Source organism: Channa argus, chromosome 17 (genome assembly GCF_033026475.1).
Source record: "Channa argus isolate prfri chromosome 17, Channa argus male v1.0, whole genome shotgun sequence".
Classification (NCBI taxonomy): domain Eukaryota; kingdom Metazoa; phylum Chordata; class Actinopteri; order Anabantiformes; family Channidae; genus Channa; species Channa argus.
Genome location: NC_090213.1, coordinates 12,017,670 through 12,154,549, shown reverse-complemented (window position 1 = coordinate 12,154,549; position 136,880 = coordinate 12,017,670). Strand labels below are relative to the sequence as shown.

The window sequence follows — 136,880 nt, the reverse complement described above, 5'->3', positions numbered from 1 at the left end:
AGCTCTTGAGACCCGTGTATAATTTAAAGAAATCAAGAAAAAATATAACTAAAACTAGCTAATCCCTTTACTAGATACAGAATGTGGCAAAATGGTGATTGTTTTTTAGAAATATGTAAAATATACTGCATGTTTTATAAAAATCCAGACTTGTACATGTAGGCTCTTTGCAAACTTAGTTAACATCAGTTTAATTAACACTCACTTCTAATATTCTAATGACACATTTACACAACCATAAGTACTCTGCCCTATACCACATTAAGCACCACTAGATGAAATGCAGCCCAGTTATACATAATCTTGTTTATAATGCTATATAATTCTATGCGCCCCCCCCCCCCCCCCCCCCCTACACACACACACACACACATACACACACACACACACACACACTAAAATGAATGGATCACAGTGTAGTTGCACCTGATTTGGACATGTGTCCATGTCTGGAAAAGGTCAGCAGTGTTAAGAAAGGATGCACCATACGCCAGGCAGCCAACTACCACAAAAAACTGCCCCTCCCCCCCAAAACAAGAATGACTAATTGTTCCCCATTAAAAAAAAAAAATGTGCAAACTATAACTTAGTGGTACAATCCCAGCCGAGGAGTGGTCCAGGATGCATTATGTTAAGGAAAAAAATGGAGACCCTTGAGGACATGCCTGGGGATAAGAACTGCATTGAGACACCCCTGAGTCAGCTGGTTCAGTGATCTGGTTTGTTGGTCCTGAGGAACCCCTGTATTGGCTGTTTTGCTGAGTTTTTTATTTCATTTTTTTGTTTAACAATAATCATTACTCATTCACTAACTAACTATTAACATGGCTGTTCATTCAGTATAACAGAGAAAAACTATTCTGGCTACTATGGTAAACAATGAACAAGTTGGTTGTTTGCATACACATGTACATATATTATACTGTGTGCTGGATGTTTGCTCCACCCTAGCTGACCCAACAGTTCTCAATTATTCAGGGCTGAACATCGCTTTTAAGCTGAAGGGTGGCAGACCCTGGATGTTGAAGCTCTTGGTTATGGCAGTGTACCTCATTGCATGTTCTCATGTCAGGATCTCCAGTTGTTCAGCCTCAACCCCGTTGTTCAGTTACCAGAGAGTGTGAGAGTGTTTCATGGGGGAGTACCAAGGCCCAGCACTTGTAGAGTTGGGGAAGAGGGTGGAGCAGCAACCAAGGATGGAGCCGAACAATCAGCTAGAGAACAGAGTTGTGGGAAAGGGCTGAAGAGTAACACAGACCACTCACCACTCAATATGTACTGGAAGTTTTACAGTACATGCTGAGGTAAGCATCTTTCTCACACAAGCAACCAAAGACTCATACACCATACTCTATTCAGGACCTTTATCACAATCTGTCTTAATGTTCTTTTCCAACCCTGGCAAAAACCCCCTCTCACCTTTAGCCTGTACTAACATGGCATCTGCCTTTTACAGTACGATGTTAGCAGGCACATGTGGCCACAGCTAAGCAGAAACCAGTTAGGCAGGAAAAAGGAATCTCTGTTGTGCAGAGGGCTCTTGGGCATCCCTTCTTGAGTGCATTTGTACTAATGCCTCATACTAAAGTCATGCCAAACACTACAATGTAGAAAACACACATTACTGTATATATTTAGATGGATAATTAAGTGAATAGGTAAAATTGGAGTATGAAATGCATTCATATTTCTCATGAATTGTTCATTAGCCCTCAGTGGAAATTTTAGTCAATCTCCTTTTTGACTTAGAAGGCATGTTTTTTTTTTTTCATTTTTTGAATTATGTCCTTTTCATGAATCAATACAGTGGTTGTCCTGTGGGTATTTGTGGTGGAGAGCACCCCCCCAGTTTCAGCTGGGAGATGGGTATATAAGTATAATTGCTGCACTGCAGGCCTGATGACACACTTTGCATGGACTCATTGTACTGGTTCAAGGGGGCAGATATATTGGAAAGACAGTACTGTAAGATGCGATTTGGCTTTGTTTCAACTGCGCTAGCAGGTTCCAGAACAGTCGCCCTGCACGCCCATATAAGAGTATAACTTCTTTGAGGGCGCACTGATGGTGAGGAGTATATCTTTTAACACTGCAACATGTTCTGTTATGTAAAAAAGTGTGTTCTGGTAAAATATAGTTATGTCAGTGACTATAAATGTGGACACAAATACGCACTGAAGTATAATAGCATAGAAATATTATCTCAGATTTGTCATATTTTTTTGAGAACTTATTAGAAGTCTTTGCACCCAATAAGCATATATATTAATTAACCTAAAACCGTTGCTGATAAGAAAACATACTAGGGACATTGGAAAAGGGAGTACTTTCTAAGATTCAGAAGGGAATGGTGGAGGATTCCTTGAAGGCTGTCTTTGCACTTCAAAAAAAGTGCATGTTAATACTTATTTGTACCCTTCTAACCTTAACTAAACACCTACAATCATTAAAAATAAGTCTTTGGAATGTTAATATGATTTTTTTTTCACCAATTTAAAACCCTTGTGCTCATATTAGGTACATTCTACATTCCTTTCATATAGTTTTTTTTCACCTCCCATGTTCATCTTAATATTTTGTGCTGTCACGTCTACAGGCAATAATGACCCAGTAATGTGTGCTGTTACAGCTTGCCTCCACTGGAGGGAAGTCTGCACCTTAAAAATGTAACGTGGGCGGAACTGATTGAAGGTCAGTGTGCTTTTTTTTCTTTCCATACATGATATGATTATGATTTTGGATTTTGAACAAAAATAGCACAGCCAGAACACACTTGAGCTACGTAAGCTCACAGAGGGAAAATCCATTTTGAATTGCTTCTCTTAGACACGTCTTTGATTGTGTCCTTTCTACAATTTACAGCATCATGATAGAAATTCAGTGCTTTTTAATTCACGGCTAACAACCTGGTAAACACAATCACACATTTAAATGATTTCACATTTAAATGATCATAAAGAATGGCAGTAAATGTTGGGGTGTGCAAAGACCTGCTCCCTCCGAGACTCTCCTCCATCATTCCCATCAGGCTTTGCACCAGTCCCATGTCACAGGGACATACAGTATGCCCTTCACAAGTATTCACAGGTTGAATCACCAATACAGTATAATGCATTTAACACATTTCATAATGAAACATTCATATGTTATCTACACACTCATAAAGAACCCTGCTCTATCAATATAGAGGGATTTATATGAGACTTCTGTATATATCACATAAGATATTGTAGGTTCATAATTTTACTGTATGTTTTTTTCCAAAAATAAATCATAATTGTGTGTTTAGACTGTCTTTGACAGATTTTCAGTTGACAAAACACACATCTCCTGCAGGAAAACTGAATTATAGAGGAGGGAAGGAGAGTGTCAAATCGAAAGAGAAAGAATCTGGAGAATAGGAAGAGTAGAATGAAAGAAAGGAGACATATGTGCATTGTGTTCAAGAGGAGTGACAATGCTGTGGGAGAGGATTCCTTCAGAGGGAGGATTCGTACTGCAGGAGTTCATAAAGAAGAGGACCGTCCCTATACCTGATGCCCACTGCATTAGGGCTAATGTACTGCAGCACATTTATGGTTCTGCGCAGGCGCCGATCCACAAAGTGTGCATCCCAGGCTGGGTAGCGTTTTCTGGGCATGTCTATCTTGATGAGGGGACCCTCAGGCCGGATGGGCCTGCCAGCTGCATCCACAGGCTCTGTGGACCTCACCTGGAAAACCGGAAGGCAGGTTTCCGTGGCTGTTTCATCTGACTCCATATGTTCCCCTGCCAGTCCCCGTGTAGGGGTGGCCTGAGAGCCACGGGGGCCTGGTGTTGGAGCCATGGGCTCAGCCTCGGGGGGTAATGGCAAGCCCCACAGCAACTCAGCACAGCAGGAGCTGGCCAGCACCCTCAGCCGAGGGCCCATGGGGTGAAGGACCCCGTAATAGAGAACCATACAGGCCACACCTGAGGCAAAGCACAGGAAGACGCCACAGAGGGCAAAAGAGGCATAGGCGTCAGTGGTGGCTGGGTCGCGATACGCATACCAAAGGGAGCTGAGGATGGCATTCTCTAACAGTACTACTGTGTAATATGCCACCATTCTGTACCGTGTCCGGCCCTCACGTACATTGAACCAACAGAAGACATAGACTACACCCACCACCATATTGAACAGTACCTCCTCCCACTTGGACATGCAGAAGTCGGTGCCGCCATGGATGACCCAGAAAGCCATGGCACACCAATGGAGCACCACAAAAATGCCAAAGTAGATGTGGAAAACAGAGGCAAAGAGGGCAAAGGAGAGCACCCGTGAAGAGATGGTAAAAAGGCGCCAGAAGAGATGCACCAGGGCACCTCTGTAACTCATGCTCTTCTTGTCATCACGTGAATCACGCAGGAGTTTATGGTAAGAGGCTAGCACCCAGGCCAGGGAGAGGAGGGAGGACATGGCAGAGACACCTGGAAATACAGACAGACAGAGAAAGAGTAAAGAATAGCGAGAATGAAAGAAACTTAAAAACACAGTTTCATCCCAAGTATAAAGCACAACACAAAGAATAATGGCGTTATCTTGACTTGGCTGCCATTCCACTTACTGAATACAGTAGGTATTATTTCAGGCAAAGCAATCCAACTCATTTTTGAAAGGCAAATTTCTACCCACATGATCATGGGTCATTTAGTCAGCACAGTCTCCGTTTAGTCTATTTCAGTTTCCTTAAGACATGTATAATGGTAGAGACAGCAGATATGTCAGAGCAGTAACCCGCTGCATAAAAAATGATAAAAAATTATCTGCAGAAAAGCAGCATGGTGCCTCTCAGCAAATGTATTGATGGTATTTCTATAGACACCCTAACAGAGAAGGGTATCACTTGTTATCACTGAAACGCCTTTCTTGGGCAACTATTGCATAAGGAAACTGGAATTGCAAAAGAGGTTTCAGTAACAACAGTGACGAGTGTTAGACAGTCAAAACAATGTAAGAAATACTGACCACTGTAAACCAAGTGATATTCACAGAAAACTGTGAAAGCATCACAGCATCATGTGATGTCCAGTGTACAATGCACAAAAGACAAAAATAAGAGTCTACAGACAAGAAGATCAGCCTTAAACATTGCTTGTAAAGCTCTAGGGAATGTCTTACACTGCAGCCACTCAGCCTTGTTGCTCTGGATCATGATGCAGAGCTGCAGCACCAGCTGAGGGGCACTTTCTAAGAAGGTCTCTAGCAGTCGCAGCATGTTGACATCGGCATACTCATACATCATAGCCCAGTAAAAACGCCGCTGGTTCTCCTTTTGCCGGTGACTTTGTATGCCAAGGTACATGGTACGGATGTACCTGCAGAAAGACAAAGGAAGGAGAGTTAGATAACTCAGTCATTCTGCCATAATAACTTGTTTTTCTCCATTTACACAAAACAGAGTAATAATTTGCGGCCAAAAGACATGTGTAACGTCACGGCTCATGTGTGCATTATTGAGTTTTAAAAACACTAGAGGGCATGCTTAGCTACTTTTCCCCGATTAGTCAAGAGATGTTTTCATACTGTTTTCAGAACAACAACAACAACTAACAACCCCCTCACAAAAGCAGGAAGCTGCAAAGTTAAACTATAAAAAAGGAAAATAGCATTGCTAGTAAAAGTTATAAAATAAATGGATAGAATGGTAGAAAATAGCCTCTAAACCTACATAGTAAACCCTTAAAATTATGTGACATAGATGTGTGGATTTTAATTTAGAAATTGTGAAAGAAAAATTAAAGAAACCAAACCTAAGCCAAACCTTTTCTTCTACCTGTCAGTTAAGATCCAATTAGATGACAATCAAAAAAAATTTTATAATTAAAACAGTTTCTTATCTGTGTACCAAGCAACTACGTTTCAAATCTTAGCAGATGCTACAAATACTACACAGTGTGACTGCCTCATGTACTGTACAACAACAATAGGAAAAAACATCTCTGGTATGACCTGATTAAAAATATTTTAAAGTTCTCTCTAGGGCCTCTGGAGACGTTGTTATTGAACTCATTATATGATGCATACAGTAAGCATGACAATAATCATCATCTTAAGTGGACCACCTGAGCAATAATGTCAGCTGCTGCAGTGGCTATTTTAATAACAGATGGGGATTCATAATGGTGAAGTGAATCTGGTGAAGCCAGTGAGATCGTCGGTAATGCAGCTGCTAGGTGGCAGCTAATTGAATTAAGCTTCTGTTGCAATCTAAGCTGTACCACTGCCATTTTATAGGGCAAGGCACAGAGAGCTGTTGTGTACAGTGAAGCAAAAATGTAATATCCTCAGAGCTGTGATATAGCTAATTAAGATTATTATCTTCTTTGGGTATGGATTTGTTTTCACGTGTAATACTAAAGTTGGAGCCGCCAATTAACGTTCGCATGCAAAGACGGGTAAACAATGATGAGGATCGAAGCTTTGGACATCACACCAGACGCTTTCTTGGAAAAAACATCAATCCATCCAACAAAAGAAAGTCAAGACAACAAAAAGAGGGAAAACAGCCGCCTGGTGGGCTTTTATCCTCTCCAACCTGAAAAAAAGCTTTGGTTCCTCACACATTAGCCCAAGTCTAGCTGTAGAACAACAATGACTGAAACTTGCATGACAGCTATAGTGGTTTATAGTTTTCTTAATTGTGACTTCAGTCATTGCATATTGGATTGTAGCTGCAGGGTCTATCTGGCTGAGCTGGCAGAGTGGCCAAATAAATCCAGCACTTGATGTGAAGGCAGTCAAGCGAGGACACTAGTGTAGCAAGGCCAGAAATAGACTAGACAGTAGCACTCCCATGGACAAATTGAGAGGCCATGGATCTAAATTCAGTTGCTGAAAATGAGATGGTGGCATAACAAATGAAACCAGAAAATGCTTTTGGTTTTCAACATAATTACTCTAGCTTTTGCATTAGCTACTGGGAAAGGGATTACAGTTTAATTTGAAGTGAGGTTGAGAACAGTGCACTGTAAAGAATGCATCATTTGGTAAGGTCTGATTGCTTGTGGTTATTGTTTTGACTGAAATTCAAGCATTACCCAGTTCCTGTTGCAATACAACTATAAACAACTCACTAGCCTATAGTTAAATGGAATAATGGTGTAAGAAAACCGGGAGAAAATGCTACACATCCGCTTATTTTTGCATAATTTTTAGTTACCTGTGTACTTAATTCTACACTGAGATCACTAAACATAAGTGATTTAATGGCAAAGATCATTTATCATTTATTAAGGGTTAGGAGGAACTGAAACAATGGAAACAAAACTCAAACACACAATGTGAGTGTGAAAACACGAAAAGTATGTAGTATTGGTTACATTTTAACGGTTTAAGAAGCTCTCTGATCAAAGAGGCAGCCATGCAAAAGAAAACAAATAGGAGGGAATATGACAAATCTGATTAAAATTATTAGTTCATGATTTATGTCTCTGTCACTGAATGATGATTACACATGCTGTGAACAGTTACAATTCATTCTTTTCTGTGACACAACATGACCAGGGTAGAAACTAGCTATTCTTTCCTTAGAACTATTGTAGGCAGCTAATCGAAAACAGAGAAAGATCTGGCTGAGCAAGGAAAATTCAGAACTCACATGGTGGACCTTCTCAGGACAGTGGACAAGGGGAACAAGAGAGGGGCAAATTGGACTACTGTGTTTTGGGATCAATAGCTGTAGGAGGCACCATTATATCCAGAGGTAAAGGCTGGCATTCCATGACATTTTCAGTTGGACTGGTAAATGTCAGATGGAAGAAGTCAACCCATCTCCCTCACTAATGACATGCCACACAGACCTGCGCAAGCCCTTTGTCTTCATCACCCAATTTCCATTAGTCTGCAGTGGTTAGGGTCAAGGAAAGACATTGGTCAAGGGAATAAGCCCTAGAAAATACAAAATGTCCAACTGTGGACTGTCTTATCACTGTCTGCAGGTGGGTGCCTCTCACCCACCCATTATTTGTAGATCAGTGAAACTTTGATATAATGGTGGCCCTAGAGGAAAGAGGGTGGGGGGGGCAATGACCTAAGAGAATATATTCTTCCTTTTGTCATTATGGAAATGTAGTTAGTTGGTTAGTTGTCAGCTTACAGTTCTCTGTTAGTCTATCTGTAACACTTCTGCTTTGATATTCCCACACACAATTGTAAATGTGTGTTCTTTTTGTACACGTCCACTTGTGCCACCCCCCACCCCCCCTTAAAAACAGATTGTTAGTTCACATTCCCCTGGTTTCAGCAAAAAACTTGCACAGTTAAACACTTCACTTTCACAACTGTCAGAAAAATCTGAACTCACTCCATCACATCTCCAACACACACATTCATCAGTGCATTCATTCACAAGACTTTCACACACGTTCCTCAATTGTGATGCACACAGTTAGCACTCCCACTGTGCCTTTTCAGATGTAGTAACACAAACGGCTCCCAAAAAACACATACAAGCATACTTGTCAGCCCTGTAGGTAATAGGGGATTTCCTGTCTATTATAGACACGTGACAGATGGATCTCTCTCTGTCCTCCTCCCCCTTGCCTCCCATCCTCACTACACTTAGGCTATCGCCCTCAACTTGATGCTTTCCTCTCCCCCTTCACTTTTAGCTCCATAGCTTCTCTACAGGGCTCCTCATGAATTATTTGTGGAAAGATCATAGCGATCACTTATGGCTCGTTAAGCAGTGTACGCATGGCCTAACAGCTCGACGCTGTGCTGTCTGCTATTGCTGTCGAGACACAGGCCACTATTGACCCGCAACACCACCACCACACTGCACATCATAAACACCGGCACATATAAAATCACACACTTTTACAGAAAACAAGATTTGCCTGCATTTGCTCTTGACTAGTTAGTAGTCATCGAGATCTGTGCATGACCTGCAGTGGAATGACAAACACACACTTACACACAGGCCATGTGGACAACTGACTTCTTGGCGAAGTTGCTCCTCCCTAAACTCTGAAGTCATTGACCGATGAGTCATCCAACCACCCTTACACTAATCCCTTGAGTGGGTGGGTAGAGGGACCACACACACACACACACACACACACACACACACACACACACACACACACACACACACACACACACACACACACACACACACACACACACACACCTAGTTTGACAGCATCAGTGGGAAAGCTCAGCTGCTCAGACTGCTTTCAAATCTTGTCGTAAGCTGATTCATAAGAAAATAACAAGTAGTATTACAGCAGCATGAAGCACAGTTTATGTTAACCTCTGTTAACAGGTGGAATCTGGCAAAACACTAAGCATGGGGGACATATAACGTACACAAGGCAAGGGGGTTTATTAAAAGGTGTGTGTGTCTGTGTGTGTAAGGCAGAGGCAGAGGCAGAGGCAATGGCAGCTGCAATGAGTCACACCCTGAGTCACTGCAAGGGGCTGCACATTAACTCTCAATGAGGTTTAAACCTCCTTTTTGAAGCAGATTTACATGAATCTCCCTCCTCATTTTCTCAATATCTTTACTTTTCTGTGTTGTTCCCTCTTTTAATAACACTCCTAAATATCTTAACATTCTTCCAAGCCAAAATTTAATTTCTGTGTGTGGATGAATTTTCTTTTATGTCAATGGTATTTCTTTCTTTTTTTTTCTTCTGAGGAATATTGAGGACAGAGGCTATAATTGTTGTCTGAATGAAGAATTACATTTGATTCTTAAGTAAAAATGTCACTGCTCTTTTAAACAGGTGACTTTATGATGTGGTGGGAGGCTCTAATTAATCATTTTCGCTGCTTTATGTTGATGCTTTATTTACCAAATCCTTAATTGATTTAGGGAAACTGGAATTGGAAACACTGATCAGAATGTTCACCAGACCTTTTGGGCCAGCACAAATTATCTGTTTCTAATATTTATTCATTTAAATATTTCTTAATTAGTAGCTCCATTTAATGTGTGCCCATATAACTTTTCAAGATGGCAGTATAAAGGTATCTATTGAAAGTGTGTGAAAATAATTGAAGATCCTCCCCATTGCAAAGCCCCCTGTCCACACACATCTCTGCTGAACTTAAATATTGTACTTTTTAAAAGTTTATTTTAAAATGCCACATTTTAAATTCCATATTGAGGTCAGCACTGACAAACTGGCAGTTTTACTTGTTTAAGGACACTTGAACAGGCTGCCTCACAAATCACCCTTTACAGTGAATAAAAGTATCACAGCTCTGGCACAGAATAACAGTGATGTCAGCGTTGTGTAATTCATCATTTGCCAATTTGTGCAGTGCCAAAGAAAACTGTTGTAGTAAACATCTTTTCAGCTCAGCTTAAATGGGAGAGAACAAGGAAGAAAATTTAAATATAAAACAGGTGTTTTCCAAAATGTTACATGAATGTCAAACCCAAGGATTTTTACACTCAATGGGCTTTTCTGTTTTCTTTCCTTTTTTCACTGATCCTTCATCAGATATGTCGTTATCCTCAGAGGCGCTCCGTGCCAGCAGGCAAGGCAGGCAGCTACTTGGGGCCCCAGGCCAGTAGGGGGCCCAAGAGGGCTGATAAAAGTTAAACTATGTACAGCACTGGCTGTGTGCAAAGTTTGCAATGACATTTCCAGTCACAGACCTCCCTAAGACCTCCATTGCAAGTAGCGCATGATTCAGCGTAAATAAATATACTGGAGAAAAAAGCAGGATAGTGGCAAGTGGGGCAGTGGAGATAATAACAATTAAATATAATAAACTAAATAGCGTTAATCAAATGCTGCTAGTGTATCTGTAACTGTGGTGAAGAGTCAGTTGAATAACAGAACTTCCACTGGTATTACATTGTTAAATTAGCTTAACTAAGTTAGCAGAGCAAACTAATGTGTCCAGCTTTGCCGGAGTAACCAGGAGTCAACTCGTGAGCTTAGCAAGCAGTCACTCTCTGATAAACACACTCTGATGAATGTACTATAAATCACTGATGTATTGCTCTAAGTTACTGTGTTATGTGCAGTGTGGTGTGGTTTGTAATTTATTTTATTTACCATATCTTAAGCATAGTGGTTTTATGTTATACATTATACATTTTTTGCTTAAGGCCCAACAGACTCTAGGATCACCACTGGTTATCTTCCTTATGGCAGTGAATGGCCCTGGATAAAATCTCACTGTAGCTGAGTTCAAAGTCCCACAGGCAAGTCAGATACATTCACATACAAACATACAACGATCTGAGGCCAGTGCCTCTGGGTGATTCAAAACCATGAGCTGTTGAAATGTTGTATGGAGACGAGGGTGACATGATGCAAGCTGAAAGCAAGGGGGAAAAGCAAGCTGAGATGCTGAGATGAGAGGTGCTGTGTCAAAACTGCTCCACCCTGTCAGTTCTTTGAGTGTGTGTTTGTTAACCACCTCTGACATCCTGATGAAACAATTATCACTGTAAATATAACACTTAACACATGCCATGAGTTCTGTTAAACGGAGTGATACACACTTAAAATTATCACTAACACCAATGTGAATCTTACCAGTTAAATACAAATCTAGTGGTTTGTCTGTATTTTGTTGTTTGATTGAACATTTTCCAACAGGAAAGGCTTACATTAACAGGGCAGTCTATACTAATATGACTAGACACGATACATATTGTAAATGGAAGAAATTTCAATTAAATAAATTTGGCTTTATTCAGCTGGGTTTAATCTTGATGTCAAAATGTTGTGAACAGATTGTTTTAGCCAAATTGGAAACTGTTTACTGTTTAGTTAGACATTTTGAAAGTTGGGGTATTTCATAATTTGCAAAAATATGATAAATGTGTGTGAGTACCAAAAGCTCTTCTTTTTGAGGTATATAGTAACTTCAGAAAAAAATAAATTTCAGACATTGAGAGTAAAAAGTTGACTTCAGCGTAGTAAATAAACGTTGGCATCCAGTTAATATAATCCAGCTCAAAAAAGTTCATCCACATGCAGGTGACATTTTAACAGCCACTGTTGTGTCTAATGAAGGTCTTTTTAATTATGACAGCAACCTACAATATGTAATATTAAAATGAGCACCAGAGCAAACTAGTTAGATAGGTATAAGCACATAAGACACATAGGGAAAAAGGGAAACTTATTTAGTTTGTTTTTAAATGACATCAAAAGAAAAGATCGATAGAACTTTTATATCTGTGTGTTAAACATACTGTAAAGCCAGTATTCACTAAAATGTCAAACTATTACTACTTCAGCTGTAGTAATATTTACAAAATTGACATAGGTTCACATTTTAGGTGACAGTGGTAGAAAGGCTTCTCTGTGTGTGCAGATATTGACCAACAGTAGGTATAGTAGCATCCCTCTTTGCTGTACTCTATTGCTTTTCCCTTCTGCACAGCTACTCATTAGTCACCATTAGCAACGGTCCTCAGGTACATTAACTCATTACTCTGTGATCATGTGACACTGTGCCACCACTAAGACATGTGGAAAGCGTAGAGCACAGGGTAAAAATGAGATTGTAGGTGACGATATAAGATGATATCGTATAAAGGAAGAAGAGAAGAAAGGAGATCAAGGCAACTCAGGATGGATGACAGCCAGAGATTTAGCCTGATCTAAGATAATGTGGACTCATTCTCCAATAATAGACTCAAGCATGATAAGGAGGTGCAGATTCTGTATCAGTGCTAAAAAGAAGGGATGTTGCTTTGCCTCTGAGATACAGAACCCTATTGATCACTTCAGCTGGGCATTTGCAGTTACCAATAACACTGAAGCTAGACTATCCAATATCCAGATGGGTAATCAAATGAAGGGCAGGCTTAATTCAATGATTGATTTGATTCAACGGTTTAAATTAAAACTGCATACTGCAGCTCTGAACAGTGTTATCACATGGAGATTACAGAGACAGTATACACCGAGCCCTCAATCACCATAGCTTGAACGCATAGTCTTTGAGTAATGTTTACAGCATTGCTTTCCCCTTTTCAACCCAGCTTGAATCTATGAATATTTTGAATGCAGGAACAAGTGCCTATTCTACAGGAAATGTTCGAAATGGGGACTTGCAAGACTTATTTACTGGAAAATGAACACATAAGGGTTGTAACTATAATCTACCGAGGGACAGGTGGAATAGAGACTTTTCTAAATGAATTGTATTTAAATCAATCCTCATACAGACACTAAAACCTACAATGAATTGCCTGTATTTATGTTTGGTTTCTGAACCTTGAGTAGCATATTTGTGCTGAAGACCTCAATTGCTGTCCATAACTGATTAGAAACACACCAGCCAGAGATACACTCTACAGAATGTTTTTTTCCATTTTCATCTTCATCTTCAAAATGTTTTTCCTTTAAAAGTTTCAAAGTCGAGAAAAAAAAACCAATAGGTATACAGGGGTTACGTGCACATTATCTCCAGTGTAATTATAACAATTCAGAATCAGGGAATATTTATTTTAAAACATATTGACCAGAGATTTGGAATGAAGAAACACAGCTACACAGTGGAGCAGTGTTTCTGGCTGATGTGTTTGTAACTGTATTTGGACAACAACGGAAGTCACAAGCACAGACAAACAAGCTAATCCAGGTGGCAGGCTGACATGGACACCAAACGTGAGTACAGGCAACTCACTGCTGGATTTAGTGTCCTGATGGTTAAAAGCTTTTTTTAAAAACAATTGCTGAAAAAGTTGAATAAAAAAAAAGGACACTTTACAATTTACTCTACATGTTTACAGTAAAATTGAAGCGCTGCTTCAATAGACTCTCCATATTTATTCTTTTTGGTTTGTTGCTTTTATTTTTAGTTTTAGTGTCAGCTCTAGTATGATTTCTTGAGTTACCTTCTCAAACACACAGCTGGTTTCACAGCTTCAGTGTACTGTGCCATGATGTCAAATGTACTGTAGAATTTTTACCTAAGGCACACATCCATCCATGTACACACACACACACACACACAAACACTGCTATATGACATCTTCAGCCACTGACCAAAACCTGTCTGCATGAGCCAAAAAAATAGGATAGTTGGCTATTAAAATAATTTGTTATTCTGAGGCCACCTACTACCCTAAAATGCTTTTTTTGGAACGAAAATAGTCTGAGAGCCTCAAGTGAAATTCTCTTTCTCCCTCTCTCTTTCCTACTGTCTGTCCTTCACTGTGTGTCTCCCCATTCCTCCTCTTCTATTTTGTGGCTGCTCTTCAGCTAGAGGGAGGGCCAGATTATGTGCGGATTAGGAAGAAAAGGCTTGACCCACTTGCTTTTCAAAGAGCACCAAACCAAAAAGGACCATGTGGAGGCTGGCTTCCATTTTGTCAGCATTTCTGGTTTACTGTGTGCAACACAGCTCATGTTTATTGCTCTTAGACTATAATTAGCAGGGCTGGTATATGGTGTTAAAATGCTTGTCTGAGTTACCAACTGATTGAAAATTCTCTGTGTAAATCTTGTTTTTGACGTTTACCACCACTATCACATAACCAGAAATATATTATCACCTCTCAGCATTATATTTTTCTCAAGCCCCGAAGACACAAGAATAAAGGCGAGAGCCAAGTCAGCACACAAGGAAGAGGAAGAGAGGAGGAGGGGAGACAGAGATATAGAGGAGAGGCAGTGGAGATAACCGCCAAGAAAGAGGAGGGGAGCATGCGAGAGGAGAGAATAGAGAGAAGTGACAGTATGATGAAGTGACAGAGGAAGTGAAAAGTGGTGAGAAGCGGTTAAAGTGGCACAGAGACACAAGGAAAAGCTACTAGAGGTAGCAAAGAACCTGGGGAGTGAGAAGAAAGTGAGAGGAGGGGCGTGAGAGAGAACGAGACCCAGGAGGTAAACTAATCATGAGCACGCAATGCAATTTTCTGGCTCTATGCCTCCACTTCACCATGCTCCTCCCTCCTTTGCTCTGGCTCCCGTCCTCCCACCATGCACCCCCTCTTCATCTCTTGGGCTCTTTTTACTATTCTGCTCACACACACTGTCTCTGCTCCTCTATCTATCAGGCCGTACCATTTCAATGATCCCTTCTTCCCTATACTGCTAGTAATCCCCTCTGGCTCTGCTGAAATGGATCAAGCTACTCTGGCCATCAGCATTCAAAAGAATTTTATTTATTTATTAGTTTTTTTAATGAGAGAAGATGGAGTTTCAATAGACAGGTTTTAGTGATTCTGTTTACTATCAAATTATTTTTTTTAATGTGCAGAACAAGGTGTGCTGGGGTTTGTGTGTGACATAGTGAATGATGGGAAAACACAGCAGTCAACAAAAATTGAGAAAAATTTTATAAAACAGCGCCTGTCTGTTTGCATGTGTGCATGTACATGCATGCATGATTCCCTTGAGGTAAAGGCATTTAGGAAACATTTGATATCGCTGCCGTAAAGGTTTGAAAGTATGTTCAGTTTCTTTCCCAAGAGCGGCGGCGGTGCCTGGCTGCCTCACTGTTTTGCAGCGCCTTGATGATGATGATAGATGTTCACCCCAGACATGCAAATAAAGGAGGCGGCTGCCTAGAACTGTGCACATGCTCTCACTCACAAATGTACATGTAGACACAGAAGTGCGCACAAACACACACACGCACACATACACACACACGTACACATACACACACACACCACCAGATATGTATGTTTGACTATAATCAAGTCATCCATTGGTGTATTAATCTCCCTCTTTAGGGAATATACCCCCAGGAAAAAGAGAGAGAGATCTCCCATACACTGCAGACTCAAAACTGCCCTATTTTCACATATGCACTGACTGAAGGGGAAGATTACTCACGTAACATGCTAATTTGAAAATTAGGAGCCGCTCTCTATAGGAAAGGTGTGAATATACAGAAAAGCAAGCTAGCTCATTATTGACATCCAGTATATGTCACCTCATCCATCATAGGTGACAATGCTTTTACCACTGAGGCTTAATGTATAGGGACTCACATACACACACATAAACACTTTCACACTTACACAATTGTATCGTTAAGCACATTGTGTCCCTTACATACTTACTGTACACACACCGAAATTGGCTTTAGCATACACCAACATGTCAGATCCCAAAGGCTTTCATGACAATAGAGATCAATGGCTCTCGGCTTGTCCCTTCAGGGGTCGCCACAGCGGAACGTGTTCTGCACGTTGATTGATGCACTGGCTGCCGCAATCCGCAAGCTTGGGGCCGGCACCAAGGTGGTCCTTGGTGGCTGGGCAGGCCACGCCTCGCCTGGTGTGGTGGGATTCAAACCTGCGGCCTCCTGCATCCCAACCACTGAACCAAAGGCCCCCATGTCAATGAGTGATAAAATGTACAAAAACATCTATCAAAACACTGCCCTTCAATTCAAGGGAACAAAAGACAAATACACGCAAATACGTTTCTACACCAGCCTTCACACTATCAGACAGTGTCACTATGTAAAGGCCCCAAGCTCCATGCTAACCTGAGGGCATCCACTGGCACAAAACATATGTGTGAGCCCCCACACACTATTCAGTGACAGTCCCACTGAGCAAAAGCTGTTTTTGCAGATCAAAATATCAACCTGGCAGGCGCAGTGGGGAATGAGAGTGAGGGGAATGGACAGACAGACAGACAAAGAGAGAGTGAGAAAACAAATTAAATGCCGACCATAACAACTAATTCAGACATAATTTAACCACCTGAGGTACTTTAAGGTCACATGCAGGGAGGGATGCACAGCAGACTGAGCAAGTTATAGTTACTGTAAATGAGAAAAAAAAAAACGTAGTCATCATAGTTTCCTTAGGGAACATACAGACACGCACGCACACAAAGCTGTGATGGAAAAATACCTCTCCCACCCTTTCCAGCATTTTCAGCCCCATGAACAGCTTCTTCCCATCACCTAAACCCTGGCTAACACAATATGATGTAAATCCTCTGAGACAGTTGCCTAGATTCATGGTGTCAGATGTTATGGCTCTTAAACACACACACACACACATACAAGCACACAAGGGGTATCAATATAACACACATTTAGCTAGGATGAGAAATTCTGGGTCCACCCTATTTTTCTGGACTGCAGAATGGTAAGGTTCTAGGGAGGAAAACAAGATACAGGGGGTGGATCCAGATCAATAGGAGTATCCTGGGAACCCATCCTTCCATCCATGAATCTCTGCAAGGAAAATCGGATGCTGACAGGGCAAAGCCCCTCTCTGGACACTGGATCCGGGCTTATGCCCTCTCTGAGGACACTTCAGCTGTATGTAGAGTAAATGATAAGCTATTCAAGTGGATTCAAACATCCCTCATGCAGTAATATCTGTCATGTCAGTGAAACGATAGCAGCTGTATCCGTTTTGTTTGTGCCTCAGGGCTGAAAAAGAAAAGGCCTGTTAAGCTTAACAAGATATATAATGTAAATCCAAAGATAATATTTTGGTGCACAGCTGTGCACTCACCAATCCAAGGTGCAAAACTACAGCAGGAAAATACTATAAAAATGTATTAATATTCATAAATGAACATGTCTGTGAGTAACTTTTTCTGGCTTGCTCATTGATATGCTTTTACAGATATAAAGTGTGTTGGGGGAAAAAAAGTGAAAATAGTGTAGTATGTATGATGTATTGACAATATGACAAGAGGGATATGTGCTTTGAAGGAAGTGTCTAAAGATAGTGGTATTAATCTTAACAGCATGTCCAAAAATACACTGATGGACAGTTACAAAGCTCATACAAAAATTATAAAACACCACCAGTTTCTGATAATATTTAGTTGTTAAACACCCCACTGTGTTCACCTGCTGTCAGCTGTAGTATAGTTTTATATACAGATATATCAAAGCTATTTTGGTAAAGCCAGCTCCCTGCTGCAGCAGGAGTTGACCCTGTGAGATTGATATTGCTATAGTTTCTATTTTATTACTGCAAGTTATTGTTTGAACAGATTTGAACTCATTATTTTTATTTACAGTGTCCTCTGTTTTTAGTTGCGGGATAAATTGCAATATTATAACAATAGATGTTGAAGCTCTTAAAACAGCTGTTAGCCACCTTGTAGACACACTCCTGTATGAGTCACCTTGTTTCCTAACATGATACATCAATAAATATAGTTCAATAATGTTGTAACACCAACACTTTCACTGACACTTTTTTTCAGGTGAGTCAACATCATTCCCCTCCCCATACACACTTTCTACCTGACAAACTTACACTTGGTAAACTTGAATGGAGCCGTGCTACACTTCACTAAAGCTGTTTCCCATGTCATGTGACGTGGTGAAACACAGGTAGGATATTACTGCTACAGAGAGAGACAGGAAGAAAGTGATGATTTGGATGAGAGGTTAAATGCTGTTGTGTGTGTTTGACTAAAATGTGGAAAACAAGCATTATGGTGAGACAAATATATGTATATGCATTGAAATTCTTTAAAATATATGTTACAGATTTCATTCTTATTTTAATGGATGAATGCTGTACTGTTTTGGAAACACTTTACTAACAATAATTTAAAGCTTATTTTAGAATTGATTTGAGACAGCAAGAGAGCTGATGGCTGCTGAGTGAGGCTAAGTGATGGTAACTGGACTCCAGTGTTGCAGTCTGGGAAGTCTTCTTATGAATAGGAGGGAGACGGGGCAGCAGAAGAGGGATGGAAAGGAAGACAGGGGAAAACCAAGCTGTGTAAAGTACCGTACGGGCACAATTCCAAGGCACCTATTTCATTCACAAAACCTTCACAAAAATAAGGCTTTCCTTTTGCATTTTTTAACTTCTTTTTTTACTTTAAACCATTGCTGTTTTTGAGGGTCCTTAGCTGAATTTATTAAAATGTATTCCAAATCATTTGGCAATGCCATGCATTTTTAACTAAATGTTACCTGGACTTAAAGATAGACCATCAGCTACACACTTATGTAACTATTAATTAAAAGAATCTAATTAGTGATGTCAATGTGCCAATATTGCTTCCCACTAAGGTTACAGTAGATGCTTTAGAATGGAAAAAAGTGGTTTTAAATTTTTTGCAAAAAGCATCACATTCCACATGTGGCTGCTCACCCCCTGACCCTTGTGAAATTTGAGTCAGAGGAGATGCTTCAGCCTGTCTGGTCATCATTTTGGAAAAAAAACTTTGGATATAAAAAGATGTGTAAGTAAAATTTGATCTTGGTAAATGGCCACTTATATAGCGCTTTTATCAAGAGCTTTACAATGTTGAATTCCACTCACACACTGATGGCAGTGGCTGCCATGCAAGGTCCTCACTTGACCCACCGGGGGCAACTTTGGATTCAGTGTAGCTAGCACTGGGGATCGAACCACTGACCCTGTGGCCTGTGGAAGACTTCCTTGCCGCCCCATCTTAAACTTTAATTGACATTACTTCCAATGAGACAATGAAGAACTTCCTCTTCCCCAAAGTGAACACAGAACGTGTGACTTAACTGAACCAGCATACACACACACACACACACACACACACACACACACACACATACAGTTCAAATGTACAGTAGCCCTAGTGAGGTTGAATGTCAGGTCCCAGCACAACCTTCTCAAACTGGTCCTCTATGAGAGCCTCAGCCCCCTCCAACAAAACACAACTGGGGCCAAAATTAGCTGTAAAGAGTCTGTATTTGCTATGACTCATGAATGCTGTGTGTGTGTGTGTGTGTGTGTGTGTGTGTGTGTGTGTGTGTGTGTGTGTGTGTGTTTACATGTCTGTAGGTGTATGTGTAGGTGTGTTTTAGAAAACAAATTTAGACAAATTTCTCTCTTAAGATTAACCCTATGAGGGTCTGACTGCATCTGTGTCCCTTGATGTAGTAGTATGTATGTGTGTGTGTGCCTGCGCATGACCCAAATATTCTCAAAAGATTCGAACTTAGGGGTGGGTGGACATAAAAAAAACTACTGCATGATTTTAAGTCTCAAGAGGCAGCTTGGAGCATGGCTTTTGGAGCTGGTGGGGAGCCGGGGAGAGAGAGAAAGATCATGAGGGGGAGGAGGAGGCGGGGGAGAGAAAGTAGGACAGAGATGTGTGGGCCTGGTTCAGGAAGGACGATGGCTCTAATCAGGAATGAGCAGCTGCTATTACTCCAGAGCTCTCAAAGAGTGCAGGCAAAAGCCCTATTCATGCTTTAACATCAAGGAGGAACATGTGTTCCTGTTAGAAAAAGGCAGAAATCCTTCATTAAAATCCCAAGTTGAAACAGGTTTTTCACCTGTATTAAGAAATTGTGAGTATTGTTATTTATTAGAATTAATCTCAAAGTAAAAGTCATCAAGTCAGAACTGATGAAAAATCTTCACCTTGCTCATTTGGAAAATGTCAGTATCACGATAAAGCATCAGTTGACTGTTACCTAAACCCAAGGCAGTGAAAATGTGCATTTTTTACCTGCAGCCTCACAGATTTACAACTGGCTTGTCAGGTAGCATATGAATATTTTTTAATTTCACTCTTCCTTTGTAATATTACATGTCTCTCGGCTTCAAGCTAAAAACTCGTCAAAATGACATCATATGGTGAGAACATGACATCATCTGGAGAAGCTTTTTAGTACAGGTGATGTCATTTGGTTGTTCATACCATTAAGGTTGTATTAATTCTATGCAATTTGGTATAATGTCTCTGTGATGTTGGGTTATATGGATCGGATTTAACCTTTTTCGATTAAAAAGAGGAGACTTCTGCTAATTATCGTCAACAGTAACTTTTTTCATTCAAACTTTTTCAGGCTCCATATATCACTCACATTGCTTTTCTTGCAAGTCACCAGAGTTCCAATCTCTGCTATAGGAACAACCCCCAGAAAGAGCTTACACTGAAATATAACGTTGGAAATGGAAAGCGACAGTCTCTTGAACACTCAGCACTTTGTGAGGAAAAACAAGCTGTCGATATCAGCGGCCTGGAAGAACATGAAACTTAAAAGAAACGGAGAGACAGACACACAGTGACAAAGATGGAGAAACAGAAAGAGATTGACATGGGACACATTGATATCTTTTTCTCCTTCATCGTGGGTTAAGGTGCTCACGAAAATGAAAATGTCAATCTACATCTTAAGCTTAGCCAAAAGACCCCGCTCTCAGCCCCATAAGTAATGCAGGGTAAAAGTCCCGTAAAACTCTTCTGTGTTTGCAAATATTTTGATGGTGAAACTTTTGTGCCATGGAGTTTTGAAGTTTTAACTGTATGAAGTTTATTTCTTACAAAGAGGAAAATACTTCATACATCCGCAGGATATACAGAAATCAGCACTGACTGTGTTGTTTGATATATGCCCAAGTGCAAACTACATGTAATTGTGTATCATCGTTTGCCATCATAATACAGCCATCTGTTATTTCCCAGGCAACTGTTTGCATTTGTCAGGCATTCTGAAAGAGTTATGTTCTCTAATTTATTCATAAGGTTTTTGTTTTGCAAAAATGATCACAAGGAAATTCAGTTATTAATATATGAGAACATAAGGACATTCTGCACCCAGTTTGCAGCATTTCTACACTACTCTTCATAGCTACGTTTCACACACCCATTTCTCTAAAAACCCTACAACTTGCTGGTGCATGTCATTGGTGTATACAGATGGACATACGATTTATCTGTCTTATTTTTATGAAGCTGCTAAAACAAACCTATAAACAAGATTTGTTGGTTTTGTGAAAATGTGTCAGTGAAAATGCAACACTGACACATAGTATCTCTGTTGTCTCCCCTCTGTCTGCAGCAACCTCCCTTCACTCGTTTGTTTTTTTATTAACAGCTAATAGTCAAGCAAATCTAGCAACCTTTGTCACTGGAATCCACTTACATACATTTCCTCTTTGAAAAAAATCCCAAAACTAAACATCTGGAATTTGATAATTAGCTTGTGTGTGTGTGTGTGTGTGTGTGTATGTGTGTGTGCGTGCGTGCGTGTGTGTGTGTTTGTGCTTGCACCCAGGTCCCCTCCTCAATTCACATCAGACCACATCAAATGACAGCATCTCCAGTCTGTGACACACTTTTCATCAAAGGCAGCAGAGAAGAGAGAGAAATTTCTTCAAAAAGGCCCAATACGTTACGGTCGGGTTGCATTCCTAAAGCAGGCCAGGATATAGGCTGTGCAATAAAGCACACAACATGGAACACAAACCCAGCCATACACACAAAAAATGGAACAAAGTCTGAAAGAACAGACACACACACAAGCTGTGTTCGGTAAGGAAGCACCACTGTCGCGTCTTCCCCTTGTCGATTGGTTTGTTTTCAACCCTTCATCACTTCCTTGTCCAAACTTTTTGGGGTTTTTTGTACTTTTTCTACACATCTGCACATTTTCAAACAATCCAAAATAATGATTTTTATTTCTATATTATGTAATAGTTCTATATAAAGTTCTGTCAGATTAAACTACTAGTAGTAGATCAGGCTGTCCTTCTATATACATAGGAGGTGATGTAAATTTGGCGCTGAAAAACCATTAAAAAGGGATGCTAAAAAGCAGGTCAACAGACTGGATTTATTAACAAAATACTAAACAGAGGCAAAACCAAAATCTCGGGCAATCAACCAAACTTAAATAAAATACACAAAAGAGGTATTAATCATAAACTTGTTGTGAGGCTGTGTGTGGTTCCACTCTGCATTTTATGCTCTCGCCTAAGTGGAACCCACCACCTGCACAGATAAGCATGGAGTGAGCTTAGTCACATGAAAATTCATATGTTACTTTAAATAATGGACAATATGAAGACGAAATATCTCATTTACTGCAAGCACTACAGAGTAACAATGACTGGGCCTACATCTCTATATAATTCTATTCAATAGAGTGTATTTAATCTCCCTAAACTTCACGGGGCCTAGTGAAGAGAGAAGACTGTGGACTTTTGCATATACAAAGGAGGTTTGCGAGCACATTTAAACTATTATACAATAGCCACATTTAAAATTACTGTAAGATGTAAAACGTTGAAGCAGAGGATCTGATTAGGCTGCTTTTAATGACTGGCTCGTTAATGATAGGGTCTCCCATTAATGAGGATTGTAGTTGTTCACACACTCGACAGTGCCCTCTAATGAGTCTGAGAGCAACGGCAACACCCGCAAAGACAAGCACAAGGATATACACAGATAATAAACAGTGTGCACACAGCACAGGGGGGAGGGGGGCATGTTAAGACTATTATGCGACACATGAAGTCTAAGGCAAAATATCCAGCTCAAAACATAGAATATTTTAAGGAGAACCATTCATTTGCAATACATAAGCTATATAACAGAGCGAGAAAGCACAGATTTCTGTTAACTGCAGAAGATTCTCTGTTCTTTGCTGTGGGCTGCACAGTGTCTGTGTCAAAATGCAAGAGAAGGGCAGAGTGAAGTCTCGTCCGACAGCACAGCACTGCCAACTTGGCCTTTGAAGCACCTAGGACGGAGCATGCCCAGTGGTGCTCAGGGGCCACTTGGTAGAGACTGGGAAATGTCCAGGAAGATGAGTTCTTTGTCTTAGTTTTAATAAGATGTGTAATGTTATAATAAGGAAACTAGAATTCAACTTATTGTACACTAACACTGGTGCCTGTGCGTAAGAAACATCCAAAAAACTTTAAATGCAACATTCAACAATGTACAATTTGATAAGTAAAAACTGTCAGTGATGACATAGACCATGCAACAATATTGTGATGAACATTTGTAAATAACAAAAGCTAATTGAGTCGATTAAATAAAGCATAAATCTTTTACACACTGCATTTCTTTGAATAGAACAATAATATAATCACAGAAGAATGCAAACGAAAAGCACTGACACAAACTGACATGGTTATGTTATCTACTCTCAGTATTATTCCTGTGAAGTACTCAGTATTTCACAAGGCCAGAAATGGAACAAGTAAATACCTCTTATTGAAACGAAGACAGAAGTGGTTTTAACCAGGTCAAGCTATGCTGTATAGATATTGTATAAAGATGTAATGGGAAGCTTTAAAAGTAAAAACTCACTGCACATCAATAGGTATTCATGAGGCCTGGAGACTGAGATCAAACCCGCCCCATGCACAGTGCATGGGCAGAGGCACCTCAGAAAGTCTCTTTCAAGACTTTTCTTGTCTTGTCTCAACTCTCCTCTGTTTTTGTCTTCAAATCTTTATTTCTTTGCTTTTCTATCTCAATCCTCTTAGTCCGTATACTTAGTTTTCTTGTGTGTTTTTACCCTTTTCCTCCACATTTTCATCTTTATTGTATTCTTGGTCCCTCTAATTTGGTCAAGGCTGTTAATAAGAAAGAGACTGAAGCAAAAGTGCTTCTGTGACGAAAAACTGAACTTGTACTGTATACATTTTATTGATACAATATGCAGTTGAATTTATCCCTCAATTATTTTATGTGCAATTATAAGAAAATGTACTATATAACCAGACTTTGTCTTGTATATGCAGAACACAATGTCCCTTGTTCTTTAGTGTATGTTGTACCGATGGGCTACTGTGGTAAATCATTATAATACTGTCAATGTGAAAATGTGCAAATAAATATATTCTGTGAACAAAAGCACATTCTACCAGAGCTGTGTCTCTTTTAATTAGCTCTTCAAACAAAAGAGGTAAGAACCTGCCTTTTTTTAAAACAATGGGAAGCATTGGTTTGTATCTGTCCTTACTTTGGAAGGCAGATAAAATATCACTGTGTTGGCAGTCAGTGTGTTTGCTAATCAGCACAAGTGTAGTTTAGCCAAGAGGCTGATGCTTGATTTATGTTTATTAATTCTTTATTTATGTCAATAACCTTTGATAGGAATTAAACACTCCAATTAACTAATGCATTTAAAGAGCCTACAGCAACACAAGTGTAGCTGAATTGACAGTGAGATCTCAGGTCAGTAGCACAGTGGATTCTCATGGCCAGTCCGTGTTTTTTACTTGCCCTTGGACAGATAGGAAGACAATCTATAGACATGCTTTAACTTGGACTATTTGGGTAGGCACATGGTACATCTTCCAAACATGAAAGACTATAAAACATTTTTGTGACTTCTGACATCAAGAGGAAAAGCTCGTTTGTTTTTATTTGACTGAACAAAATGAAATTTTGACAAGGACAAGGATTTCAAAATAAACAGTTTAAACTTCAGTGTCCAGTTTGCTTAAGTGGTGCTTGCAGACTCAGTGAGCTTCCGCTTTCATTTCCAATAATGCATGTACTAGTACAAAAGCTTTTGTCTTAAGTCCACCATCATCCCTTTAACCCCAGATCCCTCTGTCTTTTGTCAATTTCCTCTGTCACCACCAGGCCGCATGTGAGTGAGTGTGAGAGAAACTGTAATTTCCTAGGAGAAGCAGACTCAGTACCAGCATTGCCTCAGGCTGCACTCACATCTCTTTTGCTTAATTCTCCAGGGAGCTGCCTGTAGCCAGAATGATACCTGACAGCTGAAAAGAAAAAGAACCGCCATGTAATGGGGAGGTAGAGCCAAAAAAGAACTACCATGACTAGTCACGAGATATTCAAATGTGCCCTCCACCCTTGAGCTTTGGTTGAAGTGTGCTGTAGGAAACAGAATTAAAATAAGAGTGAACTGCTGGGATGTGATATGTGGGTCATTAATACAGCCTGCCATCCTGAGCATTGATCCAAAGTAGGCACATCATTAAGAAACCTTGGCTTCCGCTTACATTGTCGAAAATTACTGTATATCAAACCCAGTGTACAGTAGCACTACTCTTTTTTTGTATTTCATTGCGAGTTAGAGAGTTTTAAGAATTTTAAGAGGTTATAGTTTTATGTATCTGATAACATTCTTACATTTAGAAAGGATTAGCTGTTTTCTCTGATGTCAGAATAAAGTGTCAGATTAACTTTAATTCATGTTAGTTATAGATTCATTTCTGCAAAACAAGTGTTTAATGTTGGTTTTCTTACCAGCCTCTTATTTTGTGACCCACTTTGTGTTTGTGCATGGGTATGAGCTGTGAGCTGTTAAACCAAAAATAATTTGCCATAGACTGTTTAATTACCAGGAATTCGAAAAGGTTCAAAGAGGTAAGTCTATCTAGCATCAAGAGAAAAAAACAATTCTGTGTCTGAGACATTTTCCAGAGGCCAGATCAGAAGGAAGCTTCTGTCCTTTCATCACCCTGCAGAATAAGCAGACTTAGTCAAAACATCTTGTGCAAAACACCAACCCAAGAATCCGCCCACCTTGGCTATCCAATAAGTTGAGTGGACCCCTGCTGTGTGGCGCGTTGGAATGTCACCATCAGCAGAGAGCTCAGAACGCCCCCACACTTGGACCTCAGCAGGGGGGTAAGCGCTTACAGGAGATGCTATGGTAACTAGATGTGACTCTATCATGAGTTTTTGAATGCCCATACAAGGATACCTGGAGATGGAATGCAGCTGAAGTGGAACAGTGTGCGAGGGAGATGATAAAAACGAGATTCAAGTAAGCACTTTGTGCCAACAAATAAACATGGAAACGCTGCATTACACTTAAGATTCATTGGCCATATAGACATTTTCCCTAAATTAAAATAGCACATGAAAATGTCTTGGTGAAGGGTGAAATGTTTTATGTGGTGAGACAATGAAAAAAAATCAATACGGTTGGATAGAAAAATTTCCATTACATCTGGAAGGTTATTCTGGTGGCAACTGTGGCAACAGCAATAATACGTTCACGTTACAAAGTAACCTAACAGGAATGTGACTGGCCAAATGTCTTGTCCGATTATGTGTTTAAAACTATGTTTTAGACTAAAACCCCTGTCAGGCACGCACTGGAACTCAGTGTGAACGCAAATGCCCTAGTCTGTTGCCCCTGACATTACTCAGATTTTACCCAGCCAGCTCCATAGTGCAAAGTCCAGACTATCTCCATCCGAGCTCATTTGTGGATAGAGGAGGTAATGCTCCAGAGAATTCACCATGAGTAAGTGGGCGTAACTGGGCAAATACAAACACCCGAGGGTGAAGAACTCATTCATTCAACCCAACAATAATGTCAAACTGGAAGGTAAACAAAATTTGTGAACTTCTGTCAGTAAGGGCAGGCATGGAAATCAAACAAATACAAGGAACAGCACAAGTTTCTGTGGTATACGACCAGATTACAAAGCAAAACACTGTCACTTCCACAGCTTTGGTTTTGTATTTCTTCACAAATGAGAACGCACCTTACACGAACTATCTCCTGATGTTGGCTACATGCTTGAAAGGGAAACGCCAGACAATGACAGGACCTGATCCTCCTGACATTCTCTAGATTTCATGTCTGATACAGGCTCAAGATTAACCTGATCCAGCTGTTTTTCCCACACAGTTCTGCATCATTCCCTGCTGCATAACACACTTTCTTTCACAGAGTGAAACTCTTTGAGAACGTAGCCTTAGGGATTCCCCTTCCTCCTACCCACCTGCATTTTTCTCTTTTGCAAGTTTCAAGCCACTGCTCATGTTGCTGTTTGCTCAGCAGTTCACACTCATTCCACACTTTATGCAAAGCTTGCAGGAAACAATCGTCTGTAAGCGGGCAGACAAATAGAAAGACAGTGACAAAGGGGGAAAGCAGAGGTACCAGCGATGGGAGACAGTGGGATGAGTCAACATTGTACAGAGCCAGATCACAACATAGAGACAAACACCATCTGGAAGCCTTAGAGCATCTCCTTCATCATGTTGTTCCTCTGAACCTGAAATCTATCACAGAACCTTGTAATCAACACTATGCCACTGGAAGCCGACGTCCAACCGAGACGGGAAACAATTAGTGATGGAGCTTAGCACCCAAATCGCTGCGACAGCCAGGGCAGCTGGAGTCCAACAAGCATGTGCTGATTGGCGGCTGACACCTAATCAGGACTTGCTGCTGCATTTGAACAGTGGGTCAACAGCTGGCTAGGGGGGTGAGGAGAGGGGGATTCAACATCTGCACTGGGGTGGGGTTTAAGAGTGGAATGAGATGCTTTCTGGTGCAGGCTCCTTTGAAAAATGCAGTGGAAAAATGACAGTGGTGAAGCTCTGGTGGAAAGTCTTCAGTCACCTTCTTTTTTCTGCAACCTGGCGACTCAAAGCTCTCAGGGGAACAGTCGCTCTTAGCCCACTGGTTGCCATGGCAATTAAACGTCAATCAAGAGATGATGGGGTTCTCTGCATTAGATTTTACACCCACATGTTCAGGCTCTCAGTCTCACACTGGCGTTATTCAAGCGGAGAGGACTACAGCAAATAAACATAAACATACTGTATGTAGGTGGAGTTCACTGATCGTGTCACGAAAACCATCTAAGCCTGATGTGGGAAAGATTTGACTTTGTTTTATTTTACACAACAGGAAATAAAAGTGCACTTAAAATTATGCATTCACTTCATTTTACCTCAGATGCTTTTTTAAAATTCTTTTTTACTCTTCTGTCTCAATAGTATTCTCGTCTGTAACCTTCCCTCTCATACACAGTATACTGTTTATTTCTGTCTCCTACAGTATGTCTTTTGGCTTTTCAATATTTACCATTTACTACCCCTTCATTTCTCCTCTTTGTTTCTGTGGCTCAGACAATGCTGTTGAGTCTCAGTGGGGCTGAGCGAAAGCGACCTCGCAATCGACTGTTAATACAACTGTCATCGCCTGCTGCCCACCAAGGCCCACCGGGCTAGGTCTGGGAAAAGCAGCAGAGGAATGAGAGACAAAGACAAACAAAAAAAAGTGACTACTGTATGAGCAGAAATGTGAGAGAAGATAGCAAAGTGGTAAAAAAAAAAATAAAACAAAATATATAGATAGTGGCCCTGAAGGAGAGTCGGCAGTAAAAATGTAAAAAAAAAAAAAAAAAAGACTGAGAGCAGGGAGCAAACAGAGGGGTGGCAGAGAAGCTCAGTGAGACAGAACTTATGTCAGTGGGTGAGTGGGAGCAGCGTGGGGTGCAGAGGGAGGCTGCTCAGACTACCATGAGTCACCGAGGTCATCCTGTGACAAGGCTGCACACTGTAGCATTACAGTCAGCAGGTCAGACAGGTGGATGGCTGTGAGCAGACAATGTTTTCTACTTCACTGGACACAACTGCGTGGGTGTCCCTGCCAAAGTGCACAATGCATATTTACCTGGGTAGGTGTAGCATTTCATCTTAGTCTTCTATATCAATTTATCATGAGCAAATTCTATATCAAGGATGCACTTGTAACATGTAAAATGATTTATGGTGGCCACTAAATTCCTTTTTTAAATTTCTTATTAAATTACTTATTATTGAGAAAATACATTTCCTCAATTCAAATATCTGCACGTTTTTACAGAAGTTCAAAAAAATCTCTTCTCCTTATTGTGCGTGAAAATTCAGCATTTTCTTCACAGCCCAATCTTCTCCAAGTCCAGTGAGATCAAAATGAAAGTTTCAATCAACCACCTGCAGGCTTTTTTTCCCAGCAGCAGCAGCAGCAGCAGCAGCAGCAGCTGAATTTCATGATATCGTATTCTACTCCTCTCTTCTTATGGGCCATAGGTTAATGAAGATGCTTCTCACTGATACAGTCTAATGGCAAAAGTCTCTGTCTCTGTCTCTGTTGTTAACCACAATAACCCTTTAAATCCCACACTAAGAAATACAAATATATATATATATATATATATATATATATATACATATATATAGTAGTGAAATTGTGTTGCTGCTGCTTCATTTAGAAATATTTCAGGTTTTATTTGTCATATTGCCCAATCAGGAAGCAGATATGCAAGTCAACCAGCTGTTTGAGCTGCCAATTTAGGGAAAATTTGGGCATTAAGTGCACATCAACCTGCTGGTTGACTTGTCCTGTTAGGGTTAGATTTTATAGGGATATTTACACATATGAATCAGGACTCATATGTGTAATGTGTTCACAAGTAGGCAAACATTTTGATACAAATATGTTGGTGTAGCTCAAAAATTGACTTGCAATGGTTAGAAACCCGGTACTAAATTAGAAATGAACCTTGAGCAAGGCTGTTCAAACTGCCTCCTCATAAGCGGTTGACCCTGTTCTCTGACAAATCATAGATATAGATTTTATTGTCCGATTCATACTCATCAACTAAAATATGATTGTTAGGGTGTCTAGAAATAATATCTGAAAAGATGTTTTTTTTGCCTCAATTTTCACACGTATTCCATGTCATTTCTCAGGAGATGCGCATCACCGAGTCACTTCCGTTATTTTCAACAGCTTTCAGACAATAATATTTCTTCACAGCATCACAGCCCAGTGGATATAATCCATGTTACATACACAACTCAATGAGCTGAATGAGGATAAACAGCCAAAGACAGGTTTTCAAAGTTTTTAGTACAGCAAAATAGCGGCAAAAAAGGTCAACCGCGCAGTTACAATGCCAGTTAAAGGGATAAAGACTGTTTCTATTAAAATAAATATAACAAAAATATGAGCACAGAGAGTTGGAGAGGTAGAGCTTGAGTGGGAGTATTGTGCTTTTTGTTCTTCATTTCTGTGTGCATGGTTGGAGCTGAGTGTGTGTTGAGATAAAAGCAGTGTTGCCACTGTACAGCAGGTCAGTGCTGGACTCCACTGTAAATCTAGGTCACAGTATGCAGCAGGGCACTATCTCATTACCACTTTTACCTAAGGATATCTACATTTCAGCTCTAAGACCACAGGCCGTAGTAAAAGATGTATGTAAAACCAAAAAGAAAAAAAGAAGTGGAAGCTTAAATAATCTGTTCCAATAAGACAGTCTAAAACATATGACTCTAACAGAACCCACCTACACTAACAGACTTGTTATTCAGTCCCTTACCACCCTCACTGTCTACACTCCAACAGGCTAAACAACATAGACAAACATGAGACAATGTGCCCTTGCCAGCCCCCCTGAAATGTTACTAAATGAAATCAACATCTGTGATCATCTTGCATGTCATCGTACAGATGACTGACAAGCTGATAATAACAGTTGTGATTCTTTTTTGTCTCCTAGTAGTTATTTTGAATGTCTTTTTGTGGTTGTTTTGTCTCTTGTTGTGTAGTCCCGTTCAGTAATCCATGGCTTTGACTACCCGAGTCACACTATAGTCAAATCACCAAAGACTCCTCGTTCAATCTATTTATTTAACTTTTAAGATAGAATGACCACCTTGCAGTTGTGTGCATCAGCAATGTGCACATGCATCATCAAGGAGACATTTGTGCATGATGTAATAAAATCTCCTATCAGGAGTTCCTGAGATTTTGTGTTGAAAAGAATGGGACAGACTTAAGTTCACAGGGACCTTGACCTTTGTTCTTTGACCACCAAAATCTAACCACTTCATCCTTTAGTTGTTCCTGAAATACCACGTTCGTGAGAATGGCTTGGACATGGTTTGGCATAAAAGTGGCACTTCACTGATTTTATGCTCATGAGGGGAAGAAACTGAAATTAAAGTATGTTCGGACCTTTGTGTAAAAACATTAACCCTGCAAAAAGACGCTGTGTGGTTTTAAAGAAGTCTGTAAAACTAATTCTGAAGGTCCCTTTGGGACATCAAATGGCACCTCAATTGTTAAGCCTCATTCAGTCAAACTCAATTTTTTTTGTCTCAGTTTAAAATCACAGTGAAATTGCAGTGTACAAACTACAATTTGAGAATATCTTTAAAATAAGAAACTTTAGCTCAGCAGCTTTATTTGCATAGATTATGTTCTCCACTGACACAGCTATGAGAAATTCCCCGGCAATTCTGACACTCACACAATGAAGTGTAAGACTTTTTGATGTAATTCTGATGGGCAGATGCTGTGCAGAGAGCTAATTAAAACTGTACAGAGAGTTCAGCAGTGAATAATTAATTGCATTATTACTGTACTGCCAGATGATCTACAGTATTTAATCAGTCTCACTAAATAACAAATGAATTCATATAGTCTCCCTTAAAAAGCAGCAAAGCATTTTCTTAACCTCATAATTAACTTCTAACGCAGAAACATTCCTATGATCTCTTCATCTTCTCTCTGTCTTTCTGTCTTTCAGCCAAACAAAGGCAACACAGATATTTTATCCTGTTCCAGTGTTTTCTCTCTATTCCACAGTGATTTAGACAAAAGACCACAAGCTTTGATGTGAAGCATGTTGATGACTAGTTTGACATTTTGAGAAACCTTAAGCAAATGAATGTTTTGGCTCAATTAATTTCACAGTGTCTCTGGCAAGGACAGCTGTAAACGAAACCTGACACGTCAAATCATCATCAACGGTCCAAATGCAGGATAGGAACACACAAGTACACAAGCCAGCACATACACTCAGAGACACCAATACAATTCATGAGCTGAAGTGTAAAAATGACTGTATGGTTTTAGACTTCACATTCCTGCTTTTTTACACTTACTTCTAACTGTCTGAAACAAGAAAGTTGTTGGTTATTCCTCTACTACCTCAAATTCATCTTGCAGATACAGCTGCAAGAAGTTTGTATTTGTAGCTTTATTTCACTGTAGCCAATTCATCCTTCCATGAATCCATTTAGTTCTAATCCAAACCTTGTACAGGATTAATTGTCATAGTATTTCTATAATCTCGTCCACTGCCCCTTCAGCAGCTACACAAACAAAGGTGAGACGATGGAGAGGGACTACCAGCTAACCCTGTTTCCACACCTGCGTCCGTCCCATTAAGGATTCTCTTGACAAAGAAGTTGTAGAAAGTCATTAACTGAATGAACTGTTCACAGTGCAGATTTTATGTTTCCTGTCAGCCTGAGCTGCATTGCTGCATGTTTTGTTACATTCACTTGTCTTCAAAGAGCAGAAATATGTGCCCAGTGGGGAGGCAAGAGAGAGGAGAGCACATATGACAAAAAAGACAAAGACTAGTCTGGAATCTCTTGTGGCGGTGAGGAAAAATGCCAGAGGACCAAAAAATAAACAACCTTCTTTCTCTTAGACATGTTTTGGGAAAAGCCTCAAAGTGCAGCAGAGAAAACACGTATCAAAAAAAGTCCTAAATAAATCAATAAACAGACACTCAGACGTTTAACACTGCCTCTTGATTTTGAATTCCCAAGCACCTTTCTCCTAGCTGCAGACGATTTTTTTTCTCACACTCGGATAAATGTTAAGCTTGTTTCAAAGGCTCCATGATTAAACGTCCTGCTAATCTTAGCGCATTCTGTACAAAACTCCAGAGCATAAATCCAGTTATTGCCAGTTATTGAAGGCAGCCTAACACTGAAAGCATGGGTTGCCATCAAATCTCAGGTCAAAAATAGCAACTACGAAAAGAAATGTGGCAACTATAAAAAGAAGCATGAGGAAATGTGTTTGCCTGTCACTACTTACAGAGGTTAAAAATGTGTAAATTAGCCATATGGCTAATCGGCAATGCTGCATGTGTGGGTGAGAGAAAGAGACAGATTGAGCAAAACAAAATGGTATGTAATTGAGTTTGTGTTTGCGTGTTTGTGAAAGAAATACATAAAATAGTTTTTCATTAATTAAAGATGCAAACCACTCATATATCTATATTAGCTGAATGGGTAAAATAAATATAACCAACAGCCTTAACCTTGACACAGATATTTATAAACTACTTTTTGTTGTTTCCATATTGATCCATATTTAAACAAGGGAGCTGCTGTAGCAGGTTTTAAACTGTTATGTCCCTTAAAGGACTAGTGGACTAATCCACTCAGACATGGTGGCTGAAAATATCTTGCTGACTCCATTTCATCCTGAAACTACTGCAGAGGAATTATAAAGTGGAACAATGTTCGTCCACATCTTAGGCCCAAACTCTCAGATCATACTGTAAAAATGGATGTTTTGTCTATAGGTGCTATGCGAATATAATATGACTCGGGAAATTCCAGTAAATGGTTTGTTTATGAAGCGAGTGTGCAGTGGGTCATCTAGTTGTTTGCTTTTTTATTTTAATCTTTCCATTCATTGCTACTGCCTTTGTTATGCCTCCACATGAGCAACAGTGCTGGCATTATATTTTCAGGTTGTCCATCACTCTGTTCTATCTGTCTGCAATATCTCCCCTATCTATATGTAAATGCGAAATCTCAAAAACGACTTGAGGTTATTTCTTCGAAATTGTTACAAACATCCACCTGGACTCAAGGATGAAGAGAGTCAATGTTTGTGGTCAAAGGTCAAGGTCACTGTGACCTCACATCTGTCTCATTTTCATCCATGCAATTTCTCAGGAAGTGCCTGAAAGCTATTTTATTGAATACGGCACAAACATCCTCTGTGAACTGATCATAATATGAGTCTGGACAGACATGCACGCAAATTGCAACTTGACTGGTTGGCAGAGGCACACAACAGCTAGGTGGTAATTCAATTTATTCTTTTCCTATAACATTGTTCTTCCAGACACACAACTCACTCACACACACACATATGATTACATCAATTTGCTCTTTTTAAAACATATCACACTCATTTTTTGTCCATGTCCATGTCCCCTGTTCGTGTGTTTCAATTGAAATAAAATAAGACTCTTTCTTGGTTGGCTCCTGTTTTCTCTGTACACATTGCCCCATGGCCACATAATTTGTGGCCTTGATATCTCTACCTTTTATTACATCACACCTCCAATAATCACCTGCCACAGCAGATCTTGTCAATGCTCGGCTCCAGTAAGGCCACATCTCTGCAGAAAGCCTTTTAACACAAACAAAACATAGATCACACTGCAGTTGTTTGTTAAAAAATGTACTATGTTCTATGTTGTTTAACATATTGAGTTGTAAATGACATTAAATGAAATTTGAAATTTTAAACCGTCATCTGATCTTTACGTGTTGGTCTTAAATTCAAATGTCTTCTCTGTACAGCAAAAACAAATTCATTAGCCTTGGCATCTCCATATTTTTGAAGGAGGCTGTGCTCTTCTTCCGAAGCATTCATTTCCCTCTTTTTGTTTTACCAAAGATGTTAACTTGTGTTTTGATGACATTTATAGAAATTACTTGAGGATCCAAATCTGTAAGAATCTGTAATAATAAAAATAGTACACAGTGTCTATCTGCAGAATACACCAAAACTGCAAGCATAACTCAACACTTATTGCAGCAAAAGGCAACAGATGAATATGCTCACACACACTCCTTTGGATATATGCATGCATAAATGCACATTAACCAATGTACCAATGTAGAAAATGAGTGAGAGGCAGGTGGCTGAAGTTATAAGTGACATTGCACCATCTTCTGTATGTACTGTGCAGTAGAGATAGTGAGAGAAGAAGGATATCAATGAGCTCTTGTTGCTTTTGCCTGGACACATAAGCACACTGACTCCTCGGAGTGTGCCCCATGCAGACTACTGTTAATATGTAATTCACTCTAAGGGCAAACAGGCAGGAAGCAAATACGCAGTGCAAACAAAACAAACAAAGAAAGAGAGATAAAAGAAGAAAAAATAATGGATGCAACAAGAGAGACATGGGAATTAAAAAGTAGTGAAAGCGTAAACAGAAACAAAGACAGACAAAAGGACATGGGGAACAACAAAGAAAGTGAAATAACAAGGACGCAAAGACAATGGGTCTGAGTCTCAGCATCTGAAGCTGTAGACCCCACCCCTGTCTAGCCTGTGTGACATCTAACTGATCACTGTTGGATGTTGATGACCTCTCTATTGTGATGCTCTCAGGTCACCCTCAAGAACCCAATTTAGCTCCCTTGACTGACCAAGGCAGCCTGGAAAAAGAAAAAGCCATCCCTCCACAATCATAAAGAGGAGAGGAAGGACACAGGAAGGACAGTGATAGACTGCTGAGCAGGAGGCCTTTATATGGGGTGTCCTCAATATGAAGAGGTCTCTAATATTATGTGGGCCATGACAGATTTTTCTTACATGGGAAACCCAAAGGAATTCAAAGCACCTAAATTCACGCTAGCTTACACTGACTCAAAAACAAAAACAAAAAAAATCACAATTTAAATGGAGTTAATCATTCATTTTTAGCTGTAGGCAGTACATGATTGCTTCATGCAAAAACCCTCACAAGTACAGAAGGCAATTGATCTACTGACTGTCAAACGCTGTCTCCCACAAACCACCAAATGTGAAGGCAAAATCCATCTCTCTGTCTGAAAGGGAATCTGAAGTCTTACCACTCAAACTTCTAATACCAAAACAGCAAAAGCTCATCATTACAATCAGAAATTTCCCACAAATGTCCACCTGACTTATAATACTCATTAATACCTCATGTGTTCATAGCTGTGTTTTACCTTATAGTAAAACTTCTGTTGCTCTTTTCTAATGGATTTGTCATTTTCTGTTACTGGTGTCACCTGTAACAACACGATGTGTGTTCATGTTTACATGTTGGCAACCTTTTGAAAAAGTGTATTTGACTGCAGCTTTCTCACTGTCACAGTGTTTGCATGGTTGTGTCATAATTTATTGTCATTCTCACATTAGTGCGGTGACACGCTGCTTAGTGAGCTGAGACAGCATACACACTCTGCACAACAGCAGAGTGATTTTGTGAACAGAGCGTACAACTTTGATGGTGCATCCAGCACATCTTCATATTCCTCATTTCTCAGTAAGTGTAACAGCTCACTAAGCAGGGTATCACCATGCAAATACGAGAATGAGAAGAGACGTCTGCGAAACCCCACAAGTGTGACACTGTGAGAGCAAGAGAACTAGCAGGGTTGTTCAATTATTTATAAGTAGAGATTGTCTGTTTATCAAACTGACGCCTGAAGCGTCGACCATGATTAAACTCAAACAATGGTGGTCTTCTTAGTGTACTGCTGATGCAGCTTCCATAACACAGTCCCGACGTGAATGAGAGACAAAGAGCATCATAAAGAGCTGGGAAGTGGTTGTGCTTTTATGTACACACTCATCACATCGGGATTAATGTTTTTCATAAAGAGATTTGATAATAACAAAATCTTACCAAAATCTCATTTGCCATGCTTATCTGCATTAAAGATGTAGGCAATTAAAGATGAATACGGTCATTCCATTTCATAATGTGAGATTTGAAGACAAAAGGGAGCTCTGGCCATGTTATTTGGGGGTCTTGACATAGAAAAGTTCAGGGACCACAGATATCCAACTCGTGAGAAAAATGCTGGCATCTATTTGGCTTTGAAAGTACTCAACTTATACTCGTAGTCTTCCAGTTCACTAAGGGCCGGTTTTGTGAAAGAAGTTTGTGCGATCTCCAGGGCTTTAGTACAGCTTCTTACAGTTGTGTGTGAACCATTAATTTAACTGGAGCTGAAAAGCGTCTGAAAACTACATAGTACTGTCTAGTGGGGTGTTGAGTCCCACTGGGATCTGCAACACAATAAACCCTTTTAAAATAAGAGTAATCAGAATTCAGCGGTAATACCGCAATCTCATTTAAAACATCTTTTTGAGAAAAACCCAATTGTTGAATAATTTGCACAGTTTTGTATTTGTTCACTCTGTTGTGTGCTGTCTTTTCAGTAGAGTATAAATAAGTGCCAGTGAAAAGCTGGGAATCCAAGGAATGGCATGTACAGTGAGAAGAGGGCCATTAAGCCACAGGTTAGAACTGAGGTGTAACAGTTTCCTGCAAAAATGAGGTGTTTTTGTCCGGTAGAGAGAGTAGAAGTGAAAAAGTAAAGGATGGCGGAATGTGGGAGATCTGAAAATGGGCTCTGTGGGGAGTATAAGATGGGTGGTATGGCAGGGCAAGGAGGAGGTGCTGAGTTGTAATGGGGCAGATGCTCCAGTTTCCTTGACAGAAATGGAGGTCAAGCGCAGCTTTATGTGAAAGCAACACAGGGAGGGAAGCATAAAGAGAAAGACGAGGGGGGAGGCACCATAATGACTTTAACTAGTGGTAAGGGACTTTGGAGCACAGCTGTAGAGAGCCCAAAATGTCTAACTATTGCAAATAAGGATGGGATAAGATGGCACAGAGCAATGCACAGTGGGGTGTCTCCTTCCAAGATTGATAGAGGGGGATAAAAGGCTTTATGAGGAGCCTACTTTAAGAACATTAATAGGTGTAAGTGATAGGGAGGGATAAAAATAAAAACGTATGTTAAGCTCATAGGGAGGACATATGGTAATGAGGTTGCTTGAGCTTATGCAGAGCACTAATGGACACAGAGAGAGCACAGGGAAAACACATGATGATCTTAAATAGTACATTTGGGAGTGTGGGCTTTACCTATTTGAGGAGAACAGAAAGCACAAAAAAAAAATAAGAAATACAACTACTAGGCTCCAGATAAAAAATCACCTTTGTGTGTGAGCATTTTAAGTCTCACTGGATATCCTCTGGGTCCAGGTAATGATTCATTCTGAGTACAATATGCAGTGCAGTAATGTGGAGAAATGTACTACACACAACATGCACAATATGCTTCGCTCTCTCTCTCTGAAGGAACTCCAAAGAAAAGTGGCACCAGGGCAAATTTAGAGAAGAATGGAAAAAATAGACAGCTAGAGCACAGGGATGATTGACAATTGAACTGATGCAGCCAATAGAAGTGCGGAACAGAAGCAGGCAAACATCGCACTGAACAAACAACAGACTTCAAAGTCAATAAATTCTACATCGTCATGAGCCACGTTTCAACAAGCATCCAAGCATTAACTGTATAAACATGTTAGCATACACATAAACAAATTGAAATAAATCTCAAAATCTGGCTAGTGTGTTCAATTGGGTTATACAAAAGCTATAAAATCCTCTGAAAAAGGTCACAATTATGAAATTGAACTTTTTAAAACTTTTGAAGTTGAAATATACTGTTCTAATTCATTACACATTTTGTCACATTGAGCAAACCTTTTCTCCTTTGGCTGTCCATGCAAAGTTTGAGCTGAATTCTAACAGAAGCTGGTGGTGGATTTGTTAAAATGCGGAGGAAACACTCAAAAGCTCATTCAGTAGGGACTAGTTTCAGCTGTGGATTAGAACACACGTGATCATCTTGTGTGTTTCCTGCATGACAATGTTTCTGGGATTGGACATTTCTTATAGGATATATATTCGATTTTGGCTATGTATGCTATTCTTGATATGCTTTACATGATTTTTTTCATTGTGGATTTTGGTCTTGATGTGAATTTTCTTGATAATATAAAATATTATATTTAGCAATCCTTTATTAAGAACAAAAGTTCTTAATTTAAATGTCCACGTTTACAAGCGTGATTTTAAAAAGTCTTAAATAAGTGGCAAGTTTAAGTTTTTCTTTACTTTAATAAGGACAAAACCTTTTGTAAAAGTATTAGGATGGGGGCATATTGTCCAGTGGCTAAACAATCTCCTCCTCTTTTCGATCTAAATGCCCAAAGAAACAGGACATGCAAATGTGCAATTCTGCCAAGGTGTGTGTGTGTATTTCTTAGCCGGCTGTGAGCAAGAGAGTCTGCTACGTGAGTGCGCATGTTAGGAGGTATATGAAAAAGACCAGATCTCTATAGTCCCCTGGGGTGTGGTTTGTGTTTGTGCGCGTATATTTATGCATGTGATCTGCATACAAATGTCTGTCTGCTAACCCAGGCTGTGTGCTTAATGTTCCTTCATGAATGCCAGACTGCCCCTGTCTGATGACCAGGGTTCAGATGAAGGAAGGATGCAACATCAGCGCCTTCAGGCTTCTACTACAAAATATTGTTTTGCTTAAGAGGCAGGCCTGAGGCAGTTAAATCAAGCATCATCACAGGCTCTTTATCCCCATTCATTCACCCTGCGCTGAACTTAAGAGCTCTCTGCAGTAACAGTGGGTGTTATTGCCTGTGGAAACGGGACTGCAATCAGTTACATGTTAGCTACTCAGTTTATTTAGGGTTTTATCCATACGTATCCATGTAAAGTCGCCAAAAACAACCTGTTAAAACATATATTGATCTCCATTATTGCCTGTTTTATAATGCATCTGTCACTTTATTAAGAAGCGAAACATTTCAATTTAAATAAATCCCACACACTGAAGCAATCATTTTCCACCAATACCCGCTAATTCAATAACGCAGCTTGAACTCAAATCCTGATGACAGTAAACCAAAACAGCAATTGGGTCCCCTTTTCAGGTCTTTCTCTCTTCCTCTGCTACTTGAAAAAGTGAAGCAGGGATTTCTGTGTCGTTTATGGCTCTCTGTCGCTTTACCCCCAGCTGTGATATGTTCCCAAGGAACCCAGCTTTGCTTGCATTTTGATAGGCTCCTCAGTCACATAATTGGGAGTTTTCTCAGGGTACTGGCTTTAAAGCCTTATCCCCTGTTATCAGTGCTAATGAGAAAATAAGTACTGTTACACTGATATGTACCAGAGCAGCGATGGATGTGTAATGTGCTGTCTGTAAATAACACACAACAGATGTGTACCTTTATAAAGAAACGTGTTTTCTATTTGTGTCTGTGTGCTCTTTTTATCGTCTGCTCTTTGTGGAATAAAATGCATTTGGGGGAATGATATTCTAAGTATTTAAATGCGTTTCTTTTTCTATGAAATAAAGTGTGCAAACATCAAGACGCGATATTTTGTGTCTTATGCCTTTGCAAAAATGGAAAACAATTGCCTTATTTAAGGGGATTGCCAGACTTATTTATTCTGCCAGCAAACTGAAAAAGGAGCCAAGTAAGACTCAGTCGTCTATCAGTCGTTTCCTTCACTCCAAAAATACTCTAGTGCATTCAGTTGTGGAGGGAACAAGATGTTCCCATCTCATGCCATTTTAAACTCTCAATACATAATTATATGGATTATCATCAATTTATCTAAGCCTTCATCTTTTCCCTCTTTCACCCCCTCAGCTATTTTTTTCCTTGACAGGGCAGCTGGCTGCATTGTATCATCTCAATGTCTCGCATCGCTGCATGTACAAACCTTTCTTGGCAACTACAAGCAACCCAGCCAGCCAAGAGAGGCTTTTGTCGACTCATTCCCAGTCTGTATTAATATTTACCAGGCAAGGAAACAGAGGCAGATGTCAACCATGAGGCGATTTCTTCGTGTTGCTCGGTGGTGAGCCCACTCGTCTTGTGGATTAAAGCGTAATCCAAGCATCAGATTTGTGGTGTTAACACATTTTGTGGACAGGGGGGAATCCCTATCTCTTTGGCGGCTGCAAAACTGGAGAATTCCTTGAAAGCCAAGATGAACGTACAATTTCAGTAAAAGCAAATATGTACAGGTTTTTTTTGCCAGCCTATTAAGCAGCTTTGCTGTGGTCTCATTTGACCTTTACATGTGTATGGAAGAATTCAAATGTAGGAGTCTCATTTCACAAGATTCTTTCACTGAAGTAGGACATTTAATGTTTCTGCACACTGTCAAACAAACACTACTACAAACCACACTCTCTGATTTTCATGGACACAATTAAACATTATTAAAAAAAACACACATTTCACTTTATTGTAACTGACGTTTTACTGACTCCTCAATTTGTTCTTGTGGAAAGGGTTTCATAAATCATACTAGGTCAAACTAACAAGGCCAACATTTCAGCACTGTTAGACCAATCAATAATTGAGTCTAGGTGTAATTTAAGTACGCAGTCTGTTCCACCCTTCACTATGCTCAGCAGGAGTCTGAATGTGCACTCAATACAATGTAAATCTATTATCATTTAAGAAATCAAAACATGACACATAGCTTGTAGATGTCCTCTTCATTGCGGTTAGGATGCTGTGTAATACAGCATTATTCTTTGCTTGGGAGACTGTGTGACTCCTGGTAAACAGTATAAAACAATACACACTCTCATATATACATACAATACAACACTGTAATTAGTCATTTAAAGTGGGTAAAAGGCTACATGAAGTAAACAATACCAAGAAAAGTCATTCAAAAAGATCTTGCGCTTAAATTAGAATTTCAGCACTGGACAGCTCCCTGAAGGAACATAAAAGTAAAGTGGCTCTTTCAGGAGGGACCGAGGCACAGTATTATTTAAAAGATTGTACCAGGATAAACAATCATCATTTTTTAAATGATATTTCAAATGTTGTGACAGCTGCCTTACAAATGTTCACAGTACTCCTTCATGATTAGTATCAAAGTCTAGGTTTAAATGTGCTTAACCAAGTACATATTTGTTCATTTACATTCTGTCAAATGTAGATTATAGGGCTACAGAAGATGTAATGATATTTTCAATGCACAGTTGTTGATATCTCCATGACACTGGTGTCTGTAAGGAGCTACTGAAAATCGGCTATTACTCTACACACTCTTATCAAATTAAAAGGACGAAGATGGTGACCAACCCAATTCAGCTGAGATTACCCAACAACAAAAAACTTCCAAAATTTTCGACATGGATTTCCTCAGCCGCAGGGGATGGATGCAGTTCTGTCTCAGTCAGATGCTAATTTGGGCTTACACTGATTAAGCTGTCCATCGCACCGCCTGGAGACCTCTGTGTATGTGTGATCCACTGTGAGCCTGAGTGTACGTGAGCAGAATCTCTAAACCTTCAGGAGACACCAACAGCAGTGCTGGTGTTTCACAAGAAGGATGGAAATTAAAGAGCCGTGGAGAGCCAGTGACATAGTGGGATTACAGAAGGGTGGGGAATTCTCCCCACTCTGTCAACAATTAGCAGATAGATAACTACAAAACAAGCTTGGTGATTCTGTCATCAGCTCAGTCCTCAGGTGCTCAGAAGGAAAGCAGCTAATTGAATGTAAAAATGAAAATAGAATAGAGTAATGAGATCTGATGAGGCAGTGTTTTTGAATCTTGTCAGCACTTTAACTTGTTTTCTCATATTAAGGAAGGCAAAACATTTCACAAACTGCCACTGTAGCAATTTATGCATGCTTAAGAAAGTTGCTTTCAAATCCAGACGATCATTTATTCTCCATTTGATAACTAAATACATCCTATGGAAAGTGGATATAAATAATACATCACAAGTGAGCAAATTGCCAGTTTACTGTTTATTGTATATAATCACACCCCTAATAGAAATATAATAGTAATAAGATAGCATATGCAACCTCTTACCAGGATGGCCTCTCATGGTCGCTAATAATGTCCATAACAAATGTTAGCCCTGTGGGTCTTAGGTGGTGAACTCTCACTAAGCTGACAAGAGCAGCTTTTGACCCTCAACCCCGAACCAGCAGCCAGACGGATCATGTCCGAAGGGAGACAGTGGCCTGACAGTGATCCTTCGCCCCAGGCTTTGTGCTGTCAGAACATACACAACAACACACCATGTTTCCTTGACTTCATTATGCCCTACCTTAACTTAACTTTACTTAATTTTTGTTTGGATGGTTGTTCTACCTCTTGATCCTAAATGTACAGGTAGAAAACTGCACTACACTGCTCCAAAGTTTTATTATGTAGGAATACCCAATAGCACTGCCATTTTAAATCACAACACAAAAGAAAATATATGATTAACAATATATAGTCTAAGAAATGTAAGCAGGCTTAGCTAATAAAGTATACTGTGGACAAAGGAATACCTCAAGACACATTCCACTTACGTAAAGGAATCATTCAGTATTTTGGGGAATAAACAATGAGCACACTGTTAAGACTCTGTATGCAATTTACATGTTATATCTTGATTGTTTAGTCTGTAGACAAATTTGTAAGAAGAACAATTTTGCTTATAGTATGTTGTGGGGGTGATGGACCTAACCTTCAGACTCCAAGAATCTATTGCTCTCAGCTACAAAACAGTCTGGCACACTACCTCTCTACCACCCATCCATTCATTATCTGAACTGCCTCAGGTTATGGGGCCTCTAAAACCTTATGTAAGAAACTAACTATTGAGCTGCAGTGGTGTTACATCTGGACAGTGTCAAGTTAGCTGTTTCCTACTGGACTTTATGCTAAGCTAAGAAATCTGGAAGCCATCATACTGTAATGAGAGTGGCACTGAAAGTTAAAAAGCAAATTTCCCAAACTGCTTAACTATTCACATGTTACACTATAAAACATAGCCACAAAAGATGTGTTAAATCATTAAAAATGGCTGTGTTTGCCATACATTTTCGAATAAGATAAGCCAGTGAACCATCATGATGCAGGACTGTACTTTCCTTCTATGAAATGGCAAAATGTAGTCTACACAAGGGTGCAGAAGCTAGCTAGAACAATAATTACATTATGCATAGAAGGATGTGAGATATGACCACAACCTCTAATGTGATGGGTTATCTGGTCCATCATATCCCCACCCGCCCCCCCCACAGTGTCATTTCAGAAAGCTGTCTATTGCTTGTGCAACAGAGTCTGGGTCTCTTGAGACTCTCATATTCAATGGTGTTGCAACCACTATAACCACCAACAGAACCAATGTCTTTCATAGGGCACCACTTCCCAGCCCCCTCCACGTCTTATTCCAAGGACAGATATGAGCAAACTAATCAATTGAACCACACAGAAGTAAATAAACTTGAGCCATTACAACTGCAGCTGATCAATAAAACAGCCTTCAGGTACAGCTCAAAATAAGAGCCAAGAAGGAATGAAAAGAGTCTCATTCTGGGAAAACCCATCTAGGCGGGGAATGCACCAGCAGCCGCTAAATTTATCATGAATCTACTGTAGGAATCAAGCACACACAAAAGAAAACGTCATTAAGTTTCAGGTCATTTTTTATATTCTTAGCATGTGAGTAACGTAGCCTGTGGCACAAGTGTTCTCGTGCACTAGACTATAACAAACGAATTAATACATTGATTTTTCTGATGAAGAGCAAAGACGGCTGTCCAACTGAACTGCTAAAGCTTCAACAGTGGTGAGTTTCAGCGTCTGATTCGCAAAAACACTAAAGAAAAGCTGAAAGGATATGGTTTGACCCCGTCCACTGGACCTCACAGTGTGCTGCTTTGCATTTTTTTCAGCCGCTGGCAGTCCACTCAGTGTAGCCGTCATGCGTTACTTTTTTCCATTAACTGCCAGCCACTGCGTCTGTCTGCACCAAAACAAGCGCTGCTCAGAGCAGCCCAAATGGAGGAGATAAGCGGCACGCACCAGTGTCACACTTTACTACTACTGAGCCGCTACATGTCCCAGATTACGCACAGAGACGTACACCTCAACGCGATCCCCCGACGCATCAATCAATCTGTATGGCCAAAAAAAGCGGATTTGGGGACCACAGATGTCGAGCGTCGCAGAGGAATCGATGACATCATGTCTGTGGGGGGAAGATGTAGTTTTGTGAGCCGTGAAAACAGATGCTCGTCTGGCCTCTAGTTGCAGAGTTGGAGTATTTGATGCGGGGACGGAGAGCGGGTGAATCGAGGCGACGGTGTGCACTGTCATGCACTTTGATGTGAACGGCGCGCTTGACATGCACACGCACACGCACGCACAGACACACAAACACACACACACACACACACACACACGCTACCTGTCCTTCTTTGAACAAATAGCTCTCTTCCCTCCCCACACAAGCGCAATGGCGCACTGTGATGAAATAATCACAGCGGTGCAATTTCTTTTGCAGCTGTGACAGTTTGTTCTGGACACATTTCTGGTTAAGAAATAGTGTTTTTGTTAAACGTTTGCGCTACGTATATTAATAATAAAAATGCACATAAAAGCATGTGTGATACCAAGTAATGGACACTGTGGGGCGAGCGTAAAGGCATCACCACGGTGCTGATTTTCACCCATGTCATGTCCACAACAACGGGTTATACCAGGTGATAGCCAAGAAGAGGTTAGAAGGCTGGATGCTGGGGGGTGGGGTGGGGGGGGGAGCTGGAAACACTGAGCTTTCAGGGGTTTATTGATTCTTTTAAAGACAAAACTTTAAGTTTGTCTTACCTCCACACTTGTCCCATCTGAAAGATGTGTATGACGGTCTGCCAGACCCAGACAGAGAGGCGACAGCACCTGTCTCTCTGCAGACTGGCTGTAGCTCTACGACTACTCAGCCCCTCCACGGAGCCCAGTCCGCCCCCTGTGTAATCCTGCACAAACCACCTGAAGCTCAGTATCTGGACCAGAACCGAGGGCACTAGCACGAAGAACAGGGTCAGGCCCGACCACAGGAAGTCCTGCTTGTGGTAATAGTCGATGGCCAGCCACAAATCGGTCCCCACATCCCAGAAGAAGACCAGCAGCGCCAGGATGATCCACAGGCAGTCCAGCCAGAGGCGCTCCTCCTGCGGTGGCCGCGGCGCATCTCTCCCCTTCCCTTTCCCCTTCCCCCGGAGGTAATGCAGGCAGGCACTCCTGCAGCCCCAGTAGCACGACGAGGTGTTGCAGCAGTGGCAGATGTGGAAGGAGCTGCCGTTCCGAGTGTCGTCCTCTCCCGTCCCCACCACCTCGTCCAGGTTGTGCAGCTGGGCGAAACCGGTGACAACCCCGCGACCATCGGATTTCGCTGCCATCTTTCCCTCTGATGTTCCCACCTCCTCCGGCTTCCGGGGTCCGTGACGACACTTCCCTGACACCTGTTTTGCACCCCAAATGTTGGAGCCATCTAAAAGCGGGGTATCAGCGCGTCGCCGTCGCTCACTCTGTCTCCAGATAGTGCACGAGTGGCGCCACGGACGCAGCACATCTTTTCTGGCTTTCCCTCCACTGCAGATCTGTTCTCACCTTGCAACAATAACCTAACCCAGGAGTTCAAACAGTTTAATTTGTAACTCATGCGTCCAACTATGCTCGGCCAGTTTTTACCTGTGTGTAAGTTCCACATTCCCCACTGCCTGTGACTCCTGTCTGCAGCTGTCCTCCAGCTGCAAGCCGAGTGCCATGAGCAGACCGTCCCTCCACTGTCCCACGCCGACGTAATTCATCTCCCTACTTCTCCCCTCCCCGCTGTCGCTCCCCCCTCCTCTCTCACTCACACTCACATACACACATGCACACTCGCTCCCTCTCACCGTGGTTGCCATCTAGTGTCTCGTTTGAAGCCCCTCCGCATGATGTAATGAGCATCCTCCAGCACTCTTCACCACCAACGGAACTCTTTCCAATACTCTTTTTGTATTTTGCAAGTTCAAAACCATATGAAATGACACAAAAGGAAGCTACTGTATAGGCAACAACTAATAGCAACATCCTGTAGAAGACAATGTGCTTTCTTTTCTTTCAGCAGCAGCAGCCAAAGGGTTAAGCATTTAGTGAAAATGCACAATTAAGCGACCAAAGAGCTGGGGAGTCCACTGCAGTCTCAACAACACTGTGATTAGACTGTGTCCACCGAGCTTCCATGCAGGGTCATATTCAGCGGGAGATTGATGGGATCATGTCCGCTTCACCTGCCCTCTGCTTGGCCTGTTTATACGCCATATTTGACGAGAGCTGTCCAGGGCTGAAGTAGTGCTGAAACCTGACACACCTGTTTTTCTCCATCCCTTTCTCTCTCTCTGAGTACTCACTGACATATGCACAACCTAAACCTGAGCTAAGTTCTGTTTTTCAATGTCAAACATCCCAAGTATTGGCCAAATGAGCCTTTAAAATACACCCTGATGCTCTAAGAGTATTTGATATAGCCTGACTTCCATGAATGTACAAGCCAACACCGACGCAAAACTAACACACATCTTTCCGCCTAATATTCATTTTATACGTTGTAAAATCCCATGACCAACACCAAGACCCCACTTCAAGCAAACTGAATGTTCATGTATGACAAGGCATCTGAAGTGTTTTTTGGAATTAATTGTAGAAGACATTTAACAAAACGAGGGATACTGCATATAGGACGTCTTCATTTGTTGTATCTTGAAATGCTTTGCACTTAATTGTAGTTTCATGTTTAGCGGCAAATCTAATTTAGCTTAAGACATTGCGAGGTTTGTTTCATTTTTTTACATCAGAGAAGCAGTTTTGTCTACAAAAGTACGATATGTCTCAGTATTACTGCATGAAAATACATTATGCAAGATTTAAACGTTTTCACTATGTGTTTGAGCTTTTGGTGAATTGTTTTATCAAGGATAGTATGCAGTGGTAGATAGGAGTCCTTTGTTTTAGAGCAGCACAGTAATGCTGGATGAAAATCAGGCCATAGCCATTCCTCCGGGCCAGATAACTGGGAAGAAAATCTTTAAATGTTATCGAATGCACACAAGAGAGTATGGTTGTGTGCAAGGGACTGGCACATCATAAAACCCGTTTTATCTGTGTAGCCTTCATATTCTCTTCTTCCTCAGGGTTGTTAGGCCTACAAAATGCCTCTCGAGCAGCACAGTAGATGCACGCTCAGCTCTAAGGTTCACAGGAGGTGATACAGTAGGCACTTTAATGCAGAAAAAGCCACACTGCAAAAAAACAAAAACAAAAAAACAATAACCTTACATTTATTTAAATTCTGAACCACAGATTTGTCACAAACTTACAGGCGTTACTTAGTTTGAAGAAAAGAAAAAACAAATCACAGGCCTAATATGGGTGTGTGTGAGAAAGGCAAAGCAAAGGCTACAAGCAATCTGCATGTGATTTCAATTTATAGACAAGGAGCCTACAGAAGAGCCTATAGCCCAGCTTTTGAACAACAAGTACTTCAAAGACAAGTCCTACGTTCAGTGAAAGAAACGGTCTGGTGGATGTGGGCAAGGCTATTTTATGTTTTGTGCCTGTTGTGTGAATTTACAACCTAATGAGAAGACCTATTTCAGTATTTCCCACTGTTTCTTGCAGCTGTGGCTTCACAAGGTGGAGGACGGTAGAGCAGTCGTCCACCAATCCCCACAGATGTTGGTTCTATCTCAAGCTCCTCCAGTCACATGTCGAAGTGTCTTTGAGCAAGACACTGAACAACAACGTAGCTGCTCCCAATGAGTGTTGGCCAGCTCCATAGCAGCTCCCTCATCGGTGTGTGTGATTGTGAGTATGAATGGGTGAATGAGAAACAGTGTAAAGTGCTTTGAGTGCCAATAGGTAGAAAAGCGCTAGTGCAGACCATTACCATTTGATTAGTGCCACCTTCTGATCCGAAATGTTTATAAATGGACCAGATGTCTGCAACCATTTTCCAGATGATAAGTGCTCTGACAGTCCATTGGAGGGGTGTCCCTAACGAATTAAAGAGATGGACTGAAGAGTACCATAATGGAGGACAACTTTCTACAACCTGCCAACCCAAAAGCTGTTCCTCATAATGACATAATAACCCCATCAATTAAAGCTGATATATTTAAAAGGTACATTATCAGGTATGTTCTCTGCATATGAAAGGAAGAAAGGGAGGAAGAAAGAAAGATAAAACGAAACAAAGAAACAAAGAGAAAAGGCCAAAAATGATATTGATTCAATTCAATACAAATTCATTCATATAGCACCAATTCACAACAAAGTCATCTCAGGGCACTTAAAAGCATAAAGTCAAGCCTACAAAGATGTATAGAGAAAACCCAACAATTCTCCCTTGAGCAAGTCCTAGGCAACAGTGGAGAGGAAAACCTCCAGCAGAACCAGGCTCAGGCTGGGCAGCAATATGCCTTGACCGGTTGCAGTGAGAGGAAAGTGGAGAGAGAAAAGAAAAGAGCAGCAAAACGCAACAACAAAACAAAAAGGTTGGTAGGACCAGTAAGTGCGCACTGGACACATAGCTCCAAAGCCAAGGACACCTGCATAAAGGGACAGAGAGAGGGAGACAGAGAAGGAGAGAGACAACTATAGGAGAAAACACACAAAGATAATGGTATACAGTGGTGATGATTGTGGGGTAAGAGGAAGGGAAAGAGGGTCAAGAGGAGGGAAGGAACTCAGTTCATTGGGGGCTGGATCCCCCAGTAGTCTAAGCCTATAGCAGCATGACTGTGACTAACTAGAAGCTTTATCAAAGAGAACATTTTTAAACTTACACTTAAAAGTAGAGAGGGTGTCTGCTTCCCGAATCTGAACTGGGAGCTGCTTCTGCAGGAGAGGGGCTTGATAGCTAAAGGCTCTGCCTCCCATTCTACCTTTGGAAATTCTGGGAACAACAAGTAGGCCTGCATTCTGAGATCAAAGTCGTCTACTGGGATGATATGGCTCTATGAGGTCTTTTAGATATGATGGAGCTTGATTGTTTTGAGCTTTATATGTAAGAAGCAGGGTTTTAAATCTATTCTGGATTTTATGGGAACCCGATGGAGAGAAGCTAGTGAAGGTGCAAATACGATCTCTCTTGTTAGTTCCAGTCAGCACTCTTGCTGCAGCATTTTGGATTAATTGCATGTTTTTCAGGGAGTTACTGGGGCATCCCAAAAGTAGGAAATTACAGTAGACAAACCTAGAAGCAACAAATGCATAAACTAGCTTTTTGGCATTACTTTGAGACAGGATGCTCTTAATTTTGGCAATGTTCCGTAGGTGCAAGAAGGCTGTTCTAGAGATTTCTTTTTTATGTGAGGTAAAGGACAAATGCTGTTCAAAAATAACTCCAAGGTTCCTTGCAGTAGTACTGGGTGCCAGAGTTATGCCTTCTAGAGTAACAACATGGTTGGACATCAGATTTCTGAGATTCTTAGGCCCAATACTATGACCTCTGTTTTGTCTGATTTTAGAAGTAAAGAATTGTGGGACATCCCGGCCTTTATGTTTTGTAGGCATGCTTGAAGCTTGATTCACTTTTTTTTTCATCTGGGGTATCATCAGCATAGCAATGGGAATGTATGTGTTTAGTAATAATGTTGCCTAGAGGAGACATATATATAAAGTAAAAAGTATTGGTCCTAACACAGAACCTTGTGGAACTCCATAAGTAACCTTCGTGTACATGGAGGATTCACCATTAACATGACCAAACTGAAATCTATCAGATAGGTAAGATTTAAACCAACCTAGTGCAGTTCCTTTAATCCCAATTTCATGTTCCAGTTTCTGTAATGAAAGGTTTTGATCAATGGTATCAAATGCAGCACTAAGATCAAACAGAAGAAGTATAGAGAGAAGTCGATTATCTAAAGCCAAGAGAAGATCGTTGGTGACTTGTACCAGTGCCGTTTCTCTACTATGATGAACTCTAAATTGTGACTGATCTTCATACAAATGATTCCTGTACAGGTGGTTTCATAGTTGTTTTACAACTACTTTTTCAAGGACTTTGAAAATAAAGAGGAGAATGGATATATGTCTGCAACTGGCTAAAACACCTGGGTCAAGACAGGTTTTTTGATAGAGGTGACTCCTTCTGAACTTGTACACTTTCACTCAGTTTTCCCATCAGGGTGTGCAGCGATAACTGAAGCTGTAGTAGATGCTAATGTGTTACCTGGGATAATTCAAACATGACTGAATAGACTTTGCCAAGCAGTACTTTCAACTTAAATACTGTAATAAAGCTGAAACAAAGACTCAAACAATTACAAAAACACTGGAATCAGCATGACAGCCAACACAGCTGTATTCAATAATGATAATGGATGAATATGTAATTTTACCATTTATTTCACCAGCTTGTTAAGATATAAAATAATTCAAACTTTCAGAGGCAGTAAGGCAAAAACTTATCACAGAGGTGTACAACAAATTTTGGTATTAGTAAGTCATCATTATTTGGCATATCGGACCGCTCTGATTCACTGGACATGACAAAAACAACGAAACAACATCACATAAATAGGAATTCAAAGGAACAACAATGTTTGAGAACACAAGGTTACAGGGGGAGAATGAATCACAGATGAGACATTGTCTATATCAGAAATTAAATGAAAAGCTCGAGTGAGTAATGGTGTAGGTGTGGGAACAAACCATCACGCCCTAAAATTAGCAAAATAATGTTCCACATTCTTCGGAACCTGTCAATAAATGTTAAAAGACAGATTTGGAAACTCTCTAATAACTTAATCACAGTTGGGCAGTTACTGGTTGTAGATACTAACCTTGGCCAATAATGTACTTTTCCTTTCTTTGTTTTGACAAGTTTATTAACATTTTCCTATATTCCTCAAAGACACAGTGAGCCAAGTGTGTTTCCAGTTTTATCACTTTAAACATTCGGCTGCTGCCATAAAAGTTAACATTTTATTAGTGAATCTTTTATAACAGATGCTCAAATAAATCATCTCCTCCAGCTCCAACACATTTGTCTGAGCATCCTGTTAAATAAAACATGGAGGTTAGGTTACTCTATTGTATCTGGCATATAGCTGTGAAGTGAATTTTTACTTTAAAGGCTTTTTTTTATCACCTCATCTTTTACAAAAGCTATAGCAAAGCATATTTTCCACAGAAAAGGAGCAGTTTGAAATTTGGTTTGTAAAGCAATGCTGGGTTTCACATTCAATTGAGTTCTGGTATCTCTACAGTGTTCTATATGATGTGGGTTGGAAGGGGCCCAGAGCTAACCATTCATTGTGAAGTTCAGACAGGCTGCAACTGAGGCAAATACTGTACTGATTGCAATACATCACGCATACACACACACACACACACACACACACACACACACACACACACACACACACACACACACACACACTGCCCTGACAAAGATGCGTCTAAAACAACTAACAGCTCCACAATAATGCCCCACCAGGCCATCTGCTCTTCTTCTCTGTGGCCAAATATGTTAAACTCTTCAGGGAGTCTCAAGGTCACTGGGTGTTTCTTTGTGTGCTTTAAGATCCCAGCAGACCCGCCTTATTATGACTGTAGATCCAGAACTAAGACCAAATCCATAAGCAGGAGCTTTTTCCTACAGTACAGCCGACAGCACCACCCTCCAAACCTTTCTATAGAATAAACTCCCAGCTGCTGTGAGGGAAGTCAGCTCTCTTGTAATCTTTATATCTGTTTTCTGTTTGCCTTCATTTTTTAATTAATGTATCTAAAACATAAGATCACAGCATTTGGAGGAGCTGTGGTCGTCCCTTTTTTGACTCACTTTTGCCACCTGCTTCACCAATGTAACCACAAGAGGGCATAATCAAGTGCCAGTGCCAGTCCCAAGTTTGGAATAATGCAGAGGGTTGTGTAAAGGAAGGGCATCTGAAGTAAAACACATGCCATATTAAACATGAGAATCATGACTTTCACATCGAATCTGACTTCCATACCGGACAGTCGAAGGAAAAGACCAAGGTGTGTTCGTAGGCAGAGAAAGAAGATGCCCTCTGCTTTACCAAGCTGGCCACATTGTCATAAAGTATAACACATTCACGTGAAAGGGATTTCTAGCTAACGATGTCCCCCTAACTGTTTGTTACTCTATTAACACTACTCAATGCCAATTTCCTTTTTCTAGTAGCACTTTACATTAGAACTGAGTAATAACAAGGTAATAGGTGTTATATTAAGGAAAAAGAAATGTTATAAAGTAATACCGTGGTTACTACCGAAGCAATACCCAGCTAATAGTTTGGTATAGATTTGTCTATTTGGTTATGTGCAAACACACATGGTGGCCTTTGGTGTTTTATCTGATATTACCCTAAAATTAAATGGGAACAAGTTTCTGTGATTATTACACATAAATGTGTCACAAACATTTTACCCCTCCTATAACCACTATAACCTTAAAATTGCTGAAACATTACTTCATTGTTATGTTTCCAAAATATAATCGGATAACCCTGTTGTTACTTAGATATAAATCATCAAAAAAAGAAAAAGATTATTCACAAAAAACATAAAAAGAAAGGATTAAGGAATCCTTTCCTTTTATGCAAGTTTGACCTTCTTATCCTCATTTCCAGTCTGTTTCAGTATTTCACCTACTAACATAATTTTTTCCTCATGCACATGTAGAACTGAAAGCATTTTAAAGTAGGGTGAATCATGGCTGTACACAGACAAGTCCCTGAAATGTTTACATGTCACCACCTAGTGTTGATATTATTACTACACAGTCTATCAAACTTTTAAGGAAATAGTGATGTTAAAATAATCCCTGCCGTCCAGATCTGAATTTACTACAACGTCAGACTATTTGTGTAACTCCTTTAAGGCTTCAACCGTTTAAGTTTAAAATAGTATTATTTAGACTAGAGCCTTTACTGCCGGGTGGAATTATATATGAGATGTACATGTAGCGGTTGCATTCCTATTTTATCTAATTTTCACGATATGTTTTGTCCCATTAAGTCAGTGTTCAAAATTACTGAACCATAGTGTAAATTATTTTTGCCACGTTAAGATGTGAATTTCTGTAATGTTATTTGTTTAAAAAAATGTTTCCCCAGCCATAACTCTCAAGTTACTTGTTTCCAGTCGGCGTGTTTTTGTGAACGTACTAGTCTCGCCCATCAACAAAATAAACGAAAAAGTAATCAGGTAACTGTAATAATAAGTCATTGTAACGTCAGTGGAAAACAATCATTTTTTGTATACCACATTTACAGCATGTATAGTGTTAACATTTTGACGCAGATTTAACAATTATTAAAAAATTTTTCTAAGCTTAACGTTTCTCCTGTCACGATTAGCTTGTTAGCTAAGGTTAGCGATTTCATTTCCCGAGTCGAGGTAACGTTAGTTGTATAAGTTGTAGCGTCTTTTATCAGATTAAAGTTAACTTCTTTTAACGCTACATGTAGTACAGCATGGCTCGAGTTAGTATGTTTTAGCAGTAGCAATGCTATTCAGGAGCGTCGTCAGTGTTTGTTAATGAACTCCCTGTCTTTTGCCCTTGTATCTAGACAGGCTGCTACATTATTCAGGCCAAATCATGGAGTTTGCAGAACTGATAAAGACACCCAGGGTCGATGGGGTTGTACTACACCGGCCTTTTATGCCCATCGTTGAGGGAACCCTATGTTTGACTGGTCACCACTTGATTCTCTCCTCCAGACAGGACAACACAGAGGAACTTTGGCTGCTCCATTCAAACATCGACTCTATTGAGAAAAGGTGAGATCTTCTTATAATTGTTGTGAGGATTATACACCTCTTTTGACAGGGGAGGAAAAGTGGATTTTTTTTTGGTCAGGGTTACACTTGCATGTACCTAACCCAAGCATTATATTGCATTTATTCCTTCATTTCCCTTTAAAAAAAGAGGATCTGAAACGGGTGTGACCAAATGTTTCTAACAGTTTAAGGATACATATTTCTTGTGACTGTGCCTGAATGGGGGTTGTACAAACTGAGCAGACTGATGGTTAGATGATTTACATTTTACCAATTTTAAACCAGTAATTAAGTAAAGGCCTGGGAGGAAAGCTAGGGCCACGTAAACTAGCCATGGTCAGTGCACACTTAACCTCTGGGTCTAACAGTCATCATCTTCTAACTGTTTGTACATTTAAAACCAAGTCTTAAACTTTTTTTTCAGATTTGTAGGATCTTTAGGAAGCATCATTGTCAAATGTAAAGACCTCAGGGTGATCCAGCTGGACATTCCTGGTATGGAGGAGTGTCTCAACATTGCGAGCTCCGTTGAGGTGAAAATAGCTTATGTCTGTTTATTACATGTCTTTACTGTCTTGGAAGAGAGAATTTTCCGATATGACTTAAGGATCTAAATACAGAATTTGTCATATGTTAGATTTTAACATATTACACAAGCAATTTTGTAATTATAGTTCATATACAAAATATGACTTACTTTGACTATAACTGTTGTTAAGTCCTTAGTGTTGTGTCTGGTGTATTTTTAATATATCAGATAAAATGTGCTTTGAACTTTAAACAATATTTGTCCTTTTTTTTGTCTTTTAGGCTTTGTCCACTCTTGATTCAATCTCTCTGATGTATCCTTTCTTCTACCGGCCCATGTTTAAAGTCATAGAAGATGGCTGGAATTCTTTCCTTCCAGAGGATGCATTTAAAGATCTGGAGTCCATAGTATGGACATGAGTAGTGGCAATACCTTCATACTAATGTTCTCTCAGTCCTTTGTTGTCCTGCTTGAATTCTCGTGGGTCATTCCAGGTTTTTAACTTGTTACTATCTGTTTTTTTATCAGACTGATGAGTGGAGGCTGAGTGAAGTCAATAAGGACTTCAGTGTGTGTTCATCGTATCCTCCTCTAGTGGCCGTCCCCAAAGATGTTGATGATGACGCCCTGAGGAAAGTTGCAACCTTCCGTCATGGTGGCCGGTTTCCGGTAATTAGCTACTACCATAGGAAAAATGGCATGGTGAGAATTCATAAAATATACTCCACTTCACTCTAAATGTTTTGGTTGAAAAATAGTCTCTGCTTATACCATAAAATCATTAAATCATTTCCAATTCCAGGTGATGATGCGAGCAGGGCAGCCCCTCACTGGGACCAATGGGCGGCGATGCAAGGAAGACGAGAAACTGATCAATGCCACCCTGCGGCTAGGTAAACGTGGCTACATCATTGACACTCGCACTCTCAATGTTGCCCAGCAGGCCAAAGCTCGAGGTGGAGGGTTTGAGTCTGAGGCTAACTATCCCCAGTGGAGGAGGATTCACAAAAACATTGAAAGGTGGGTCAACATTGGGGCATGAAATGGTAACTAAATTAATATTTTTTTCTCATTTTCTTTCCAGTATTAAATTTATGTTCTTAATTTTGACTCTGGATAAAATTAGATAGTTATATCTGTGTCAAAGGTGGTTTAACATACAGCGCATTCAGAAAGTATTGACACCCCCTTCACTTTATTTAATTTTGTTATGTTGCTGCCTAATACTACAGTTGTTTATATTCATTTTTAAAATCATTAATCTACGCTTAGTACCAAGGATAAAGTCAGAGAGGCCAGATTGTGTTGGTTTGGGCATGTTCAGAAGAGAGATTGTGAATATATTGAAAGAAGGATGCGGAGGTTTGAGCTGCCTAGCAGGAGGTCTAGAGAAAGACCAAAGAGGAGATTTATGGATGTAGTGAGAGAGGACATGAAGTTAGTAGGTGTGAGAGAAGAGGATGCAGAGGACAGGGTTAGACTGGGGCAGATGATTTGCTGTGCATGCCCCTAAAAGGGAACAGCCAAAAGGAACTAAAGAATCTACACTCAGTACCCCATAAAGACGAAGTGAAAGCAGAATATTAGAAATGTTTGCACATTTATGGAAAAGGAAAAACTTTAATTAGCACATTGGCACAAATATTCAGACCCTTTGCAAGAGCACTTGAAATTTAGCTCAGGTGCCTCTCATTTCTCTTAATTGTTGCTGAGAATTTTCTACACTTTTCCACCTGTGGTAAAATAAATTGATTGGACATGATTCAGAAAGGCACAAACCTCTTTATAGAATACCTCAAAGCTGACAATGCAAACTGTATTAGAGTAAAAGCCATAAGGTCAAAAGAACTGCCTGCAGTCAGGATTATTGCAAAGCATAGATCTGGGGAAGGCTACAAAAATACTCACTGCCACACTGCAGGCTCTCAAGAGCACAGTGTAATCCTCAAATGGAGGAAGTTAGGCAAAACCAGGCCTCTTCCAAGAGCTGGTCACCGTGCCAAACTGAGCAATCTGGGGAAGAGGGCCTTTGTAAGAAAGCTGACCAAGAACGGATTGTCACTCTGACTGAGCTCCAGAGATCCTGACAACACTACGGCCCTCCACCGATCTGGGCTTGATGGCACAGAGGCAAGACGGAAGCTTCTCTTCAGTGCGAACCACATGAATGCCCACTTGGAACTTGCAACAAATCTGAACTGAAGGACGCTTAGATTGTACGCAACAAGAGTCTTTGGTCTGATGAAACCAAGATTAATCTATTTGGCCTCAAACATTATGTCTGGAGTAAACCAGGCACCGTTCATCACCCGCCCTATGCCGTCCCTACAGTAGCTAGTAGCATCATGCTGTGGGGGTGTCTATCAGTGGCAGGGACTGAGAGACTATTTGGGGTTGAGGAAAAGTTGAATGGAGTAAATTACAGAGAGATCCTCATTGAAAACCTGTTCCCCAGTGCTCAGGACCACAGAGTGGGCCTAAGGTTCACTTTCCATCACACCAATCCTAAGCACACAGCCAGACAACACTGGACTGGATTACGGACACCTCTGTGAATGTCCTAGAGTGACTCGGACAATGCTTGATTTGAACCCTATTGAACTGCCCACAGACATCCCCCATCCAACCTGACTGAATTTGAGAGGATTTGGAAAGAAGAATTGCAGTAAATTCCCCAATCCAGGTGTGCAAAGCTTATCGCGATATACCCAAAAAGACACGAAGCTGTAATTGCTGTCAAAGATGCTTCAACAAAGTGCTGAGTAAAGGGTCTTATAATTTAAATACATGTGATATTTCAGTTTTTTCCTTTTTAATAAATTTACATCAATTTTTAAAATTCAGTTTTCACTTTGTCGTTATGGGGTGCTGAGTGTTGATTAATGAGAAAGAAAACACTGTATTTGAATGATTGTAGTATCAGGCTGCAACATAACACTGTATATTCTTGTGTGTGAAAATTATTTAAGTATCTATTCAGTATTCCAGAAACTGTTCAGACATTAATGACATCTGTCATTTCCAGATCTAATGTCCTCCAGGAGAGCCTGATCAAGCTAGTGGAAGCATGTAATGACCAGTCCCACAGTATGGACCGCTGGTTAAGCAAGCTTGAAGCTTCCAGCTGGCAGACTCATATCAAGGAGATCCTCACCACTGCTTGTCTGGCTGCCCAGTGTATTGACAGGTCAGGGAAATGTTATTTAGAATTTCTTTTGATACTACTCCTGAACCAGTAAATACCATACAATAAAGACAGTACTTAAACAGTTCGTGTGCTCTTTACAAATTGAATTAACTGAGTTTAGCAGTCATGAACATGTGTTACATGTTGCTTTCTTTAAGGCATTAGAATAGCACATGACGCTCTGCACAAACTTTGAAGACATATGTTCGTTATAGGGAGGGAGCGTCTGTGCTTGTTCATGGTACAGAAGGGACAGACTCCACCCTGCAGGTCACCTCCTTGGCTCAGATTATTCTTGATCCGGCCTGCAGGACCATCAGAGGCTTCCAGGGCCTAGTTGAGCGAGAGTGGCTCCAGGTGAGCTTCTCTGTGCTTTGATACACTCTCCAACAATTTCTTTCTCTCGTAACCTCTGCTCCCTCTTTGACAACCCATCCAGGCAGGTCACCCATTCCAGCAACGCTGTGCCCAATCAGCTTACTCCAACAGCAAGCCTCGCCAAGAGGCTCCCGTCTTCCTCCTTTTTTTGGACTGTGTGTGGCAGATCCTTCGCCAGTTTCCCTGCTCCTTTGAATTTAGTGAGAGCTTCCTGGTGATGCTCTTTGAACATGCCTATGCTTCTCAGTTTGGTACTTTCCTGGGCAACAGTGCAGCTGAGAGGTCAGTCTACCTGCTTAAAGTAACTCAGCGATATGCTAGTGATTTTGTTTCACATTAATTTTGAGAGAAAGGAGAACATTTTCTCCAAATTGATTTTACTTATTTATCCACAAATCACGGATATCACACATAACAGGCACCCTGGCATCCACTGCTATTACAGATTAACCTAACATTCAATTAACCATTTCCTAGAGCCAAACTGTTGCTGCCTGAGAAAACTGTGTCCCTTTGGTCATGGGTGAATCGACCCCAGGAGCTGGAGCGACTCACCAACCCACTCTACGAATCCAACAGTCTCGTGATCTGGCCTTCCGTGGCCCCTCAGAGCCTGCTGCTATGGGAAGGTAAGAAGAAAACTCAAAAGATACACAGTGACTGAGATTATTTACAGTAGGAGGCCTGACAGGATTTTTCTTTCGAGAAAAAATAGCCTGCAACCATGTGTCTCGCACACTCTAATTTTTATAGACATAGTGTATAAGAACATGGAAACAAAAGCAATTTTGCTGGTTTTTGGACTAAAAATGCTAAATACTTAACAATTATTCTTTGATTTCACATATATAATAGTTACGTAATTAGGCCCTCAGATGAAGGCAAAAAGTAACAGCAACAAGTGGTTAAGATGGATTAAATAACCAGTTTAAGTTGAACTTTTGTTTGAACAGCTGGAACAGGTAACAAAAGAGACTAAGAGTTACCACGTTCACCATCAAGGTTTTACTTAAATTCACACCACGGCTGTTGCATATTGTGTAAATGAAATTCAGAGTGCACACAGACTTGACCCCTCCTTTGCACTGAAAATATTTGCACTTAGAATAAATCATCACCTTTAAAAGCATTTGTGGGCTTGTCAAATTAATTAGTGAAGCTTGTAAAGCTTTAGCATACGAAGTATTAGCTACACATATGATCTTGAGCAATCCTGATATTCCTGTTTGACATTGAAACCCTGCATCAACCACTGAAACTGCCTGCTACGTGCATTTTCACCATGAGACACTGGTTTCTGTGACTCTGAGGGTTTGAGTCATACTTTGGTTTTGTGCTTGCACTGAATACATGATCAAACCTGAAAACTTGTCTAAAATAATGTCTAAAGCTCTACGGGGGAAAAAGTGGTTAAAGCCTATAATAAATTGTTCAGGGTCTCATTTGTGGTTAGATTATTTAAGTCATTCCTAAATGTGACAGGAAGGGGGCACCAGTTATTTTACTATGGACCGAGGATGAACTGATTGACCCTTTGAGCCACTAGTACTGTTGAATGCATATTTGTCCCTATATGTTCCAAGTTACATAAGGACATAAGGACATCATGCATACAATTTATTTCCAAAGCGATATTTTCACAGCAACCACATTGTGTGTATGCTGTGAAAACAGAAATCCTGTTTGTGTGTGTGTGTGTGTGTGTGTGTGTGTGTGTGTATATATATATATATATATATATATATATATATATATATATAGAGAGAGAGAGAGAGAGAGAGAGAGAGAGAGAGAGAGAGAGAGTTTTTGAGTGTTGATGTGTGATAGCGTATAGCAGACCTATTAATTGAGGAGATAATCGTCAAATTAACAGGTATTAAAATAATTGTTAGTCTGAAAATACAGTAAATACAGTAGTGGCTTTTCTCCCCTCACAACCTTAGCATAACTGCATGTGGTAACAGACCACACACATCAGTGGTGTGTTTGGTTTTCATGTTTGTCTTATTATAGATTGCACAGAAGGTTTCCTCACTTACATCTGAGTCCCCCCTTAAAATGTCCCATGATCTGTAACAGTATGAGGCTGAGATTTTGACAGGCTGCTTTCTCTGATCACAGAGGTTTCAGATTATTTGCTTGTAATTTGCATCAATTGTATATCAAGATACCATTAATTAGAGGCAGTTTACTTAAAGAATACATTTTCCAAAATGTTATAAATTCTTGGATATGAACTTTATTAAATGCAGTAAACATCCAATAATGTTTGGGTCACATCACTTCTACCAGCCATGTATATTTGCACTCTACAACATCAGAAAGAGCAAATCCTGTCTTTCTGAATATGCTACCCTACACAATATGCGGGTACTGGTCATCTCTCATCTTGACTACAACAGCGCTCTATTAACAGGGCTAGCACCATGTGCAATCAGAGCGCTCCAGATGATCCAAAATGCGAACTCTTCAGCAGAGGGGTTATCTTAACTGCACCTTCCTAGCTGAACACCTGGTCTACAATCACTCTTTCTCATAACTCTCTGCAAACAAACTACTAACAAACTGTGACACATCAATGATCCCAAGTAAAGCTCTTCAGCTCAGTGCTCTCATGTTGGTAGAATGAGCTACCTAGATCTGCACTATCAGCAGTATTACTTATATTATTAATATTTCAAAATAAAGTTAAATATGGAACTCATCTGCAACTACCTACGCATTATTGTTCCCTATGTGGTACTTTCGTCCTATGAAACTGAAACACATCCTGTCATGTCATTTGACTGTCCAATGTCTTCTCCTCACCATAACTATTTGCTTGCTTTGTATCTCACTTGTAAGTGATTTTGGATGAAAGTGCTCACTAAATGTAAATGTAAGAGCGAGAGAAATGTGCATCTTTGCCTAAACATGAAAACTGAGGCAGAGGCATTTCATGAATAGTTAAAGGGGAGGGGTGTCTAGACAGACCATAGGTCATTCAGTTCAAATGTGTGTGGAGGCGTGGGCCTCCTGCCTAAAGCCACAGAGCCACACCCTCATTCTGTAGTGGAACGTTTGGGAGTTGACTGAAGCACATGAAATTCAGCAGACGTCATGCTTAAGCTGTTCTTTCATAGCGAGTGATGGTCATGCTGAGACCAACATAAAGACCCCATGGAAGTCCAAATCTGTGGCTTTTTGTGTTAACACTAACACGTGAAGGAAGGTAGAAAATGTATAGAATTCCAACCACTCACTTCTAAAATATCTGAGTGCACACTAGCTTTTCTTCGACTATGATCTATGGAATTTGGAATTTACTTTCCTAGTCAACCTAAATGAAGTACAACTATTTGTAGCCAAACATAAATAAATAAATGTAAATAAAAATATATTGTGACTGTAAATTTTAAGATCGAATTTAAGATAGCTGAAATTTTAGCCATTTTAGATGCACAGTAAACCCTTGTTATTGTAAGTTGTTTGGCTGTCAGAGCTTTGTAGTCTTTGCCACACATGTTGTCATTGTGGCCAACAGGTCACCTCTATCTCTGTGGTCACACTTATGTTTCAGTATGCCAGTCCTTCTGTTCCTCAGTTCCTCTGCCAAAGTCTCCCTCCCACCATCTAGTGTATGTACAGTAAGTCAGTTCACTCAGTCGGTCCCCTGTTTTGAAATAGTTATTTGATGTTTGCTCACATTAGTTTATCACCCATGGAACCACTGCCATCATGTTGATTAGTGCTCCCACCGGAACCAACTAATGTGGGGATCAGCATCTTGCTCAAGGACACTTTGACAGGAGTAGCTGGGAATAAAACCAATAACATTGGGATTGGTGGATGATTGCTCTACCTCCTTAGCCACAACTGTCTGTATATGAATCTAGGGTTTTTTTTTTTTCAATTGCATGTACAGTAATTGCACACACCACCTTATTGTGCAGGAAAAAGAGAACCAATTTCCTTGTAGTACGCGTTGTTCTTATTGATTACTTACAGTGTGCTCCTCCTCTTCTATTCCAGGAGTGTTTCTTCGCTGGAACCGCTCCTCTAAGTGTTTGGATGAGGCATATGAGGAAATGGTTCATATAATTGAGTACAACAAGGAGCTTCAGAACAAAGTAAACAGCCTGCGCAGGCAGCTGGCTCAACTGGAAACTGAAGATCCTCTGCTGCAAACACCATAGAACCAGAGCTGCAACAGAAATTGAGAGAAGAGAAGTGGGTAGAAAATGTGAAAATGTAGCTACACGCATCTTTCATTGTGTTTATGTTAAGTTACCTGGTTACTCTGAGAAATAAGGTGCTGGTAATTGGGGAATGTGTTTACATGCACTGTAGTAACCTAGTTCCTGTTTATTCATGCATCAAGCAGCAGGTCAGTTATCAGATTTCTCCCCTCCCCTGGACTTATTTTGGAAGCACGGCTCACAGATTTTAACTGCATAATGCTAGAAGACACAATAAGGGAAAGACAGGATGGCAGGATGAACTCCTTTGCATAGAAAGGACTGTGTGAATGACTTTTTTTATACTTCTATCGGCCACCGTTTATTAATTTCCTGAGCAAGATTATTCTAAAGATGACAAGATATTGCTCAATAATCTTTTATCCAATCCAACCTGCTACTTCCCATCTTTTTTCACTAGAAGGTTTTTCTATTTCCGCTACCCCAGTAACAGTAACCAAGTTTCTGGATCAAATAGCAGGTATCATTTCAAGAAAGCTAGGTTATCGATGTGCGTGTAAACCCAGGCATTCTGAGAATATATAATCTAAACACGTAATCGTTTTTGGAATTTCTTACATTAATGTTACATTGTTGTTTTGGGATTGTGACGTCATTGCAGAATCAATAGTATCAAACTGGGTCCACTTGTGTAATACTCTTTTCATGCAGTATTCACACAGCGTACATGACTGAATGGACTGAAAGGTCACTTTGACAAAAGAATAAAAGGCATTGAAATGACAATGGGGTGTCCCAGAAACTAAGCAGGAGAGAGAGTGATATACAAGAGGGGGAAAAAACTGTTGCTGTTGAGCTGATTCTGTAGTTGCTAAATGTTGCTAAGCCCATTTGTCTCAAACTGACTGACATAATAACAGAAGTAGGGTGACTATTTTCTCTCTAAAACTACATTAAAGACCCCTGTATATTTTTGGGCATTCATCTTGTTAAGGAAAGGAATATAGGGGCATTTAAAGGCCAGTTGGAGAGAAACCATGTGCAAAAGTTGACTAACTACAGGTACACTTTTTTTCACCAAACATCCTGCTGAATGTATGTGGCACTTAAGCGCTGCAGAGTAACTATAGCAACATATAGTCAACACGGGATTTGCTGCATGTTGAGATGATATAATAAGCGTAGGTAGGGTCAGCACCTATTGTACTGTATAATGACAGGCTTGTTTTACATGATTCTGACCCAAATATCCTGAAAAGAGTTTACAAGAATTACTTATCACCGCCTCATAAATGAGTAATCTCATCCGCTCGCATGAAAATGTTTGTTACCTTTTGTGTCGGATCTTACTATGAATAATATTGAACTATTAAAATATGTTTGAGCGTTTGACCAATAAAATGCATCATAACTGTGCTTAGAGTCTTGTTGCAAAAATTATAACAGCCTAAGGGCAGTTTTTACTGATTATAAGCAAAACGTGACAGAGTAGATCATATGGAGGTTTGTGTGTTTAATATAACATACTACTTTAAAGACCAATTTATATTTTGTTAACAGAAGGAATGTAATGTTAGTATCAAGTAAATGATTAATAAGAATTTATCAGGTTTTTTTTAAATAATTTCACCATTCAAAACTAATGCACTTTCTTTAAATGCCATTTCAGTTACTCTCTTAATATATGTACAAAGCCATTTTAAAATTGTACTGTAAAATACAATATCAGAGATACTTCTTATTATTGGCAGTATTTTTTTTTGTTCACAGCAACAGCTGCCATAATAATACAACAAATGTGTTAAATGTGAAACATCACCACTATCTTTTCCTAAGGTGAGTGAGAACTATTCTGCTGTTGTGTGCAGAGGAAAAAGAGAGCATGTCATGGGAAAGTTCACTTCAGTGTCAACTTCTGCACCCTACGTTAAAATTCTCTCAACAACCACCGACTCCTCATAGAGAAGAGTGTCGTCTGGATAGCCACCTAAAAGCACTGTTGATGTTTCCAAAACTTTATCTGTACCATTATTTGAATTTGCATTTTAAAAACAAAGCAGCAAACAACAAACTCTTTAACCTACCTTTTCTTGGAATTCTTTCAATGGCTTTCAACCGCATATTAATATATTTTAAAATGTATACTGAGCTGCAAGTGCAAAAAAAGTGGCCATCTCAAATTGAAACTTGTGTTTTTGTTTTTTTTAAGTAAGAATTTTCATTTTCTCTGCTTGTCTCCATGTCATCTTATTGCATTTCATCTATATTGCTTCAAGAATGATATAGGGACACCAAATTGAACCGATTCAGCTGCTTTGTATGTTTCCACTATATACACCGTTTCCTTTTTGCCAAAAAGCCTCCCAACAATGATGCTTTGCGTGTGCATGAGTTTCACAAATTACACTAATATACATATTTTCTCTACTTGCTTTATGAGTAATGTTAACCTCAAATGATTGTTGCTTTGTCAAAAAAAAACTTATGAGAATTTATCAGCGCTGTTAACAACTTGTTGTACTTGTCAACTTTGTGCAATTGCTTACTGAAACATGACTTTTTATCAATGCTAATGTGTGTAAGATTATATCATTGTTAATAATTTTTAAGTTTTAATTTCAAGTCATTAAACATACAGCAGAAATGATTGATATAATGTTTTGTAATTATTTAATGGGTTTTTTTGTTCCCACTGCCAGATTAAAACTGAGAATTTTATAAGAAAAAATAAATAACCACTCATGTTGATTATCATATAAGTGGCGATTTATCACCCAGCTGTTTTGTTTTTTTCTCATTAAGACTGTTTTCAGCACAAATGCCTTGATAGAACAATTATAAATTACCTTACTAACAACAAACTGCAGACTGACAACGGTTTGCTAACATGCTAATCATATGAAACCTTTTCGTCACACATATTGACCAAATAAATCATTTTTTCCTTCTTTAAAATATCCAGATTGACTATTATTTAGAGCCAGTGGCTTTAAATCATATCTGTCACTGCCCAGTAACAAAGCAGCAGTTTTAATGACAAGTAGCATAGAATTTACTTTTCCCTTAGCATGTCTACTTTCCAGTGAACAGCACCCCAACCACCTCAAAAACCTTTTTGTCACTGTGATAAAAGGATCATCTGATGAGATAACAGAGGAATAAATAGCTAAGGATCAGCTGCTTCGTAGAGGCATGTAATGGCAGCCACTAGTTAACGTGGCCATATTTCTTCTCTCCATTAATGTGGCCTTGCATCTGTCACTCTGCTCTGATTTCACAGCTTATAGGTTTGCTTCACCTAAAACACAGATGGTCTGAAAACCTAGAAGGTATGTTTACTATTTCCTATTTAGTTGCCACATAGACAATTTAGTGTCATTTCTCAGTAATCAGTTGTCATGTGGTGTCATGTTGCCTGGGCATGAAGTTGATGTTTACTGGGCAGCTGAGTTGTCTACATGTATCCATATAGGTGGCTTTTGGCTCGTCCTTTCAGGGATCACCACAGCGGAACATGCATTTGGCATGCGTTTTTACACCGTGTCACCTTCCTGTCACAAACTTCCCATTTGTATCCGGGCTTGAGAGAGGCACCAGGGGTGGGATTTGAACCCGCAGCCTTTTGCATCCCAACGTAATGCTCTACCACTGAGCCACCCGGCCCCCTGTCTACGCGTATCCATATAAGGTAAAATGTCTGTGATTTCATGTGATCATGCAAACATCTGAAATTTATATTAATATATGTTCCTTCCTATTCCAACAGTTCAGTTCCAATTCCTTCCCAGCGATGACGGACATGGGGGGGTGTGCTCCAATCAACCTATCACATGCTTGCACAGGTCTTAAGCCCACCCTTTGCTCACACCACTCAGAGACATCATCTGCCTCTTTGGCACGCTTCTATCTACTGCAAACAAACCACTGCAAAGTCAAACAGGGTGTGAGTGTGCTGTCAGCAGCCCTTTCCCTTGGCTGTTCATAATAATAACACAAGAGTCTTGGAAAAGGCCATAGTGTCACCGATTGCCTTTACCAAGTCTCAGGTTAAGGATTTCAGGTGAAGTCCCATTAACAATGAATTATGTGTTTGTGGTATGAGGTATAGATTTAGGCTATAATGTGTTTGGCTTCCTCTTACTTATTGACTTTTCTTCTACTGTATATCTATAGACACGTTCAGGTTCAGGTCATCCTACCTGTTATTGTGACATCCTTGTGTTGCACTATAGTGTTTTTCTACACATTATTATTGTGAAATCTAACAAATACACTTTCTTAATGCTCTTTTCTATCCTTCTCCCAGATTTTTGGAACTTGTTTGTAGTTTTCTTTTAGTTGTTGCTAGATGTTCAGTGGTAACAAAGAGCTGTATACCACAGTACTCAAACACATGGGTAGACTAAACTGTATTTAACCTAGTCATATATTGCAGGGTCACCACTTATTACTATTGGTTTCAGATTTGAATAGATACACATAGACACAAGATCTGGCGGCAGCTGAAGCTCAGTTGTTAAGGCAGTTGTCCATGGACCACAGGGTCAGTGGTTCCATCCCCGCTCCCAGCTACATATTGAAGTGTTCTTGGGCAAGACACTGAACTCCAAGTTGCTCCCAGTGGGTCAGGTGAGCACCTTGCATGGCAGCCACCGCCATCAATGTGTGAATGGGTGAATGGGAATCAACAATGTAGAGCACTTTGGATAAAAGTGCTATATAAGCTACCATTTATCTGCAGGCTGAGGTGAGCAGCAGTGGCTGGTTTTAGTTGTGGCTAGTTTATTATTTGTCATGTTAAATATTGCTTAAAATAAAAAAAGAAAGGACACCATAGTACTATAAAAGTAATTGATAAAACTTTAATAAACACATTTAGTCACATAGCTATACGCCAATCAGCCACAGCATTGAGACATTCTGATGGTTTTAGTATAAAATATTATTATTACATCAGATCCACCTTTACCAGCTGTGATCTTTGACAGTTATTTTTTATGAGTTTTGCCATAAATAAACCGGTTTTTTTTTTTTATATATTGTTTTCTTAGCGGAGTTCTTTCTCTTTTGTACTTTAAGTAAAATGTAGATAATCTGCTTAGAACTTCTCTTTGAGTAAAAGATTTGAAGCGGCAATTGTAGGCTAACACTTGCACTTTTACTTCCAAAATCGAGTTTGTGTCCTCTTGCCACCTTTGGACACTGTATTACACGTGGCTCAGAGTGGCCATGCTCACACTTTTCCTCCATGACACTAACCACCAGTATTAACGTTGTTGCTGATCCTTGTATATAACGTAGGCTGCAAGCTTGTTCTGTGAATCACTGCGGACGTGTGCACGGTCACCGCTAACTACTGTTCTGATTTGAATAGACAGACGGACACACACACACACACACGATCAGCAGCCACGCTGAACTGAGCAGCTGTGTGGGAGTGGTCAGTGAAGGAGGACCGCACCTCCGAGGCTCCACCAATCCGAGAGAAAGCCGGCTTCCACCGAAACCAGATGACCGCTGATATATAGCTAGAAGACGTAGCTGATGCAACAGTGCAGGTTGATAACACAGGCATCAGCTCAGAGGAGGAAGCTGCGTCTCTTTCCCATAACGCAAGTCAGACCGGGCTGCATATACGGGTAGGTGAACTGTTTCCGTTATTCCTCCGCTGAGATTTAGAAAAGTAAATAGATGTTAAATACGAGTTAGAAAAATAAATCAGTGTTTTCAGTTGTAATTATTTGTAGTCTTGCATTTATGGTGTCTATAGCAAACAATATACTCTCTCTTTGTTGGGTTTGGAATTATTATCTTTTTATTTTTTCATAATATAGGGTTGATTAAGGCATTCATTACATGCACATGTGGACTTTTGTTTAAGTTTGGCATTTTAAATATTTTTTCTTTTTCTGGGGGCCAAATTAAAAACTGAGACTCATAGTGTAGCAGCCGATTAGTCTCAGGCCACGTGCCAACACCGCTTTGCTTCGCCGCGTTGGCCTGGTTCGATTTGTCTGGGTGGCAGACTGCTTCCACAAATTCCCGTCTTATAATTAACCGTGATGTACGGGATCTTCACTAAATTATGACCTTCTGGTTACACGTACTGTATTAAGTATAACATATTATACTATTCCTGTTATACTACTCCTCGAGTTTGAGACATAACATGACACAAGTAATAAAAAAAAAAAGGGGGAAAAAAAGTTTCCAAATCCTGTCGCTGATTGTCAGCTTCTTGGCACAGTTGTCCGTTATTGTATGACACCGTACGCCCCCTCATTCTGATTGGCTCATGTCGAAGGTAGGGCAGTATAAATCTACGCCACTTACTCTGTTCCTTCCTTTTTTTTTTTTTGGAAGCTCCCAGCGCTCTCGGTAAGTAACTAATGAAGTGATGCTTTACTCATCGTCGAGGCAGCTCACCGATGAAGATCCGTCTTTTATTACAATTAAATCATGTTCGCTGTTAAACGTCTGTTTTAGAACCTCAGGCAAAGTCTTGTACGGCTGTGTTGGCAAAAAGTCATTTTTTGGTTTCAAAAAATAAAACGACAAAAAGGGAGATTGATAAAATGTAAATCAAGTATCTTTTTTTTTTTTTTTTTTTTTTATTCAACATGCTTAGTGAAATAAAGTCTGTAAAATGTTTGGCCTTCATGCGTTTTTTGAGAGAGAGTTTCACTTTTTTCCCCAGATGAATCTAAAAAGGTTGTAAATTAGTTTCCCTTAGTGCCACTTTTCTTCCGTGTGTCTCTTTGCCGGAGCCTGAAGAGCTGCTGAAATCCCTTGACACAGACCTTTATGCCTTTGCCAAAAAATGTACTGAAAGAGGCCACCAGATGATGGCAGTCAAATATTTTACAATATCTGAAGTGAAATAAGCTCCTCTGTACTCCCTTCATGTTATCACGGGAGAATCGCTCTGCAGCTGCTGGTTGAACTTCTAACCTTTATCATGCCAGATTTCGCTGATGCCTGTAGAATTTGTCCGTCATGTCACCCAAAAGCTGACCCCACTCTTTTCTTTCTTTTCCGCAAGTACCAGCATGCCTATCCTCAAAACCCTCAGTAAGGTGGCCAAGCAGGCCCTGCTCAGCACCCCAGGGTGTGGCTGCCAGCCACTAACCGTGGCCTTCCGCAACATCAGCTTCTCCCCTCGACAGGTGACCTCTGATGCCAGCTTCCACTCGGTGTCCTTTTCAGAAACAGACCACCCCAAGGTGCTTATTACAGGTATGAAGTATCTAGTATATATTACACAGTATTAAACAGATTATAAAATAGAGCAGTTATTTTTAGAAGGAGGTCAGTGGCATTTCAATACATTGTAGATAAGAAGAGGGTTTTGAAGGTGGGAGTTAGGGTGGTGGAGAATGTGCTTTACTGGAGTCAAGGCCAGATGGATTCCTAAAAAGTTTGGCAATGAAAGCAGAGTGGGATGCCCATTAAGAACAAACTGTAGGAGTTGTGACCTTTTTTGTCTTATGGCCCATTCTCCTTAGTTTCCTCAGTGTCCATGGAAACCAACACTGATAATTATTGGCTGCTGCTACTTTAATCTGTGCAGTGTGGGCTGCTGATGACAAAGTGTTTGTCTCTCACTATCAGGTGGCCTTGGTCAGCTTGGGGTGGGGCTCGCCAAGTTGTTGAGGTAAAAACTTCAATTTGTCTGTGCAGTGACTTCCAGCTGCTAGAACCACATGAATGCCAGATACATTTTCAAATGGTATAACACCGTCATGCTCTCCTCCTTGGTTCACAGGAAGAGGTATGGTAAAAACAATGTCATTCTGTCGGACATCAGGAAGCCTCCAAGCAATGTTTTTCATAGTGGTAAGTTTCACTGTATTATATGATGTACTATGTTTAGAATTAATATCTGTACTCTGAGGTTTGAACTCACACAGAAGAGCACTTCTGTGGGATGTTTAGTTTTACTTTCAAGAAGGCTCAGATCGGTCAGCAGGTACCTTATCATATTACCTTTCCTAGGCTATGCTTTCCGTGAAAATGGAAGCATTCACAAGGAAGTATCTGTGTTTAGTCTCTGGATCACTGTTTAATTACGACAGAGCACAAGGTTCAGTAGCTTTGGAAAATAAATTTGTCACCAATACCAGAGACATTTAAAATTTCACATATTTGGCAATGACCAGCTGATGCAACTTGTTAATGTGTCACAAATGTTCCACAGCTTTTTGCATCAGTCTCAACTGACCATTTAAAGAATACCCAAGCTGAGGTATCACCAGTTTGTAGTGATTTTTCTTTTATGTTCAAGAGGACGTCACATTTTTCCCCTCACATTTTTTATGGTTTAGTCCAAATCAAATATATGACACACGGCCAGTGAGCTGTCCAAAGACATGATGTCTGTTGAAGGTAATGGCTTGTAAACAAAACTGAAGTGAGCTTTTTTTTTTTTTCCAAGAAATGTTCTTTCCAAGAAATGTGCTGGTGGTGAATTTATTAGAAACTAGGGAACATCCCCTAACAAGCACAATATTAAAAGAAAATGTTGAAATAATTATTATACAATCTATTGTTTGTTTTTTGCTACCATCAGGCCCCTTTATCTACTCAGACATTCTGGACTACAAGAATCTGCGGGAAATTGTGGTGAACAACCGTATCACTTGGCTCATTCATTACAGTGCTCTCCTCAGTGCTGTTGGAGAGGCCAACGTGTCCCTGGCACGCTCTGTTAACATCACTGGTGAGGGAACATGTAATAGTTTTACAGTTTTGGCCTCCAACATTTATTATGTTTCCCTTCAATGTTGAAGTGCAGTTTCTAATTTTCTTTGTCTTATCGTCAGGGCTTCACAACATCCTGGACATCGCAGCCGAACATGGCTTACGTCTGTTTGTGCCCAGCACCATTGGTGCCTTCGGCCCCACTTCCCCACGTAACCCCACGCCAGATCTCTGTGTGCAGAGACCTCGCACAATCTATGGTGTCTCAAAAGTACATGCTGAGCTGATGGGAGAGGTGAGAGCCCATTTCTGGTCGCCTCTCAAAATTTAAGACCGCAAGAAAATGACTGCACTGTTGCCAGTGTTTCATTAAAATGGTTTAATTGCTGGGCTGTGTGTGCATAGTAGACTGAGTCCTTTCTGTTCTTCAACAGTATTACCACCACCGGTACGGCCTGGACTTTCGCTGTCTTCGCTACCCAGGAATTATTTCTGCTGATTCCACGCCTGGAGGGGGCACAACAGGTGAGAGCCTAAATTCAAAGCCTGTACAAGGTTACAATTTTAATATACCTCTATTCCTGTACTGCTCCTTTTATATAACTTGTTTATGTAACTGAACTGTTGTAACTTGTTTGTATTTTTAGATCACCAGATAACTCATATCTTCATATTTTTACTTGCCTGAACAGCCACCACACCCAAACTCTGTCTACTATTATTTTGAAACGTATTTAGATACTTTGGCACTGTTGCACTTTTTTTCTTTTTAGCCTATAGTTGATTATGTGTGTTCATTTAAAAATTGTCTAATGCTTTTATTTCTGTCTCTGACCAGACTATGCTGTCCAGATTTTCCACGATGCACTCAAAACCGGCAAGTTTGAGTGCAATTTGAAACCTGACACACGGCTGCCCATGATGTACATTGATGACTGCCTACGTGCCACACTAGAGGTGATGGAGGCACCAGCTGACTCACTGAGCATGAGGACTTACAACATCAATGCAATGAGCTTCACCCCTGAGGAACTGGCCCAGGAGCTTCAGAAGCAGATGCCCGAGCTGCAGGTCACATATGATGTTGACCGTGTACGACAGACCATAGGTAAGTTACACTAATACTAAATTTAAAACAGAAAACGGATGCATGCTGAAAACTTAAATCAAATCTCTTTTTTTTCTCTCTTTTTTTCTTTTTTTTTTTGTTTTATTGAATGTGTCACCTCCCTCAATTTTCCCTGCTTCTTTCTAGCTGACAGCTGGCCAATGAACTTTGATGACTCCAATGCACGGAGAGACTGGGGTTGGAAACATGATTATGATCTTCCGGAGCTCGTCCAGACGATGCTAAACTACTTTGGTGCAGACACACGCGTGGCACATATTAACTGAACATCACTCCAAGTTTTCTTTGTACATAACATAAAGACTGACCAAAGAGAATAGAGAAACATGCACATAGTCATTCTCTGACTTCTCGCTGTAAAATCAGAAGGGCTCTGCTTACCTGGCACAAGGTTATTAGGTCTTTAGAATATAAAGGTCAGTATAGGATTGCCGGTCCTTCCTGTTCCTGTCTAACTACACCTGCTTTGAAGTCTTTGCCCCTTTTTCTTTGCTTGAAAGTTTGGGTGAAAAGCAGCCTGTATCAGGGATATACATGTGGCCTGTGAACTTAAACCAAGAGAACTTGCATGTGATGAATTGCATTATGTTTTGCAATATTTTCTGAGCAAAATGATCTAAAAATGAGGAACGTTGCATTGTGTATTTGCACGCATTTCTACATGGGTTTTTTTTTTTTTTCCTTTTGAAAATTTAAATATCTCAGTTTTGTGCTTTTGTCAAAAGAATTGTCAAAAACCAGGGATCCAGGGCATAAAAGCACTTTGGGCTAAACTGTAGTACTTTGGCTTGACAAGACTTTAAGATACGCAAGTAGTATCTTTGGTGCACTTTAGATGTATTTATATCTTAAAATTCCTGACCATAAATGAGCCTAATCACCTGGAGGGGCAATTTTCTGGTAAAGTGCATCTGTATTTTCGCTCGTGTGAAGTGATAATTCTCCTTTGGGAATTGTTCTTCTGATTATTCAACACAGTATTTATTCTGTCAGTGTTAAATGTGCAGGAGCTTCACCAAGACAACGCATTTAACACTTTCTTTCTGTTTCTGCCCACTTTGTTTTTTCCATTAACCATGGGATTTAAGTTAATACTAAAGGGACATGTGACATTGTACATCACATTTACATACCTTCATATTTAGCAGTTTTTGTTTTTCATCATTCTGCAAAAGAAATGCTAAAAAAAAATGTTTTCTACGTTACGGTTTTTAGTAGGTCTTCGGTTTCAATCCCACGGCAAGCTTTGATAATAAAGAACCTTTTTCAACATAAAGTACATTCTGTCTGTTTCTGTGTTCAATTTCAGTCCTTCACAACAATGTTGTTATCATTTCCATCTGGATTCTAATGCATACAAACCACAGGCAGTGTGACCTCGCTTTTTATGTGGAGGACAACATGACATGGCTTTGTCCTGAGAACTTGGGAGTGCTCCTTTTATTAAAAAATATTAGATTTGTTTAATTTTTAACAAGTTGAAACATGCACTGCTTAAACTATACTTTTGCCCATAAAGTTGGAATAATTTTGTTTTCAGACACATCCCCACCCCCCCTTTTTTTTCTTTTGTTTTTTTTTTACAAAGCTTAATTGTGGTTTATTGATCAATCTCTTCAAACCAGGGTGAAAATTAAAGTTTTGAGAAGATATGCACTTTATCAAGAATAAATCACATTAGATTAATAATTTCATGAAAAGCGAAAATATTTTATTCCAACTTTATGGCAATGGTGTACATGAGTATGTGTTAAAGTTTGAGCTTGCACTGTTGGGAGCTGAGAGCTGAGCTATAATCCCTAAAAGCCTATTGTCACCAAAATGAAAGGGTCACACTGACTAGAGAATAAAACATTCTATGGTTTGAAGAAGAACCCAAGAGTTACAATCTGCAAGGGTGGAGATTTGACGTTTTTCTTTAAACCTTTCTTATCCAGTGAGTTCAGGGTCGCCACAGCGAATCATTGTCCGCATGTTGATTTGTTACAGTTTTTACAATGGATGCCGGGCTTGGACCGGCACTCACAGCTAGTACAAATGTTCTTAAATCAAACTACTTTATCAAGTGGGATGCAAACTTCTGCACTGATATAATTTCCATTATTTTACTACAACTTTAAAAAATACACTCCTTGACTAATTTTGAGTTTGCATGGCCTTACGCTGAAATGGCTTGCAAGTCGATGCAGCCTTCCTTCATCCTCAAACTTTTTTTCAATTTCTCAATCAGTTATGTAACCTGGTGCGGTTTTGCTCCATCACCATGTTCTCAAGGATTTAGAGGAGACAGACAGCTTGAGCAAACTAAGATTTACTTCATTTAGCTACATTCAGTATTAAGTAAGTTGAGGTAATTTCCATTTATTCTCAATCATGAACCACTGAGACTGAAGAGCGTACAGACAGTACACGAGGTCTTGTGTCTAATTAGTACCTCTCCTCTGTGAAATGTGCGTCAGGAAATCTGCAGGTGTGCTCTGTAGTTGGTGTGAAAAATTATAATTTTCTCATTACAAATCTCTTGAAATTATATCCAAGTTTTTCACACATTCCCATAACCCCAGAAAGTACAAATACTTTCATGCTGTGAGATTTCACACTGTTCTCACACCCAGCACATGTTGTACAAATAATATTATCTTAGTTATCTTAACATAAACAGCAGAGAGGGCACAAAATAATGCCAACAGCTCATAGAAAAGAACATTTTAAGCAATCTGTCAATCAAGTTTGTCTTGTTAGTATGAAGCTTGGTAGGAAAGTTGAAATGTAAATATAAAACAATATTTGCACTTGATTTTAAATTTCCATATATAGCCCTATAACTCAGTTCCTTCCCTCTGGGCACAGCATGTCCTTTTTCTGATTTGGCTGCAACACGTCCTTTGGTTTATGATACACACATGCAAGCAAATGCTTTGCATGCATATAGACAGTTTGTGGAGGCCAGGTGTCTTTGAAACAACAGAAGAATCAGCTGAGAAGACACTTGCTTTTCCATACATTATGTTCTCTTTGAGAGAACTTGGCTGTTATCCAGGATGCACTACACGTGCATACATACTTACAGGCCTGCCTTCCACCAGCCAATCAGACGGCTTCCTTGGTCGTCATATTCCCGGAGTTCTGCACATCATTATGCAATAAGATTCACACAGTGGGGAGTGGCTTGCATTGGCTGGACCAGAAAGTGAAGGACAAGACAAAAAGGAAAGCAGGAGGGGGGGGAGATGCTGGGCAGTGGGCCAAACGTGCCATAAAAATCTGAAGCACAGCTGTTGTTCCGCAGAGAGCCCTGCTGCCATGGTAACTGGCCAAGACACCCCACCCCCCAACAGCATCACCCTTTTGCCTTAAGAAACTTGATAAAGTTTCTGATTACGAAAAGCTTATTTCATTTGTTTAGAACAGGACTCAGTAAATCTACTGGTTGAGTTTGAGTCACAAGCTCTGTATCAGCCATAAATTCTGAATTGAGTTTTTGAACTGTTCTGACCTTAACTGTCAGAGCATAGTTGTAACATGCCGCCTGTGTATGTGCATACTAAGGATTTGTTAAGCGTTTAAAATCAGGTCATAATGACTGTAATATGTCAACAACTCTTTCAAGGTTGGTTGAAAAAAAAAAAAAACTGGAATGGCAAGATCAAGTGCACTGACTGTCTGTTGTGTCAGCCAGACAGTCACTGATCCCATGTCTATTACATAACACACATCTTAATGTTGCATGTGCAAAGCAAAGGTTGATCAGGTTTAACAGCTAAACAAAAAGGCTTAAAAAATGTAAGAAAAAGAATTATTCTACCATATGAGAAGCTGTAAGCAATGCTTAAAGTTACCACTTTATTTCTAAATGTGTTTATTAGGCTTCAACTTAGACGTGATCAGCTGATAATGAGGTGGGGTACACCCTGGCCAGAAGAACAATTTAACATAAATAAATGTTATTTTTAATCTTTGCCCTTGGGGCACAAGAAATGTCAACATTTGCCATTATAACAGGTCTGAGGTTTATCCTTCTGAGATTACTGATAAATTTTCCTTGAAAGCTTTTATAACTAATAACCCTCAAGGACTCACAGTCACCTATAAAGGCAAAGCAGCAAGGCAAATCATTGAGCCCCGGCTGAATTTTTAATAAATTCCTAAACTGAAGTTCCTACTTCATCTGTAGTTTTCTAACTTCTAAAGGCTTTAGATTTGTATATTTCCTCACAGGTTGTTTGAAAATTACAGAGGAGGACATCATGTGGAGTTCATCCAATCCATGTCTCAGCTGCTGTTTGCTTTGTTGTGGTTAAATGTGCTGCCTTGGAATTCTGCTGGTAAGCTCTTGTTTCTGAGTGTTTTTGACACGTCAGCTTAACAGCTTGTAACAAAGCGAAGAATTTATTATACATTTTTTTCAGTCTTCAGAGATGTGCAAATTACAAATGCTGTGTACATTAATGCATTTTTTGTCTTTATAGAGTGCAGAGAAGCGTTCATGATTTCCAAAAAGAATTTAAAATTCACCATTCGTACAAGTTTGAATGCACCTTTACTTTTAAGAGAATCGGCTTCCTCGGGTGCACCCTGTTTACCAGATCATGGCAAACCTGTAACCAGTTGGCCTTAGTGAGATGTTGCACACAATTTGTTTAGTCATTAGATGCACCTGTCTTACTTGTTTGAGATGTGGTCAACAAATATTTAAACTATGAAAATTGTTGTCATGTGCTACTCATCTGCTATTTTCAATTAAAAATTGCTTTCAAATGAGTTCTGCATTCTGTTTTCATTTACCTTTTTCACAACTTCCCAACTTTTCTGAAAATAATGTTTTTATAATAAATCATTTTTAGGTGTAGAGAGCACACATTTAAGTGAAAACCTTATCATGACGTTAGTGTTGCATGCACATCTCCTCACATAAACACATCAATGATTTAATGAGCTGATATTGGTTGGTGACCTTATGTTGCTTTTGAGGTGTACTATTGGAACATTCGTGAATAATTAAATCTGTATTATTTGGAACTTCTTTTCTAGCATACTATGTTGTAATTGCGTCTTTATGTATTATTTGGGAATGTTACATTTATGATATAGCCAAGGCTTACTGAGTGTTAGGTTGCCTATGGACAGTTTATTGTTCAACTGTGGAAACTCCTTCCTCAGCACATCTTAATTACAAGACATATTACACCATTCAGTATAAAAAAAAAATCACTGCTGTAATTTCGAAACATCTATATCTGCCCGTTGCTAATACACTCGAAACAGCGTCAGAGCCGTTGTAGTTGTGGGTTCACTGAACGCCAGTAACCCCACACAACAGGGTTAATAAGTTTGCATGTTGTGGAAGTGGGACTCTGGTGCCATCTATGGGTGAAAATAGCGATTTGCATCAGGCCTCTAAGAGGCGAAAAAAAAAACGAAAACAAAACAAACGATAATACCAATACTGAATTCAGTATATTAAATTAACATGGTTTCATCATGGTGGAACATCAGACAAAATATATATTTTTAGGATATGTAGCTAAACAACGACTAACAACTGTGGGCGCATATTATTGTCAGGCATTTTTCAAGAAATCTAATCGCATTTCGTCAAGCTGTTTAAGGACCCCAGGATGTCCATGCTTGCCGAAAGTAAGTTAACCTCTTGTGGCGTTTAAAATGATTTTCTTCTATCTTTTAGTGTAAAACCGTGTTTTTTTATGTTGTGTATTCGAACAAACGACCAGTAACGTTGAGCACTGTGTAGAGATTTTCCTTAAAAAATATGCTGTAACTTATTTTTTGAATCGTTCCGGTAGCTAGCATTAGCAGTAGCTAAAGGAGTCTTTAAACACGTGTTTTCTCATGTAAACCTACATCTTCATCACAGTAATTTATTATTGTTTCATTCTTACCCAAAGGTTTTGTTCCTAATGGCTAGACATTTGTTTTATTAATGTATTTGCTGTTACTATCTCTATTTGAAACAAACGTGGGAAATTTGACATTTGGTTTTGGTTGCTTTATTGGATTTATTGACCAAGCCAAACAATCCCACTAGGCCATATCTGACATTTGCATGTTTGTGCTCACCGTGCTTTTAGGGTGAACTGATTATTCCTGTAAATAGAAACTCATTACTATTCCTGTCTACAGTAATCGGTGTTGTGTCTCTGTGTGGGTAAGGACTAGTAGGCATCGCCTTGCTGTGTTGTTTTTCTGATACTTTATGTTATGGTGTGTTGTTTTTCTGATACTTTATTTTATGCTGTGTTGGTTGACTGATACTTAGAAATATTGCTCCTCTTTCTCCAGCCCGGAGGAAACAGAAGTGGTCTGTTGACCCTAGGAACAGTACCTGGAGTAATGATGACTCCAAATTTGGCCAGAAGATGCTGGAGCGAATGGGCTGGTCTAAAGGCAAGGTGAGTGTTCAAGATTGACCTCAACAGGTTGGGGACTTCTTTAGACAGTGGTGGTGAGTATAGTCATTTTAAAAGCTGCTAAATTGATTTAAATCTTACAATTATGTCATCATTTTTTCATATAAAGGGCCTGGGCCGAAGTGAGCAAGGTTCTACCGACCACATCAAAGTAAAAGTGAAAAACAATAACTATGGTCTAGGGGCCAATGCCAGCCATGAGGTGAGCATAAATAAATGTAACCATTGGTGTTTGAAAGTGCTAGAAAACCAGTAAAATCAAGAAAACATGATTAGTATAGATTATAAAAGAAGTCTTTTGTTTTTACATGTGTAAATATTAAAAACATTGGTTAGGTAAACTGTAAACATTTCAAACTTTTTAATGTTATGTATAATTTTTATTATCAGAAGCCTAGCACAGTTGGTGCATTCAGTTTCACAGTTCCACAGTTGCTGCAAATGCAAGAGGCAAGCTGTACTACCGGTGTGGAAAGCATACACTGAAACACTGTAGTTATTATAGAAATATGCAGCCAACAGAAGCGTTTCACTTATGTGAATTTATTTTGTTTACAGGATAACTGGATTGCGCACCAAGATGATTTCAATGAGCTTCTTGCTCAACTGAACAACTGCCATGGTCAAAACAACAGCAACGGTATGTACACGTAGTATGACTGAAGAAGTTACCTGGATGAGTAACAAAATGTTTCTAACACAAAAGAAAGAAAGTCCAGTTGACACGACTCAACTATACAATAAGCTTTCACTGAAATATGAACACATAGCTTTGTTAAGCTATGCATGTATATTGCATTTTGATTAATTATAAAATTCTTGGAGGGACTGACATCCCATTGTCTGTTAACCACAGATTATTTTAGTTGTAGTAGTTATTGCCATCTTGTCTTTACACCCGGGTTAAAGAAATATATGTTCTTATCCCTCTTTGATGGAACTTGGTTGGAATTTATTTGGGGCAGCAGTGGCTCAAGATGTGCCAAATCAACATGCAGACAAACGATCCGCTGTGGGGAGCCTGAACTCACAGGAAAAGCTTAAAGGACAAAAAAAAAAAAAACTGTTTGGAATTTATTGTGCAAGTGGTCACATATCACTCAGACTGCATTACTGTTAATTTATTGATATTTCTCCTGTTAAACACCATCTAATGTTGACCTTTACTGATGTGTATGACAGCCACCGCAGTGTTACTCTACATCACATAACTACACCAATTTACCAGTAGAGGGTGCTACAGTGTAACATTAAATAGAGTAAAGGCAGAGATAAAGTTGCTGTCAAATAAATTAATATGTTCATCACTGCTGTGTTTAGAAAATGTAGTACATATTATGTGGGAGCTGGTAGAGCTTTGTTGCAACGATACTAACAACATCTTGAATGTGTAACTACACGTCAGTTATATTTTGTTAGGCTTTTAAATTTTCTTTTATTATTCTCTGTTTTCTGTAGAACCTCCAGCTGATGAAAAGAAAGGCTTCAGCTTGGAAGAGAAGTCAAAGACCTCCAAAAAAAGGGTCCATTACATGAAGTTTACTAAAGGTGGGTTTGTGTTTTGGAGATAAAATTCTATTTGAGGAGGAAACCCCTGGCTTGGGAACATGCAAAAAAGCCTATCTTTTAGTCCCTTGGAGCAAATTCAACCAGACTGGATTTTTGTTCATCACAATGGGGCGACCTTTGGCTCAAGAGGTGGAGCAGGTTGTGTGCCAATCACAGGGTTGCCGGTGTGATTCCGTGCTCCTCTCTCAAGTCAAGACAGTTTTATTTATGTGGCAGTTTCCACAACAATAGCAATTCAAGGTGCTTCACATCAATATAAAAGCTGAGGCTTTGGTCCACGTGTTGGAAGTGTCCTTTGGCAAGACACTGAACCATCAATTAGCTGTGGCATGTGCTCTTTTCTTGTAAGTCGCTGCGGATAAAAGCGTCTGCCAAATGGCTAAATGTAAACATTTAAAAATAGTAATAGTCATCTATTCACGTCCAGGCCTTTTTAGACTACCAGTAATTGATTGGAGATCAGCACTTGTTTTTCTAACACCAACAACTGTAATAGCAACCACTGCCTTTTTGGTTTTCTAACTGTATACACCTACATATCAGCTCCTCACAGAGACGGACAGACGGCCTCCTTTATCCCTTGTTGAGCACTTGGCTCAGAACAAGACGCTGATCAATGCTTTTGCAGCCTGTGCTGGGTCAGTTGGTCCGGTCAGTGCTAGGGGAGGTTATTAATAACTCTTCCCTCTACTTTCATAACTCCTTTACACGCCAGGAAGTCAAGATTTGCTGGTCAAGGACAGTACACTGATAGGCAAGGGGAGGAATTTAGTGTTCGGGTCCACTGGAGACCAAAATGAAAAACCACTGTGATTTCAGGCACATTTTCTTTTAATAAGATTGCCAGGGTATTATTATGTAATGTTGTTTGTATTGGACTTAGATATTGATATTTTAATCCTGGAATATGTAGTGGCTTATTTACTCTGTTCCTTACAACCACAGTGACTCTGCATATCCTTTTGAAAGAACACAGTGCAAGCTCATGTTTAACATATGTAAAAGTAATTAATCTATAATAGGATATTATTGGAGTCAGATCCATCTCATTAGGTCAGCATTCATGGGAAAACAGATCTCAACTTTGGCCTCACCTGGAAGAGCCTTTCATATTTTACGTCATTCAATAGCAACTTCCTGTTTCCTGTTTGGGGCATCTGGCATGTCCATTTACTGGCCCCCCAAAAACAACATCTCCCAGGGGCCGTGCAACCTATTAGATGACCCCACCAGATAAATTGTGGCCGAGGTCTTTCCCCCCCAAGACCCTCTCACCCTGTTTTTGTAATCCTGCCTTTATTTGGCAGGAGCCAGAAAAAGACCTTGTTGACAGATGAGATACACCACTTAAGTGTGAACGTATGGGCGTGATGATGACTTTATTTTTCTCCCTCCAGATGTCTTTCTGCCTTTTTTTTTTGCTGTTATAGGAAGTGAAACATCTTGATTTAACAGCATTTGTTTTGCTCAAGTTTAAACTGTGTGGAATATGCAACATTTTTTGCATTTCAATATAAAATATTGTTAGTCAAAACTTTTTTACAAAAATATCTTGAGGACGTAAAAATGTTGAATTAAAATCAAAATAAATTTATAGTGTAAAAAAAAATACCAAGGTTGATCAAAGTGTGTTTTAATCAATTATTTTAAAAATGCATATGACTAAAAGGAATAATAACAGTTTATAATCAAAGGATATAAGTTAAGATGGTTATCGATAGTAATGTATTCTTAGTAAACTTGTTTATTTGTCATTTGAGACTATTTTTAAGGGGCTTTTTTGCTGAACATTTGTGTTCACTGTGAACTTGGACCTCTTTTATCGTCTTTGCTTTAGGAGGCACTTGTGCCGCAACCTTTCATGAACTTCCTTAAGTCTGATTCCGCAAGACTTATAAGATCTAATCCATTTGAGAAGCTCTCCATTATTAACGCCAGCTCTTTATAAATGTCAGGAGTAGCTGAAGAGCAGCAAACACCTGACACTTAGATGTTTTCCGCTGTCTTTCTTTATTTTTATTTTCTGTGAGGAAATGCATTAGGGTGAAAAGCTGATGGGAACGTTTTCACTGAAATTCAATCCAGGCATTGGAACTGTCAATTCAAAGCTGTTTGGCAACATAATACCACTTTGACCTGTTTCAGTCGTTGTCATGCAACGTGAGGGACGCTCGCATTTCTTGTTTGTTCATAAACGACTCGTGCCTAAATTGGTAACTTGAGCTCATTTCTCCGCCTGTCGTTAGTGCTCTGACAGGCATAAGCCTTTTACGGTAGGACTGTCAGTTATGGGTAATTTTACATGTTGAAAGCAATTATGGTATGACAACTACAAGAATTCCTACTTTATTTATTTTATTGTAATTTAAATGCTGTCCTTCTGTTGACATGGCCTCACTGTGTCCAGTTTATGCGCTGGATTGACACGGGCAACCAAAGAGTTACCTGGCAACATATAACCTGCCGCGCCTGTTTGCATGCTTCCACTGACTGCTCCGATGCCAGCTCCCCTCCCTGTGAAGCTGTTGCCAAGATAATTCTTGGTAATAGATTTAGTGTCACTAAGCTTGTTACTTGAGAGGACGAAAAAGTCATTTACCGGTTTCATAGTTCTGGATCCGCTGAGGTTGTGTACAGGCAAAGGTCAACCACTGAATCTGCTGCTAAATACTTGAGTTCACACTGGGAAATATAAACTTATGTAACCGGTTACTAACTCTAATGACTACCTACTTAAACATACATTTTATTAAAAAAGAAGTACTCAACTATTTCACATAGATCCAATATATGTGGCGGCATTTACACCAGAGATTCCTACCAAACATCTTGGTTTCCATCTGAGTACAGTCCTCCTCCTTACTCTCTCCTGCTTTTTTTTCTTTTTATTGATATCCTGTTCATGCTGGCTCCCTCACTTCCCGCACTGAGGATTGATGGCCTTTGTTTGTGCGGAAAGGCACCGAAATCTCTGCTGCTAAGGTCCAGGGCCCACAGCATAAACCAGTAACCCAGTTTTAATTGCTGCCTCCATCTATCACCTGTCAGGCCAGTGAGGGTGGTTGATGCATGATTTAACTTCAGTTCTCCATCCACTTCTCTGTGCGGTTGCTTCATCGTAGCCTTTGGGCTTTTAATTCCTTTGTATGTCTCATTAATGTAAGCTGTTTTGAGGAAATCTAATTGATCATATAAAGTACATCATTTTATCAAGCTGACAAGTTGAAGCCATAGGCACCAATGATTGGTTCCTCCGAAAACATCACATCTGTCTCCAGATTTGTATTTAATATTGAAGGCATTTGATGTCATTTGTCACTGATTTGATTGAGCACTTTCTTTTTTAAGGAATTAAATTTGTGTTTTGTATTTTGCAGTTATAGCTTATTTGATTTGTTAGTCTGGTTGGACTTGTTATCTCTACGACAGTTGTTGCCCTTTCAACCGTGACCATGGAAACCGACGTGTATTAAGTAACACTCGACACTCAGTCTTAGTAGCGTCCGTGTCCATCTTGTGTTAAAGTAGTTAACACAAGTGGGGTTAAACTCGTTTTTATCAAAACTTTGTTTGTGTCAGGTGCACTTTCACCTGAAAGCCTGATCATTCTGCCAGGAACTTTCTCATCCAAACAGCAGAAAGCCCAGATTGGGCATAATTTTACATTTGACCTAGGTTCACTAAATGACAAACACCACAGACCCCCCCCCTCCTCATTTGTTTTAGTTTTCAACATACTTTCTTGGGCTTTCCTCATCAGACCTGTATGAGCAGTGACTTTCAAAGCCAAGAGTAGGAGAGATAAAGGTTTTAAAGCAATAAATAACCAAATGTTATCAGAGCCCTGCTGAAGGAAGAGGATGCAGCTGTACGAACAGGACCCAGGCTTGAGACAGACGACTGTGTGCTCCAGGAGTCTTTGAGGCCTGGCTTGAAAATCGGAATCCAGAGGCGTGGCGTGGCAGACCTTGTCGTCAGTTTATTTTTCTTTGCTGTTTTATCCCTAGAGCAAGAAGCAAACCATACAAACCTCCTCTTTCTTAACTCAGTGGCCACCTCCCCTACACCCCTAACACACACAGACACACACACATCTAATCATTTTATCATCTGCAGTGATTAGTCTACTTGGATTAAAAAATACCTCCAGATATTGTCTCCAATTTACATTTACTAACGTTTGTGTGTGTGTGTGTGTGTGTGTGTGTGTGTGTGTGTGTGTAGTGGAATATTTCAGTTTAAGTTGTCATCTTTTGTGTCAGTTGTTAAAACAAGATTATGCCTGAAATGATCTTTTGGTTTATTTAATGCATTTGTAGAAATAAGCCATTTTTCTATTTAACTGAGCTACAGAGCAACAAAATAAAGAGCAGTTTTAAATTGCTATATCATTATTTTTTAATTATGTGTTGCTGTCCATTGTTTATAGGGAAGGACCTGTCCTCCCGCAGTGAAACAGATCTTAACTGTATTTTTGGAAAGAGGTCAAAATCTGCCAAAGACCAAGTGCAGGTAAGAGACATGAAACTTCCCTCCATCCTTTATCTTAACTTCTTATCTTTGGTGTAATCGTAGGGGTGCTAGAGCCCATGCCAGCTGTCACTGGACGAAATACAGGGTACAAGCTGGACAGCTCGCCACATAGAAGCATAACCACTCACACTTTTATTCACGCCTACAGGTAATTTAGAGATGGGGGTTGAAAACATTTAGAAGCAAATGTCTCTGTACCACTGACAGCACTGTTCTGTGAGTCAGTCACATGAGAATTCAACCTCCCCTCTCCACATTAGAATAAAAACATAATTTTTAAAAAACATGTTTTATACCGTCCTTTAAACAGCCATACGACACACATTTACTATAACAGATCCATGGCAACATGAAACAGAACAATTATAATGTAATTTATAAAATTGAAGCGTGACTGAACCAAAAAAAAAATAAAAATCTGTTTCCATTTACAAATGGTTTCTAGAGAATATTATTCCTACACATATACACCTTTTTGAACCTAGACAATTGTCTAAACGGAGAGGTCAGCCTTCTGCTGTGCCTTAAGTCAAAGTGTGCATCAGGGGACGAGATGACATACCTCTGGCCAGGTGGCTTGAGCTTATCTGCCTCTGTCTTGGTAATTAAGAATGACCGCTGGTGCTGATGAGTCCATCAGTAAGTGGAGCATCATGCTCATCTGAGTTCCTGAGCAGCTCGCGGCCCTAGATTAGTCCTGTCACAGCATGCTGCTTTAACGTTGCCAATAGGCCACTGATGGCGGTAAGGGCACCTAAATCCAGTTAAAGGATTTATACTCTAACTCCTTATTCCTCTCCTCCACACTAGGCGGCTTCTGTATTTCTGTCTGTGCGAAGCGCTCACATCAGGTAGTTAAGTGTGCCAATGGGCATTATTAAAGCAAAGTCGAATTTGCAGTGTGGTGTACAGAGATTTGAAATGATGACCCTTGCAAAAAGAGTTGTCCTTTTGCCCTTGGCATTGGTGGTCACTTCAAACATCTTTTTGCCCATTTGCCGTTATGCTGGCTCTTTGGAAATGTAGCTTACAGGTTTAGACAGGTGAAAGTTGATTGCTTCCTTAGGATTACTTATCAAAAACATACACTTAGCAAATAAACATGCATATTTTGTTCCGTCTATTTTTTAATTTTTTTTATGAGAAATGAATAAAAAAAACTGTAGCTTGACTTGTCATTATTGTTCATGCAGTTGAACTTAAGAAGAATTTTACAGGAACTAAAGTTGTGTTACACTACATGTTGGAAGACAACTAAGTGAACACATACCATTTAATATTTTAATCCATAATATTAATTTATTTTTAGATTGTAGAAATCATGCATGCTGCCACATGTATGGAAATTGTCAATGAACTACGATTATTAACAAATTGGAACAGTTTTCTGAGATCATATGTATAATAAACTACTGGATCTTAATTCACGCAAGTTCGTATTCAGTTGATCTTTAGTGTATCGTTGGTTCAGTGTTTATTGGTTAATCTTCCCTTATTTTTTTGTGTCACATCTCCTGGTGACCCTATACATAGCCAGAAGGACAATGACAAACATAGCTTTTGGACTTTATACACAGATGAGCTGTTTCCTGGCTTCCTCTGTTTATCTCAAGCATTTGGCTTGAAGAAATTGGCATCTTAAAATCCATAAATTGTACAAGGAAAAAAGCCTTCTCTATTCCCTTGCAGGTGCCGAGCCATAACATCACAATGGCCGCGGTTCCCTTGCTGATTAACACTGGAAATGCAAGACATACACACCATCATTTTCTCCCTAATCATTTGGTTATGGGTTGTTATTTTTCAGCCAGGAGGGACACCATTGACCACATTGAAAACTGAACACAATTACAATGGTTTCCCGTGAGGTCTTGTGTTGAAGGCCAGCAACATCTGAGGTTGCTGGGAAGAGGCAAAGAAAGTGATGGACCAATCAAGCCTTAGGCATTGTGCATATCTCCTGTAAGTGTCCTGTGACCCTCAGCTCAAACTGATACCTACTTACAGCAGGCCGCCGTTAATGGTAGGGCACAAGATATGCACTATAGTAAACACACTAGCAATAACATGACCCTTAAGAGTCCTACTCTGAAATAGTGACTGCATAAACATTGGGAGCTTGGTGGTGGAGTTAGTTAAGGGTTATCGTATTTTTGCATCCTGACAAGGTAAGGCCAGGAGCCTCGACCCAATCTGCATCGGCTTCTGCAGAGCTGGCCCCCTTCCCGCACGTGAATCTTCCAGCACTTCACCCACCACCCACTGCTGTCTCTCCAGCCTCCCTTCCAAAAGTCCCCCTCCCACCACCCCACTGCTGGGGTTTTCCTTCCTCCACAGTGATGTGCTTCCTGCTTGACTCTTATCGCTGCTCACAATGCTCCCTGCAACACAGACAGGCAAAGACACACACAGCTGTCCCACATACCTCTGTTCATCAAAGGCAGCACTACATGTGTTAGAAAAATCACAAGAGTGGATAGTGCAAATTATAAATGTCATCCTATTACTCACGTTTTAGTAGCCACTGAGTATATTATATTACAACTGAACTATTGCTTTCAAATTGAGTAAGCATAAAAACGTCTATTATGAGATTAAAATCAAATGGAGAAAAAACATTTCTAGTAATTTTAAAGCTTTAAACATTTTTATTTATGTATGAATGTATATATTTTAAAGTTGATAAAATGTTGCCTAATATTTAAAAGAACATGATGCAAAAGAATTAGTAAGTTTAAACCTCATTTGTCCATAAATATATTTTTGTGCCTATATATGTAGTAAAAATATTGTCATGCATAATAAGCAAGGTGGATTTAATGTGGCATTAAAATAACAGCTTCAACCAAATAAACATAGGCATATTTATCTTATTTACTGTTTTAGTTAAAAACAAAAATCTACAAGATGATTGGATGACCCTCATTCCACCCACTCATGTAGCCACCTGAAAGTGTATGCTCAAACCCATTATTTATTCTCTCTGACCAGTGAGGGTTATCACATTGTGGTGGAGCACCTGTCCATCTACACAGTTCTCTGTTATCCATCACCCATCCCACGCTTGCAAGCCCCCTCCATCTCCTGCCTCCTCTTGTGTCCCTCAACACAATTACTCAACACATGACAAATGACAGGCTCTCTCTGCCGAGATATCAAAAAAGCCCCGGCCACTTTTAAATGAAGGCACATTGGCAGCCCTGTGCTCCCTGTGCTTATCGGCGGGCGAGCAGTGCCCCTGGCCGTCCTGCATCCCCCCCCTCATTTCTTCCCCCATCATCTTCCACCACTCGTAGCTCTCTGTGCCCTCCTCAGGGGGTTTAGTTAGGGGAGCCACATGGAGGGCCAGCCCAGCTTGATTTATCTCCCTTGCCCCTCTGCCCGGCCACTCAGGCAGGCCGAAAGAGCCGACGAGGCTCCAACGGGCCTCAGCTCGAAAGCCCGGCATTAGCTGAAATAAACCATTCTGCCGCCCAGTGAAAAATGTCCTCTGATTGGCTAATTAATCAGTCAAAGGGGAGCGACGCAGCTTGTGACTTGAGGGACCCAAGCGGGCGACCGCAGAGGGCCTGCTGATAAATAGACTCCCCGCCGATTCATATATCAACAAAAGTTAGTCATTTTTTAAAGTCACCAGCTCAGATGAAAGGTGGAAATAAGCCATAGTTTTATTTTTCCACCTACGTTTCTTTTTGGATGTTTAACAAAAAAAAAAAAATTCAGTTTTATCTCTTTTTGTTTGTGGTAATTTTACATTTTGACTTGAATTTCTCATTTTCAAGATTATTTTTTGCTATTTCTCAGACGATTACATTCACATATAGCCCTGGTAATTTTATAGAAAATTAAATTGGATTTCAGTGTTACAATTTCAATTAATCTTCTGTATTTTGGAAGACTCCTCCGCATAACTTTACTTTAGCTTAATACCTCCAAGTTTATTTTATAAACAGAAAATGTAGACCTAATTACCTAATAATCTGTGCTGTAAAAACATCTAATCTCTCTAAGGAATTAAGGTTTATGGTAGATTACCTGTTACAACCATTTGAGTAGGAAAACACTAAAATGGTTGTAGCATCATTCATTTGATTAGCTCTGTACTCCCTAAACACGTCAGTTAAGAAAAATGGTGAAATATGATTTGATACAAACTTTGTTTTGACGTCTGAACCGTGCAGTCAGACATTCGGTATGGTGCAACCTGCTCTTTGGTCAACATGACCCCTGCAACCTCTCACACTCCCACTTCTGTTCAGGCACAAAGGGTTCAGGATTGAGCCTCATCGGTTGACACCTGTTGCAAGTTTTTCCTGCCCACGCGTCGTCGACATGAAAGATGGCACGTCAGTGGGGCCTCCCCTGATACTACCATGTTAAGGAATATGGGGCAGGGGCCACGTGGGTTGGGGGCCGAAGCGTTTGGCCAAGTCGTCGGCAAGGCGCCAGGGACTAAATGGGCGTAGTCGAACAGTGAAACTTTGCTGACAGTGTAAGAAATTGTGTGAAACTCTAGTACAGCATTTACAGGTTGCTACTGAGGTCTATAAAGTTAGGCACTGTTTGTTGTTTTTGTTTTTCCTCCCTAGTCCAGTTTGCCATAATTAAGATGTGGATGTGACCAAAAAATTTTTTATCTGTAGTTGCAATAAGGACAACACGGAAGACTTTTTAATTCAAATTTTTTGCAAGTCACAGGAAAAGGTTGACTATGTTTAAAGTCCACATAGTAAATTGTTGCTTTTAAAAGCATTAGTTTCATCAGCTTTGATTTTCTTCCCAGGGTCAAGTGTCCTGTCCATTTTTATAAGCTTACAGATTTTTTCCTTACTTTATGCTGAGCTCTGATGCATTGTATACATGTTATTGAACATTAAATAGAAAAGTGTGGCTCTAATGCAGAAATGTTCATTTTGGATTAGTTGTCCGTTCACTTGCAGCAGTGATCTGTTGAAAGGGGATGCCGTCGTAAATGTGGGTTGTCGCAGTGTGGTTGGGGCAGTTTGAATGGGCTAGTGCACACATGCAGGATGCCGGGCTTATTGTGAAGCGGAGGAGCTCAAAGTTGTTCTCAGATAACCTCTAATTGCCTCAAGCAAAATCTCTGCCTTTCTTGAGCATGTTTGTTGACAAGCCGTTTTAATTCTGCCGCTGAAAATATTGAGACGCGCCAAGTGCCCCCTCCCGAAAAGACAAACACACATTCCACACATTTACCACCTACCTCCCTGGCAGTTCTGTGGACTGCTCTCTCCTGGCCATGCCAGCTTGCTGACACTTACAGATTAGCACAGGACAAAAAAGAAAAAGAGGGTGTCCGTCTCTTAGTAACAGGCCTGATACATGGGACCAGGGTAATTACTGCCTGGTGAAGCTAACCGCCCAAAGATGTCCAGCCCTTCTGGCTGTTTACAGCCACCGACTACTATTTAATCACTGACTATTTAATCTAATAAATCACGGCCTGGGGAAAATAATCACAGCATCTTCCCTCTCTGGGATTGTGGGGTAGGGACTCCTATGTTCTTGAGGGGGGGGGGGCTTTGTCGGAAAGTGTCTGCAGTGTTGAACAAGCACAGACCAGTCGCACTGCATGCATAATGTGGTCTTCATTTGTTACTTATGATAAACGTTCTTGCACTGGGCACAAAACTCAATTTTTCAAAACCCATTTTTTTTGTGTTGCTGCACACACAAAGTATGCTTTTAGAAAAGTATTGCTTTGTTGTATCTTCCATGTGTGGTATTTAGGCCTTACAGTACATCTTTTTTTTTATGCTTTGTAAACATTATTTCTGCAGATAATATTAGGATCACTTTCGAGGAAGTCAAATTACTTTAAAAATATTGATGGTCATTGAAACCTTTTGCTTATTTGCCAGCAAATGAGGTATCCACCTGTTTTTCTGTCCGCCCACATCACGCTCATGAAGGATGGGCTGCTTGGACCCGTGTGCTCAACTGGGAGAGACAGCTGGCTAATCAGGGCCTGATCCATAGACCTTGAGTTTCGCCAAATTTATTATTGTGGCAGGACAATGAGGGCACATTCATGCAATTGCAGACCCAACCAATATTGGCTGGAAATTATTGAGAAAAAAAAAAGGCAAGAAATGCTAACAGGCAGTTTTAAGAAAATAAACGGGCAACTGCAGCTTTGTCAAATGCTAATTAACATGAAATCCAGAAGGTGACTCTCTACTTTTAAAAGGTGATTAGTCAAACATAACTAATTATACTTTAATAACACAGAGGATACAGCAGTTCAACAATCCCTGGGTTGTTGGTTCGATCCCTGGCTCCTCCGGTCACATGTCGAAGTGTCCTTGAGCAAGATACTGAATCCCAACTTAGTTGCTTCCAATGAGTGTTGGCCAGCTACATAGCAGCTCCCCGTGTGTGATTGTGAGTGCAAATGGGTGAATGAGAAGCAGTATAAAGTCCAATAGGTAGAAAAACCCTATCACACACACACACACACACACACACACACACACAGAGACCATTTACAGTATATATATCAGGAACAAGTAATCCTAACCTGGTGTTTATGTGTCGTGTAGGTTTACAGCATTTTATGAATTTAGATTTTTCCTGAAATGAACTAAATATAAGCATTCACTGTTTTTATGAGCTCAGTATCAATTTTAGACCTAATGCTGAGAACTTGAAGGCCTAGTAGTGCATGGAGGGGCTCACCTTGGTGTTTTAGAGCTGCCATGCAATACCGAACACGTCATTGTAACTGATTGGTGAATCATATTTAGTGGCAATTTATGAATTTTTATTTTAAGAATTAAACAATAAATGATAAATCTTGCTCCTATATATACTTTATTTTAAATGTTTTACATTGGACACTGCATAATATGACGACCAGTTACATTTAGGGGAGTAACAGGGAGTAGACTCGAGTCAAGTTAAGCGAATACCACATGGTGGAAAAATGCTAAGAACTTTGAAAATCTGTTGGATAGAAGCAAATGTAAAAGTGCAATAGAAACGGACTTAAATCTCATGACATCACATAAAATAGTATTAAATCAGACTTAAAGTTTTCATTTTGGAGTTTTAATTTCTTTAGAAATCAGTGGATATAAAGTAGCTTTGGACGATCTAAGGTTTCAGATCTTGTCAGTACTCAGTCATTTGACTTATAAAGTTTAAATCATTTTTCTGCAGCTCTTGTGTCAAAAAAGTTTTACATGTCCTCTGGTAAACCTTCTCCACCATTCCTTTTACTGGCTGGATTGACAAACCCCCTGATTATGTTGGCCTCCATATCTTTGCACCTTGGCACATGTCTTACTGTTGGCTTTTCATTGGCTACATTAGCAGAGACAGATAGAACTGGAGTGTCTTGAAGGAGGTGGCCTGTTGAATGTTTTCCCACCCTCTCCTTTTCTCAGGGACCCTCAGCAGGCCCTCCTTGTGTTCCTTGCCCAACCCCAGCCCCCGCCAGGGGAGAAAGCGGAGCAGGAAGGGCCCGATAGCCAGCCAGACCGCTCCTCTGCTGAAGGAGCCTTATCTCAGAACTGCACACAGTGCACTGAGCGCATCCTTTTCCTGGGGTTCTGGGTCTGGAAGGAGGAGGAGGAGGAGGAGTAGAAAAGGCTGGATATAGGTGTGTTCTCCAACCCTCCACTCATCAACCCTCCTGTCTTCTAGCTTAGGGCAGCCTTTTTAGTCATTCTTCTCTGGGTCCAGCAATGATGTAAAGTGATTTTTATAAATGGGTTAAATAGTGTTTTGGGTTGTAGGTAGTAGTTTTATTTAAATCCTTTAAAAATTCAGTTAGACTTGTAGAAAAACAAGATTTTGTGTGGTGTATGTATGTGCTTTAGGTAAATGTCTAATTAGAAATTATAAAAATGTTGTTAAAATGTAATTTTTAAATAATTTTTATTATTTATTTTTAACTTTTATGGTTTTTGGAAAGAAGTCATAGCGGACATGGCTGAGTGACTGAACTTCACAAATCATTTTTTAATGTGTCCGTATGTTTACAAACATTAACCATTATCTCCATTATAATGACTTGATACATCATTACGTGTAGCTGCCATCCCCACAAGTTGAATGCTGCTTTTTATGCACATTTTCAATCTATACTTAAACATTAGTAATGGAAACTTTCTAGTAATGTCTACTAACATAATATATTCTAACTGCACTTCCTAATACCTTATGAAATAATACAAACAATCCTATCTTAATTTCTATATTTTTTGCAATGTCTTAGTATTACAATATCAAATTATGGCGCTTTTGTAGTCCATTGTATGCTTTTGGCCAAAGGCCTTAACGCAGAATTTGTGACAGATAATACTAAGGAAGAGAAAATAACATACACCTGCAAATAGGGAAACAAGATCTCAAACATTGCTGTAGAGTTGTATCATGGTAACGTGTTGCCCTCAATACTCGCCAACAAAAATCTCCAGGGCTGCTAGTAATGCAGACTGGATCTGTAGGTTTAAATTTACACTGTGTGTGTCCAGTCTGTGTCAGCGCAGCACTTTCAGCTTTTCGGATCAGAGTCTAATGGAGATCCCCAGGCATTGAGGGTGAACCGAGTTCCTGAGGTTTCTCTCTTAGTCACTCTACTCTCTTTATTTATTTTTTTCCCCCTCACTCATTCACCCTCTCTCTCTTGAGAGTAATTTCACAGGCAGCTCTAAAGTGGCCCCTAGTCATCTTCCCAAATCCCAGTTACATGCTGTTTGGCACTGTCAGCTTTAAGCCCCATCTCCACTAAGAGCAAAGAGGAAGCCATTGTGCAGTAACAGGGAGTATAGATTTTTCTCTGGGAAGTTGGAAAGTTTTGTTTAATGGCACCTCACCTGAAGGGCCTCATCCCCCTTGTTAGAAGTTTGGGTTCTTTCTAGTCGATGTCCGAGTTAATGAAAAACTTTGTGGTCCATTTGAACCCCTCCTGCATTTAGCTTCAATTTATGTGCTGTGTTAGTGTGAAACATCAGAATCTTACTGGTTTAGTATCAAATCAGGTAGTTATTGACCAGTTTTAAATCATAGTTTGAAGAGAGAGAATGTACCTGAATAATTTCTTTATGGATATAGTAGACTAAATAAACAAAATAACCCCCTGGTTATTTCCTTTTATGTAAATACAGTATATGGCCTTTTCTAGGTTAATGCAAATGCTTGCAAGGTTTTACAGGAGTTCCTGGTGGCTGGTTTAAAAGATGTCCGTTTGTCCTGAATTAGCTTAACATTATTAGCCAAAATCAGATATACAGTATCTTACATTAGTACCTGTGGGAGGATCAGTGCACATATCTGTATTTCAGTCTACTTAGGTCCCACAAGAACTCTTAAGATCTACATTCACATTGTTTTGCCCAACCATCAGTTAGTCTGTCTCAGTGTTGAGATTAAAGTAGTGTAAACTGCATGTAAAAGTTTAAAGGCCAAACCAAGAGGTGACTCAGTGTTTTTCAATTTATCTCTAATCTGTAGGGTTTGAAAAATGCTTTTGACTTCACCATCTCTGAAGTAATACACACAGCAGCAGTATTGTTTAGTGTGATTCTCAGGAGAAGCTTCTGTATTCTTCTGAACAAATCATTATGCATTGAGTAGGCCATTAGGAAAATGAAGACAAATGGGTCGCAGGGGTGAGGTGACAAATTGTCCATGCTGTAGAGTTAAAATCTAGACCGTGTTGTGCCTCACAGTTGAGAAGTCGGCCTTGTTTAATGTGTAGATTAAAGGAAATAAGTTGGTGACCAGACTAACTCGTGTCCCTGGACTTGAAACATTTTAACCAAAGCATTTTATTATTTCCATTATTATGGCCTTTATTGTCAGCATAGACATTACATTTTGAATGTTTTTCCCTCTGAGTGCCTCCCACTTTGACTATAATACAAAATGAGCTATTGTCTTACAAATAAAATTATAAATGGATGTTGTTGCGCTCAACCGCAGACCTGTCTGAATGTTAAAATTATTTTACAAAGATTTATTGGTATTATTTATTATTAGTGGAAATGCCTCAGGAAATATGCCAAACAATAGAAACCTACCTTAACTAAGAAAACGGGTAGATTTTCAGTAGTGTTACTTGAAAAATACAAACTGGTGACAAATCCAAGGAACACTTGAATAAATAAATACCACATAAATACCAATTGTTCCAAACAGGTGCACTGTAAGAAATGAACATCTAATCATGTTGGGCAGGCCCTGTTTGTCCTGGGTTTTGGATTCAGATGGCAAGAGGAAACTATCTAAGTGACTTTAAAAAAAGGTTCATTGTTAAGGCATTGATCATAGGAGCTTCAGTCACAAAGACAGCTCGACAGGCGAGTGACAAAAGTCGTATCTGCATTTAGATTTATGTGAAAGACAATTAATAAATTGGGCCAGATGTCATGTCATGGTTGCCTGTTCACGTTTGATGACGGTTGTTGTGTGAATTGAGGAGAAACAGGAGAACAACTGTTCTCTCAGGTGACAGAAAATGTCAATGCATCACTGACAAATATTGTCAAATATTATCAAGTTATCATGTCTGTGAATGTCCATTCAGCCCACAGTGTAACAAAACCACCTGCAGACAGCCTGTGTATCTTAAACAAAAGCAATTGTGCGACATCTGACGACATACTGTAGAGTCATGTTTTAAAGTTAGTACCCCCTCTTTTATTTTCTATGTGTTGTGTAAAAACATAATATAAATAATCACAACAGGGCTTAGTACTAGGCAAATGGAACCTCAGACTATTTATTAATTTAAAACATGATGAATGAACAAAAATGAAGCCAAAAAGATTAAAACAGATGGGCAAATACTAAGCCCCCCCTATGATTCACTAGCTTGTAGATCCAGCTTTAGCAGCAATAACTTGAAGTAATTTCCTTTTGTGACTTTATCAGTTTCTTACATTGTTGTGGGGGAATTTTGGCCCATTCTTCTCTACAACATTGCTTCAGTTCATTGAGGTTTTGGGTCATTCGCTCATGCACAACTCTGAAGGTCCCACCACTGCATTTCAATTGGGTTGAAGTCTGGACTTTAACTAGGCCATTCCAAATCCTTGATTCCTTTATTTTTCAGCCATTCTGATGTAGATTTACTGGTCTGCTTTCAATCATTGTCCTATTAAATGGCCCATGTTTTTAGCTGTCGGACCAATGTCCTCACATTTGCCTCTAGAATACTCTGATACAGAGAGAAGGTTATTGTTGACTTAATGAATGCAAGGTGCCCAGGTCCTGTGGCTGTACAACAAGCCCAAATCTTCATCCCTTCACCACGGTGCCTGAAAGTTGGTAAGAGGCGTTTCTGCTGAAATGCCAAACATGGTGCTGGGCATTGAGGCCAAACAACTACACTTTGGCCTCATCTGTCCATAGGACATTGGTCCAGATGTCTTGTGCTTTGTTCATGTGCAGTTTTGCGAACCTCCGTCATATGCTCATGTACTTTTTGAGGCCAAAGAGGCTTTTTCCTGAGGCCTGTGGTGTCTGAGATGTAGCTCTTAGGATTCTTAAATTTTTTTTTTATTTGTCTTAGCATTGCACAGTCTGACCTTGGGGTAAATGTGTTGATGTCCACTCCTTGGAAAATTGGCAACTGTCTTGAAGGCTGGCTGGCTGCACCTTCCCCTCTTAAATCCTATGGAAGAAGTGAGGGTTTACTTATAACTTTATTTACTGTGCTATTATTTATTTAAGAAAAATCAAGCCAAAAAGAAAAGTGGGCAATTCTTTGTTGTTGTTCATGTAAAGTTGTATTTGCCTAATACGAAGACCCACTGCAATCAAATCAAATCAAATCAAATCAACTCCTTTTGGCTTGTCCCTTCAGAGGTCGCCACTGACTTGTTCAGCACTCTGGTTTGGCATGTATGTTTCCCCTCGATGTCTTTCCTACCACAGCGTGTCCACCTCCCATTTTTATACGGGCTCACGACTTGCACCAAGCTGGTCCTTGATGGCTGGGCAGGACCACACCTGGTGGGGTGGGATTCGATCCCTCTGCCTTCTGCATCCCAAGCCAATTCTCCAGCCACCAGGCCCCCTACTAAGACCAAAAAAACACCACAGAACAAAGGGGATTTTAACTTTATAACATGACTGTACATGTTTTGGGAAATGTCTTTTGGCTTTATCTAGAAAATTTGAGTTCTATGTGTAGATCATTTAAAAGAAAGTGAAGAGAGATGCATGTAAATATTTCTAGAACACATTAAATTTACTAGACACTGATGTCACAGTGTAAACTGAAAAATTGCTCCTGCACACTGTCAACACTTACGTCAAACTGCCTTCATCAAACACAGGTATTGTTTTATTCTGGTGGGAAAAATCTCGGTTACAGAGTGACGGCAGTTAAGTAGCTGACTGTGCAAGGACACAGCTGGATGTGTAGAACTATGTAGCATTGTAACAAAAATGTGACAAAACATCACACAAGTGACAGCTCTGTTGCTTATTTTAAGACGATCCTTTAAAACCTATTGTTACATCAACATCCTGTATAGGGCTTTTTTTTTGCTCTCTACAATCTGCTTGATTAATTGGTGCACGTTGATTGACTATCTCTTGATCTTCTGGCCATATTGTACCATTGTGCCCTGTCTGTTTCTGTTTAGATTCTCTAAACACTGCATTAAAGCCTAACTTTTTTTTTCCCATTTTTGTGTTCTTGATTTAGGACAGCAACAGCAGTGAGGAAGAGACGGAGGCGAATGTGACTACCGGTACATCTGAAGTGGAAACGGAGTCCATCACCAAGACTGTGACTAGTACTCTCACTATGCAAGAGTATTTTGCACAGCGAATGGCTAAGTTGAAGAAGGCTCAGGGACAGCCTCAGAATTCAGCCTCTTCAGTGCCAGACAACAATAAGACATCTAGTCCATCTGAGGAGCCCAGTCCCATCCATAGCAGCAGCGATGACACAGAGGAACCCAAAAAGAAGAAAAATAAGAAGAGAAACAAAAAAGCAATGGATGAAGTGGAAATTGTAAAAGACCGCAGTACCTCTACTATTGTAGTGGAAGACAGTGACAACCTGGAGCTACAACGTTCACGGAAAATGAAGAAGAGGAAAGTGGTTAAAAACGAAGAAGCTACAGATGAAAACTCCACATCTGGTGTGAAGCAGTACTGTGAGGAGCTGCCTCCCTCTAAAAAGAAAAAGCTTAAAAAGCACAGTAAGGAAGCTGACCTACTAAATGGACATGGGCCAACTGACGATCAAGCTTTAGAATCAGATGTTGTACAGAAAAAAAAGAAGAAACACAAAGATGAGGTGGACCATGTTGTAGAAGAGGATACAGGGGAGCTGGTACAGAAAAAATCCAAAAAGGACAAGAAAAAGAAAAAGAAACATCAAGAATAAAGCTGAGCATTTTTAGGCTTTTGGTGAACTTGGTTTTCCTTTCTGCTGTCAGTCGGGAGGCTCACACATGCAGTTGAGGCTAACTAGTTGTTATGTTTTTGTCTGATCAAACCCTGTTTGCAAAGGTCAATTCGCTACAGTGACAAAACAAGAAGTTAGACATGGGATCACGTTACATCCTTTAAAGCTGACCACTAAAGCCACAAACGCAAACTGCTAGACAGTAGAATGGATGCCGTTGTTTCTAATGACCCATAAAACAATGGTATGTTGTTTTCATACTTGTTTGGGTGAATTCCACAAACATTTAACATGAACTTTTGAGGCGCTGGCTTAGTTGGTAACTTGACCAGAGGTAGCTTTCATACTCTTTCCATTGGTTTCCCATACTAAGCCAACAAGCATAAGCATTTTTAATCAGAAGCCATACTTCACATTACAAACACGAGAATAGTATCAGTCTTCTCACTGACCTCCAATCTTAATATACATTTGTTTCTTTACAACTGCCTCCACAATGTCTAAATTCTCCAAATACAGGCATCAGAAGTTGAGTATTTTAACCATTCTTCTTTACGATGCTTAGGACAAACTGACGACCCACAGGCTGAATTTATAATGAACTTAAAGGTACAAATTCCTACCTATAATACTGATAATTTGGGAAAATGTGGAAAAACCAAATCTTTGTAAACAATGTGTCAAGGCATATGTGAAAATACCATTTTGTATGTAACATCTTAATTTCAGCATTACCATTTATTTCAGCAAAACTTCAATGATTTTTTTTCTAGCCAGCTATTTAATCATATTTGATCAGTTTTTCATGATTATGTTGCCCTGTTAAATTAAGTTCTTGTATTTTTAGTGTCATTTTGAAAAACAACAAGAAAGTAGTAGTCAATTTCAGGTTATGTAAACAGATGTTGTTTTTCTTGTCTCTCTTCTCTTGACATATTTGAACTGTAAGAACATTTAAAACCCTTGGTGCTGAAGCCATTTTAAATAAATCCAAATAGTCATGCATGTTTGTGTGGCTTTTTTTTTTTTTTTTTTCAATCATATGGGTAAAAAAATACGGCATGATGAAGAGAAATATAGTAGCTAAACTGTGAGTACAGCATGGAACTGGATAAGCTGTAAATAAAGTAAAGTTGGTTGAGGAAAATTCACACAGATCTCTGTGTACAAACATGGTTTTGCGAAGAGTCACCCTTTCCGATCCCAGACATGAGATTATGAAATCTCTTCTTTGACTTGACAATTGCTTAACAAGCCAGTCTTTTTCAGCCGTGGAAGTGGGTGGTATGAATCAACAGAGGGAAAAGGAAGTCTTACACATTAAAACAACTCAAAGTTCATTGCCACTATTTTGAGTTTGTGAAATACAATTTAAAAATGGACTGGTTCATTTGACATCCTGTGGTGTCACTATTACTGGAAGCATCTCATGAGTGAAGGTGTGTTTCACTCTTCCTGTCTATACCTTTACTTTTTTCAATTTATCATTAGGACCTTTTCAGATTGATACAAGTGGGGTTTTAGTAACTGAGCCTTTATGTGCGCTAATCAAAAACACTTAAGTCCAAATTTTTATATAAGAAAAAAAAACATTTAAAATCGCATAACAATCACAATCTCTAATTGTTCAACCAGTGCCATGACCGTCTCAGATGCTCAATCTAATTTTACATTAAAATAACAATCTGTATAACTGTTTTGCATGTGCACCTGCTAAGGAAAATATGCTATATGTATGTTTATTCGTTTGGAAGATGCCTTTATCCAAAGCGACTTACAATAGAGATGCAAAGCAAACGCAAATTATAAGTCCGAGAGAAGAAATTGAAAGCAAAGTGAAGAAATGTTTTAGTTTCCCAAGACTTTTTTTAAGTGCACAGGATGAGCTCATGTCTTTATAGTAGCCACATGTCTTTTAAAAACTGAACAGCAGGTTCATATAGCTCACACCCACATAGTGGTTAACATGTAGAGCTATTAGTCATTTCAGACCCCCTCCCCAACTCTGAGATTTCACTCATTGCCCGTCTGCTGTCTGACTGTTCGTGTGCCCTCCATCAGCTCACACTTGCTCTGTTATGCTGACTTTCACTGACTGCACATCAGCATGGCCCATGTCACACTAGCCAGAGGAAGTGCACCTCTATATATCACCGTTGTGCCTGCTGTACACACAATCTGTGGCTTCAGGTGCCATATCCTGTTCCTGTGGGGGGGGGTAAGACTCAGCTAGAGCTGACACTTTAATGGGTGGTGGAGGCCCTACGGACTGAAACATGATTTCCAATTCAAAATCCATGTAGCCCGTGGATTAACTTTGAGGGAAGAACGTTTCTTTCTATCTCTAATATATTTGGTCCTCCCTGAATAAATCTCACAATCCCAGATAGGATCTGACCTGTGACTAGGAGCTGTATCCAAGCAGGGTGTGTGTGTGTGAGACAGAGAGAGTGTGCGAGCTACTCCATAGCTGCAGCCCAAGAGTGTCCTGTCAACAGGAACTCCTGGATTTGATATGCCCCCGCCTTTGGCCACAGAAGGAAACTGATTTGTTTGTAGTGTGCGTTCAATGGTTTTATCTCCCCTCTCAGCCACAGATGTGTACAGAGGGTCTAGAAAATAATCTGCACCCAACCCGTGTCAAAAAGAAAACTTTTTGATTCTTGAGAAACTTATTTATTTTGTGAATTAAACCAGGTGGAGATATGTTTGTGTAACTGGGTTTTCTAAAAATACGGAGAGTGAGCTTTTTCTAGAAACGGTCAGTGCTGCTTTCATTTGCATGCAAAACCCCTGACACCCAGGCAAGTTTTAGACTTTAATGAGAAGCTCAAAGCGTCACTTAACCGGTGCAGCACGGTGTGTAATGTCTTCAGGCATACCGCAGAACAGGTTAGATAAGGTTGTCAGGCTCGGTTTTCCCTAATGACAATAGGAAAAAAAAAAAAAATGAAGTTGCCACATCTCTCTGTGTCATCGCTACACAGTAGCAGAAATGCACGTATAAAGGTGGAAACTTGTTTTTTTTTTCACGTTTATAAAAGATTTGTATGTTTTCTTCTGTGACAAACTTTGATTTCCCTTGGGTTTCGCACACTTTGAATTAAAAAAAGGAGCAGGTGATAAAATAGCACCAAAAAATCAAGAAGTACCGAGAGTTAGTATGCGTTGTATTGGTTTAATAGAATGTGCGTTATCTGTCAGTGTAAAGTGTTGTTTTGGTGTTGTAAGTTGTTACTAGTGTTGAAATGCCGCGCTCTCCCTCTCTCTTTCCTTTCACGGGGCTCAACTTGCAATCAAGGAGGAGCCGAGAGTCCTCCGGGGTTTCTCCTGGAACCTGCTCCTCAAATATAAAGCGCTCCCCCCATCCGCCAGGAAAGACTGAATCATAACTCACAAGGAGGAGTCGCTGCGGTTTCACCTAAAACCTATACTGACATCTGACTGTGTCCTGTAGCTCTAGAGATAGCGTGCGTGAAACCTCGCTGTGGATAAATATCACAGATTCTGTAGTTTTTCAAGGTTTTAGTTAGTATTCAGCACAATCCGTGAGAGAACACACAACTTGTCAAAGCAAGTGCGAAGAGCGCATCTTAAGTTTGGAGCGCGCAGATGGCAGCCCTCATCAGCGCGTACTCGTCATGGCCGGAGTCCTTCGAATGTCCTCCAGGAGACGGGGACGTGCCCGACGGACATGGTCCGCACAGGACTCCTGCGGACAAGGCTCCTGAACCGCGCATCAGACGGCCCATGAACGCGTTTATGGTCTGGGCCAAAGATGAGCGCAAACGGCTGGCGGTTCAAAATCCAGACCTGCACAATGCCGAGCTCAGCAAAATGTTGGGTGAGAAGAAAGTGACTTAAAGATATATGTATTAATACTTTTATTATCATTATAATTCTTCTTATTATTAGTCAACTACCTTTTAACCCGCGACACTTTTAATTAATCTGAGGCCTCGGGGATTTTACAAAAGTTTTTAAAGTTTTTCTAACGCTAATAGAAAGTGAATTAAAAGCTTAAAACGTTAAACTTGTGTTAAATAAAAAGCAACAAAACGGAGTTTCAAATCACAGCTAGTCATGAATTAGACCGACTATATTCAGCACATAACTTTTCTAATCCCTTAAAATCAGGGGATGCTTAAAGTCATCAAACCATTAAATTCGTTAAGAACGCAATTATTATATTTTTTTTTACTGTGGATTTACTCGAGCCTTCCAAGTAAAATATACCTTTAAGGTTTATTTTAAAATAGGATATTCAAAGTTTCTTAGATACAACTTAGAACTAAAAAGAAAGCAGGTAATAGTACAGAGGTAATAGTTTTTATCACAGATACATTTTCCTTTTTATGTCTTTTAATACACCGTTTTTAAAGCTTTATTATGCTTTTATTTTCAATCTAATTTATTATGCACCTTTTTGTTTTTGTATTTGTGAGAAATATTGTAAACCCTTGATTATTTATATCAATTTAAAATCTTAATATTTTGTTTAAGGATATATATTTACAGCTGTAAAAAATATTTTGATAGGAAATCCTTAGATATTTTTCAAGCTATAGAAACTGCAAAAAAATATATGTTCGACTATCATTTTAATATTGTGTAATAATACTAAAAACATTGGGTTGAGCAAAAAAAGAGTAAATTGCATTTTCAGTTGTTGGAACTTATTAAGGTATTTTTCCTAACATTAAAATCCTCTTCTGTCTCCCTTTCATGTAGGCAAGTCATGGAAGGCCCTGACTCCACCTCAGAAGCGGCCATATGTGGAGGAAGCAGAAAGGCTTCGGGTGCAGCACATGCAGGACTACCCCAACTACAAGTATCGCCCTCGCCGGAAGAAACAGCTGAAACGCATTTGCAAAAGAGTGGACCCTGGCTTCCTCCTGAGCGGCCTGGCTCCAGATCAGAATGCCCTGCCCGAGCAGCGAGCCCTCTGTCACCCCCACGACAAAGATGACGGAGGCCCTAATGGTGTTAATGCTGGGTTGGTGCTTTCCAGCCCTAGTCCTGCTCTGCCCAGCGTCAGAAGCTTCAGAGACCCTCTTGGTTCCAACAGCAGCTTCGACACCTACCCCTACGGCCTGCCCACACCCCCGGAGATGTCACCCCTTGACGCAATGGACCACGAGCATGTAGCCCCCCCTTATTACTCAACGTCCGGTAGCTCCTCCGTCTCTTGCTCTTCCTCAGCTTCCTGTCCAGATGAGCACCATCAGAACCAGACACACTTGGGCAGCCCACCCCCTTACCACACTGACTACACTCAGACCCAAATCCACTGTGGGGGTACACATGTAGGTCACATCCCTCACATGTCACAAACTGGAGCCAGTGGTGGACTGATCTCTGGTCCTCCGCTGTCTTACTATAGTACCTCATCTTTCCCCCAGATTCACCATGGGCTCCACCAAGGCCATCTGGGTCAGCTCTCTCCCCCACCAGAGACACAAGGTCACCTGGAGACTCTAGACCAGCTGAGCCAGGCTGAGCTTCTGGGCGAGGTGGATCGCAATGAGTTTGACCAGTACCTGAACTCCACTGGCACTGGGTTCCACCCTGAGCAGGGCAGCAGTCTTACTGTAACTGGACACATCCAGGTTTCATCAGCCACCACTGCTTGTCCTAGTAGTGCCTCGGAAACCAGCCTCATTTCTGTGCTGGCAGACGCAACGGCAGCCTACTACAACAACTACGGCATCTCTTAAGCTTAGTTGCAACACCCGATGTACTTGTGACTGACCAGAGACACTACAAGGATTTAAATGGGTGAAGTAATCTGGGATAAGGATGCACTTGGATGCTGATAGGGGAAATATCCTGTTCTCACATCTGTAATTTCAAAACTCCCTATTGGCAACCACGGGCAAAGTAATTCCACCGTGATCAAAAACCTGAACTAACTGCTGAGCAATATGATTGTCTGGAGCCGAGAAAAGAACAAAAAGCAATTGGAGGAATGTGACGTAGGGGAGATGGACATCTCAGGGATGCCGACTTAAAATACTTTGTATGCCACCTCCAGTTTCCAAATCAGAGGAACAATCAGAAAAGACTTGTTGTTGACTTGTAAATGTCATCAGTTACTGTTGCCACCAAGGCGTGTACAGATGCTCTTTCAAAGCTAATTTAAGTCCTTTGATGTTTAGCATAAATGCTAACTGTAAAGATACTATCAACGCTTTCCATTTGAATGTTTGTATTATATGTTCTCACTCTCATTAATTTGGGAGTCTTACCTCAGTAGTTGTAATTGAATGAGGTTTTAGTTGGACATTTCTTATGCAATTTAACAAAATGGTGTATAATGAAGAAAAAAGGCGTTTATACTTCCTCTCAAGTACTTAATAATATATAATCATAACCTCTACGATGAAAAATAATAATGGTAAATATAACTGTATGCTGATTTAGGTTTGTGAAAAACAATAATTTAAAATAAAGGTCAATTTTTATACTAATGCAGTTGCTATTTGGATAATGTTCCCACAGGCATAATACTACAGCATAACGTTTTATTATTTCACTGTTACATCTTAACTGAAAGTACTGGTAATAACTGATACACTGTGTGGTAACAGATGAAACACATTGTTAGTCATATATACGTTATAAATACAATCAGATTCCTACATAAAAACAATAGCAGGAAGACTTAGTAGTTTTGAAAATTAAGATTTTTCATAAACAAAAAGGAACAAAATGGCATGTGCTACCTGTCCTTTAAATTCAGTGTCACACCATGTATTCTTTTATTTTGGGTTCTATCTCGTTGTTGTACTGCGAGTGGCCCATTCTGACACCCACTCCCCTGCTCGCATTTTCCACCCTCCATCACATCATCTTATTCCATCCGTCTCCTCTCACTTTCATTTCATCCCGGTTCAGAGGATTAGTGTGAAACAGGCAGAGCCGCCGCCACCCGCCTCCATCTCAACCGTCCTTTGTTTTCCTGGAGTCTTATTCTGGGTGCCATTCTTAGACACTCTGGACCCCCCTTCCACCCACACCCCCTCAGCCCGTGTTATATCTTGCTGATGCAGACCTTTTGTAATCTGTGCAAAATAAATAAAAAAATAAATTGGGGCCTCGTTGACTGTTTTATACCCTCCTTGTTTTTCACTTTTTTCCCGTTCATTCCTCTTCACTCCTCCCCTTCTCACCCTCTCTGTTCTCTTAAAATTTTCTTTTTTGATAAAAGGAATTCAGGGGGCTTTTGACAAATCCTGGAGTCTGGCTGGTCTTCCTGCATTTTTTGGGAACGGTTGAGTCCTGCTTCTTGTAAAGAGGATGTGGCGGAGGAGCGGTGTTTCCTGACTGATAAGGGAAAAAGCCTCTCTCCATCAGGATGTTTGGGACTGGCTGAGCCCTGCATTAAAGAGCCAGAGTGAAGGAAGGGAACCTGCTGTTCAGCGAGCAGAAGGAAACACTGCTGAGCTGATTAGCATCTTTCTTACTCTTCTTCACTTACCCGCATTTTTCAGGAGAGGCTATGTCAACCTGGCCTGTTGTACCTTGACCACAGATAAACCAAAGTAGTCCACACAGTAAAAACGTGTTTCTTACACTGAAACCAGACAACACTAATGCTGAACATACGCTAAACAAAAAGACCTGTCTTGATACCTTTAGTCAACCACAGATATTCCTACCAAAGCTCGCTGTGACCATGATTAAACTCACTAGACTGACAATATTCATCATGTGCCACTGTTTGCAGCTGGCAGAGTTTGTGCTTATTTCTTCAGGGTGAGATCATTACCCTTACAAAACTCTGTGGAGGGTCCATTTGAGTGCAACCATATTTAGGATGCAGACAGGTGGTGCCCCAGGCATACAGGGTGAGAAAGCACATCAGCCCCAGAGTTGATAGGGCCAGCTCAGGGTTTTGCTGCAGACTCCCTTGGTAAAGATGCCCTGCAATGTCTTAACAAACACATCCACTACCTCAGGGTAGGACACTGCAACATGGACAAGGACAAAGACTGAAGCGTCAACAAAACATTGATAGAGTAGACTCAACCCAGGAACCTCAAGTCTGGCATGAGTTGAATGACATTAGAATAAAAAGCAGAAATAAACTGCATTATTATATTAGATCACTGCTAATATTTTTAATCCAAACACCTCAAACATGTGAGCTAAAATGCACAAATACCAAAATAATAAATACAATTTGGTTCAAAACTGCAAATGGTGTGGTTGCATTTTTCTTTATTATTAACCAACTTACATATGCTCTGATAATAACCTTCATCTTTAATTAATGCATCATAAACCCCACTTGGCATGACCAAGGGCTTTAGGAGTTTAATACTGTGACATTGAGGTTTTCGGGAAGTGAGGGCAAAACACTCAGGTTGTCAGCCTCAATTCTTTCCTCCCTAGAAGTTGTTACAATCATCTTAATATAAGTTAGTTGTTAGTCAGAGCCATTTGCAGACCTATGACAAATTAAAAAGAAAGGAAAGAAAAAAAAATTAACAGTGGCATGATGTTATTATAAACTGTATAAACTTTGCCCTTTGTGCACACAGGCACTTGCAGGAACTGCCTGTTCAGCCTTTTTTTTTTCAATGAGAAGGGTGTGTATACTCTCTTTAATTTGACTAATTGAATCATTCACATATTTGAAAGATCAAAGGACTTAGAATATTAGAAAATACTGTATGAGGATATAGGCTGAACAAACAAAAGAGCCGTGTCTTGTTATTTCTCTCTGATTGCTGGCTGGCTCCGTTCCAGTCACAGGTCAAGCCTGTGGAATGAGTCTGTCAGGTAGTCTGTTATGTTTCCTATTTCCTCCCCTGCCGTCATGTCACTTCCCTAGGCAAACAAACAACTTGGCGGTCTAGCTCAACACCAACTGTCAAGGTAACAACGTAAGGCTTGGTGTGTGTGGATGGGGCCTAGAGCTCGCACAGCTGTGTAAAGTATTATGCATCTGCTGGGACTGAGGCGAGCAGTGATCACTTTAAATATCGTGTCCTCCGGAGCCACGGAGGAGGCCAACTGTCTGGTTGGTCCAGTGTCCATTGTGTAGCCAGTGAGGAACCATCCAATCACGTTACATTTGGAGAATGACCATTTGTGCCACATGACATTCTCCGTGTATTAACTGTAGGTCAAGAGGAAGTTGCTGATTTGAACTACGTGACTAAGACATATCAGTTGCTCAAAGGAGGTTCCCTTTAGACCTACATACTACATACATACTACAGATACTACTTGAGTTGGACCCAGCAGTAGCTGATGTATTACTGTATGTATTACTGTATTATCATATGCACATATATCTTTAATAAGGGAAGAAAAGTCACTATTCCAGGTGACGCTGACTGAATAATTAAATCTTTTTTTGTTAAGCCTTGCAAATGGAACAATCAACAAACCGATTGCAATATCTTCATCACACCAAATGCAGTGAACTTTACACCAAATTAAACTACGGATAAAGACACACTTACATCAGTAAATACTAAATGTTGTCGGAGTGCATTTCCAGTTGGAGTGTGTTACAGCACCATAATAACCTGTTTACAATTTGTACTTGGCCCTGAATCTGGCCAAAGGAGGAAAAGAAGACAAAAAAACACACACACATCTCACAGTAAGGGATTATGGGTGCAGCTATTCTTCATCTCATTGTGGCTCAACAACAGGCAGAGTGTGGGGTGGCAGGCAGGCGTGTACGTCGCTGGACGAAGAATGGACCAGACTCGTCGAGGGACAGGTGCCATGTGGCAGAGGATATGCGGGGACACAGATGGGGACCCCTGGAAAACTTGAGGGACTGTATGAGCAGCCAAAGGCCTCCCACCCGTACCTGTGCTGTGAATGCTGCAGCTGAACGGGATCCGGCACCTGTTCTATGCAGATACAGACAACCAGCAAATGCACAGAGGGAGGCCAGCACATGGCTGCCAACCCAGGGAAGGAGAAGGCTAGATTTCCATTTATCCATAAGCGCAGCCTGATTACCAAACCAGCACAGGCAGGAAAGCTTGTGCTCTGCTGCAAAATGTCCAAAAAATTATTGAGAAATGTGTTTCCTTCCAGAAGTATGTGCATTTCAGTAAACTCTCTGTAAAACACTCAATAGTTTTCTAGTTGTGCATTAATATTGTTATCAACACTTTTAAGCAAATGTGTTATTTTTAAAACAATAGATGCAAAATTACAGCCATGCATACAGCCTGGCCCTCATTGGTCCCTCTCTCTCTTTGATAGCATGCCTTCCACTGGTCTACAGTTGGTATGTTGCAGCACTATCTGGCTTGTTTTTGATTGCTGCAGATTCTCCCAGAAGTGGTGTAACTCTTCACCTCAATGTGGAGGATGATGCTCCTATTGTGCTCCCTAATGGCAATGTGTTTGTTCCATTTAGGCGAGAGAACATTCTTATCTGTTCAGTGGGTGTGATCTCATGTGGTGGGAAAAACAAAAAGAATAATTTTTATTCATGTTTTAATTGAGACAAAATTTGATGTAATATTCTCTATGCTTTTAAAAGCAGACACATGCTGATAAATTCTGCTGAATACGGCCCGTCTCCTTATATATTCATAATTATACAAAACAGTAACTAATAGCATATCCAAACATTGACAAACTGCTATATTAAAAAGCAATTGCTGCATGTCTTTGACCTCAAGTCATTCCCTATCTTTTCCATTTTAGTGGTCCTATACTGCCATTGTGCCTCTGGCCCATCGTCCCGCACCAACAGAGTTTACTAAGTGTGCATCCTGAAAAGCAGACACACTAACGATTTAGATGAGTGATGTTAGAAGTTCAGTGGTGTGAGAGAGGCCCTTTTAACAGCTACTGTGAAGGATAGACAAAGCAAACCACCGGGCTGCCAGATGACAGCATCTGAGATCAGCAAATATCATTCCACATAAATTGTGCAAGAGTTTGGCAGTTATGTCATATTTCAACACAGATCAGGCGCCATAAGAGTTAAGTGAGTTGTTTAACTTTATTATTCTACCAGCAAAATGGATTTGAAAAATAAGGACTTCTTAATATGCTTATTTTAAAATTAATTACTATAGATTTAAAATCTTTAACTCCTTTGATATTATTATAGGATTTTTCTGTTCAATGTGCATTTTGCTAATTTTTATTATATGTCTGTTTTGGATGTAATACAAACATATTTAGAAAGCAACTTTGCTAAATTAATGAAAGTCATTGTGTCGACACTGTATATTGATTCTTCTCCTTTGCATTCTTATTATGAAAAGAAAATCTCTGTTACGATATGGCTTATCATACACTTGCATGTCAAGTGTAAGAAACATGTTTTCTATGCTTAAACATCTTGTTGCTTTCTTTGTACCTCACAAGCATCTGCCAACAACCGTTCAATGTTGTGTCTAAGCTTATACTGAATTAAATAGAAACTACGTAATGACATAGACTCTTGTTGGCAAAAGCTTCTTTGTTTAATTTTGAATATTTGTCTCAGCTGAAGTAAATAGGGCTCTGTGGTCTAACTTGTATGTTAGAAACAGTTGACTGTAGTCCAGGTCAAAATTCCACTAGACTCCCCGTCTTTCTAGTGGAGGAAACAAGATTCGGACAGTAAATTCTAATGGGTGGTTGAGTCTGACGATAAGCTCAGTGTCTCTGTACATGCTACAATGAGTAGAGGTCAATGAGTCATGAGTTAGAGATCACAAGTGGCACTGATAGACGACTGCTCAAGGTAATACACCGTACTTAGGGACGAAGATTCTCAGTGTCTTTGTAAAAGACTGTTAAACTGTTTTTTACTAGAAACACATTTATATCAGTTTACATCACATTCCCACAAGAATCTGTGTTACTACGTGCAGTTGAAACAAACAGCTGTGTGTCTGTCTCTAATTGTGAGAGCTTGTCTGTTTTCTCCAATATTACAAATTACCTTTTATTTTATGCAAGAAACCAAAACAGATATTCATAAGATCGCAAATACACAAACAAATTATCTTCCAACTGCACAAATGAATGAAGGAAACTTATGCAAAAACTATTGATCTATGAAAACTTTTGAATTCACTAGCATGTGCTTATGAGGTTAAAAATCAGGATAGATTTCTAGACCTCTTCCTTAAATATTTGAAACTGAAAAAGTTACAGTGCTTCATTCATTCTAGGTTGTTCTTTTTTCTCTTGTCATTATAATTGTTATTATGTTGGGCCTTTGCATTTTCAGGATAGGGGTGTAACTAATTGAAAAAAAAGGGGGGGAATTATTGAAATAATCATTTACCAATAAAAGTAAATTTTCAAGCATAAATGTCTGATATTACCTGATTAAAGCTTCGTGGCTGCTTGTCAAACATCAAACATAAAAGTGGTACATACAGGAACATTACATTTATCGCTGCTTATTCAGAGATAAAGTACGTCAGCTATGACACACAGCATTTCCGCTGCCTTGATGTGCTCGGTTTACTCTCAGAATTTCTGAGTAAGAATGGGCCTGGCTGACCTTGACGATGGGTCGCTCTGGCATCATTTCCATGCTTACTCCCATTGCTCCAACCTTACGATGGGGGGGTAATATTTGGGATGTTGTTGATGTCTGAACATGATGGAATCCCGTCCTGCTGGATGCTCGGAACTGCTTCCTTAAAGACTGAACATCAAAAAAGAGACACATGGAAATGACTCACACAGTTGTCCCCAGATTTCTGAGACCTCAACTAAAGTACCTTGTTGACAGATTAAAAACAGGATATGAGCTGGATAGGCCTATGTTTGTTACAGATGGCAGAATACTTAAGAGCAGTGATAGCTGAAAGTTGTGATAAGCAAATCAAGCAGTCACGTATCCACTACAAGTAGACACACAAACCTTCAGCTCATGTCTAATGAACACTTACTGTAATTGCCTCAGTTTTCACTTTGAATATTGTGCTTTTTCTGAAACACAAGCAAGAAATAACCTATCGACATGACAACATGTACTAGACTACAGAAATTTCACATTTATGTTGCTTCTCTACTGCTTCATGCAGTATAATTAAGTTACATCAACACATATTCCGGAAACTCTTTAAATACTCAGTGTATAATTTGACCCTGTGGTTTATTAAATTCTGCTTCTGCAAAATCCTCCTTAGTTTGCATTTTTACAGGGCACTTTTCCCAAGGTGTTTGGATCTAGGATCTATAAAAACTCATTATTTCAATAGCCCATTAGCTTATAAGCTAGGGTATGCAATTTATAAACTGACTTCTGCTTTGTGGTGTAACAATGTTTCTACAGGCAAGAGTGCCTCTTAAACACTCAGCATTAATATATGATAGTAATCTACTAAATTATTCTGCAACAACAGGCAGAGAGAGGAAGGGAAGGAGAGAGAGAGAATCATCATCACTTTTGATGCAATTAATCCTTTATTAGGCTCCAGGTTTGCTCGGTCATCTACTATTAATGCAATTAATACCGAATTTAAAAATAAATACGTTTTGCTGGTAATTGGCATCAAATATCATCTTACTTTTAAACCAGGTAATATATTAATTTTAAAACAGGCTGTCAACTTTGTCATCTGTCATTCACACCAACAGATTGTACTAGTTCTGCGACACAACACAAGCAGTTGCAGAGTTGATGGCTTGATCCCGTTTTGCAGGAGATAGCATCTAGCGGCCAAGAGAGGATCTGCATCCTGAAGCTCCCCACGCCTCATAAATCCACTACAAAGTTACAACTAATGTTCTCGTCTGTAGTCGACGTACGGGGCCCAATATGTTGTCCGTGTTGCACACTGTGCAGCAGTTCCATGAGTGTAGCAAGACTGTCGGTTTCATTCTGGTAAACAGATATCGCCATGTGTCACGTTAGATGTTAGCTTTCGGTAGAACCATGCTAATTGTTTTATGAACTCGGTGTGATGAAGCTTTTAGATGTGTAGTTAGTTATACCGTGCGTCTTATAGGTCAGTTTGAAAATTAATGTAAGTGTCTTGTTAGCTTATATCATTTCTTTTATCATATGAGCGGAATCACTGTACATGTCAGGATGGCCGAGCGGTCTAAGGCGCTGCGTTCAGGTCGCAGTCTCCCCTGGAGGCGTGGGTTCGAATCCCACTTCTGACAAATGATTTTTGTCAGAAGTGGGAATACGTCTTTTTTCAAAAATGTTTTTGAAAAAGGACGTATTCCTAGCTGCTAGCTGATCGAGAAAATCGAAGAGGAAGATAATATAGCCGTATGTAAGATTTCCATATATTCATAAACTAATGTTTTTCCATTCATCTCATTATTTCACATAGATGTGGGGTTGTGTTACAAGAGAACAAATATGTTACCACTTAAAAAGGGCAAAATGTCACCACAATGCATCATGAAGGAACTCAAACTCAATTCATGTAATTTCCTAACTAATGGTAAAATTTGGGTGGCCTACAGAAAAACAAAATTGTGGGTATTACACTTTTTACAATCTTGACATACACCTATAGATGTTGTTATGGTAAAAAATACTCTTGGTCATGAAAGTCACAACAATTGTATTGTTATTAGATGCAGGACCATGCAGTAGACGTTTACTTTTATTAAAAAAACAGCTTTACACCTCATTTGTTCTGCTTGAAAAATTGGATACCAGTTCAGATAAATTGTAAAAATACAGTAGAAAACTCTTAGAAAACTGTTTGAGGATTTGAGTTCTTACTAACATTGATTGGCAGCTATTGCGTTTTATATTGGCAGATCGCTATAAAAAATCCTGACTGAACAACGATGACATACACATACACATGCACGCTCGGAAAATTTGTTAATGCACTGTTTAGTCTAAATTCATGGTGAATTTAAGCAATTTAAGGCAACTTGCATGGGGAACATTTGATATAACATCAAATTATCCGTTAAAGTGAAATAACTGCAAACCTGTTAACTCTGTTTGGCTAAACCCTAAACTCACAGATTTGTACAGTATAAAAATAAATAAAAGAAAATGATGTATAACTATAACACAGGGCATTGACATCCTTCTCCATAGGTTTTCTGTATGTACGATTTATTCAGAGCATGGCACTGCTACAGTGGGATTGTGTAAATGCGCTTAGTGCTTAAATTGATGGTGAAGGCTCTTTCTCCTTATTATAGCCTATACATATGTAATCGCTCCTTGTGATCCTGACAGTGACCTCACTTTTGCAGGCAAACTTCAAAGGGTAAAAAGAGGTAAAGCCCGTCTGGACATTCGTTATCATGAGATTAGCAAAAGTACTTTATTGCATAGATTAAACTCTAGTGACAAAGACATGAACTTATTCTTGATCATCTCTTTACTCACTTATTATTTAATATTTATTTCTTTAACATGCAGAAACAGGGGTCTTATTAGACTGTTTTAAACAAGTCTTAGATAGCATTTTTAAATGGCTTGAATAAATCACATGCCTTTAAAATATGCACTTTCATTAAATGTGGAAACGATTAGTCTCACAAAAACACTAAAAACATCACCATTTGAAAACACTAACCCTTTCATTATTTCTTAAGTATAGGAATTTCTTTCTTTTTTATGTGCTGTAAGAATTAATGGTGCTGATAATTTGTGTGTATGGTATTTTTTTAATCAATTGTGTAATATGAATTATGAATAGTTCACTCTAATTACTTTATTATTTCTAATGCTAAAGTTCTATTTTTAGACTGTGTATGCTGCCAAGATGAATGTAATGGCATTACAATGTTGGTATCTGTGCACCCTTAACATGAGTGTTTTAAATCTTTTTCAACTACAAATTTAATTAAAATATGTTTGTCAAGGTTTAATTACTGGGGTGTTATGCTTTAGTTGACTGTGACTTCACATAACAGGAATCTTGTTGCACAGCAGGTTGCACACTAATTAGTCCTGATATTTTAACTGCAGCCAGGAGGGGGGAGTGCTAAGCCTGACCATCAGTGCGCACATGTGAGCTTGACAGATGATTAGCTTCAGAGCCTCCTGCTGTGACATTGATCCAAACTGCAGTCACACGGTAGGTGCTGACAAGAAAAAGAAATACTAGTAATTATATTTACTTCTGTTCCATGCAATCTGGAGGTTGAGAGAATATAGCTCTTTAAGGTCTGAGAGTCTGGCAGCAGATGGTCAAGTTATTTATTTGTTTGATTCTGGGTAGAAGCCCTTAATAAATGAGAAATGATAAGTCATTTCTGTTGCAAGTCTGATTGCATTATGAATCCGTTCAGAGCTAACTCAAATGACTATAAGAGCTTTGTTTGAGGGGAGGGTCCTTCCTCGCACAGGAAAACCAACATTCAAGAGGACAAAACTATGTCCTCAGCACTTCTTTTGACTCACTCAGTCGGCGTCATGAGTCAGCAGTTGGGGGGTCTTTCTGCTGTTGTCTGCTATGAGTCAGGGCACAATAAATCTGCCAACTTCTAGTCAACTCCACCCCACGAGACCCATCAAGGTCCTTAAGATTAAGACGGATGGCAGTGTGAGAGCTTGCCACACTGTGTGTGTGTGTTTGTTGGCTTCATTGGAGTGGGTGCACTTCTTGAAACTCCCAGCCAGTATCATAGGGAGGGATCGGCATTCCGTCTTCAAACCCTTGATAAGGGTAACCGCTCATGTATTCTGTGGTAGCTCTTTTGTCCTTGAAAAGAGTGAGCTGACCCACAGTAATATTAGACAAGTAAAGTACAATGTCTAAAATAGCTTCACATACCTTTCACATGTCGCAGATGCAGGTGCAACAAGCATGATTAGACAGGGGGTTTTGAGATTTTAAAGTTACAGCTACAATATTATTTTAAAGGGACCAAAACATCAGCAGAAGAGGTCGTCTGTTCTTGTTTGCGTTGCAGCTTAGCTCAAAAGACATTGTCATAAAAATCTATAAAATAAGAGGCAGATACCAATGTATCACCTATACCTGGCTCCAAATGCCATTTCTGACACTGAGTGACCAAAAACACTACTCAGATCTCAGCATGTGATTGCTCTGATGGGTTTCGTTTAATTTTTCTCGAATGAATCTGTCATTATGACAAATACTATGGTTTTGTCTCAGTTCAGCAAATCTAAGATGCAACAAATGGAGTGATGCAGCATGTTGTTGAAAGTCAGTTACTGAAAAGAAATGATGATAAATCTGTGCTTTCAATAGCAACCCTTATTGCCATCTTCTTAATACTGTTATATATCAACATACTAAATTAGTATAAAAAGAAACATTATTTTATCATTATTAAAATGTAAGTTTCAGAAAGTTTTAAAAATATCCTTTGTAAAAGTTGTAATATCTTGCTCAGGTGAAACACATACAAAGTAGCTCAACCAAAGTCTAATGCCAAAGATAACATGCAGCAAATGCTACAGCCATATAATGACTTCAGGGGACAAAATATAAGTAGATAAAGAAAGCACTGATATGCCTAGTCATACATTGTCACTGGGCATTAAATGGCTTTCTAAATTTGTGTTTAACTCCCTTTATGCAATTGTAAAGTCCAAGTCATGTGTCCAAAGCATCAGCAGATTCCAGTCCAACCTCAGAGTGATTAGCAAGGCTTTTCATTCTATCCTTAGCTTCCCATGTATCTGATTAGCAGGTAGGCCCGCTTCTGGAGGGAGGCTTTCAAACTGGTTTCTCATTTCTCTGCGTGCAATAGCTCTGGCATTTCTTTTGGAGTTTACATCTTTCATTCTTTTGCTTTGGAACTATTTTGGTTTGCTTCTATAATCCTTTGGATTGGGATTGTGGATAATGTAAGTACATATTGCACGTTATGTCTGTGCTCATTTAGCTCTTGCATAAAAATGCTTAACAATGCACAATACTAATAATTACAGGGGTGAGATTAGAAAGTGCACCTGCAATATATCTAATTAATTAGTGGGTTGTTTGTCTGATTCCCATAAAGCAGGGATGCATGAATCTTTGTTAAACTGTAAGAACTCAGACTGGCCTGTTTGCGGATGTAAATTTTTTTTTTTTTTCGTTTTTTGAACCTCTTTAAAACCTCTGACACATAAAGTTGCAAGTAAATGTATTTTTATAGCTTTATATCTAATTCCCTGCTTTGCAGTTAGAAAACATGAAAAATCACAGCAGTTTATGTCCTCTCTGCTGAAACCTCCTACAGTGAACACTGAGCTCAGCAGCAGGGTCATTAGCCAGATCCACCGTTCAGTTATGTTTTGCCCCCTACCCACTATATCTCCAGGTCGGGGTGCCGTTCCCTGTTAGGGATGTCTCCCACCACCCCCAGCAACTGCCCTTATTGTTGTGCCCCAAACACTCCTCCCTCCTCTGTAGCCACAGCGGCAGTTTTCCTTTTTGAGTTTGTTGTGAAAAAGTTCAACACTCAAAGCTGTAATCTGCTGTAGAGATTATGTGATTGATGTTATAAAAAAAATGATAAAGAATTCATTCAGAGGCCTAAATTCAGGAAATTCATACACGATTAAAATCTTGTATTATGGAGGACAGAATTACCTTTTCTATTCAAGTTATAGTCTGGGACATTCAAAATGCCAGCGTTAGCTATAAATAGATATATGTTCTCTCAAGGCTTAAAGGCAGAGGTTGGCAATGTAACTGTAGTTATACCAGTCGATTACATTTCTCCACCAAAATGTTGAGATGGGGGAAACACTTGCTGCTTGCCTACAACATTGCTAATACAGGAACAAGAACTACCGTAAAAATCAGTTCTTTACAGGTGTCAGTCAAGCTTAGCCTATTTTTTGGTCACAGAATTTCACTCATTTGTATTTGCATTTTATTGTGGGCTTGCTTCCCTTTCCTATCCTTACCTCCCACTATTGTATCATAAAGAACGTGTTAAGCTTATTGCAGTTATTTCAGTTTTTTTGATAGATAATCCCTTGCTGGCAAAGAGTGCATTTTCTCAGTGACAGGGACAATCACTGAGGTAATGTCCACTTTTGCTGCTCACAGAGAATTAGGCTAGTTATTTAAAGTCACTGGGAGGATTTATTTGTAGCTGTATCCTCATTATCCCTGTCTTCTTTTACTGTTTTATCTTCACAGGAGTCGATACATATGTAACAGCTGTGTTATGTGTCGTTTTTAGAAGTGAAGCAGATGATTGCAAAGGTGAGTGTGATTTTAACTGCTGCTAAAACAGGGATAGACTAACAATCTGTCTAGATAAAAGTACATAGAAGGTATATGACAAAATTGTACTTCAATTTACTGGTTTGTGGCCTAAAATATTCTCGTTTGGGTGGTAGAGTAGATCAATACTTTTGTTTTTGTTTGAGTGCATCGAGACACTAGACAGTATTAAACCGATTAAACCTTCAGTCTCAGGTGTCTCTTTATTGTCTCTTTTCATTCAGAAAATTATGTCATGCTTAGACATTAAACTTACAGTAAGTAAAAGAAGAACCAGAGGATCCAAGCTGCACAATGGGTTAACAAAAAACAAAAGTACAGCAAGTAGTTTATTGTAGGCACACAGGTTAGCCAAGGATAGAAGGTTGCATATAAAGAAGACAGTCTGTAAATCTGTAATATCTTTAAATAAGTATTTCTGTTGTTTTCTGTTGTCTGCTGTTCAGCCTGGCATGAGTGGGAGCCATGCAGGTACGCAGCAGTTTACCTTTGCCTAGGCAGCTCAAGAGAAACATGACAACCTCCTGTTCACACCACCTTCACCTGCTCACCTGAGACCAACTTACATGCAGAGCAGAGAGAAGACCACCCAAAATGTCAACCAACAACCATGACTTCCAGTGCTTCAATGCTGTAGTTGAAGACGGCCACAAGTCCTCGCTGCCCTTTAAGCATTACACCAGCCATCTCCCCAGGATCCTCCAACATGGCACGGTGGCAGATCATCTGGAGGAATGCTGTCTTTGCTCTGAGCATAGACATGCTCAGGCTATTGAAGCCTTAGAGGCACACGTTTTGCCTTTGTGTCACACTCATGGACCATACTACCATCATCCTAAACATCAATATGCTGTCAGGGCGCCCACCAGGCCTGAAGAGGCACATTCAGGCTACAGTCACCATATTCATCATCATAGGTTCAACAAGAGGTTGATGCTGGTGAAGAACAGCGACCCCTCATTCAGGAAGACCATCGTCTTACACCACAGGAGTCTACGTAGCTTCGGTCTTTTCTTAGAGGAAGTTTCCGAGCTCATGCAGTACCACGTCAGGAAATTGTACACTCTGGAGGGCCGCAAGGTAAGGTCATAAACACAGGAACAAGAAGATTATGTAAAGATAAAGTATGTTTAGTTTTTGTGTCCTTTTGTCTCTCGATATTGTCTTATGTAACATAAAGACAGCCTGAGCCAAAAGAGGCAATTTTATTATGTATTCAGGAAATTCGGTTTTTCCAACAGGAAGTCCGTGTTCTTGTCCCTGTGTAAATATCTTGACTTGTGTTTTGATGGCTAAAGAAGAATAGGTAAAAATGAAATTACCGGGAGTACTGGGAGTCAAGATTGATTATGTTACATTTGTAACAAGTTTTGTTACATATCGCTGCTAATATTCAAGATTGGATACCAGATTGAAAGAGGCCTCCAGTCACAGAATGTCAGACTATTTACTATTAGAGAGCTGTACCAGCCATCACTACTGTAGCACAATTCTGTAAAGGTATGTTGCATAATATTTGAACCTTTGAACAAGACCGGATGAAAGACAATACTAGTAATAATATTTAAATAGTTCAAATTACTTATTATCATGGTAATTAGTATATATCTCCTGCATTTTAATGTGTTTAATGAGTTTTCATAGATTACAGTATTAACATTATACATACAACATTATTGGCTCTATATTCATAGCCATGGAAATTGATAAGGGCATGAGATAACAAATAAATAAGTAACTATTCTATAATATAAAACTATATTATGCAAAAACATTTCCAAAATAGGTAATGTACCGAAACACCGCACACCTTCCTATAGGATCCAACTGCAAAAGGTTTTCTGATTTACTTTTCTTTGACTCATCAGTTTCTTTCACAGTATGGTAATTTTATGACATTTAGACAACAAAAACAGTCTTCGAACATAGCAGTTTCTTATAATGTAAGTCTAGCAAAAGAATCTTTTGAGTGGAGGCATGAAGGAACAAAATTAGGATGTTGCCTCGAACACAGATTCAGAATGTGGGTATCTCTCCAAATCCCATTTATCTTGGTCATATCAGAGCTATTTTTGAGAGAAGAGAAACAGGTCAATGTTGAAACTCTCCTCCCCTTAGTTTGATACCAGAGGTGTCTCAGAAATGTGTTTTCCACAGCAATTAATTATCTTCACCTGGGCTTTGTGTGACCAGGGGTGAAGCCATTCATCTGCCTTTACAAACAGCTGATTTAAAATTCAAAACTGCACTGTCATCAAAACTGACTCTGAGTTTCATAGCTGTCAGTAAAGGACAGAAGCACAGAATTCGATACAGAGTGTCATAAAGATGTGACAGTGCACTTCCATTACTGAAATTAATAGGAATAGCAGTATTTTATACAATGTACAGTATTTGCTCTATAAAGTACCTCACCATGAAAAAGAAGATGGAACAAAAGACACTGATTTAATATTGTCTTAACATTTAGAGCCCGACCATGTATACCCCCTGTTAATAGGCTTTAAACTTTGCAATAATAAATTATAATAATAGTAAATGTTTTTTAGACATTGTTTTGAAATGTTAGCTGTAAGAAACAAACGTTTTAGTCCACAGCAATGTGTGTTAATCAGTATAAATACAACATACAGTGGCTACTTTTATAAGACCTCTTTATAGAGAAGGTAGAGGAAAACAGGTCACTACACACTCCCCCCAAGTTTTCAGTTACTGAGGCTGCTCGTCTTTGGGACACCAGACTTCCATTTTAATTCACTGCACTGTGGTGATGATGATAATAGTACCTGCTGTCATGACATCAGCCATCCTCTATAGCTAATAACCTTGCAAATTCGACATGCACAAAGACAGACTGTTGCATTATAACTTTTAGCTGTTACAGCAAATATAAATCAGCGTAAATATGCTTAACCACATCACTTACCCACGCCATATTCAGTTACTTTTATACACTAAATAAGCTTGCAAAACTGCTGAGCAATACCTAGCCAAAGTGACAATGGCAGCTCAGCATCATCTGGTGAAGTGTCCCAGAGATCATCCCGGATTAGATTATTTATCTTGTCTTGACTAACTGCTTGACTCATAGCTTTCGTTTGCAGGGCAGCAGTGCGCTCAGTTGCACAAAAAGTGCTCAGAAATGCTTTAAATCAATCATGCCTTTAATTGCTCAGCCTATGAATGTAATTTTGTTTACTTGTATTTCTGTTTAAGATTGACAGTGTTCAGAGTCTTATGCAGTGTCCCCGTGTCCTTGTCTGTGTGGGGCGTGAACCTTCCCACCCGTCTATCATGGAGAATTTTCTGAAAACATCTCATGTTAAACTTCCGAAGCTAAGTGCAAGGTTACGCTCCAGTGGCTGCACTGAAGGACATGAGGGTAGGAGATGTGGCTGACTTTCTGAAGTAATTTCTTGATAAAATAAGTTTTTCACTTTTGAGCCCAGTAAGATATTAATAGTAATTTTATGGTAAAATCAAGTGTCAGCTATGATACATAACAAGAATTGCTATGTATTTGTACATGTGCAAAGAGACCTAATTCTGTGTATTTTGTCTTTGTCTTTCTGACTCTTTTCCTGTCTGTATGATAAACTAAGGACCGACACAGAAAAGTGTGATCAATCCGAAACTGGAGTCTGACAACAGATCTAACAGACAGTCAGTGTCATCTGACAAGTCAATACCAGATGGGACCTACTCTCCAGACAATGTGGATTCCTGTCCACCCTCTAACGATGCCTTGAGAGATGACGATATAGAGAAACGAGTTCGTGTTAATAAAGATGGCAGCTTGTCTATGGAGATGAAAGTGCGTTTCAGGCTACAAAATGATGAAACATTACACTGGTCAACAAAAGTAAGAAAAACAACAGACAGGACTTGTGAGTACCTCCAAGGAGACAATAACCCCTGTTTCGCACAGGTTAGTGATAGACGTTATTCAGAAGCAGATATTGTCTCTCCTGGTGAGCGGGATGGAGCTTACATCACTAGGAACTATCAAAGACATGCAGAGGAGCCTCATTGTCCTCACTGCTGTAGCCATTGTCAAGATTATGACATCTGGAAAAACGTCCCTGGGACGCATGGATCAGGTCGCTGCATTCAAACTTCCAGCTCAAGTGCATCCTCCCATACTGTCTCCAGAAAGATGGTGGTTGAAAGGAAAACTATCTCGAGGTCAAGTGATGAGCATTCAGAACAAGTGGTAGAGACAGAAACTTGTGTGAAGCAGACTGTTGAGGCAGCTGAAACTGTAGAGTACTGCACCATAGGGCGTGAGGCTAACTCACCGAAATGCAACACGCATTCTGCCTCAGTGGACAAGTGTGAGGCTGTGGATAATACACTACATGATCACATCAATGTCAAAACTGCCCAGACATCTGAGCAAAAGGATCAAGCAGGATATGATGCAAATGCTTCTTCTCAAATATTAACAGTTGATGAGAAGAATGATGAGGATGATTATGTCCTGCCAAATGTATCAAGAGCTTCTTCTCAGAAATCTGAGGGGGAAGAGACAGATGCAAATGAAGTAGGGACCCCTAAGCAACATTTAACCCCAGGCCTCAAAGCTAGAGCATCTAATGCCTCAGAGCACTCTAACAAGTCAAAAAAATCCAAAACTTCACACACTTGTCATTGCAGAGTATCTAATGATGCTGCTGATGATATAAAAGGACAAATTAAGGGCCAAGCTGAAGAAAAAGGTGAGATGCAAAGAGATCAATCAAGTGCCATATCTGTCAAATCAACTGCCTCAGGCAGATCAGATAAGACTGAAGAAATGTGGAGTACACAGTCTGATGATTCAGAGGAGACACAGTCAAAAAGTGCCATTTCTGTTAATTCAAATGCCTCAAAAAAATCCAAATCCAAAGTTGTGCATGAGAAAGGTGAAGATTTGACATATGGTGAGACAGAAACACAAGAAAGACTAACAAGCAGCATGTCTGTTAGATCCTCTAAATCAAAAAAATCTGTGAAGTCTGAAGTGGCATGTGAACAGGGCTCTGTGGAAGATATTAATGATAAAAGAACTTTAAGTTCCATGTCACTAAAATCTAATGCCTCAATTAAATCAAAGGCAGAGGACGAATCTGAGCAAAGGACATCCAGTGCCATGTCGGCTAGATCACATACCCCAGTGGAATCAGAATATGGAGCACCTGAGGTAACTGCAGACGAAAGCATTCAAGATCCCCCTGAAGAAAATGAGAATGAAACTCGGCAGAGAGCACAAAGTGCAATATCAAAATCATCAAAATCTAATCTAATGTTAAAAACTTCTGAAACTCCACCTGAAGAAAATTTGGAAGACAAATCTGAAGGGAGTATACATTCACCTGTGTCAGTAAAGTCAGAAGATGCTGTTGAAAATTTTGAGGAAGACAAAAAAGCTGAAGAGACTGAAAGAGATCAAGACAGAGTGTCAAGTGTCATATCGTCTATATCAAATACCTCTGCAAAATCTACACATTCAAAAGCATCTGAGCTTCAAGATCAAGAAAGTGCTAAGGATGATGATGAAGAGCGAGCTTCTAGTGTCATGTCATCAAAATCAGTAAGGTCTAAAACCTCTGACACTGAAGTTCAACAAAATGCAAAGGAAATGCAACACACAGATTCAAAAACATTTTTGTCAAGAGTGTCATCAAATAAATCTTACAGTGAGGAGAATGTAGTGGAAACTGTGGAGAGAGCACCAAGTACTGTGTCAGTAAAATCTGTACAGTCAAATGCATCTATGAGGTCCACAAAATCTACAACCTCTAAACGCCTTGCAAAAGCAGATGGGGATGAAGAAGTTAACTCAGAGAAATGTCAATGCAGAGACGCTGGCCTGACATCAGAAACATTAGATGCATATGAACAATCATTTGTTTCTGATCCTTTAGCTTTAGAAAAAAAGCTAGAAAATAAAGACAATAATGTAATGCCTAATGTATCTGCAATATCTACAAAGTCAAAAGTCAGTGAACAAATGAATGAAGTAAATGCTGAAGATGTAGAAAGACCATTGGAGAGACCAACAAGTGCTATGTCTGCTAATTCTGATGCATCTGCAAGATCTAGAAAATCCGAGAGGGCTGACCTTCATGCTAGAGAAAGTGTTGGAATCACTGATGATGGACACGCTGAAGAGGAAAATGAAGAGCGAGCACAAAGCACAATGTCAGTGAAAACAGCAAAGTCAAATATTTCTGCCAAATCTAGTAAATCATTTGGAGTTCCCAATAAAGAAAGTGATGACAGTCATGAAGAAGAAATACAATGCGCCATAAAATATGATGAAGCTGAAGCAAGGGCATCTAGTGCCATGTCAGAAATATCAGTTGCCTCAAAATCATCTAAAATATCTAGCAAGTCAAAAGCCTCTAAACATAGATCTGAGGAAAAAAACTGTGATGAGCAAATGGCAGAAAGAGCACAGAGTGCAATGTCAGCAAAATCTGCAAAGTCAAATGGCTCTGTAACATCAACCAAATCAACAGCTTCTCAAGTTCTTCCAAAATGTGATATTTGTGATAAAGGAGTTGCTGAGAATGAAACCAGTGAGAGATCGATAAGCTGCATGTCTGATAAATCATCCAAGTCAAGATCTAGTAAATATAAATGCTGTGAAGGTTCAGAAAAAGAAAATATTACTGAATACGAGAAAGAGAGGGGGTCTAGTGCACTGTCAGTAAAATCAACACACTCAAATGCATCAGCAAAATCTGCCAAATCAACAAAGTCAAATATTTCTACCAAATCTAATATTTCAAAGCCTGGAAATGCTGCAGATCATATGGAACAGGCAGAAAGAGCTTCAAGCAATATGTCAGTTACATCCACTAAATCTGCAGAGACAAATACTTCAGGTTCTGCAATTCCTTCTCAAAACTGTGCGGATACCTTTGAGGAAATTGAAGAGAGTGAAAGGAGATCAGTGAGCTCAATGTCAGCCCACTCAGTTACATCAAGCATTTCTGCCAGATCAAATAAATCAAAATGTTCTGCTCACGTTCCAGCTGAGGAAAGTTTTGAGGGCCCCAGTGAAGAAAAGCAAACCGAAAAAAGAGCAGCCAGCAGTATGTCAGCGAAAACAGCCCAATCACATGTTTCTGAAATATCTATTGAGTCTGCAGGGAGAGCACCTGGTCTTTTGTCGGATAAATCAGCAATGTCACATGCTTCTACAGAATCTCTCAACTCAGCTGCTTCTGATTTTGAAAAAAGTACTGGTATTCCCGATGAAGGGGATGGTGGGGATAAAAATCAAGACAGGCCACAAAGTACATTGTCAGCAAAAAGTGCAACATCAAATTTGTCTGCAAATTCAGAAAAGTCCAAATATTCTGCTGACACTCCGGCTAATGAGAGATCTGAGGCCTCTGAGAAAGAAGATGAAGAAAGAGCAGCAAGCACTTTGTCATTTAAATCAATTCATTCAGGTGTTTCAGAAATATCCATCAAGTCTAAAGACAGAAGCGCATCCTGCGCTTTTTCAGCTAAATCAGCAAAGTCACATGCGTCTACAAGATCTATCAAATCAAATGTTTCTGAAGTGTATTCTGGCAAAACTACTTGTGTTTCTGATGAACCAGACAGTGGTGAGGAGGCACCAAGTGCAAAATCTACAACAGGGATGGGTGTTCCAGCAGAAGAAAATATGTCTGATCATGAGGAGAATGAAGACATAGGCTCAAGCAATGTGTCTGTCAGATCGGCAAAATCAACAAAGTCAAGTGTTTCAGCATCATCTAAGAAATCAAAAGTTTCTTGCATTGGAGTTCCCGATTCTAAGCAAACTGCTAATATTTCTGTAAAGGTAAATGAAGAGGAACACAATGAAAGCAGATCAGCAAGTTCAATTTCAGTCCATTCAGTGAAGTCAAATGTTTCTGCAAGTTCAAAAAGGTCAAAATGTTCAGCAAAATGTACGAAATTAAATGCATTTAAAGTTCCACCAGATAGTAACACTCCCAAGGGGCAAAATCATCAAGAGGAAACTCAAAGCAGAGCCGAGAGTGCAATGTCTGTAAAATCAACTGTATCTGTTACATCAAATGAGTCAAACTTCTTGGATTGCTCAGCTGTGGAAAATGAGCAGCGATCTTCAAGCACTATGTCGAAAAAATCCTCAATAAAGTCAGGTGTTTCTGAAACATCTAAGAAATCAAAAACTTTTGACGTATACTCAGAACACAGTACTGATATTGCCGAGGCAGAGAATGAAGGGAGAATGAGTTCAATGTCAGCTCAGTCAGTCAAGTCAAAGAATTCTGCTAGATCAAAAACATCAACATGTTGTGATGGTCCAGCTGAAAAAGACTTTGAGATAAATGGAGAAAATCACAAACAAACTGAAGAAAGAGTAGCAAGCAGTATATCACATGTTTCTGAAAGATCTTTTACGTCACAAGTCTCTGGTGTTACTACTGAAGATGTGGTGGAACATGAACCAATTTCAGAGAGAACACCTAGTGCCTTGTCAGTTAAATCAGCAAGGTCAAATGCAACTGTAAAATCTGGGGCTTTCAAAGAGAAAACTGAAGACAATGTGGAGCAAGTATCAACTGCAGTGCCAGCAAAGTCAAAAAGTCCAGGTACATCTGCAAAAGCTTGTCTGGAAAAAGAAACTGAAGAAAGGTCCCAAAGCACAATGTCAGTCCAATCAACCAAATCAAATATGTCTCTATCATCAAGGGGTACATCAGCAAGTGAAGGTCCTTCAGAAGAAAATGTGGGAGATGATGAGGATATTGTACAAAGACCACCAAGCACATTGTCTAATAAATCATCCAGATCTGCCAAATCAACACACTCAAATATTTTGAGTAAGTCACAAGCCTGCAATGCTCCAGGGGACAAAAATCACAAGGAGAATATAGGCCGAGCACCAAGTAGTTCCTCTATTATATCAACAAAATCTGGACAGTCTAATTCTGCAGCAATATCAATGGAATTGAAAGCTTCTGGGGTTCCTGCTGAAGATTGTGCTAACATTACTGACACTGAAGGACAAACAGGGAAGAGAGCGACAAGCTCAGTTTCTGCCAAATCACTTAAGTCAAATGTGACCTCACTATCGACTAAATCGAAAGCTTCTCACATTTCGCCAAGCATAAACAATGAAGAAGATGCTGAGGATTCAAGAAGTGTGCTGTCAGTAAAGTCAGACGTTTCTGCAAGAACCAGTGCAAAGTCCAGTGTTTCTGGAATTACCCCTTGTGAAAGGACTGGACATGAGGAACAAACTGATGAAAGACCACACAGTGGCCTGTCAACCAAATCAAAAAAATCGAATAATTCAACAAAATCAAACATATTAAAAACTCCCGATATCCCTGTTACAGAAAGTTCTCATAATGAAGCAAATGCTGAAAAGAAATCAGGGAGGGCATCAAGTGCTATGTCAGCAAAGTCAACTATGTCAGTGAGATCAGAAAAATCAAAAGTCTTGGATATTCTGGCGGATACAAGGCAGGAGGAGGGGAGAACACCCAGCCCAGTGTCAGCTCATTCAAATACATCTGAAATGTTAAGCAGGTGTGAAGTTCCTGCTGTGACGGTGGAGAAAAGTGAAGAAAGATCACCTACAGTCCTGTCATCAAAATCTAGGGTTTCAGCACATTCAAAAAAATCATTTAACAAAAAAGAAAAGAAAAGTGAAGGGCAGTCCCAGGTTTCTTTATCTGTCAAGTCAGATCTCTCCAAGAAATCTCGAAAATCCAAGGTAACTGACACTGTGACTATTGAAGATCTGGAAAATAAAAAGAAGTCTGAAATGGTCCGAGCTGTCAGGATTTCTGCCGAACAGAAGACCACTGCATCGAATGAAAGTGATTTGTCACAGACGCTGTCCAGCTCAGATGTTGTCAAAGAGATTCCAGTGACTGGAGAATCAAAATCCACTGTGTCTGAAGGGATAATAAATGGTCCACTGGAAATCACTGATAACAAAATGGACGATAACACAGATACTGACGACTTTGAACTGGTCCCTTCACGTTTACCAAATGCATCCCCTACTGAGGTCGTAAATGAATGGCTCAAAACAATACCAACAGAGAGTGATATGTATGAAATGGAGGAATTAAGTAAACATTGTGAAGCAGACACAACTGACCACGCAACAGAGGAAATACATAAACAGGATAACAATGACTCTGCAGATGAGAACACAGAATACATAGGAGTTTTAAAGAACAGTGGTCCCAATATTGACTGTCATACAGGCTCAGAGGCACCAAACGAAGATAATACCAGTACTCAAAGAGATGATGCATCAAAAGTATTCCACTCTTCTGTACAGGTGATGAAAGTTCTTTTGAATCCAAAGCTTGACAGATGTAACAGTTTGCCAGAAGTGTCTCCAGTGTATGGACGTAAACTAAGCACTTCAGCTAGAGGTCTTTTAGATTGCCTTGTGAAGTTGCAGTTAATAGAGCATGATCCTAAAAATGCAAATGAAATGGCTAAAAGATACCAAGAACTAATGAACATTCTTCAATCTCTTTGGCTTTGTGATCCTCCAGAAAATAAACAGGTCATAGATAAATGTCATCACCATTCTGTGGACAATGAGTGCAATCATACATCATCCTCTGGTGTGGATGTCAACAGTGGCTCCACAGGTTCTGGGAAAAGTAGTGACGGAGTGAAGAGAAATGACGGCGGGAACCGTGATACGTCTCAGCCACCGGCTGGTGCAGATACGTTAAGGAAAGTGCAAGACGTTGGTCAAGCAGAAAATGAAAGGACATCTGAGAGAGAAGTGGAAGGAATGCATGAGGAAAATCAAAAGGAAGATGACCCAGCAACAGATGATACAATTAGAAGCAATGAAAGTCCAAAAGAACTACCTGAAACACCACCTTCCTCAAACAAGAGTTCAGAAAATGACAGCAATGCCCAAAAACACTCAGGAGAGGTTGAGACTGAGTGTGCAGAAGACATCAAATCTGAGAGTCCTCTGCTTGTCCAAAGAGCACAATTAGCCAATAGGATTTCTCAAGACCCTGATCCTGTTTGGGTCTTAAAGCTATTAACTAAAATAGAAAAGCAATTCATGGCACATTATATCAATGCAATGAGAGAGTTCAAAGTCCGATGGAACTTGGATGATAATGAACAGCTCAACATGATGATAGGCGATCTCGAAACAGAAGTCCGTAAAAGAATCCAAAGGAGCATAGACAGAGAACTGAGGAAAATTCAAGGTCGAGCAGGCCTACCAAGACCACCTAAGGAAACAATGTCCCGAACTTCAACAACACAAACAGAGGAGAGAAGACAGAGGCTGAAGATTATGCTCAAACAATCCATTGATACACAAACAGAAAAAAGTAATGATTCAGCAACAGGCACATCTTACAGTGACCAGCGCAGTGAGGAGGATGTTGAATACTGTCCATGTGAAACATGCATTAGGAAAAAAGTGACATCTAAGCCACCACTTCCTATTTTGAACGCTGCACCTGTCATACTAGACTTTGACCTAAAGAGGATTCTAGTGATGAAGAACAGTGATCCTGCCAAAGCTCAGGCACTCGCCTGTGCATCTCATGATGAATATCATATTGAAACAACAGCAGCAGTGACACTTGTAGAAAGAGCTATTGTCAAAGCTGTAAGAGAAGTGGAAAATGATGAAGAACACTATGACACTGGAGATAACTTCAGAGTTGTGCTATATGAGAAGGAAGCAGAATCAGCTGCTGAAATCACCATGAGTGAGGATGCAGTAGTAGTATCAGGGGCAGGGACAGCTGATGAATTAAATGAAGAGTCTGATGATGTCACCACCACTGAAGGTGAAAATGCAGCAGATGATGTGACATCCATAAGTAAGCATGAATCTGATGAATCTGAAAAAGAGGAGCTTGTGGAAGAAGGGATGGATAATCAGGACGAGCTTGAAGATGAGGCAGCCCCGGGTGATGACTCAGCTGAAGAAGAAACAACTGAAGATGAGATTGCTATAAAAAAAGAAACTGCCATCACATGTAAAGATGAATCAAAGGACAATGACAGTGAGGAAGCTGCCAGTGGAGAAGAGAGTTCTTCTGCCAGGGAAGATGATTCTGCAGAAGATGGCCCTGGAAATGAAGATGAAGCTGCAGGAGTGAACTATCCCACAGGGAATGAGTGGTCAAAGGAACCAACTGAAGAAGCAATAACTGAAGATGAACATTCTTTAGAAATGGACACTGCTGTTACAAGTGAGGATGAACCTAAAGAAGAGGCTGTGGAAGCCACCACAACTGAATGTAAAATTCCAGAAGAGACTCTTGTGGTTACCACAAGTGAAGATGAATCTAACAAAGAAGAGACTGCAGAAGAAGGCACAGAGGATAATGAAGATGAGCTTGCTTCCACAAGTGCAGAGGAATCTGCACATGACAACTATGGCACAGCAATGCCCGGTGATGTATCAGAAGAACCAAATGAAGAAGCAGAAACTGGAGATGAGACTGCAGCATTAGAGACTTCTGTGGCAGCTATTACTGAAAATGAATCTGACAAAGAAGAAGCTGATGGTGGAGAAGAGGCTGTGGCCACCAGTGATAATGATTTTACCAACAATGCCATGACAAATGAAGCTCGAATTGCAGAGGATGATGCCACGGGTGATAAACTGCCAGAGGAACGAGCTGAAGTAGCAACAGAAAAAGACACGGATTTTGGAAGTGAAGATGAATCAAACACAGACTTTGCAGAAGCCTGTCTTGCTGCAGAGGACTCTGATGTGACGGCCACAACTGTAAATGAACCTGATAAGAATGACGCTGTGGAAACAGAGGTAGATGATAAATTAGGGCAGGCTGCAGATACAAGCGATGAAGATGAAACTACGGACACTGATAAGGCAGCAACAGCTGAATATGAAAGTGGCACAGAGAAAGATAATGCTCTCACGGGTGAAGATGAAAGTGAAGATAGCAGTGCAGCAGAAGAGGCTAATGCTGTAGCAACAACTAACCACAGTTCTGACAAAGATGCAGCTGTGGAAAAAGAGATTCTGGCCACCAGTGTATATGAGTTTGAGTCAGATGAGCAGGAAACAGCTGAAAAAGTATCAAGTGAAGATGAGAACGGTAAAGATATAGAGACTGCCATGACGAGTGAAGATGAAATAAAAACAGAAGCTCGTGAAGCCACCACAGCTGACATGACAAATGCAGTGAAATATGATGCAGACACAACTGAACATGAATCAGATGAAGATGAGGCTGCAAAAGAAGAAGAAATCTGTCAACCTGATGAATCAAATCAAGAGGAAATGGAAGAAACCACAAGTGGTGAAGAACCTGTGGATCCTGAGCAGGCAAGTGGAAAAAGCTACAAAAGTGCTACAGAGAATGAATCAGAGGAAGAGAGTTATGAATCGGACACAGATAAAAATAAATCAGAAAGCAATACAGTAACAGATGCAAATGAGTCTGCTAGAGACGAGGATATATCAAATGTTTCTAATGATAATGAATCAGGAGATGAGCATTTAGGAGCCAAGCCTGAAAATAAGACTGTAGATGAAACTGCAGAAGATGATAAACCAACTATGGATGAAAACAATACATTAAGTGAGAAGGAGCCTGTAGAAATGGCACCATCCACTGTAGATGCTGTATCTCATACTGACGAACTAGTTGAAACTGCTGGAGATGAATCTGAAGAGGCTGACAATGAAAGTGAAATGTTTGCTGAACATAAAAGTGGAACAGAGGCTGTGACAACAGGAGATGAGACTGAAGAACATGAAACAGCAGAAGATTCAGGAGAACCTGAAACAGCAGGGAATGAGACTACTGAAAGTGATGGTGGGGAAGAAGGTGGAACACAAGGTATATCTGAGGGAGATGAGGAATGCACAGAGGATGAATCTGCACAAGATGAAGGACAGCAACTCACAGATGGAGAAGATGAAGAGCTTCTGGAGGATCTTGACAAAGCAAAGCAAAGATCCATAGAAAGTGACATAACTGAGGAACATCAAGAAGGACCTAATGATGAAACAGAAGGCCCTGATGATGTGGTGGAGCTGAAGCCGGACGAGGAAGTGGAGGACATAAAGGAAGACGATGTAGAAAAAGCAGACAACACATTAAAGGAAGAAAATGAAAATGATGACGGACAGACAGAGACAAACATCATCCGAAATGGAAGCCATGATAGTGATGAAGACAATGTCCAAGCCTTCGAAAAAGAGGAGGAGGAAACCGAGACACCCAATGAAAGCTGGTGTAGAATTCAAGGGGATTCAGCTGATGGAGAAGATGAGGCAGAGGAAGATTCAGATGGACCAGAGAAAGAAACTGATGATGAGGAGCAAGATTTAGTTTCAAGTAAGACGAGAGATAAACTAGTATCATTTAACCGAGCAGCTGAGGAAACAACATTAATCCCACTTGATACTTTGATCAAGGTGAATGCAGAATCTGAGGATGGTGCCTATGCTGATGTTGAAGATTCAGAAACCGAACTCTACAGCCAGGAAGACATTCCAAGCCTTGAGACGAAAAAGATTTGACCATAAATTGAGGAGCCTGCTGTGGAAAATACCAAAAAGAAATCTACAGCCAAGGAGCAGCATTAGGTCTTTCTTGTTGTTTACAGGTCTTTGGAGTCATACAGGTCATACAAACACTAAAGAAACATATGCACTTTACTCTAGTATTTATCATGCTGGGACTGAACTCACGCACAACATCTATAAGAAAAGCTTGAATAAGAATACTTTATATAGATGGTTGGTGTAGTTTTATGTTAAACTAAACATGACTTTTGTTTTCATGAAATATAGGTAATTTCTTAAATGTTACTTACTGCCTCAGGATCTCAGACATACTTTGTAATTTGGCCGTCCTGTGTGGTACCATTAGAAGCTGTGACTGCCACTTATATACACATATACAGTTTTTTTTTTTTTAATTTAAGTTTGAGTGGACCCTGCCAGTTCTCCCTATGTCTAAGTGGGTTTTTTCTGTTACTGCTGTTTTCTCCCAAAGTCCAAAGACATGGACTTAGCTTAACACTTAGCGACTCTAAATTGTCCCAAAAGGTTGAATTGCGAGCGTGAATGGCCGTATGTGATAGACTGACGACCTCCCTCTCCCCCAATGTCAGTCGGCAGTATGGATAATTATTATTTTAATTATACATTATTATTGAAGATTTAACAAGTCCCTGATTGTATTTTATCTAATCAAAGGTACTTTTGGTTCAGATGTAAAAATGTATACAAAAAGAAATATGTTTCTAGTTATTGTCTTTTAGTGCTGCATATAAAGAGCAAAACTGTATGATGAAAGAGTGTAAGCATGGAAAGTGGAAAGTAGGTGAAATCATGGCAGGATTTTATGTAACATGACAAGCTCTGCTACCATTTAAGTGTTTATCAGTAACAAGTTATTATCTTTGCCGAATGTACTATTCTCTGTAAAATTAAAGTATTTTAAAGTAATTATTGTTGTTTTATTGTAAAAAACATTAATAAAAACTAACAAAAACCCAAGCTGTGGCTCTGATGAGACGTCAAAAACGGAGGTGTCATACGTCTTGAAATGACAGAGTAGTGAAAGAAACATTTTAAAAATGTAGTCATGACCACTGATCTACAGTGTCATTTGAATGTACTTTGAATTTCTGTTTCATTGAAAAAACAATAGCTTTATGATGGATTCTTTTTGTTAATGGGTGAGCAGTTAAGAGGCTCAGTTCAGTATAACAACTATGAATACAAGAAACTAACAAATTCACTTAATCGTCCTACTATATATTCATAATAAATTCCCCAAATCCAACCCACTCACCCCAAACTAGAAAGTTTGGGGTGAGTGGGTTGGATTTAACTCAGTTTAGTTTAGCAGGTGGTAAATAAGAGGGAAATGCAGTACTATCTACAAAAACATCAGGCAACACCATCTTCAATGACATAGAAGCAAGACTTTCAAAGCAAGTAAGACTGTGGGAAACAGAATTTGGATGCATTTCATTTTTTATGAAAAAAAGTTTATAAAATAAGCAATGTTTACACTGTAGATTATTACTTTGCTGCCTGAAAGTAAACTCTAGGGTTAAATCCCACCTCATGTCCAGCGGCAGCAACAACTTCTCTGAGAAACTCACTGTGTGCATATGTACATTCTCTGCAGTAAATAGTTGTCTAGCAACTAAGTCTAGCAACTAAGCTCGCTGCTAAATAAAACTCTCAAACAAAGATATTTGCATATTTGCTGCATGTCTGTTAGATGTGCCAAAGATGTCAGCTAATGTGCAAACATTATCTAAACAACCTTAGCAACTTTATTAATTATTTCATCTTTTGTCTTCTCCTCGGAAAAAAGCAGCATTCTCATTGCTAAAAATGACTACAGCCGTAAGAAAGATTTGAAAATAATTACATTTGTACTACAGGACGTTTGCATTTTAAGTTAACAGAATTCACACGTGTTGTGAAATATTCTGGGTGGAGCCATGTTGGGATATCACTGAATAAATCTAATCAGGCAACTTACAGTAAGTGAAATAACATGTGTAGTTGGAGCACAAAGGGGCATTTCAGTTCCTCTGTCATCAGAGATGGTCTTGTTCTAATTTCTGCCTCCAAAATTATTGTTGTAATGCAGAAAACAGGCTTTTGTAAGCACTTAATGTCAGCAGGTTCACGATGCAGCTGAGCAAATTTGTGTGAAAGCAGGTCTGCTGTGTGCATAACACTGTTTCTCAGAGAGGAAATGTGAAAAACAGTATTCAGATCAATTGTTGAACTCAAACACTGATTTAAAAGTAAAAAGCATTATACATGGACCAAGTAACTGAAAATTTATGTTACTATGTTACTCTAATCAATGTATAATATAATAAGCTTTTTCCATAATAATGCTGCACTAATGCTTGATTTGGTAAGAAGAATCAAAAGCTCAAATCTTCTGGAAAAGCAAAGGGTTTCTGAGGAAGCACCTGCTTGCTGGCACAGAGTTATTTCCACAGTAAACACTGGAGAAGTGAGGAACGTCATCCGGAGCACAATAATAAGGGGCTTTCCCACAGCCATGTTTACCTCACAGCAACTTGCCACTGGGACAGCTGCATACTATAGGCTTGATCCCTGCAAAGTCCAATTGCAGATGTGTCTTTTAAACGAGTGCGACATGTAAGATTTATAATATTGTATATTATATAATTTCATGCTGTATATAAAAAAACACATAATTAATAATAAAAACATCAAAACAATACAGTTAATTATTATCGTGACTGTGTCATATTATCTCAGTACAAGAACTGCTATCTTGCTATTGTGCTGCCTAATGAAGGAAACTAGAACTATGAAAAGTGAAGCTCTTCTGAAAGTCATGAACATCCTGGAGAAACAGCAGAAGTACCTGTTAAATGCATCCTGGGCAGCTCAATTGTTCCTTGTTTATTGAAAATCACTAGTCAATGTCATTTTAAGGTAAATGCAGGAGCAAGACCTCTCTCACTTGATGTGTGACAGAGGACAGAAAGGGTTCCCACACAGACAGGAAGTGCCTTTTGTAATGTAGAGGGGCATCATAATTGTGTGTGTGTGTGTGTGTGTGTTTGTGTGTGTGTAAATGAAAGCTTTCAAAAGCTGTAACATAGCTGGTTCGAGAAGTTGTCCACTGATCACATGGTTGGTGGTTCTAACTGGGTTGTCCTGAATTATGTTTCTTACTTGTACTTTCTTTACTTTGGTTACTTCGGATGTCCAATCAATGTAAAACAGTACAGTGTCGAGCCAAAAGAATCTTACAGCCCCACACAAACGTGAATAGTGCACATAAACCACGTACAGACACTTTTAGTCACATGCAGTGCACCCACACTGATAGTGGAAGAAAAAGCAGCTATTGGCAGCATGTATGCTTTTGGCACAGAGGTGGTCAGGACTGCGATAGTAAAGGAGACCCACGCTCCCTTTTCTTTCCCATAGTTGTTCAGGTTATCCTGTGTGGCCACTTATGACCCTTCTGCAGGCAGGATGCAATGTCTGGGGACCCCAACAGAGTCGTACACAAGCATCCGCCAAGCCCTGGGAAGAAAACAAGAGCTGATGGAAAACCAGAAGAAGGCAGTGTAAAGAGAAACGGCAGTTAGTAACCAGGACACACTCAATAACACTCGCCATGCACCTGCAGCCTGTGTGTGTGTGTGTGTGTGTGTGTGTGTGTGAGTGTGTGTGCGCGTGTCGTGAAGTGAGGCTGTTCCTTTAGAGAACTACAGCACAGCACAGTCCCCACACACAGCACAGGTGGTCCAAACAAAAACCTGTGAAGTGTTGCCCAGAGAGTAATATCCCCACGTTGCGTGTTGTATAAAACCCCCCCTAGGAAACAAACACTTCCGGTGCTGTAAGATTTATTGTTCCCTGCACTTATAGGTTACAACTTACCTGAATGATATCTTCCTTGCAAAGTTTTTTGATTCCTTTTTAATAGCATTTAATAGTAATTTAGCATGTGAACCAGGAACAACAGGGTCATAATTACTGCTAGATAACTCAAGGACATATTGTTTTGTGTTCATTGTCTCAATTGCTGAAGACAAGGGGTGAATTCCCTCTTCTGTGCATTGTGTGGTGAGAATCGGAAAGACCTGGTTAACTGTGTTGTATGGTGTGAAAAACCAAAGCATTGTTGAACTTTGATAGATTGACCGCACATCATCTTCATCATTTTTTTCCCCCAATGTGACAGGCTTTGCATCTGTATTCACATCCGCACACTGCCCTCAACACCAGACACAGACAGCATTACACAATAAAAATCCCCAGAGTGCAACACTCTATTCATTCATTTTTATACAGGTCAATGTGAGGGTCATCTATTAATATAAGTTGCATATTATTATATTATTTCATACTATTATACAGTAGAAGAACCAGAGTTTAAAACATGGTGCTATGTGCCCTCTAGTGCCAAAACTGAGGAATAGCAACAAAAGTCGTCAGCCATGTACACATTAATGTTTGCTTGAAGTAAATAAAGACTAGTATACATTGT

At 39.8% G+C, this 136,880-nt stretch overlaps 6 protein-coding genes and 1 non-coding gene across 8 annotated transcripts; 6 read left to right on the top strand and 1 right to left on the bottom strand.

The window, feature by feature from the left end:
* Positions 1 to 378: 378 nt before the first annotated feature.
* On the bottom strand, positions 379 to 48,125 carry xkr6b (XK, Kell blood group complex subunit-related family, member 6b). The gene is made up of 3 exons (XM_067482921.1): positions 45,735 to 48,125; positions 5,141 to 5,337; positions 379 to 4,449 (listed from the first exon to the last, which is right to left on the bottom strand). The coding sequence occupies exons 1-3, from the start codon at positions 46,301 to 46,303 to the stop codon at positions 3,479 to 3,481; spliced, it is 1,737 nt and encodes a 578-aa protein (XP_067339022.1). The 5' UTR covers positions 46,304 to 48,125; the 3' UTR covers positions 379 to 3,478.
* Positions 48,126 to 54,039: 5,914 nt separating this feature from the next.
* mtmr9 (myotubularin related protein 9) lies at positions 54,040 to 65,751 on the top strand. 2 transcript variants are annotated; one of them, XM_067481850.1, is made up of 11 exons: positions 54,040 to 54,128; positions 54,494 to 54,704; positions 55,129 to 55,237; positions 55,515 to 55,640; positions 55,762 to 55,935; positions 56,036 to 56,253; positions 58,259 to 58,420; positions 58,636 to 58,777; positions 58,860 to 59,080; positions 59,276 to 59,427; positions 62,810 to 65,751. In XM_067481850.1, the coding sequence occupies exons 2-11, from the start codon at positions 54,523 to 54,525 to the stop codon at positions 62,971 to 62,973; spliced, it is 1,650 nt and encodes a 549-aa protein (XP_067337951.1). In that variant the 5' UTR covers positions 54,040 to 54,128; positions 54,494 to 54,522; the 3' UTR covers positions 62,974 to 65,751. The 2 variants fall into 2 exon arrangements, with proteins under 2 accessions (XP_067337951.1, XP_067337952.1); XM_067481851.1 differs by having other exon boundaries at positions 54,048 to 54,128; positions 54,498 to 54,704.
* Positions 65,752 to 68,459: 2,708 nt separating this feature from the next.
* On the top strand, positions 68,460 to 74,081 carry tdh (L-threonine dehydrogenase). The gene is made up of 9 exons (XM_067481852.1): positions 68,460 to 68,615; positions 70,019 to 70,212; positions 70,588 to 70,630; positions 70,742 to 70,812; positions 71,546 to 71,695; positions 71,799 to 71,971; positions 72,111 to 72,201; positions 72,515 to 72,784; positions 72,932 to 74,081. The coding sequence occupies exons 1-9, from the start codon at positions 68,521 to 68,523 to the stop codon at positions 73,069 to 73,071; spliced, it is 1,227 nt and encodes a 408-aa protein (XP_067337953.1). The 5' UTR covers positions 68,460 to 68,520; the 3' UTR covers positions 73,072 to 74,081.
* A 4,204-nt stretch (positions 74,082 to 78,285) lies between these two features.
* pinx1 (PIN2 (TERF1) interacting telomerase inhibitor 1) lies at positions 78,286 to 99,736 on the top strand. Its single transcript, XM_067482488.1, has 7 exons — positions 78,286 to 78,442; positions 79,106 to 79,215; positions 79,343 to 79,435; positions 79,792 to 79,873; positions 80,692 to 80,781; positions 85,232 to 85,314; positions 98,021 to 99,736. Exons 1-7 carry the CDS (start codon positions 78,424 to 78,426, stop codon positions 98,708 to 98,710), a joined length of 1,167 nt encoding a protein of 388 aa, XP_067338589.1. The 5' UTR covers positions 78,286 to 78,423; the 3' UTR covers positions 98,711 to 99,736.
* Positions 99,737 to 102,103: 2,367 nt separating this feature from the next.
* On the top strand, positions 102,104 to 105,826 carry sox7 (SRY-box transcription factor 7). Its single transcript, XM_067482571.1, has 2 exons — positions 102,104 to 102,575; positions 103,463 to 105,826. The coding sequence occupies exons 1-2, from the start codon at positions 102,344 to 102,346 to the stop codon at positions 104,446 to 104,448; spliced, it is 1,218 nt and encodes a 405-aa protein (XP_067338672.1). The 5' UTR covers positions 102,104 to 102,343; the 3' UTR covers positions 104,449 to 105,826.
* A 6,931-nt stretch (positions 105,827 to 112,757) lies between these two features.
* Positions 112,758 to 112,840, top strand: trnal-cag (transfer RNA leucine (anticodon CAG)). Its single transcript has one exon. It is a non-coding gene; the product is annotated as a tRNA-Leu (tRNA).
* Positions 112,841 to 123,797: 10,957 nt separating this feature from the next.
* rp1l1b (rp1 like 1b) lies at positions 123,798 to 133,195 on the top strand. The gene is made up of 2 exons (XM_067482859.1): positions 123,798 to 124,178; positions 126,171 to 133,195. Exons 1-2 carry the CDS (start codon positions 123,800 to 123,802, stop codon positions 132,380 to 132,382), a joined length of 6,591 nt encoding a protein of 2,196 aa, XP_067338960.1. The 5' UTR covers positions 123,798 to 123,799; the 3' UTR covers positions 132,383 to 133,195.
* Positions 133,196 to 136,880: the final 3,685 nt, after the last annotated feature.

What these genes read in the sequence shown, in the direction of transcription:
- xkr6b (XM_067482921.1), bottom strand. Translation starts at nt 46,303, where the DNA reads ATGGCAGCGAAATCCGATGGTCGCGGGGTTGTCACCGGTTTCGCCCAG. An exon ending in CAGATGGGACAAGTGTGGAG is followed by an intron (nt 5,338 to 45,734) that starts GTAAGACAAACT and finishes GTCTTTCTGCAG; the next exon opens with GTACATCCGTACCATGTACC. An exon ending in CAAGGCTGAGTGGCTGCAGT is followed by an intron (nt 4,450 to 5,140) that starts GTAAGACATTCC and finishes CTGTATTTCCAG; the next exon opens with GTGTCTCTGCCATGTCCTCC.
- mtmr9 (XM_067481850.1), top strand. Translation starts at nt 54,523, where the DNA reads ATGGAGTTTGCAGAACTGATAAAGACACCCAGGGTCGATGGGGTTGTA. An exon ending in TTAAAGATCTGGAGTCCATA is followed by an intron (nt 55,641 to 55,761) that starts GTATGGACATGA and finishes TTTTTTTATCAG; the next exon opens with ACTGATGAGTGGAGGCTGAG. An exon ending in TTGAGCGAGAGTGGCTCCAG is followed by an intron (nt 58,778 to 58,859) that starts GTGAGCTTCTCT and finishes CAACCCATCCAG; the next exon opens with GCAGGTCACCCATTCCAGCA.
- tdh (XM_067481852.1), top strand. Translation starts at nt 68,521, where the DNA reads ATGCAACAGTGCAGGTTGATAACACAGGCATCAGCTCAGAGGAGGAAG. An exon ending in AGACCGGGCTGCATATACGG is followed by an intron (nt 68,616 to 70,018) that starts GTAGGTGAACTG and finishes CTTTTCCGCAAG; the next exon opens with TACCAGCATGCCTATCCTCA. An exon ending in ACGCTCTGTTAACATCACTG is followed by an intron (nt 71,696 to 71,798) that starts GTGAGGGAACAT and finishes TCTTATCGTCAG; the next exon opens with GGCTTCACAACATCCTGGAC.
- pinx1 (XM_067482488.1), top strand. An exon ending in GGGCCAATGCCAGCCATGAG is followed by an intron (nt 79,436 to 79,791) that starts GTGAGCATAAAT and finishes TTTTGTTTACAG; the next exon opens with GATAACTGGATTGCGCACCA. An exon ending in TGGTCAAAACAACAGCAACG is followed by an intron (nt 79,874 to 80,691) that starts GTATGTACACGT and finishes TGTTTTCTGTAG; the next exon opens with AACCTCCAGCTGATGAAAAG.
- sox7 (XM_067482571.1), top strand. Translation starts at nt 102,344, where the DNA reads ATGGCAGCCCTCATCAGCGCGTACTCGTCATGGCCGGAGTCCTTCGAA. An exon ending in CGAGCTCAGCAAAATGTTGG is followed by an intron (nt 102,576 to 103,462) that starts GTGAGAAGAAAG and finishes CCTTTCATGTAG; the next exon opens with GCAAGTCATGGAAGGCCCTG.
- rp1l1b (XM_067482859.1), top strand. Translation starts at nt 123,800, where the DNA reads ATGCCTAATGTATCTGCAATATCTACAAAGTCAAAAGTCAGTGAACAA. An exon ending in AGCTGAAGCAAGGGCATCTA is followed by an intron (nt 124,179 to 126,170) that starts GTGCCATGTCAG and finishes GTGATGGTCCAG; the next exon opens with CTGAAAAAGACTTTGAGATA.